General features: G+C 38.9%; 2 protein-coding genes and 1 long non-coding RNA gene across 4 annotated transcripts; all 3 read left to right on the forward strand.

The window, feature by feature from the left end:
- Nucleotides 1-1987: 1987 nt before the first annotated feature.
- On the forward strand, nucleotides 1988-19361 carry Bloc1s6 (biogenesis of lysosomal organelles complex 1 subunit 6). Of its 2 annotated transcripts, none has more exons than XM_027926197.2 (5): nucleotides 1988-2161; nucleotides 5245-5386; nucleotides 10443-10530; nucleotides 16117-16203; nucleotides 16576-19361. In XM_027926197.2, exons 1-5 carry the CDS (start codon nucleotides 2080-2082, stop codon nucleotides 16693-16695), a joined length of 519 nt encoding a protein of 172 aa, XP_027781998.1. In that variant the 5' UTR covers nucleotides 1988-2079; the 3' UTR covers nucleotides 16696-19361. The 2 variants fall into 2 exon arrangements, with proteins under 2 accessions (XP_027781998.1, XP_027781999.1); XM_027926198.2 differs by lacking the exon at nucleotides 1988-2161 and adding an exon at nucleotides 2220-2388 and having other exon boundaries at nucleotides 5232-5386.
- A 22415-nt stretch (nucleotides 19362-41776) lies between these two features.
- Sqor (sulfide quinone oxidoreductase) lies at nucleotides 41777-88147 on the forward strand. The gene is made up of 10 exons (XM_027925992.2): nucleotides 41777-41893; nucleotides 63546-63796; nucleotides 66207-66377; nucleotides 71670-71723; nucleotides 74928-75122; nucleotides 76742-76951; nucleotides 81282-81465; nucleotides 86038-86105; nucleotides 86431-86609; nucleotides 87850-88147. The coding sequence occupies exons 2-10, from the start codon at nucleotides 63560-63562 to the stop codon at nucleotides 87905-87907; spliced, it is 1356 nt and encodes a 451-aa protein (XP_027781793.2). The 5' UTR covers nucleotides 41777-41893; nucleotides 63546-63559; the 3' UTR covers nucleotides 87908-88147.
- Nucleotides 88148-117201: 29054 nt separating this feature from the next.
- Nucleotides 117202-122846, forward strand: LOC139704560 (uncharacterized). Its single transcript, XR_011706429.1, has 3 exons — nucleotides 117202-117300; nucleotides 118000-118113; nucleotides 122011-122846. It is a non-coding gene; the product is annotated as an uncharacterized lncRNA (long non-coding RNA).
- Nucleotides 122847-144179: the final 21333 nt, after the last annotated feature.

Genomic DNA, 144179 nt, shown 5'->3' on the forward strand with positions numbered 1-144179 from the left:
AGAAGTGTAGCAGAGTTGCAGTGGGTGGAAGTATTTTAGCACTTTGCTAATGTGAAAGAATATTTCTCATGTAGATATAAAAGTAGTTAAAATTACTTGAGAAAATATCATCTTTTCAGATCTGTTAACAAGAGACAAAATGGTAAACTCTTTTATTTGGTGCCCCATCCCTTTGATTTTCTACCTATCCCTTGTTTTCTTTTTATTATTTTGAAAGGTCATCACACTGTATGTATTTTCAACACTTTAATCCCTTGGAAGCACAAGGGCATGGGCTGTAACAACTTTTATCTGTGTAACTCCACCCCCCTTCCTATCTCTTCTCTGCAGTCCTAGTCCTTCTGTCTCACTCAAATCTTTTGCCTACACCCACATTCTTTCCTTCAGTTTGGGGGAAATGAAGAGGAGGGTGGAGAAGTAGGTCAAAATGGGAGATTTTATCAAATCCTAAAACATTATAAATATAGGGCATCTGATCCATAAAAGGAATAGAAAATATTAACAGATTAAGGTTTCTTTATTTGAATCTCTTACCTACCTTTTCTCCTGAGGTTATTAGACATAAAGAACACAGGAAAATTTAAAGAAAACAGCAAAAAGCTAAAAGGTGGATTAACAATTTTGATGTATTTATTGCATTACATTTGCTCTTAGTTGAATTTCAACGTCCTTAAAATAAAATGCCCTTATTTTGCTATGAGTATATAGTGTTTAACTGTCCCTGGATATTGTTTCTTTGAACTTATTCAGAGCTATATGATTATGTTTAGTGCTTTTTTGTCTTTTTAAATTCTTTTGGCTTAACAGACTATGCATTAGGATGTTCTAACCATTTTATCTGTGTTGATTTTACTTTCCCCCAAAGATAGTGTCCCAAGATCCTTGAATTTGAAGAAAAATTTAACTACACTTAGTGTCCCCAATTTCCAACACTTCATTAGTTTTTTTTTTTCTGCAGACTTTTTACCTGTTTTTCAAGGTGTGCCTTAAATCCCACTTCCCTTATTTACATTTTCTCTAGTTTTCCCCTCCTCAATTGTGTACTACACAACCATGTATCTTTGATAGGTTGAATAAATGCCCTCACCCCAAGATTTCCACTTTTGCTATAGTTTGGCTTTGAAATGTCCCCCAAAAGCTCTTATGTTAAAGGTTTTGGTCTTCAGGTTGGTGCCCTGGGAGGTGGCAAAAACTTTCATTAAAGTGGAGCCTTGTGGGTCTCATGGCAGTGTGGGGCCAGTTCTTATACACTGGGATTGGGCTGTTGCATAATTGTAAGATAGTAAATTTGTGTTGTTTTTAATTTAGTTTGTGGTCATTTATTACAACAGCCATAGAAAATGAACACACAATCGCTACTGCCTTCACAGTGCTCTAGCTCTGTTCCACATAATTCAGCACTTCAATGTTTTGTTCGCTTACTATGAATAAGTGGTAAAGTATAAATTCCTGGTGAACAGGAACAAGGACTTTTACTTTTTTTTTTTTTAAGCCCTCCATAGTGCCTAGTTCATTCTTAGGTATTCAGATATTTGGAGTGAATTACACAATAACTTGTTATTATAGCTGAAAACCAGGAACCGATTTTTTTTTTTTTTAACCTCTCAAATCGCAGGGAATGCACGCAGTCCCTATTCTTAAGGTTCTTCCTTAGTGCACACACCGCGCAGAGAGGGTCTGCCCTCAGGGAGAAGTACGTTCTTCTTTTTACCAAACCTCAGTGAACAAAACCCAACTATTCCTCCGCTTCTAACAAGGGTTACGCTCTTCCGGTCTTCGTAATCCACCTAGAAACAACCCAAACCGGCCACGGCCTCCCCTAAGTCCCCCACCTACGGCACGTCATAGCCCTAAGCCGCGCCTCCAGCCCTGCGTTATGGGCCAGAGTACTACGTCACCACCGACGTAGGGGCCGGGGCTTCTGACCCGCGGTCACGTGTCCGACGCCACTGTCTTCCGCCTCCGTCATTTCCGTGTGCGACTGCCGCTTCTGTCCGACAGGAAGCTAGAGGGGCTGGATTCGTACTTGTATCTGATCGTCCACCCCACTGCCCCTTCCCTTTGCCCAGCGGGAGGGACATGAGCGTCCCTGGGCCACCGCCCCCGGACGGGGTCCTGGCCAGGCCCCCTGACGTCTTGGAGGCCAGTGAGCCGACGCCGGGTACGTGGTGTCGGCTGGACCAGCTGCCCCTGCGAGTCCGAGGAGCCGGGACCCGAGTGGGTGGGACGCCGGAGCCGCTCGGAGGGAATCAACAGCTATCTGCAGTTGCGGCCGCGAGGACTCTGGTCCTGCTGCCTAGCGGAATGGGCGGGAACCAAAGGCCGGAGGGGAAGCTGTGTGTTGGGGTGCAGCTACTGGCGTTTGATGGCGAAATCATTTTAAGTTTGTGTTGACTCTGGCACGTTGTTGGTTATTTGTCAGAAGGCTAGGGGTTAGGAATGAACTTGTCACAAAAGGTGTTCGATCGATTTATAATTCAGAGAGTTATTAACTATTGGCCACTTACGAATATTCCACCTTGTTTGGTGCCGTTATTCATCTCCATTCCTCCAGCAGCCTTTTAAACCCGAATTCTAGGGGAGATTTAAGCATAAATACCCAAAAGTTGAATGAACTTGCTGTGCATCCAGACTGGTGCTGTTTATGTGTCATCATCCTTGGGGGAATTGAGAAATAGGCACTCAAAGCGTTTGTGTTCTTTAATTAATGTAAGGGACCCTAGAAGAGAAAGGTTGTAGGGATTTGGATCTACCTTTAAAAAATAACTCCTTTTCCAGAAATGAGGAGATTGCCCCAAAGTAGTGCTCTTGGCACTTTACTGCTCATACTTTTACTCAGTGATCTACTAGTCTTCACACCTTCATAAGTCACTTCTATAAATATGACTTTTTTTTTGTGGTGTATGTTTACAACTTGGGCCCATCTCCTAACTCACTTGCTTCTCTGATGGATACTTTGACATGGTTGTTTTGCACTAATCTCACATACAACATGCATAGATATTGTGCATGTTACATGTCTGATCCTGTTAATGGTGCCAGGTTACTATCACTTGAAATTGCTCTCAACTCTTTGCAGTCTTGTTTCCCCCCTCTTTGATGTTGGGGGTTCTACTATAAAATTTCCATCTCTTCTGTATTTTCATCCTTTACTCAGCAGTTGTAAGTTTACTCAGAGTTGTAAGCACTCTCAATACTATTTCAACCTGTCTTTCCCAGTACTGTTCCATCACTGTTCCAAGATAAAGCTCCAATCATGTCATTCCCTTGCCTAGAATCTTTAAATGGCTCTTCACTACTTATTAAACAGAATGACTTATTAATCATGTCATTCCCTTGCCTAGAATCTTTAAATGGCTATTCACTACTTATTAACTTGGCACTTAAGGACCCTCACAGGCTGGTCACATTGTATTACAGCTTACTATGCTGTGTATGCCTCATGCTCTTGACACCTCACCCCCTCTTCCCTTTCCAGAGCAATCCTATATTCCCACCTTTCCTTTACCCATATTGCATTCCTTCTACCTTTCATAGAATTCTACCCATTTGGAAATAGTTCACCAGAAGATTGATTGTTGGTGGGAGTGTAAATTGATGCCATCTCCTAGGAGGGGGTTTGCATTGTTTCAAAAGTGCATAAACCTTTTAATTGTCTGCTTCTAAGAATTTATCCTACAAAAACTATTACACAGATATGCAGAGATTTAGCTAGGACACTTACTATAGCATTGTTTTAAATGACAAAAGGTAAAACTAACCTAAATAATCCATCCATGAGGAACTGGTTAAACAAATTTTGGTAGAATTCTATTCTGTTAAAAAGAATGAGTAAAATGTATGAATTGCCAAGATCATTGTAATGTCATGTGTAGCTAATAAAAAAAGAATGAGTAGATTAGTATGTGTTGCTATAGAAAGACATATATAAGACATATATTTTAAGAGAAAAGTAGAACAGTTTGAGTTGTATTTTATTCATGATAGAAAGACTAATATGCATGCTCTGTAAGAAACTTTGGAGTGACATCCATTCCTTAAGCCTCAGATCAATTGCCCATATTTCCTTTTGTCATGGCACTTGTCATACTCTATGACTTCTCTGTATTATGCCCTTTCAGGAAAGTGGATTTATCTTATTTATTGTTGAAATTTCAGAAAGTAGTAGAAGGCATAGATATTCAGTAAATATTTCTTGCATAGATAGGTAAGGACACTTTCTTTAATTTCTCACAATAAAATATCTGGAACTTAGTGGCTCAATATGTATAAAAACATGAATAACAGATTTGTCCATAAATAACCAGAAGATTGGGGTAGAAGAAGTAGTCCTATGAGTTAACATGTATAAATTGTAAGGGAAGTGAATTAGTTCCTATGCCTTAAATTTGAAATATCCTTATTTGAATGTTTTTATGTGTTCATTTGTAATATTGATGTTTTCTGTATTAAAGTTACTGTTTGTTCTGTTATTATAATCAAACTTTAAGCAATGTAACTATTTGCCAGATACAATTGATTAATTTTTGCATCTAAAGGTACATAAGTGGCACTATATGCCTAGTGCTCCTGTTTTCTCACTAGATATATGGATATAGATAAATGTGTTGTGTTTCAGCTTCTATTTAGTTCTTTCTGTTGTTGTCTTGTATTGAGAATTCTAAAGTTTGTTCATGTGTTTCTCAGAATTAAAGTAAAAACCGTACAAATTTATTTTGATTTTCTTTTTTTCTATTTATTTATTTTTCATTACAATTCTTAATACACCATTATACAATAATTTATCATATCTCTGATTATATATAAGGTATGTTGACACCAAATTATTTTGATTTTCTAAAAGCTTATTTTGACTATGACAGCATATTGTTTTCCTTTATCTTGCCAAAATTCAAATCTGATAAAAACTGTACTTAGAGATATGTGATAAGTAATGTGTTACAATATATGTATTCTAGAGATATTATGATTGTAGACTATGATTGAAGAAAGATGTTTCAGTGTTTAATATTAATTTATCAATGCTTTTAGGGTATAATTTGAATAAAGTGATCCTTTCACTTTTTCTTCTCATTTTAAACCAATGATTCTAAAAGGAAAGAAGAACACCTGTGTTAAGGAGAGTGGGTATGTGCTCTCAGCTCCACAGCAGGCCTCCTTCCCTCCTTACCTGTGACTCCTCAACCTTTTTTAGTACTGTGACAATTTAAAAGTTTCCTAAATTTGAATTTTGTTTGGGCACAGGTTTAAGTGCCACTTCTCCAGATGAAGGGTTAATAGAGGACTTGACTGTAGAAGACAAAGCAGTGGAGCAACTGGCAGAAGGATTGCTTTCTCACTACTTGCCAGATCTGCAGAGATCAAAACAAGCCCTCCAGGAACTCACGTAAGCAAACAAGCAACCAGATATGCACCCATTTCCTTTCTGGTGTAGGCATAATTTATATTTGCATATAGTATTAAGGTATAATATTTTGTAATATTTAATAATAATTTAGTATTTCTATATCTTTCATGAGTACATAGTAATCTGAATATGAAAAGTAAAATGAATACTCTAAAATGTTTAATTTCCTCTAAGAAGTACCCCAAAATCTTATCTAATTTCTGTGATTAGTTTAGGTGTTTTATCATTATTTTATGAACGTATTGCCTACTGGAGAGTGTCACAGGGTGGGTATCCACCTATTACTGAGTAGAGGTGAAAATTTGCATCCACAAAAGTTATACTTTTTTTTTTTTTTTTGTCATTTTGATATTTTCATTGGCTGGTTTGAATATTTTCCAGAGATCCTTAAACATCTTTTTTTGAGATGACCTGTTTCGTTCCTAGTAAATTGTAAATAAAGGATTGTATTATGTGCTAAAAAAAGATCAGAATAATGTAGAATAGAACCCACAGAGTGCAATCAATATACAAAAATATACACTCTGTAGTTACTCTCACCCAGAAATGACAAACTTAATTAGCTTTTGCCTCATTCTGCGTCAGAATCTTTCTGGATTGCCCTGGTTGGCTTGTCTGTCATTTCTTTCTGTGGTGGTGAACTTTAATTTTGCTATGAACTGCTTATGCTGTAAGGCCTACCCTTTTAAAAATTATTTCAGAATACTTTATTATGGCAAACGAAGAGGAATAATCAACCTGCCTGTTTTCTCATTTTTAATAAATAATGTTGATTCTTGGCTTTATGATGCTAAATGGATATAAAAGCGGTGTTCTGTGACATGTAGCACACTGCTGTAGTTAGGAAGTTGGCAACATTCTCAGTTTTCTGCTAGTCTCAAGGGAGAATTTTTATCCCTTATGCATGGAATGCCTTGTATTTTGATGCCAATCAAGCCTCATTACAAAAAGTCATAAATTGGATAAATTATGATGGACTGAAGGGAAGGTTAAGACAAAATATATCTGCAAACAAAATATATCTAGGTAACATTTTACTTAAAGGAAGTTGGGAATCAAGGTTTAATTGCAGAGTTTAACATTGACTAAAGTGAAATGTTTTGAATAACCCCACTTATCTTCATAGACACCCAGAAGAAGATGATGATGATGATGATAAAATCAGCTACTCTGTTACTACTGTATATGTTCTATATGCCCAGCTCTTTATTTACCATGTCTTAATTAATTCTCACATTAACTTTATGAAATATTTAATATTATTCCCATTTAGGATTCAGGAATCCGAGGCTCAGAAAAGTTAAATAGCTTGGAAGAGTTTACACAAATAGTGGTAGAGTTAACTATTGAATATGATGAGTTAGTATTTGTTAAACTTGTTGAGTGTTACAGAATGGTAAGCAAATTTAAGAGAAATGTTTTCTAGTAGCTGCTGCTTTTTCCTACATCTTCATAAGTAGTGAAATTTGTTCTAGGTACAAATGTAGTACTAGTCCTGGCTCTGCCATCAAACCTTTGCTAAGCCTCGTCACCATAGAAACCAAGGCCTAGAAAGGTGAGGGAAAAAGTAGTGGTTGATAAAAATTAAGTTTATTTTGTAGCTAACAATGGGTAATTGCATCATAGTGCAATTTTGAATGGCCTTTGGGGAGCTTCATTTGAGATAATCCATGCTTGGACCTTCAATAGAAATAGCTTTTCTTTCAAAGAATCCTTCCTTAGACACTGCATCAGGCATCACAGTCATTTCCAACATATTTACCACGGATTGTACAAAGCTTCAAAGAAATTGAGGTTCAGTCATCTTTTCTGCTCTATTGTATTTTAGGTAAACTACTTCTTCCTCTTTTTTTTAAAATTCTATTACTGGTGCATTATAATTATATATAATAATTGGGTTAATTTTGACATAATTAAACATACATGGAGTTTAATTTATTCCATTTGAGTCTCTGGTGCCTTCCACCTTTCCCTTCTCGTCTCCTTCTCTCTCCTTTACAGTGGGGCCTCCTCCTTGAGTACCTAGATTATGGATCCAGAAGGCACTCTACTTAAGGTATTATCATAAAGAATGCAGATCAGGATTAACCAAAGGAAGATGCAATGGCCAGGTCTGGGTAGGATCCAAACACAGAGCTTCTTTCTGTGCTTTTTCCTAGTGAAATTAGGGCATGTCAGAACTTCCTCCCCACCACCACCCAAGGCACATCTGTGTTCACTAACCAGGAATCTCTACTGAGCCTTAAGTGTTACAAGGTTTTATTGTGGTTTTATTATGTAGGCATACTGGATTGAATCATTGACAACCTAATCAAATTCAATCTCTAGTTTCCTTCCTTCCTTCTCTGGGCTGATATCACATGGCTCAAAGCTCCAACCCTCTAAATCACATGGTTGGTATTTCTAGCACGTCCAGCCCCCCTCTTGAAGCTCTAAGAGGTCTGCTATAGAGCTACCTCATTGGCATAAGAGGTATGAGTCAAGAAGCTCATGGATAACAAAGACATTTTTATCACTTGGGAATTTCAAAGATTTTCAGAACTATGCTTGGAACTTGGTACAAAGGTCAGACAAATTCTTTTAATACAACAGGTGTCTATTCAGATCTTTGTTAGTGAAAATTTTTTCTTTCTTATTGTTGAGTTTTAGGAGTTTTTGTTTATTTTTGATACTAGTCCTTTATATTTCAGATGTTTTCTTCAAGTCCATGGTTTGTCTTTCGTTCTCTTAATAGTTTCTTTGGCAGAGTAGAGGTTTTTAATTTGAATAAAGTCTGATATCAGTTTTTCTTTCATGGATCATGCTTTGGTATCGTATTTAAAAACTTATCAACAAAACAAGGTCACCTAAACCTACATTTTCTTCTAGAAGTTTTAAGTTTGCATTTTATATTTAGATCTATGATCCATTTTGAGTTAATTTTTGTGAGTGGTTTTAAATCTGTGACCAGATTTATTTCTTTACATATGGACAGTCAATTGATTTAGCACCATTTGTTGAAAAGACTATTCTTTCCCCATTGTATTGAAACTGTTTCTTTGTCAAAGAGCAGTTGATTATATTTATTTGGGTCAATATAAGGGCTTCTTAGTTTGATCCATTGGTCAGTGTGTCTTTTAGTTTGCTAACACTATGCTGTTTTGATTTCTGTAGCTTTATAGTGAATCTTGAGATTGAATAGTGTAAGTCTCCTGACTTTTTTTTCCCCCCAGTATTGTGTTGACTATTTTAGGTCTTTGCCTTTCCATGTGAAATGTAGAATTAGTTTATTGACAGCTACTAAATAACTTTGATTGGGATTGTATTAACTTTCTAGATTAAGTTGGGAAGAATTGACATCTTAAAAATGAGATGGACATCATTACCCTAAGTACATGTATGAAGACATGAATGGTGTGAATATACTTTGTATTCAACCAGAGAATGAAACATTGTGCTCTCTGTATGTAATATGAATTATAATGCATTCTGCTGTCATATGTAATAAATTAGAATAAAAAATATTGTCATTTAGTCCATGTACTTGGAATATTTCTCCATTATTTGAATCTTTGATTTTTTTCAAAAGAGTTTTATACTTTTTTCATTCTGTGTGTGTATATATATATATGTATGTGTGTGTGTGTGTGTATGTGTGTGTGTGTATATATATATATATATTTTAAGATTCATACCTAAGTATTTCATTGGAGAGAGGGAATATTTTACAAGTGGTATTGTTTTTTAAATTTCAGTTTCATTGCTGGTAAGCAGCTGAGTGTATAGTAGCCTCATGTCCTGAAATCTTACTTTAATTGTTTGGTAGAAATCACCAATGAATTTAACTGGCCCTGGTACTTTTATTTCATTTTATCTTATTGGAATCAATATTAATTCACCTTTTCTAACAAATATAGGCCTACTTAGATTTTCTGTTTCTTTTGATGTGAGTTTTGGTAGTTTGTGTCAAGGACTTAGTCTACTCCATCCAAGTTATTAAATTTGTGGGTATAGAATTCTTGGAAGTATTCCTTCATTATCCTTTTAATGTCATGGGAGTATTAGTGACCCTTCTGTGAATGATACCATTAATTTATGTCTTTTTTTCCTGTTTGATCTGGCTAGAGGTTCATCAATTTATCATACGGAAGTTTTGGGTTATATTGATATTTCTTTAATGTTTTCAGTTGTAATGTCCTGTTTTTGCTGTTCTACTTATCTAATATGGTTGACTTACTGAGTTTTCCTGTTCCGTGTTCTGTATTTCACCATCTGTGACCTCTGGCCTATTCTCTTTTTCATCATTACTCTATTTAGCCCAGTTTTTCAGACAAATCATATTATATTTCTTTTTAAAATATCACTTAATGTCACTTATTCCTGTGACTCTTCCATTGATCCACTTGGAGAGAAATATTAGAGAAGTTTGCTTCTCTTCCTCAATAGGATTTGAATCAAAATTTTAATGAGGAACCTTAGAAGTCATCTGTTCTGACCTCTCTTTAGAAATGAGATGATATATATCCAGAAAAATAAGCTGAATCCCCAAAGCCACACAAGTAGCTATTGGTAGGGATAAGGTTGCAATCCTAGTTCTGTGCTTTTTTTTTTCAACTTGCTACTTATTTATCTTTTTGAACTTATTCCTTGATACTGCATCCTTCCCACCTCTAATCAGAAAAGTTAGTGCTCCTCATTTCCTTTATGGGAATGTTGCTGTTTTAAAGTATGTAAGATATTGAGTTTCTTGGGGAAAATATTATAAAAAGCTTATTTTTTTTCAGGACAATAAAAAGAATTGAAAATACTTTTAAATGATTTGATTATTTTAGTTATTAGAGTCTGCAATTGAAGCAAGAATATAGACACATTAGTTATCAGTGTGCCTTTATAATATTATGTTGAAACAGATGATGCTAAACCAAATAAGCCTTGGGGGGAATGCATTTCTACTTAATTCTAAACTTTAGCATTAACCAAAATGAATATTATTTCCTCTGAAGAACTACCACTTAAAATATGTAAAGTTTATTTTGGCTATGTGCTTTTGTTTCAGACAGAACCAAGTTGTGTTATTAGATACATTGGAACAAGAGATTTCAAAATTTAAAGAATGTCATTCTATGCTGGATATTAATGCTTTGGTGAGTGTGATTTTTGTTGATATAACTCAACTATACATTGTTTTAGAAATAGCTAGGTCTGTGTGGTGGTGCACATCTGTGCACAACTGAAATTCCAGTGGCTTGGGAGGCTGAGGCAGAGGATTACAAGTTCAAAGGCAGCCTCATCAACTTAGTGAGGCTTTAAACCACTTAGTGAGACCCTGTCTCCAAAAACAAGCTTAAGTTTATTCATTCAGGTATGTACTTAGAATGTACTTATATATGTTTAGGATTTTAACTTATGCATTTTTAAAGTTTATAATTTGGGCTTCGTGGCTTTTGGTTAAAGCACCTGTCTAGAGTTTAGCACTTGTCTTTTTTTTAAAAAAAATTTATTTATTCTTTTTAGTTTACATGATAGTAGAATGTATTTTGATATACCATATTATACATGGAATATAACTTCCCATTTTTATGATTGTACATGATGTGGAGTTATATTGGTCATATATTCATATATGAACATAGGAAAGTTATGTCTGATTCACTCTACTGTCTTTCCCATTCCCATCCCCTTTCCTTGCCCCCGTTCTGCCCTGTCCAATCTGGTGAACACCATCCTCCCCCCAGCTTATTATGAGTCAGCATCCACACACCAGAGAGAACCTTCAGCCTTTGTTTTTTTGGGATTGGCTTCTTTTACTCAGCATTATAATCTCCAGTTCCATCCATTTGCCTACAAATGCCATAATTTCATTTTTCTTTATGGCTGAGTAATATTCCATTGTGTATATATACCACATTTTCTTTATCATTCATCTGTTGAAGGGCACCTAGTTTGGTTCCATAGCTTAGCTATTGTGAATTGAGTTGCTATAAACATTGATGTGGCTGGGTCACTGTAGTATGCTGATTTTAAGTCCTTTGGTTATATACCAAGGAGTGGGATAACTGGGTCAAATGGTGGTTTCATTCCAAGTTTTTTGAGGAATTTCCATACTGCTTTCCAGAGTGAGTGTATCAATTTGCACTTCCACCAAATTAGTGTACTTTCCCCCCCACATCCTTGCCAACATTTATTGTTGCTTGAATTCTTGATAATTGCCATTCTAACTGGAGTGAGATGAAATATCAGTGTAGTTTTAATTTGCATTTCTGTAATTGCTAGTGATGTTGAACATTTTTTCATATATTTGTTGACTGATTGTATTTCTTCTTCTGTGAAGTATCTGTTCAGTTCCTTAGCCCATTTTTTGATTGGGTTATTTAGTTTTTTGGGGTTAAGTTTTTTTTTTTAATATATATATTTTTTAGTTGTAGATGGACACAATATCTTTATTTATTTATTTTATGTGGTGCTGAGGATCAAACCCAGTGCCTAACGCATGTGAGGCAAGTGCTGTATCACTGAGCTACAACCCCAGCCCTTAGTGATAAATTTTTTAGTTCATTATATATCCTGGAGGTTAATGCTCTGAGGTGCACGTGACAAAGATTTTCTCCCATTCTGTAGGCTCTCTGTTCATGTTCTTGATTGTTTCCTTTGCTATGAAGAAACTTTTTAATTTGATACCATCCCATTTATTGATTCTTAATTTTACTTCTTGGACTTTAGGAGTTTTAATGAGGAATTTGGTTCCTAAGCCAGCATGTTGGAGATTTGGACCTACTTTTTCTTCTATCAGGCACAGGGTCTCTAGCCTAATGCCTGGGTCTTGGATCCACTTTGAGTTGAATTTTGTATAGGTTGAGGGATAGGGTTCTAAATTCATTTTGTTACATATGGATTTCAGTTTTCCCAGCACCATTTGTTGAAGAGGTTATCTTCTCCAATGTATGTTTTTGGTGCCTTTGTCTAGTATGAGATAACCATATTTATGTGGGTTTGTTTTTGTGTCTTCTATTCTGTACCATTGGTCTATGTATCTGTTTTGGTGCCAATACCATGCCATTTTTGTTACTATGGTTCTGTAGTATAACTTAAGTTCTGGTAATTGTGATGCTTTCTGCTTCACTTTTCTTTCTGAGGATTGTTTTGGCTATTCTGGGTCTTATTTTTCCAAATTAATTTCAAGATCGCATTTTCTATTTCTATGAAGAATGTCATCAGAACCTTAATAGGAATTGCATTAAATCTGTATAGCCATTTGGTAGTATGGCCATTTTGACAATATTAATTATGCCTATCCAAGAACATGAGAGATCTTTTCATCTTTTAATGTCTTCTTCAATTTCTTTCTTTAGATTCTGTAGTTTTCATTATAGAAGCCTTTCACCTCTTTTGTTAGATTGATTTCCAAATAATGTTTTTGAGGCTATTGTGATCGGGTTATTTTTCCTAATTTCATTTTCAGTTGATTCATCAGTGATGTGTAAGAATGAATTTGTTTATGGGTGTTAATTTTATATCCTGATAGTTTGCTGAATTCATTTATGGGTTCTAGAAGTTTTCTAGTGGAGTTCTTTTGGGTCTTTTAGATATAGAATCACATTGGCAAATAGGAATAGTTTGAGATTTTCCTTTCCTGTTTGTATCCCTTTAATTTCTTTCTTCTGTCTGATTGCTCTGGCTAGTGTTTCCAGGACTGTGTTGAATAGGAATGGTAAAAGAGGGCATTCCTCTTGTTCCAGTTTTTAAAGGGAATGCTTTAGATTTTTTCTCCATTTATAATGATGTTGGCCTTGTGTTTAGCATGTATATAGCTTTTACAATGTTGAGGTATGTTCCTACTCTCTCTAGTTTTTCTAGTGTTTTGAATGTGAATGAATGCTGTATTTTGTCAAATGCTTTTTCTGCATCTGTTAAGATAATCATGTGATTCTTGTATTTATTGATGTGATGAATTACGCTTATTGATTTCCATATGTTGAACCAATCTTGCATTCCCTGGGATGAACCCCATTTGATCATGGTGCACCATCTTTTTAATATGTTTTTGTATGCAATTTGCCAGGATTTTATTAAGAATTTTTGCATATGTGTTCATCAGGAATATTGATGTGAAGTTTCTTTTTCTTGATGTAGTTTTAGAATTTGTCCTTTTTAAAAATATTTTTAGGTCGTAATGTGCACAGTATCTTTATGTATTTTTTATATGGTGCTGAGGATCGAACTCTGCCTCATATGTGCGAGGCAAGGTCTTTCCCACTGAGCTACAACCGCAACCCAAGAATTTGTCTTTTTAACAGGAAACTTTGCTTTGCTGGAATTTCCATTTCTTAATATCTTTTGTAATATTGAACTTGTGAAATTGAACTTATTTCTAAGTCTTAATTATATTTTCTCATTGTCTCAATCTGCATGACAGTTTATTCAAGGCTAACTGAGCAGTTGATGAGGGGATGAAGAAAAGACAGTCAAATACACAAACAGAAAAAAAACCAGGGCCTGGTGGTTCAGCCAACCTCGGATGGAGGAAGACTGACCTTGCTTGGCATGTTTATTATGTAGGTTTAAACATTAAAAGGATTTATTGTGAGAAAGTTTCTTCAAGATAAACAGAACTGAAGTTGAAGGTATAAACAGCCCAATTAAAACTTGCCAGCCTGCACCCATAATTCTCTACCCCCTGGGAAGCTGGCATTTGAACCCAGGGTTAAGAACAATAAATTCTGTGACTGGTACAAAATCTTCCTTTGAATAGGGCATCACTATAGCAACTGGGCAATCTCAAATCAATACCCTGGAGCCGAGAGTTCTCCAGGGAGGGATCGCCTCTGTCACAGGATAGTTCAAAACCTATGACTTAGTGACAGACCATAATTGAAGACTTAGAAACTAAAGAGTAAGGAACTTTTTAAAAAATGAAATGCAATTACTTAAAATTTTTTTTGTTGTTGTTGTAGATGGACAGTATGCCTTTATTTTATTTTATTTTTATTTTTATATGGTGCTGAGGATCAAACCCAGTGCCTCCCACATGTGAGACAAGTGATCTGCCATTGAGCTATAGCCCCAGTCCAAAGTAAAGAACTTTTAGGGTTTTTCCCATTAAGGAAAATACAGTCTCTATCAATTACCTGGTTTCTTAAATTAGCATTTTGTTTAATTATATGGCATATGTGTAATACTATAATAAATTAATACCGTGGCTAAAATGAATACTTCAAGAATGATTTATTAGATCTTTCAAATAATTGAATAATTGAATTTCATCAGCAACTCTGTAGTTTTTTTCTGTTGGGAGGAGGGTACCAGGAATTGAACTCAGGGGCACTCAACCACTGAGCTACATCCCCAGCCCTATTTTGTATTTTATTTAGAGACAGGGTCTCACTGAGTTGCTTAGTGTCTTGCTTTTGCTGAGGCTGGCTTTGAACTTGTGATACTCCTGCTTCAGCCTCCCCAGCCACTGAGATAACAGGTGTGTGCCACCAAGCCCATTAACTCTGTTGTTTTTTGAAGAGAACTGATATTCTTTATTTTAAGTAAAGGTAAGTAGCAAAACCAAGAAACTTGTTTTTCCCCTTGAACATCAGAAATAGCTTGGTTTGCATGTTTTATATATCTGGTAGAGATCCATACGTACCTCAAAAAGCAGACTTTTTATTGGGAAGATGGAGTTCACTGATGTTTTCCTTACAGAACAATCCAAACCAAAGTCCATATTCTCTACGATGGGACCGAGAGAGGCTTGTTGTATTAAATAGTCTTCTGTTCAGTAGTTTGTGACATCTTGTGAAGGGGGTAAGCCAGGTTACACTGACCAACTTTTGTGTTCCTGGCTGAGTTCAAGTTGCATTTGAATGGGTATTTATTGCACCAGTGAACTAAGAGGATGCAGTACCATTGCCTCAGTCTGAAGGAATAGAAACTGAGTTTTCTTCTTTTTTCCTCTCTCATCCAAGATTAGTTTTAATTGTCATCTAGGAATTGAAAAGTGGAAGGAATTGAGAGAGGGGGTGGTCTGGAAGCTCTAGATCTTGTCAGATTGTGATTTTTATTTGCAGCTACAGTAAAGTTGCAGATGTATCTATGGATACTTCTCTCCTTTTTTCTGATTCTGTTGCATTATCTGAGAATAAAGTGTTCTTCTCTCCCACCTTTGTAGTCCTGCATCATCCTCCCACATTCTCCTGTCATAAGACTTGGTTTAGGCTTTGCAGACTGGCTGAGATGGAAAGCATGTGCTTATAATTCCTGGGGAAGCACAGTATCCTTGCAGAGGCTCTTTTGCTTGGTCTGACCTCAAAAGCCCAAGGAACATGATCAAACTTGTCCATAGTTCTCCCAGTGATCTCTGGTAATAGCTTGGGTTTTCCTGATGAGCAGTGCATCAATTAAGCTGTCCTATGTACCATAGCTTGCTCTCTCTTTTATAGTGTTTTACATTTCTAAAAGAATCATTTCATGTTTTTAAAGCAAAATGCAAGCTCTACCCACTTAAATATAAAGGTCTGTTTTATGATTTGTTTTTGTCAATCTGAACTTAATCAATTATTTTTCAAATCCTGCTAATGTTTTAAATAAAAATTATTTTTTGGAACTTGAAATATGGACATAATTAAGGCTCTAAAAAAATCGACCTCTTTAAGAAGAATGAACTATAGTTTAGGTATTGATCTATTGATCCATTTTGATATTTCACTCATATTTTAACTTTTCATTTACTTTTCCATGTTAAGTTCACTGAAGCTAAACACTATCATGCCAAGTTGGTGAACATAAGGAAGGAGATGCTGATGCTCCATGAAAAGACATCAAAATTAAAGGTAAGTTGAAAAATACAAGTTTAAAGTTTATTTTTCTTCAGTATTCGTGTGTTGACTTTTTATTCTTGCATGTATAGTAATATAGATAAGTCATAGTACATTGTTTTCTTTTAAAACTTGTCATTTTAAAAATCTCTCTCTGAGCTTCTTTTCTAATAACTTGGCAGACAGGCTCATATTCTCTGGATATGCAGCTGCAATTATCATTTAATAAGAATTTGTAGTAAAATTTTTTTTTTAATTAAGGAGACCTTGAGTTACCTAGAATAAATCTTAAAATTAAATTTGAAATGTATTAGTATGTATTGATTACCTCAAAGTATCATTACTTTTGAATTAGATCATAATCTATAACCCTTTTCTTTGACACAGAAAAGGGCACTTAAACTGCAGCAGAAGAGGCAGAAAGAAGAGTTGGAAAGGGAGCAGCAACGAGAAAAAGAATTTGAAAGAGAAAAGCAGTTAACAGCCAAACCAGCTAAAAGGGCATGAAAAATTGTGTTTTTGTGTGTTTTTTTCATGTATTCTATACTCTTTGGATTTAAGATGACCTAAGTATGGAGTGAGGTTCATATAGTGCCTTATACCTTTGTGTTATGTTTTGAAATCTTCATCCCAGGTTCGCTGTGTCTCCATATCTTGTTTAAGCCATTTAAGAAGCCTTTCTTTCTTAGTAGTAGACATAATGTCACTTGGTTTTGATATTTATATGTAACTTTCAACTTTTGTTTTGCTAATTTTATAATTCATCAGTTTGGCCTTCTGTCATTTGTAAACTGAAAAATGCTTTGATTATTATGGGAGTCTAGACTCTTAAGTAGTTCAAAATTATATGAATTTTTAAGCTTCTTGGTTGTAGATTTACAAGTTTAGTTTCTTATTTTATGAGATGATATGCCTTTCTGGCAATGAAACACTGATTTTGATTATTGCCTTTTCATTGTTTAGTTAAGAAAAATTACCAGTTCTTTAATCACACATGCCCCTGGAAAAGATAATATAAGCCTTTGTGAAGAACATAGTGGAAAAGTATATGCACAGGGAATAATAGCACCTTAGGCATAGGCTAGGTGAGAAAGATGCCAGATAGATTCTTCTATAACCATATAGTCTCGCTTATTTTTGTTGTTGCTTTATGTATCTTTGGGGTTCACAATAGATTACATCATTCCTAAAGTTTGGCAGGGATGATAGAGATATCATACACTCAAATGTCCCTATGGATTTATACTTAGTCATTAGATAGTGAGATATAGTTTCTGTGCTTTTAAATCTCAAATAGAATGAAAAGTACAACTACCTACTTTATAGATAATGTTAGGATTGGTGGAAAATTAGTAAATACCTTCACAAAAGAGGCAACATGAAACATTTAGTGTTTTCTAGAATTGTTTTCTGATGTTATATGTGGGAACTTATTATGTGAGGGAAATATTATGAAGTTTCATTGCTTGAAATTGATAGTGTATTATACTTTTGTTTTAGTATTATTTAACATGTAACTGGTCTCCAATCAGAGAATGCGTATCTTTTATAATCCACATTACATTTTTGGTAAGCTGGAACCACTACCTCTGATCACATATCAGGCTAATGATATAGAAAGCAGTAGATTTAAGTTGGGTGTTAAGAACTGGTCTGTTTGGAGGTTTAAGTAATTTGTTTGAAAGAGCCTTCTTTGATGAATGAATTATAGTCTCACAATTCACTTGACTTTAACCTAAGAATATAAATATCCTCATTTCTGAAATTTTGTGGCTCCTAAGTCTAGCTGGTCAGAAAAAATAGCCACCTACCTTCAAAATCTGTATGGTCACAAATAGCCAGAGATGACTGAAAAGATTTTTTCAAAACTTTTCTATATTTGAAAAACTAAACAAAATTGGGCTCAAGCCTTATTGCCATCGCTATCAAATACATGGAAAAGAAAAAATGTCGTACAAGAAATAAATGAAAAGAAATACAGTTTTATAAGAAAAAAAAATATATTTGAAAAGGCTAATTGTTGCCATCTATCACTTGCTATAACTGCCTAGGGCATCACTAGGGCTTGCAGGACAATGTCACCTAAATTGCTGAATGTACTCTTTATTGATTTCTGACAAAGGCTATGCATTGTTTGTCAGAGTGGTTTTGACCTGTTGTAATAATGGTTGTTTAAAATGCTAGTTCCTGGTCACTACTCTCAATCTACTGATGCAAATCTATTTGTTTGGTTTGTTTTGCTTTGTTTTTAGTTTTTAGTTTCCCCCAGTGATTCTAATGGACCTTGAAAGATGAGAACCATGGGTGTAGTGGCCAAGGTCATTGTTTCCTGTACTAAGGTGCATATCATTTTTGCCTGGGAACTTTAAAAAAAAAAATACATTCTGAGTTCTTACTGATTAGTATCAATAGGAGCCAGTGTATTTTTAGGGCACTCCCCAGATAGTTCTGATGCAAGGAACCACTGGTATAGATTATCTAGTAATTTATTTATAAGCAGTGAAATAGTTTAAAAACTCTCTAGTAACTTTTGGGTTAATCTTATGAAATAAATTCTGAATTGTTGGTTTTAATATACAATCAGATTTAAAACTGAACCCTAGCAGACAGGAAATAAATATAGAATTCTAGTTAATTAATTGAATTTCTGTTTTAAATCATGTTTATTGAATGAATGTCAAGGCCCATAACCTTCTTTCAGAATTGTATTATTTAAGTTTTGAACATTTTTAAACAGAGCAAAACAAATATAAATTAGCATCCACTATTTAAAGGTGAATGGTAAATCAAAAGTACTGTTATCTTGGTAATTAAAATCTAAAATATCTGTATTTCAATAACAAATATATCTTGCTAACAAAACATGGAACTCTTGTAATTATTCTTGCTGTATTTTTCACAAATACAGGATTGGTTGAAAAAGGTTGCCTTTGTTTTGAAACTATCAAAAATGTATTGAGCTGAAAGATGCAAGTTCACTTTGTGTTTACTCTGCAGTAAGTATCATGTAAATATGCAGAATGCTAAATGTAATATAGATGTGTCTACAGTGAGTGTTTAGGTGGATACAGTTTATAAGTATATGCCCACATACATTTGTCTGATTTTGAACTTGTAAACTTGTAAACTGAGGACTACTTTTTATGCATTTAATAAAAAAAATCTCTAAATTATCCAGTGTTCATCTGTAATACTTATGTTTTCTGTATTTACTTAAAGATAGTTCTGTTTATGCTGTTATTGTCATCAATTATTCTTAATGACTAAATCACCTAATTTCACTGTGCTCATACTTAAAAAGTTAGTTTCTAGATGTTTCTTTTGGATAAAGATAGTTCCTGTATAACTATATATTTAAGATTTCTGTTGCTCATTTATTCATGTTGTTTTAGATGAGTATTCATATGTGGGACCAGATGCCATCAAGTTTTCAGGTAGGATTAGGATGAGACTAGGTTTATTTTCAAATTTATTAAGAGAGTGAAGCGAGTAGTCAGGATAGACATTTCCAATGCCTGTAATTTAAAAAGCACTCAATAAGCAAAAATTCCTTAAACACAGTGTAAAGGAAGAGTAATAAAGAAAGATGGGTGTAATTTGGAGCATAGTGGGGATGGTAATCTGGAGAAAGGGAAAGATTAAGGCCAAAGTGAAAGGTTAAAGTATTCTATCTCTATGTTTCCTGAATAAGGGAGGCTTACAGGCATGTAGAGAAGAATTAATAAAATTCACCTATTTTAGGAGAAAAGCAGTAAAAGCTTGCCCCCTACTGTCACTTCATTGCAAAATGAGGAAGAGGTTGTAGCTGTTCATTCTGGTTTTGACCATAAACATATTTCTAATATATTCCAGGAAATCTGTGATACTTAAATCTGAATAAGGATGGGACTAAAAAAATCACTCTGAGGATGTATGGATGCTGGACAGTCTTATTTTTAGTCTTGGCTTTTATTATTGCATTAGAAAAGACAGTTAAGTGCAGGGAATACTAAGCAAAATGTGTACAAATCTAAAGATTCCTGGCCTCTGCTTTGAATATAATATTTAGAATATTAAAGCATATAGGAACTTAGTAGTTTAGTGGTTAAAGCTGTGGACTCTAGAGTCAGTCTTGGCTCATATTCCTACTTGACTTTGGGTGTTGGACAGATTGCTTTAACTGTACCTCAGGGTCTCGTAACTGTCAAGGTGGGATAATCAGAGTTTCAAGCTTCATAAGAGTCCAGAGTTTTATGACAGTTATATAAAATCCCTTAACAAAATAATAAGAATCCAAATGTTGGATGTCATATGTACACTTGGAGGAAACTTATTTTGCTCCTTTTGCATCTAGTTTTTTGGGGGGTATAGAGCATTGAACTCAGGGGTATTGTTACCACTGAGCTACATCCCTAGACCTTTTTTATTTTATGACAGGTTCTCGCTAAATTGCTTAGGGCCTTGCTAAGTTGGGGAGGCTGACTTCAAACTTGTAATCCTCCTGCCTCAGCTTTCACATGAGTGTGCTCAGTTTACACATGAGTCCCCACTGCCTAGAGTCCTTCACTGTAATGTCTGCCTGTTGGATCCCTATTCATTCTTTGTAATTCAAATGTTACCTCTTACTGGTTTTTCTCCCCACCTCCCAAAGAATTAATACTTTCATAATACATTTGTCTCAGCACTTACAGTATTAGTTATCTGTTCAAGATCAAAGATATTTATTAATCATCTTTATTCTATCCTATAGTTGATATGTTTGTTTTGTCCAGAAAAACACAATCAAGATATGTTTACATATTTATACATGTAGAGATACACATGCATAATACATACACATATGAGGGAGAGAGAGAAAATTCCAGGAATTAGATTATTTGATTGTGGGGTGTTGACAGGGCTGGCTGGCAGGCTAGAGACCATGGAGGAGTTGGTGTTGCAATCTGAGTCCAAAGGTCACCAGAATTCCCTCTTCCTTGAGGTTCTCAGCCTTCTTCAAGAGAATAAGACTTTCAGCTGAGTGGATAAGCCCTCTACCACCCATGCCTGATGAACTGATTTGCTGATTCAGGGGATCTGGTGGCATCTAAACTGGGGCAGGAAAGTCTCTAATGATCCCTGAGAAATTCCAGCACATTTTGTGCATACTCAGCATTGAGGGGTGGCAAAAAAATAGCCTTTCCCATTTACCACCATTAAGGATGTGGGTAGAAGATATGTTCATGTGATGTTGAGGAAAGCAGACAGTGACCTCAGCATGAGGGCTGGAAAACTTAGTGATGAAGTGGAATGTGTGATCACCATTATGCAGAATCCCTACCAGTACAAGATTTCAGAGGTTTTTTTTTTTTTTCCCTTTCGTTCTGGTGATCAAACCCAGGGTCTCACTTGTATTAAGCATGAGCTCTACCACTGTTATAGCCCCAACCCATCAGGTTGGTTCTTGAACAGACAGAGGGATTTAAAAGATGGAACATACATCCAGGTTCTGGCCAGTGGTCTGGATAACAAGCTCCATGAAGACTTGGAGCAGCTGAAGAAGATTAAGTGTCCAAGAAGGCTGTGCCACTTCTGGGGCCTTTGTGTCTGAGGCCAGCACACCAGAACCACTAGCCACTGAGTCTGCACTATGGATGTATCCAGGAAGAAATATATCTGTAGGCTTTTTAAAAATTAACATTCATACTTTAAAAAAGTGTACTGCTTTAAATTTAATCTCATTTTAAAAATATCTTCATAGCCCCATCTAGACTGCTGTTTGACCAAATATCTAGGTACCACAGCTAGTTGTTGCCATGTAAAATTAGCTACCACAGTTGGTTCAGTGTATATTTTGGGGCTGAATTGAATCTAGTAGGAGAGAGAGATATATACACATTAAAAATGGCTATAATAAAAACTGGATTATGTAAATGCAAATGAAGAACAATATAACAAAATAGTCAATCCCCGCAATTCAGATATGGCCAGGGAGCTTATAATGCTTGGGTAATTCAAGCCACTGCTTCCATGCCTAATTACATATTATATTAAAAATAATAAGTTTCCCAAATCTTGGGAATGATTTGAACTCAGAGATAATAAGTAGACTGGAGGGAAGAAAAATAGATGTGACATTAACTGTTTAAATTTATAACTTCCCCCATGGAGTAGGGGCTGCTCAGTTCTCTTAAAAATAACCACAGGGATGAGTGGGCAGTCTGTGCAAGCTCTGCAGATGAGCCAGACTTTCAACCAGTTAAAGCTCAGATGGGATAATGCTGCCATCTTGTGGTACTCTTTGCTTCCCAACTTGTATAAATTCTAGTGCTGTATTGTCTGAATTGGTTTGATGAATTTTGGCCTAAGCCCTTTAAACTTTAATGACATTTTTTTAAAAAAATATATATTTTTTAGTTGTTGTTGGTTGGGCACAATACCTTTATTTTATTTATTTTTATGTGGTGCTGAGGATCGAACCCAGGGCCTTGCATGGGCTAGGTGAGTGTTCTACCGCTGAGCCACAACCCCAGCCCCAAAATGACCTTTATTTAAGCAGTGAGATATTTGAAAGCCATCTATGTGAAACACTTAAAAGATTTAAAACTACATTTTTCTAACTTTTTGAGTCTTCTAGTTTGATATTGGTCTTGAGGGGTTTTGTCCCCCTCTTTTCTTCCAATCATGGTCAAGTAATTTATTATCAACCATGCTCAGAATCCTCTCCTAAGCAAAATGTCCAAAACTCTTGCTGTGGGTAAAGGTGCCGTCTACAACCCACACAGACAGCTAAACTAAGTGTTGCTCGAGTGAAATTCCTAAGGCATCAGAATAAAACACAGACACACAATTTACCTTTAAATGAAGCCTGGACGGCTCCTCTACCCTTGGCCTCAAGCTCCCCAATGGGAGAGCAAGGAATCTCACAAGAGGCTGGCGAGAATAAGCAAGCACGTTTCAGAGTGGGCTTTTATTGGGGGGACTCTAGATTCTTTAGAAATTTCCATTCAATGAAGGTCAAGGGGGGCAGGGTTACAAGGACAGGTGAGGCAACTTGATCCCTGGGGATGTGGGAAGGCACACCCATGCAGGAGGACACATTTGCTTTTCTCAACCCTACAGATCAGGGCTACTGTCTTTGGTTACCTAGGCAACCAGATCACAGGGTGACCAACAAAGCCACTCCAATCACAAGGGGAGGCAAATGCTGGTCACATGCTATGTTGGCCTCCCACATAAAGGTTCTGGGATTTCCCTGTTTTTTCAACTGATTGATACTGGTGTGGGCACCTGGCTAGTCAGTAATGAATTGGCTTAAGGAGAAACTGCCTAACTGGGGATTCTAACAAATATCACTCATTTAGTCAATCACCATCTTGGGAATATGAATTAAAACTCACCCAAAGAATCAGTCTTTAGTAATGGAAGGAAAAATGAGTGGACACAAAGAAACAGAGAACAGCTGAGTGTTACATGGCAAGGAATCAGGATCTATGAACTTGTACTTTTGAAAGCAGACAAAGTAATTAGACCGCTCAAAGTGACTTGGATCCTGATAAATTTTTCAGGGTGAGGCTTTGTGAAACCTGGGTGCGAGACCATTCTTAGAATTCTGTGGGATTTGATTACTGGGCTGTTTCCTCTTTGAAACATTTCCACAAATAGTTTTACAATATCATCATTGTCCCCTGCTTCTCCTATTTAAGAGATGATCTTAACAGATCCCTATTTGTTATACTATGATAATCTAACATTTTCATTGTAATTTTAGCTTGAGCCAGCGTATTATATTTTTCAAAGTGTCTTACTATGCATTATTTAACTAATAATAAGGGTAATACTGAGGGGTTTATGTATTTCCTACTTCTCAGAGAAGAAGAGATCAACAACCTGTATCCAGGTTCCATCCTGCTGTTAGTCACACAATGGGCTTCATTGTTTTTGACGGGTGTTTCTCTTATTTTTGTCCAATTCTTATTTTCATCTCTGGTTGGATTTCTAATCCAAGCACTACTTCCAGTTCATTTCCAAACTGAGGCCTGGCTCTGTTGAGCATCTGTTATATGCCAGGTGCTTGTAACAGTGACATTAGGTAACAGTTAACATTTTACAGATGAGGAAGCTGAGATACACGAGTTTGAGTAACTGTTCTGGATCACACAGATGTAAATGGTAGGGCTGGGATTTGATTCTCAAAAAACCCTCAAGCTACCACACAGCAGGGGAATATTCTTAAGCTGGAGACCCTGGAAGCTGACACTAGGAGCAGAGACCTAAGTCAACCTCAGGAGTTTTACTTTAAATCTCTTGATGTACTATACCCATGATGGGGAATTAGAGGGATATACCATTTCATCTGATAATTCTCTGAATCTAATGTGATAATATTTAAGATAAGAAGAGGAAGACACATGAGCTTCCCTTTGAGGAAGAGCCTATTAGAAAGAGGCACAGCCTTCCCTCTGATTTTCCTGCAAGGTGGCTTTAATTCTCCACAGAATCCAAAGCTTCATGCTTCCTAGGGTAGAAGCAAACAACAGTGAGACTGGCCCTGTGGGTGAGTTGTGGCTCAAGAGCCTTCCCTGAGATGATAAAGTGACTGGACCAGGCCTGTTTTGCCCTCCATTGTGCCCATGGTGTGTTAAGTCAATTACAATAAGTTTTGAAAGAGATGGGGGTGGATAATGGGGAAGGAGGGAGAGAGAGAGAGAGAGTTGATTCACAAGGGGGCCCTGTGTGAAGATGGAAGAGCAGTCTTAAATACTTCTCCCTGAGGATACAGTTCAAGGATATTTATGGGCCGAGATGAGGGGAAAGGTGATTAGAGGTAAACTAAGAGCAGATGAAGTGGGTTAAGTTCTAGAAGATTTATTTAGGAACTAAGAGAAGACAATATGATTAATCCACACAATCAGAGGTGTTAATCTATAGTAAAACTAAAGCAAGATACTAAGAATGGGTGAAGTCTGGAGAGGTTACTCAGGAGCTAAGAGCAGGTGGTTTATTTAGATTTTCTCTTGGTTTCAACACTGGTGGTGGAACAGATAGAAAGAAGATGATATTGCTAGGGAAATAAGCAATTCCAGAATGGTCAGGACATTTTCATCAAGGCGAGGACATTGGGAGACATTTCATAACCTGAAGAGAGACATCTTTGATGTTGCCTTCCTGGGCTTGCATTTCTAGATCTGCTTCCCATCACCCAACTCCATCTCTTTTTGCACTATTGTATGCATTGGGGCAGAGCATAGCTTGGACTAGATGCCAGGTTTTATAATTGGAACAAGTTAGTTTCTCTCAAGGATAAATGTGCAGAGAGGAATTGATCTCTAAGATTCTTCCAGGAATTCATGTTCTCAGATCCCTTAGATGCCGTGCTCTCAAGGAGATCTAGCTGGTAAGCTATCTTCACTCAATAGGAGCATTGACCCATCCTCTGGGTGCTGTGGCAGTATCCATGCAAACGTACTCATATCGGATGGAGTTCTGGCTCTTAAACCACCGTGTAGCTTGGGGCCTGCAGTGATGAATCCCAAGATCTACAATTTCATCTTCTAAAAAAGGAGAAGCAGCAAAGAGATTGTTTTGGAGTGAAGGCAAGCATTTCTTTCCTGTTTGGATTCAAAGTATAATAGCAAGGATGTGAGAGGTGAGGCACACGTGAGTCACTTTGCCTCGGTAGTCCTCCCTAGGAGCTCTTGTCCTACTGATGTGCCCTTCCTTCTGCAAAAAGAGGTGTCATCCTGAGCAACAGCTTGTAGCTATTATTAATAGACATAGACATTTAAGGCAGGCTTGTTACACCCATCCTAATCTTAGTTCCCTGCAGCCAGAGGGAACATAACTTCCCAAGGCAGTGCTGTGTGCTGAGAACTATTCGCAAGCAACATTTTCTGCAGCTGCTCCCAGCAAAAGGTTGAGTGTGGCATGGGTGCTAAGGCAGATCTGCTGCTGGGAGACATGGAGAGTCTGTGATGGTCGACTTTGGATTCCCGACTGACTTTGCTGAAACTCAGGTTGGCATTTCAGGATGACTGTCTTCAACCTTCCGTCTCCTCTTTTTCACTCAAGAAGACAGTAGAGGAAAGAATAAAGATATTGAAGGAAGTGAGCATGTTGGAAGGGCTAAATTATATACAGACAAAAGACTCACCAAAAGATATGTCCCATGAGAGGGCACACATGTCACCATTCACCAAGCCATTGAAATGTGCATGTAAGGGGGGTACCAATATCACTAATAAGTTCTGTGGGCTAGGGATGATGATAGGGATAGAGCTTGTCAGCATCCATGGGCCTGATAGAGACCAGCAGCCTTTAGTTACCTTCCCCACCAAAAGGTAGGGTTTGAAGGGCAGTCAGTGGGCTTTACTTGAAGGGGTCTAGGGAAGTGGTTAGTGGAGCCTGGTGTCTATTTTGTATCTTGTGGTGTACTAGGCAGTTAGCAAGAGTGCTGTTTAGCAATAAAAGGGGTTAGCAAATTTTTAGGTAACGGCTCTAGCCTACATAGTTTAGGCTTTGCAAGTCATATAATCACGTTTAAATGCTTCTCAACTGTTTTAGCATAAAGTAGCCATAGATAATATGAAAACAAATGAGTAGAGATGTTTCAGTAAAACTTTATTTTTTTAATAGAGAAAATGTGACAGTCTCTGCTCTTTTTTATAGTAAAATTTATTTATAACAATGGTGGTTATTACAAATATAATGGGTGGTTGACTGGATTTGACTCAATTCCCAGTTTTGAATCAATTTTCAGATCTAGAACTCGCTAACTGAAGAGGTGGCTGTAAGAAGAACTCTCAAATATATGGCAAGCACACACTGTGATGATTCATGTAGTCTTTCCTCAAAAAGACATGTGGCCATTTCTTTGGGTGTCTGTACCCAGGGAAAGGGGGAATAATCAATTTCTAGGCCCACTGGACAAAGTATCTGAGTTAGCTTTAATACTGAGAGATTCAAAGTAGCATCCTGGTCCTTCTCTTAGAGGGGAGGCACATGTAGACCAAGTAAAAAATTGGTTCCTAGATAAAGTCTCAGTTCACAATAGGCCACTGGGCCTGCAGATCCACATCTTTTTCTACTACTGACATCTCCAACACTAGGTGGGCTGACTGCACCTTGACTTGGACCTGATACAATACCCTTTCCTATTCTTGCCCCACTCTTAACTCCTGTATCACCCAGTAAATGGGCTAAAAAAAATATCTCAGGGGTGGAAGGTGTCACCTCCAGAATACAAAGAGGCCTACAAAGGATCACCTTCCTGTGACATGGTTAAAAGATGTGACAATTTCTCTTTTACTTTAAGGAGATATCCCAGAATACCTCAACCATTGGACCTCTATAAATGTCACTGAAATAGCCTGTTCCAGGCTTTCCACAGGGTTCATCTCCCAGCCTCTGAAGTGCATCCTATCTGGCAGACTAGCCCTCTGGCTTGTTCTGTCCAATCAGCTTGATGTTATCTCAGTGTAAAGGATCAGTGTATTTTGGATGTTTAAGAAGTCCTGATCTCTCAAACTGTATTATGATAGAAGGTAGTAGAGTTAACACAACATTCAGTTAAACAATAAATAAATATTGTCTTTTTTTCCTGCCCATAGATTCTTTTTTTGAGTTATAAGTTTTTAAAAATTTGTTCTAATTAGTTATACCTGACACAAGAATATGCATCTTGACACATCATGAATAAATGCAGTATACCTTCTCATTCTTCTGGTTTACATGATGTAGAGTTATACAGATCATGTAATCATATATGCACACAGGGTACTAATGTCTGATTCATTCTGTTATCATTCCTTCCCCTCTCCCTCTTCACTCCCTTCACTTCCCTCTGCCTAATCTAAAGTAACTTTTTTTTTTTATTCTTCCGTAGGCTTCCCGTATTGTGAATTAGCATCTGCATATCTTTGGTTCTTTGGGATTGGCTTATTTCACTTATCATGATATTCTCTAGTTCCATCCACCTATCACCAAATGCCATAGTTTCATTCTTCTTTAAGGCTGAGTAATATTCCATGTGTATATACCACAATTTCTTTATCCATGCATCTGCCAAAAGACACCTAAGTTGGTTCCATAGTTTAGATATTGTGAGTTCAGCTGCTATAAACATTGATGTGGCTGGGTCATTATAGTATGCTGATTTTAAGTCCTTTGGGTATAAATAGAGGAATGGGATAACTGGGTCAAATGGTGGTTTCAGCTAGACGCAGTGGTGCATGCCTATAATCTGAGTGGTTTGGGAGGCTGAGGCAGGAGAATCACAAGTTCAAAGCCAGCCTCAGCAAAGGCTAGGTGCTAAGCAACTCATTGAGACCCTGTCTCTAAATAAAATACAAAATAGGGCTGGGGATGTGGTTCAGTGGCCGAGTGCCCCTGTGTTCAATCTGTAGTCCTCCTTTATCCCCCAAATGGTGGTTCCATTCCAAGTTTTCTGAGGAAACTCCATACTGTTTCCAGAGTGGTTGCACCAATTTGCAGTCCCACTAGCAATGTATGAGTGAACCTTTTTCCCCACATCGTCACCAATATTTATTGATACTTGTATTCTTGATAATTGCCATTCTGCCTGGAGATGGAATCTCAGTGTACTTTTGATTTGCATTTCTCTAATTGCTTGAGATGTTGAACATTTTTTCATATATCTGTTGATCGATTGTATTTTTTCTTCTGTGAAGTATCTTTTCAGTTCCTTAACCCATTTATTGACTGGGTAATTTGGGTTTTTGGTGTTAAGTTTTTTGAGTTCTTTGTATATCCTGGACATTAATGCTCTATCTGAGGTGTGTGTGGTAAAGACTTTCTCCCATTCTTTAGGCTCTCTCTTCCTGTTTTCAATTGTTTCTTTTGCTTTGAAGAAGTTTTTTAATTGATACCATCCCACTTATTGATTCTTGATTTTACTTCTTGCACTTCAGGAGTCTTGTTAAGGAAGTCAGTTCCTAAGCTGACATGTTGGAGATTTGGGCCTACTTTTTCTTCTATTAGGCACAGGGTCTCTAGTCTAATGCCTGAGTCCTTGATCCATTTTGAGTTGAATCTTGTGCAGGGTGAGGATAGGGGTTTGATTTCATTTTGCTACATATGGATTTCCAGTTTCCAGCACAATTTGTTAAAGAGGTTATCTTTTTCTCCAATGTATGATTTTGGTGCCTTTATATGAGATAACCGTATTTATGTGGGTTTGTCTTTGTGTCTTCTATTCTGTACCATTGGTCTATGTATCTGTTTTGGTGCTAATACCATGCCAAAAATTTTTTGTTATTATGGCTCTGGAGTGTAATCTAAGGTCTGGTATTTTGACGCCTCCTGCTTTACTTTTCTCGCTAGGAATTTCTTTGGCTATTCTGGGTCTCTTATTTTTCCAAATGAATTTCATGATCACTTTTTCTATTTCTGTGAAGATTGTCATTGGGATATAGGAACTGCATTAAATCTGTACAGTGATTTTGGTAGTGTGGCCATTTTGACAATGTTAATTCTGCCTATCCACGAGTGTGATGCCCACAGATTCTTAACTGGTGTTTTTAATCTGGGGGCTTAGTGAATGTCTGATTCACAGGAATGTGGAACATACAACCAGGGGATCTACGTCAAGTGAAGGAGGTATGGTAATGGGTTATGATCATGGGAACCCTGGTTTTCATGAACTATACAATTACCCAGAGGTGACTGGCCATATATATTGTTGGAATGGACTTCTAAAATCATAACTCAAGCACTAGTCTGAGAAAGGATCTGAAAGAGTGGAGTGCTGTCTTTCAGTAGATGCTGTATTCATTGTCAAACCAATGAACTCTATATGGTTCTGTGTCTCCATAAGGAAAAATACAAGTGTTTGGAAACCAAGTGTGTAGAAGCAGGAGTTGCTCTACATTTACCATCGTTTCCAAGGACTACTGGTGAATTTTGTGTTTCCTTTCCCAGCAACTCTGAGTTCTGCATGGTTGGAAGTGCTGTTCCCCAAAGGGAATGCACTCTTTCCAGGGACACAAATAAAGGACTATAAGATATGGTGCTGACAATATGGGACACTTGTATTTTTTTTTTGTCCAGGGCCAGTAGGCAAGGCAGGATTGCTATACTAGCAGGAGTAACTGATTATCAGGAGGAAGAAAGCTGTATAGAATTCAGGAGATTCACTTGGGCACCTCCTGTATCCCTTGTCCCATATAACTGTGCATATACACATATAGTAAACCCAATCTGAGAAGAGTATGATTAAAGTTTGAGTCACACCACTGGGTAGGTGACCTGCCAAGGGTATAGCTGAGGTTGAAGGAGATTTTAAGTGGGAGAATACTAACTGCATCTCTGGGATAAACTGTCTGTAATCTATTCAACAAACTTCCTCTTTTGAGTGGTTCCTCAGGAAGGAAGCGCCACAAGGACTATGGAGGTTCTGTTCTGCTCCTTGAGTGTGTGTGGAGATTAGATTTTTGTGCCTCAAGAGGTGGACTGTGGTAGCCATGATACCACATCTCACAGACCAGCCACTGCAGGGAAACTAACTGACCAAAGCCCCCAGCTGCTTTACTGAAACCCATCAGCACATTTGTGCTGAGGCATGCTTACCCCTGGCTATCCCAGCCAAGGATTGAGCTCAGCAGGGGTTCTAAGGCAGGTCCATTCCTGATGGCAGGGCTGGCTGCATAGTTTGTCATATCCATTGCAAGGTGAAAATGCAGGGCCTCTTGTTCACATATTATGAAGCGTATCAAGGTGGAGTTGCAGAATGTTAAGCCAAGTATGGCCCAAGTGACTGTACAGGTCATATTCTCATTAAGCTGGTTCTGCCTGGGAAATATAGGGCTTGTCTAGTGGCTGGCTACAGCTCAAGGACTCCTTGATGGTTTTGCTGAAACTTCCTTGGACTACACAGCCATCTAGGAAACTTCCACTCAACCTTCCTTTCTTCCCTCCTTTGGAGTCAAGCTTATATTGTAGTCTGATGACTATCCCAACCTTCTTGATCTCTTTCATTTTTTATCCTAAGAGTTTAACCACAAAATCCTTGCATGTTTAGTTCTGTCTTGCTGTCTGGTTCTCAGAGAAGCAGATCAACACGGCCCCTTAATTCTGTTATTCTATCACATGCATTATGTAACAAATGCAACAACATGCCTTTGAGTTTCTTCTTCCCAGTGAGAAAAAACAATTCCAGATGCCTGTCTCCTGGGTCTTGTCTAGATCCTGCTTATTCATAAAATGATTTAATCAGTATGGCGGGTCCTCAAAAGACTAGGCATGGAACTACCATATGACCCAGCTATACCACTCCTCAGTATTTATCCTGAAGAATTAAAGTCAGCACCCTATAATGATACATGCACACCCATGTTTATAGCAGCACAATTCACAATAGCAAATTATAGAATCATCCTAGGTATCCATCAACAGATGAATAGGTAAAAAATGTTTTACTTAGCTATAAAGAAAAGTGAAATTATGTTATTTGCAGGAGCGTGGATGGATCAAAAGACCATCATGTTAAGTGAAATAAGTCAAATTCAGAAAGTCAACGGTTGTATGTTTTCTCTCATATGTGGAAACTAGAGGTGAAAAAGGAAAAGAAAGGTGGGTTGTGGAAGTGATGAAAACCAAAGGGAGAGGAAAGGGACCAAGAGGAGTGAGAGGGATAGAGGGGCAAAGTGCCCAGGAGTGATATTGGCCCAATTATATTGCTGATTGTGAATTGTGTGATCTAACAAATATGTAACAAATGAATGTAACAAATATGTAACAATGAATTCCATCAGTATGTACAACTATAATATACCATTAAAAATGTTTGTGTATGTGTGTGTAGTCTCAAATGGGAAAAAAGATGACCTGATTTAAAATGTAATGTGCAGATCACAAGGAGATTAAACTTCTTTTAAAATTACATTTTTATCATAGCTTCTCCCCTGGCAAGGCTGATTGTATATGGGGCATGCAATCATAGTAGAGTTTCCTGGGAGAAGAAGAAATATCTGGGAAAACAAAGTGAGAAATTACTGAGAGGAAAGGTAACAGAATTAAGGAAAAAGAGAAAAGTAAAGGGTATTTGAGAGGAAACAAAGAAGTGTAAATTGGCCTTTGTTAGAGAAAGAATCTGGGTAGGAGGCCTTTCTGGACCTTCATGTGGGCAGCCCCAGGGTAAATTCTATTGATTGGCAAATTCTGACTAATTGTGTCCATTCATTTGTTGCTTTTTTTTTGGTTTCCAGTACTTCTTTTAGTGTTATGCCCATTGCCCAAATAATAGAGATATCTAGACCCCATCCTAGTTCCTTCAATTCTTAATGTTCCACTTGGAGCCAACAGAGTCCTTGGGCCCTCCAGAGCAATGATTACTGCCCAGAACCTTGACCATGGGCTCACAGTCATCCCGGGTTCCCTTCCAGACTGACTTTCCCTGTGTTCAAAACATGCGTAGAAAAGAGATAGATGAACTAGCAGAAGAATTGCTGCTACCTCCTCCAGGGTACAGGAAAGCCTTACATCCCCTTACTTGCCCCCACTGCAGAATTTTTCATTGAATACTCACCCTCAAGGCACCTGTCCAATGTGAGTTATAAATTTACTGGATTTTAAACAGTCTGGTGAGGCACCCTGTTTTAACTCCTTTTTAGCCCTTTACTCCTATCTCAGGACTGTTCTGTGAACTCAACACACTTTTATCAGGTAAAGATACAGTGTCAAGCCCTTGGGGTCAAGGATGAAGAAGACACAGTGGTGGGAGGCCAACTAGGAAGTAACCGTGTTTGTCTCCTAATTGGTGTGGCATCCTTGTCACTTTGTGATCTGGTTGCCTAAGTAACCCAGACGGGGCGATCTTTAGGGTCCAGTGACTGGGTCTTCGTGAATGGGCATGCCTTCCTACAGCCCCAAGGGTGGAGCTATGTTCACCTGTTCCATTGTAATATTAGCCCTTGCCCTATTTGGGATAGAATGTTCCATGGAAACGCCCTTTGTGTGTCCCCTTCTCTTGCTCTGCCTTTGGGTGTGGCCTTCCTAGATGCCAGTCAATCTGCTGACAGCAGACATCATGAAGCTAGACTCAGCCCCTTGAAACCTGACCCCTTCTCATTTTAATGGCTTCTCCCCAATAAAGGGGGTGAGCATGTGCGCACACTCTCTCTCTTTCTTAAGGTTATAGGAGCCATCACAGCACCCCCAAAGAAAAAGATATTTCTGTCTCTTGTGTGGTTATTTCACGCAGCCCAGTTCCCCTGGAGTGACCCCTGAGTGTTTTAGTCGCTTGCAACCCGGCAAATGGCATCCCTGGCTATGCAAAATGTCTGAGTGTTTATGTCACCAGGTTGTGACACACAGTTCCTGCTATTGATTGATGGCTTTAGATTTTCCTTGGAGAGTCAGGATTTGTCACATTATACATAACTATAAGTAACCATGATATAAAGAACTAAGAGAACTGAGACTGTGAATTCTGAAGCAGGTTGGGGAAGAAAGAAGTACCTTGAAGGGACCCACACAGATAAGGACCAAACATCAGCTACAAAGGAACCCCTCCCAGTCACTAGCTCTTGCTCTTGAAGCAAAGGAAATGCCTACTTGTGTTTATTTGCCTGAAGAAAGATGAAGGGTAGATTGGGGCTTCCTCTACTTTTTGCTTCATCTCTTATGAATATTGCTCCTGTTGGGTGCAGAGCAGGCTGAACTGTGTTGTCTGCAGGGCAGGCTGAACAGATGTTGGCTGCAAGATAGCCCACGCACTCAAACCCCCCTCTATCTGGTCCTTTATCACCTGTTTGCCTCAAGTCTGAACATTCAACCCTGCTTAAGGCTGAACACTTAACCCCCCCTTGGGCCAACAAGGCAGCTTGCAGACCCAGAGGCCCCATTAGATTTGGGCTATAAAAACTCCCTCCTGCCAGGCCCCCCTCTCTCTTGCTCTTTCTCTCTCTCTCTTGCTCTTTCTCTCTTGCTCTCTCTCTCTCTCTTGCTCTTTATCTTTCTTACGCGCGCTCTCTGTCTCTCTCTTGCTCTTGCTCTCTCCCTGTTCATCTCTTCTCTTTTCTCTCTCTCTCTTTCCTTCCTCTTTGTTGCACTGCTGCAATAAAGATCTTTTGGTTGCTCCGAGTGTTGTGGTCACTTTCCTTTCAGCTCCCACTCTTAGATTTACCTTTTTGTTCCCACTGTGATACTTGGGATTGAATCCAGGGATGTTCTACCACTCAGCTACATCCCCAATCCTTTTTATTTTTTTTCTTCTGTTCCTCAGATTTGGTAATTTCCATTGTCCTATTTTTCAAGTTCACTGATTCTTTTGTCTGCTCAAATATGTCTTTGAATTTTTCTTTTCAGTTTAGTATACTTTTGAGCTCAGAATTTCTTTTTGGATTATTTTCTATCTTGTCCATATATTGATGATTTTCTCCGCATCTTCCTTTAGTTTTGCTGAATATTTTTAAGAGAATTGTTTTACCATCTTTGCCCAGTAGGTCTTCTATCAGATTGTTTTCAGGGATGGTTTCTGTTGATTTTTTCCCCCCTTTGAATGGTCTACTTTACCATTTCTTTGTATGCCTTGTTATTTTTTGTTGAAAACTGGATTTTGTATCTAATAATGTGGTAACTCTAGAAATCAGATCATCTCCCTTCTCCAGACATTTTTTGTTTATTATTGTTTTCGTTCATTATATGTTTTCTTGACTGTTGTGACTTGAGCTTGAGGTGACACCTAAAGTCTTCTCAGTTTTTTTCTGGGATTTCCCTTTCCCTGATCATGTTCAGATACTTTCTAATTTTTCTCATACATATAGTTGCTTTTGAATGTTTTAATCTTTAATATTTGAATCCCAAAAGGTAAAAAGAGAAAAATGAGTAGTGTGGAGGAAGTACTGCTTTTTAAATAACGTGGCAGTCACTTCAGCTGGAGGGGAAGGTGCTTGCAATAATGGAAGGAAGTACAATCATGGCCACTTGCCACTTCATCCACACCTTTTTGATCAGAAACACCAATTGGTGACCAGAACACATATCCCTATGTTTGGACAGTGTCCTTTCTGCCCACCCTATTTCTGTTCCTACAAACTGTATGCAAAGTTGCTCTTGGCCCATATGCATAGCTGCTTATGGTGGGGTTGATAGGCAAGGGATGGATAGTTGCTACTGTTCTAAGAGTTGGAATTGACCAAAATTAACCCCAATTTATGGTCCAAGCCTTTCTTTGAGTTGCAGACCTTCAGTAGATTTCAGAATTCCAAAATGGTCATATGAGATAGATTCTGCCAATGGGAGTGTGCACTTGAAGAGACAGATTCCTACTCTCTGCCTTCTCATAATTCTACTCTCAGATCTACTTTTATTAAAATTATTGTTTGCAGCAGAGTTCATCTGTCTATACAATATAAAGTTATCTTTCCCACATCTCAATCGCCTTGTTTGAGAATCTAGACCCAATGCTCACAAGCAGCCCTGAGGTTCATACTATTCCATTCATCTTAAGGCAGGGAGGTTAAACTTCTTTCTTTTTTCTCTAGTGGAACACTTACTGGGACATTTAATAACAGCAACTTTAACTGCTTTTTTTTCTATTCTAACAACATCTGAGTCTGGGTAATTTATAATGAACAGAAATTTTTTAAAGTGCAATTCTTAAGGCTGGGAAGTCCATTATCAAGGCACCTGGCGAGGGACTTCTTGCTGTGTCATCACATGGTAGAAGGCAAGAGGACAAGAGAAGACAAGAGGGGCTAAACTTGTCCTTTTATAATGGCATCAGTCTCACCCATGAGGCTGGAATGCTCGTGGCCTAATCACCTCTCAAAGGTCCTACTTCCTAATACTGTTACCATGGCAATGGTGTTTCAACATGAGTTTTGAAGAGAACAAATATTCAAACCAGAGCAGTAACCATAAATATAGTACTATCACCTACCACTCATAGAATACTTATTCTATGCCAGGTACAGTACCAATCACCTTTATGTATTAAATAATTTCATTTTTACAAGAATCCTATGAAGTAGGTATTTTTAAAATCACCAATGTATTGATACATTTAATTGAGGTAAATTAGTACATCATCATTGAAAGTGGTGGTGTGCAAACACAAAAATAAACTTTGAACTTCATGGTCTCATAAACTTTGTGGTATTTATGGCACAAGAGATAGTGTTTATTCTTCTAGCATATCCTTGAGGTAGGAAGACAGATTTTATCTCTATTTTATAAATGAGAAAATTCAGATGAAAAGAATTGCCCCAAACTGAGTTTGCAACTAAATTTCTGATAAAGACTTGGTTCTGGGTCTGTATTCTCTTACACTGCATGAGATCCGTCTGGAAGGAGAGTCTAAATCATCCTGAGCCACACTTCTACTCTATAGCACTCTAAAATATCTGTATTTAATGGAACACTTTGGGACTCTAGGACTGAAGATTTTTCACTCTGATACCGCCTTCTTTGTATATACAGAAAATTATATATGGTAATATGATATTGCATGTATGGAGCCCATAGTAGATATCTTGCACCCTCACGGCCTATATTCAAATCCCTTCCCCATCTGGATGGAGCCCCCCTCATAATAGTCCTGGTGGAAGTCAGGGGGATCAGGTAAACTCTCTCCCTGCTCCAACATCTAGGATGCTGGCCTATGACAGCAACTGAACACATTCCCATTGAGGACTTGAATTCTCACTCCCTTGGTATATCTGTCACTCACTCTAGAGTCATTTATGATGGCAGTGGGAGTATCCTGGGAGCAGTCAGTCTGTTCCTGCTAAAAGATGGTGTTGTGATTTCTGCTTTTTGATTCTCCAGGGCTCTCCCAATTCCGGTCCACTTTTCCTGCCACCATTACCTGATGGTTCTGGAAACCCAAGAGTCATTTAATATTCCTTTTCTACTTAAGGTAGAAAAGCTGGTTTCTTGTTTGCAACCAAGAATGTTAACTGATACAGAGTGCTTTGTATCTGTGAAACAGCTCCATGTATGTTAGTACTTCTGGTCTAAAACACAACTTGATCTTCTATTACACAGGATATACAAAGAAACTCTGGCTTGTAGGATCACAGCGATTTTAGTTATTATTTGATAAACAGATTGGCTCTGAGGAAAACAGCAATTTGGGAGGCACTGGAGCTGCCTTTTAAAAGGCAGGCATAAAATACAATCATTATCTTCTGTATGACTGCCCATTTTCTCCTGGTTCTGATACTACTTGATCCTGGTACAGAACAGAAGCTCATCCCCATCTTCCAAACAGCTGTCATCAGAAGCTGTCATAGTGCGTCACTGTGACAAAATAACTGAGACAATCAGGTTATAAGAAGGAAACATTTATTTTGGTTCATGGTTTCAGAGGTTTTAGTCCATGCCTTCTTGGTGCTGTTGCTTTGGGCCTGTGATGGCATAGTACATCATGGCAGGAGCACATAGAGGAAGAGTCCTGTTTACCACATAGCAGCCAGGAAGCAAAGGAAGTGTGTGTGGGAGGGGCCAGGGCTTCATATCCCTTTCGAGGGCACAGATCCAATGACCTAAGTTCTTTCCTCTAGGCCCTACCTTCTAATAATGCCACTGACTGTTGATCAAGCCTTTAGCATGTAGACCTTTGGGGGACATTTAAGATCCACACTACAGAGCCAGGCATGGTGGCACATTCCAGTCATCCTAATGACTTGGAAGGCTGAGGCAGGAGGATTGCAAGTTCGAGGCTAGCCTCAGCAACTCAGCGAGGTCTAAAGTAACTTAGTGAGACCCTGTCTCAAAATAAAACATAAAAAGGGCTGGGGATGTGGCTCAGTGGTTAAGTGCTCCCTAGGTTTAATACAGACCCAGAACCAAGTCTTTACAAAAAAAAAAAAAAAAAATCAAACTATGACACTGTGTTTTCTTGGCTGGGTTTCTGTCCCAGCTAGGGAGAGTTTGCTGAGGCCAGGGTATAAGCCACTTCTCTAGCTACTCACTTACCCAAGGAAGCTTTGACTGCAGTGAAGTGAGGCTTGCTGAATGTACAGCAAACAGGTACTGTTTAAAGCTACATGCTGGTAGAGTCAGCCTCTTTGTAGGATCAGCCTCTCTGCCATGCTCTTTCTCCCATACCTCTCCTTTCTTGTTACATAGAGGCTTCTTTCTTTGTTCCATTCTTTATTCCTGACCCTTCCTGTTGCCAGGCCTTCCTACCCTGAATCTGCATGTCTTCCAAGAGCCTGTTGGTTTGCTTTTACATCTCCTGAATGTTCTTGAATTAGAATGTGTTCCTCTTGCTAGGAAAATTGGAAATCCTTATGTAGTAGAATGAAATTGAAATTCTATCTCTCATCCTGCACAAAACTTAACTCAAAGTGGATCAAGGACCTAGGCATTAGACCAGAGACCCTTCACATAACAGAAGAAAAAGTAGGCCCAACTCTCCATCACGTCAGCTTAGGAACTGAATTCCTCAACAAGACTCCTAAAGTACAAGAAGTAAAATCAAGAATCAATAAGTGGGATGGTATCAAACTAAAAAACTTCTTCACAGAAAAGGAAACAATCAAGAACATGAAGATAGAGCCTATATAATGGGAGAAAATCTTTACCACATGCACCTCAAATAGAGCATTAATCTCCAGGATATTCAAAAAACTCAGCACCAAATACCCAAATAACCCAATCAATAAATGGGCTGAGGAACTAAACAGATACTTCATAGAAGAAGAAATACAATTAGTCAATGAATATATGAAAAAATGTTCAACATCACTAGTAATTAGAGAAATACAAATTAAAACCACACTGAAATTCCATCTCACTCCAGTCAGAATGGCAATCATCAAGAATACAAATAACAATAACTGTTGGCAAGGATGTGGGGAAAAATGTTCATTTATACATTGCTGGTGGGAATGTAAATTGGTGCAATCACTCTGGAAAGCAGTATGGAGTTTCCTCAGAAAACTTGGAATGGAATCACCATTTGACCCAGTTATCCCGATCCTTGGTTTATACCCAAAGGACTTAAAATCAGCATACTACAGTGATAGAGTGACATCAATGTTTATAGCAGCTCAATTCACAATAGCCAAGCTATGGAACCAACCTAGGCTCCCTTCTTCAACTGAATTCCTCAAAAAGACTCCTAAAGTGCAAGAGTAAAATATGTAGTAGAAATTTCATTCTACTACATATGGATTTCCAATTTTCCTAGCAAGAGGAACTCATTCTAATTCAAGAACAGATGAATGATAAAGAAATTGTGGTACATATACACAAAGAAATATTTCTCAACCATAAAGAAGAATGTAACTAAAGCATTTGCTGGTAAATTGATAGAACTGGAGAATACCATGCTAAGTGAAGTAAGACAGTTCCCCCAAACCAAAGGCCAAATATTCTCTCTGACATGTGGATGCTAACCTCCAACAAGGGAGGGTGGGAAGGGGAATAACAGAAGTCCATTGGATTAGACAAAGGGGAATAGAGGGAAGAAAGGGGGAAAAGGAAAGATAGTAGAATGAATTGGACATAACTTTCCTATTCTTGTATATGAATACATGACCAGGGTAACTTCACATCATGTACATCCACAAGAATGGGATCCTAATTAGAATAAGTTTTACTCCATGTATGTATAATATGGCAAAGTACACTCTACTGTAATGTATATCTAAAAAGAACAAATAAAAAAAAAGAATGGGTTCCTCTTGTGTTCTACCTCCTATCATGTCCTCTTACCACCCTTTAATGTTGCTTCTCTTAGTTTCCTACCTCCCTAAATGCACTTTCACTACTTTACAAACTTCATATAGGTAGAAATCAAGTCTGATTTTTTTCCAAGTGTATGCACAGATAGCAGACACAGTGCTTGTTTGATCCAGAGCCAGAAAGGACTCAGAGAATATCCATCAAATAAAAGAATGACTACTGAATGAGTAAATTCTCAATGGTCTTCCTCACTATCTGATGGGCAAATTACAACCTCTGTTCTCTTTTGAAGTATTGTCTTTTGTAGAAGAAGGAGGTGTCTTGGGTAAAACCATAGAATGAATACATGTGAAATCCCTAACTAGTGGGATCAGCTCAGGACACATTTCTTAATTCTGAATCTGATTTGTAGTCACTATCTCAAAGTACCCAGTAAGCACACATTTCCTGAAATTCCTTTTATCTGCATCCTGCCCATCCCAATCAGAGCTTCCTAACTTAGATGGGGAGGATGGTGGAACTGGGAGGTGGGATAAAGCATTTTAGAAATGTAGGAAAGGGCATTTTCATTTGTCAGCAAATGGGGACACAATTTATTGACATTTAGAGGTTGGGAAGCCTGGAGACCAAGTGTCTGGGACAGTGCCATAAAAAGCCCTGAAGAAATTTTGGTCCCCATCCTTTGCCCCAACATTCAAGTATGCAAAAAATGCTTTTGTTTGTAAAAAGAAATTCAGTTTTAGTTCAAATAATTACAAACATTAAGCATTTGTGTGGGGTTTTAATATACTGGAATTTCCAGGAGTGGATTTCTTGGAAAAACCCAGAGCTCCTTTACTAGAGTTGCTTAGCACTGCATAAAGTCATGCCACCCAAGCAATGCTTCCTGCAGGTGGAATTGAGTTGCTAATAAGAGTCTACAGTCTGTTTTTGTAGCTGTGGTGTTCATGTTGATTTTACCATGGATGTAATTAATTCTTCTGACTGAAGACAGAAAATTGTAGATTGAAATGAAATGTTTAAAAATTATTAAAATTCACAAAAAAGTGCAAAAGAAACATAATTAAACTTTCAAGGGGTCTTCAGAAGTGCTAAATGCTAAAAAGGAGTTGAGCATTTGGCACTTCTGAAGTTATTAAAATTTAAAACTGCAGTAAGACTTTTGGGACACTGTATGATAAAAAGTGTTCATTGGATTTGATATAGTGGAGAACCGCTCACCTACACTTTGCTCTCATCTAAAAAGAACAGTTCATTGGAAACGTTCAGTCAAGCTGGCGCCATAGTACATACTTGCAATCCCAGTGACTCCAGAGACCGAGGCAGGAGGATTGCAAGTTGGAGAGGGTCATTGACCAAAAATTAAAAAATAAAAAGCGCTGGGTATATGGCTCAGTGGTAGGGCGCCCCTGGGTTCAAATCCCAGTACTACAAAACCAAAATAAACAAAAAAAGTAGAACAAAGCGAAAAGAAAATGTCTAGTCAAGAAAATGGAACTGAACAGGATGTAGTGGCCAGTGGCTGGAAGCCATCTGACCCCAGACTTCACACTCTGACCGAAAGTCTAAAGTCGTTGAGCTGAGCAGGAAAAGCCGTTTCTCGCTCTCGTGGTGAAAACCAGGTGAGAAATGCAGCGCACACGGGATGATCCCACAGCACACTGCCAAGGCTCTATCCACAGTGCCATGCCTCTGCCTTTGCCAGTCCGGATCGCGCAACTCTGTTGGCACCCAGGGGCAGGAGTGTCAGGTGGCCTTAGTGTTCTCTGCTGACAAACGCAGACAGGGCCTCACTCCTGGGCACTCTGGGGGATAGGTGTCTCGAGGCCACCCTGCTGGCAGAATCTGGGTGGACTAGACCCCCCTGGTGGTTCTGTCCTCAGTTCTTCCTCAAAGTCTGGGTGTGGTCTTCCGGGGTGCCCAGCTGCGGTTCCAGGCGTGGCTGCCGAGAGCCCTTTCTTTTCCTGGGGGGAGCCTCCCTCTCCCCGCCTCCAGGCGGCCAGGCGGGGCTCCAGCCGAGGTGCTCAGTCCCAGCAGGGAGCGGCAGTTTTTGCAGCGCCAACGCTGTGGCCCAAGGCTTCGTTCACTTTTGGTAAGAGGCTTCCCACAACCTTCTGATCTCCAGATCTCAGGTTCTCCGTGGGGGGAAGGACAGAGGGCACTCCTGGAGCTGGTTGTTGGCCTTACTTCCCACTATCAGCTGGGAGTTCGCAGACCCGGCTGCCCCACCCTCCACACAGCTTCTCTCTTCCTTTCCCCATCCCCGGGACAGCAGCTCGCGCTGCGTTTGTCTGGAACTTAGCTCCTGGGACTCTGGCTTCTTTCTTGCAGTGTTGGAATCTCCGGGACACCGGAGAGGCTGAGGGACAGTTAAAACAGAGGTGTCACTCTTAGCCGAACCCTCTCCCTCCCCCGAGGTATCCGTGATCTCTGTGTATGGGAATTTCTGGTGCCTTCCACTGTTGACTCACTTCCGAGTTGGAAGTTGGTGCACAGCCTCAGGTGGTCCTGGATTGATGGATGTCCACAGTTCTGAGACATTTATCCACACTGGCAGTGAGACCAAGGGGCGCTCAAGGGGCAGCGGCCTGGGACCAGTGGGAAGAGGGAATTTAGATCATGCGCTGAACAGGAAATTAGTGCAAAGGGGGATAAAGGGTCTTTGGTGGAACTGGGGCTCATTCTTTTCCTCTTTATTTTCTTTTAATTAGCAAAATTCTAACCTAGCTTCTTTCTCAAAGACACAATGAGCAGAAAGCCTCTAGCAATGGGATATGCCCATTGCTATAATGCAGGGTTTTGACCCATTTTGTGTCACTATTCCTTGGGTAGTTCTGAGAAGAATAAGGACCTTTTCTTAGAACAATACTTTTAAAAATGTAAAATAAAAGGCAGAGGATTATAAAAGAAGCCAGTTGCAATATACTTGTCAAAATATTAAAAAGAATTTATGATATAATATGTGCTTTAAAATTAATGAATTATTAAATTATAAGGTCTATAAAGTTTTGAATCTAATAGCTATCATAATTTAGAAATAGTAGAGAATGTAAACAATATTTCAAAATATAGGTGACACCTGTAATAAAAGAAAATATCAAATTTCTATTGCTGACAAGGTTATAGATAACTGCTAATACTGCTGTGGCTTCTGCATGCATACATAATTGAAGAAATATTAAATTTCAATTAGGTATTAGTGAAAATTAAGTTTTTTTTTTTTTTAAATCCAGTCCATGGGTCCCAGGTTGAGATCCTGGGATAGTACAAAGCATTATTCAGAAAGTTAGGTAACTTAGCTTCTAGCCTTGATACTCCATTAACTAGCATCTTGATGTTAGTTTTGAACTTTTTTGAGCCTTAGCTTCTTCACTGTACAATACAAACGGGGTACCACCTGGCACAGAGGTGTGAAATAAGTACCATTTATTAGAATCTGTCTGTCTCCTTCCCAAGCTTTGACTATCACCATTAAATCCAAACCTGATATTTGGAAGATATCTATCTATCTATCTATCTATTTTTTTTAAAATTTTTTATTGTTGGTTGTTCAAAACATTACAAATTTCTTGATATATCATATTTCACACTTTGATTCAAGTGGGTTATGAACTCCCATTTTTGCCCCATATACAGATTCTATCTATTTTTTTTTTGAGAGAGAGAGAGAGAGAGAGATTTTTTTTTTTAGTATTTATTTTTCTGTTTTCGGTGGACCCAACATCTTTATTTTTATGTGGTGCTGAGGATCAAACCCAGCACCCTGCACATGCCAGGCGAGCGGGTTACTGCTTGAGCCACATCCCCAGCCCATCAATAAATATTTATTAAATGAATAGGTGGGTTAGAGAAGGTTGCTTGTGACTACAGCTAAAAAGAAAATTCATCAAAGAGACAGCTGGTGGTTTGGGAATTGACCCTGTTTAAACTGTAAGATGCTGCTTTTTTAATTCACTGAACAAATATTTACATAAACACACCTGGAACTAGAGTGCTTGAAATGTCAGCCAGAGCCCATGGGTCTCTGTGTGGATTTGTGTGGCTGGTGTTCTGCCAGAGAAAATGAAATTGAGTGTTGATTGAAACCAGGATTCTTTTGCAGAAGTTTCTTCTCCATCTTGACTGCATCTAGGCTTGTTAATATGATGTGTTCAAATACAGGAAATGTCTTACAAGAAATGGAAACAGACTCATGAAGAGATGTTTCTGGACCTAGATATTATACATTCTTCTATCCTCTGTTCCTTTTCACCTTTCCTTGTTCACTACCAACTACAAATTTCCTCTCTGATTCTGAAGAGTTGGTAAATAAGAGCAGGATTGGTACCTTGCTAAAAGCTGCCTAGACTACACCTGAAACCAATTAGTCACTTTTTTTTTTTTGGTTGTTGGTACCGACACTTGAACCCAGGGTCTCTCTACCACAGAGCTACATCCCCACTTTTTGTACTTCTAATTTTGAGACAGCTAAGTTGCTGAAGCTGGACTTCAACTTGGGATCCTCTTGCCTCAGCCTTCAAAGGTAGTGGGATTATAGGTATGTGCCACCACACCTGGCCCAACTAGTTGCTTCCTAATTCCTAGGCTTAAAAGTGTATATAATCCAATAAGTATAGATGGTAATAATACTCCAGAAAAGTGGGTCCAGCCACCATCTCTGTGAAAGTACTAAATTAGAGTAGAGGGTGGGGAGACAACTTTGTGAAGAATAGGAACTTTAGAACACACTGGGGCTAGGTGCCTATAACTTTGTGAAGGGCAAATACTGATGTTATGTGCTGAATTGTGTCCCTCTCCCAAATGTATATGTTGATAATCCTAACCCCTAGTATTTTAGAATGTGACTGTATTTGTAGATAGGGCCTGCAGAGAGGTAATTTGGCTAAATGAAGTTATTAGGGTGGGGTCCTAATCCAATATAAATGGTGTTCATATAAGAATAAGAAGAGACATCAGGGGCATATATGTACTGATAAAAGGCCACATGGTAACACAAAAAAGGTAGCAAGTCAAGGAGAGGGGCCTTGGGAGAATCTTGTCTTTTTGGTACCTTGATCTTGGACTTTCAGCCTCTAGAACTGTGAGAGTTTAAACCACCCAGTCTGGGGTATTTTGTTACGAATTCCTAGCAAATTGTCACCCTCTCTTTTAAGTTATGACTCTGACACCTCTGTCACTTGCTCTAGGCTGCCTCGCCTACTTACTCACAAGAGTCTAGTACAATTGACTTTCTGTAGTTGTGTGTAGGTTATATGAAAGTTGTGTGTAGGTTATATGCAAATTTTATGCCATTTTATATAAGGGACTTGAGCATTAACCAGTTTTTGTATCAGTGGGGGTTCCTGGAACCAGTCCTGCATGGACACAAGAGATGACTTTACTCCACACAGACACTCTGAATGGTCCTTTGGATCCTGTCTGGTGTCATTAAAGCCTTACTCACCTTCATGATTCTGTTAGGAAAAGAAGAACTTGGCATCTTCAGTGAATGATTCAGGCTAGCTATCATGCTCTGTACATAATAGGTGCTTTATAAATACATGGTGGGTTCTGAGGTGATGGTGTTAATGACCATTTTTAATTACCGGAAGGAAACTCCCTCCTACTCAAAATGAATTTCCAAGCCTAGCTCAGCACTCAGGGAGCTTTTATTTGGTCTATTTGGGAGCCAGCAGCCCCAGCTTTATCTACATCAATGGAGAGGAAATACCTGTAATTATCTTGAGAGCAAATCCTACCCTCTGGAAGGGATATGGTGATTGTATTCTATGGTACTTTCTTGTTCTTGGCTATTTGTTCCAAAGTGGCCCATGGTGTCTCCATAGGAAAACAATGTGTCTTAACAACTACGATGTGTAGAGTTGAGATTGTAAGTGTTCCCCAAGAAAGTACTGGGTCTTGGATATGTAAGTTTGTGCTTCTGTGAGCACCTTCATGATGCTTAAGGTGCACAAGGGGCCATCTCATTTTCTGGCCATCTGTTTTATATGATAATGATGGGATTTTCAAGGTCTAGGTGATCAAATCTAAGCTTGTTTTGAATCACAAAGCAAGAAGGGCCTTTAAAGTCAAGTAGACACATCCACTTATTTTAAACTCAGAGAAATGAGTCTCACAACCTCTATTTCCTCATTTATAAAATGTTGATGATAGCTGGGCATGGTGGCACACACCTGTAATTCCAGCATCTTGGGAGGCTGAGGCAGGAGGATTGCAAGTTCAAGGCCAGCCTGGGCAACTTAGGGAGACGTTGTCTAAAAATAAAAGCATATAAGGGATGTAGCTTAGTGATAGAATATCTCTGGGTTCATGCCCACTACCACACCAAAAAAAAAAAAGTTGTTGTGAGAAATTAAATTGTGCACTATAAAATGCCAGCCATGTATCAAACCTTCTGTAAATGATTTTTTCCTATGTTTTTATTATGCCTGGGATCAAACACCTATCCATAGCAGTTGCCCACTGAATCATAGTGGATCATGATGCAGGTGTGGAATTTGGGCAAAGAGACTAGGAAGTATATTTTCTGTTCTGATTATGTTGCAGGTTTCGTAACCCCTGACATTCTTTGCCATAAAAATTCACAGCTCATTGGAACAATTATATTTGTTACTAGAACAAGTATTTGAATGCCTGCCTATGAACCTCCATTTCCCTTTCTCTCCTTGAGAGGCACATCAAGTTTTAGAGAAGGAAGGGAATTTCAAAGCTATCAAACTCAGCTCTTTCTCCCATTGATAAAGATAGCATGGCCCAGAATGATGAAGGCCAAGCCCTTTCTGGAACTACCTGGAATGGGAACCTGGGACTCCTGACTCCTGACACACCCTCAGACAAAGCTGCACCACGAACAGGAAACTGTGTCATCTAGTTGGACATAGGAAAGGTGTGAGCTATTAGGAAACCTGACACACCTGTTACATCTGTACATCTGTCCTAACCAGTGAAGGAGTGAACTTAGCGTCTCTCCAACCAGGTTCAAATAGCAGATGTATAATTTGTAATTAAAGAGTCTTTCCTTATTGTGGTAAGACCTCACACACTGCATTCTAGGGAATGATATGCTTGAGTAGTTATCCTATTTCTGTTTACAATGACTCCACCCTTCAAAGCGTCCTTATGTGTGAGACTCTGAAAGGGAATCCTAATGTTCCTCAGGCTGATGAATAATTTTCTTGTGATAATTTAACAGATTCAGAAAACCAAGGTGCAAGCTGATTCTTGCTGTGTGACTGGGAGCAAATTAATTTCATAATAAGCCTCTCTGGTGAGACTGCACATGGGCACACATAGGCTTATGCAGACCTTGCAAAGAAATTGGAAATATACTTGGTTAAAAGCCAGCTGTGGGCTGGGGCTGCAGCTCAGTGGCAGAGCACTTTTTGCCTTGCAAGTGTGAGGCACTGGGTTGGATCCTTAGCACCACATAAAAATAAACAAATAAAATAAAGGCATTCTAAACAAACAAACAAATAAACAAATAATTATATATATATATTTATATTTATATATATATTTATATTATTCAATAATAAATAGAAAATAAAAGCCAGCTGTGCATGATGGAAAGAGACCCAAGGTGTGCTTACTCCTACACTAGAACATGAGAAGTCAAGTTCCCACCGCAAGCAGAAAACAGGCTTTTAACAAAAATTTAATTCAGTCAAAACCCTTAACTTTCAAATAAAATAATCTAATTCACTAACTTATTTATGTATTTATTTTTGGAGTCTTAAATGTGAGTTTTCCTTATGAAAATATAATTTTTGTTATCTGCTTAGCAGTTGTATATTTGTTTGGTGAAATTGTCAATCCTTCCATTATAATGCTTTCTCTGATTATAAAATAGTGTAGTATAGGCTAAGGAAACTCAGCAGCAAAGGGAGTCACTGCATCATTGCAAAGTCCTCATTAGTAATTCTCAATCAGTAATTCTTTGAAGAAAACTCATAGTTTGTCCCTAAAGAGTTGGGGAACTAAAGAAGCCCAATGTAGCTCTAAGCCTTTAATCATCAGAGAGTTGTGTATGATTGTTTCTCTTTCCTGGATGATCTAGCACTGGTAAAGCTGGATGATCTAGCACTGGAGAAGCTTAATGTTTAAACAAATGTTTGGAGTGGTAATAGCTCCAGAGGAAGAGCTCCATGGTAGCATTGCAGGGCTAAGTGAAGATTGCTTAATTTTCTTTATTTGCTAGTAATATAGTAATCCAGTTCCTGAACGCACAGGCAAGAACAGCATTGTTGTACGCAAGGGGAGGTGAGCCAAGAGGAAGGGTGCAGCTTGCATAATGCTTTCAAGATTTTCAGGGCAGGTCCTTTCCTTCTCTCTCACCATACCTTGGACCTTTACTTTGAGTAATCCAATATTGCTGCACCCTAAGCTCATTGTATCTACTTGTACAGGAAGGTAATGTGTCATAGTTCACATTCTTTCTTCTTTTTTATTTTTTTGCAGTACTGTCTTCAGCTGTTATTATTATTATTATTTCATTTCATTATTTCATTTTTAGACAGGGTCTTGCTGAGTTACCTAGGCTACCCTCAAACTTGAGATCCTCTTGCCTCAGCCCCTCAAATAGCTGGGATTATAGGTGTGTACCACCATACTGGGCTTTCTTCCTTCTTCTTTATTCCCAATAACTAATTGTTGCAAATTTCCTTCAACATGTGTGTCATATTTATTTTCATTTCTGTTCCCATTGTCTAGATCCACTACCTGCATTTCTGAAGCAGAAACTTAACAAATCTTCATATTCCTGATCATCTCTTTTAGACAGACTCTTCTTTATTCTTTTTTATTTTTGGGATACCGGGGTTTAAACCCAGGGGCACTTCACCACTATATCTAGTCTTTTAAAAAATTTACTATTTTGAGGCAGAGTGTCACTAATTGCTCAGGGCCTTGCTAAGTTGCTGAGACTGGCCTTGAACTTGCAATTCTCCTATCTCATCCTCCCAAGTTACTGAAATTTCAGGCATGTGCCATCACATCTGGTAGATAGATTCTTCTCACCATGGACTCTGCAGTGCCTAGCATAATGCCTGGTATATAAACACTCAAAATGCTGAACTCAACCAAATTTTTCCAGTTCATTCCCTCAGCTTTCCTCGGGGTATCTTTCTAAATTAGTTTCATTAAGAACTTCCAGGAATTCTCATTGTCACCAGAGGGATTACAGGTTCAAATCCACACCAGGCCTGGGCAGAAAACTTCCATGAGTCATTTAGGCAGGGTGTGAACAGGAACTTTGTGCAGGGCAAAGATGGCTAGTAACTACTCAGCTCCAGCCAAATATTTCCATGTGAGAATGTGGGCCTGCTATTGTCAAAGAGGCCAAAATATGGAAATTTTGGGGTGATAACTCCCAAATATTTAATGCTAGCAACTAATCCAAGCTTTAAGAAAACACTGTGAGTCAAACAAAACACAACTTGGTCTGCAGGTTTGGTGGGCAGGTTGCTGCTCTGTGAGCCCTAGGTGGCAGTATGGTTGTCTAGGATTAAGCTCAAGCCTAATAACTGTTAATAACCTATGTCTATCCAAACTTCCTCTTCTCAGAATGCGCCTGCCCTAGGATGTCCTCTTACTCTTTGTTCACAGGCAATTTCCATACCAAATGATTCTACTTCCTAAATCTCTAACCCAAGTAGCAAAATTAGCCTAATGAGGGCCCTTATCTAATGCCCCTATTTCTGCTCACATAATTCTTCTTTTTTTTATTATTATCTACATTTCTAATGCTGGCACACACTTATCACTCATGTTCACCACTGCAATAGACTCTTAACTGATTAAAAGAACTAGTTAACTGATTTTGTTTCTCGTCCTGAATAATTTTGCTTTGAGATTGGATTTGTCTTCTCCAAGCTACCTTCTGTTCTCTCCCTTTCAAGAACTTTGTCTTTTCCATGAAAAGTCTCAGTTCCCTAGCATGTCTCTTTATAATCTGGTTAAGATATTTCTTTCTTGTCTAGTCATCTCAGTTTCACTCAAATATGGTTGGCTTGCCATTGCTCAAACACATTCTGGCCCTTCTCACTGTATCAGTTGAGGTCTCTGGGAAACAGTTGGCACACTCAGTGTTTAATGAAATAACTATTTACAAAGATGCTAGCAGGTTCAAGGGAAACCACCAAAGGCGGTGAAGCAGTTATATTGGTTTGGGGAGATGTTAAGTTAAGGGAGCAGTTAGTTGTTAGGACGGCAGCTGAGGAAAGGGCTACCCTACAGGAACCCAGGATTTCAGCTGAAGAATATATTCATTGGTCAGGCTTGGGTGGGGCTTGGCAGGCTGGGAAAGGGCTGGGAAATAAGTATCCTGACCTCTCTCTTTTTCTGTCCTCTAATCTTCTACTGGTGCTTTCTCTTGGATGAACTCAGTGGGAAGCCAGAAGATGAGGGAGATCAGTCGAGGCATACCTTAGAGATCTGCTCTCAGGGCTCAGAGCACCCACAGAAGAGGGTGGAAAAGTTCTGACAGGCAGGTACTCCCTCTCTGATTCTTTTACTTATGCTACTCCCTTCTCTTGGGCAACTCTCCCACAGCATTTCCACTTATTGAATGCTTCCAGTCTTTTCTTTTCTGCTCAGATTTTACCTGTTTTGCCAAGTTTTCATTGATTACTCTTTTTCAAATCCTGAGCATTTGGCTCATATTGGTTGCATGGCACTTTGCTTCTTCCACTGGAGCTAAGGGTAGTTAGAGGTAGTTAGATGTGTGCACATCTTTCTCTAACTTGAGTGGGGAATGTGTCCTAGTGCTTTGTATTTTTCTCTGCACTTAGTATTTATTTGGAATGAAGTTCTACCTTCATTCAGTGTGTAGGATACATCTGATATATAAAGGTATTGAATAAACCAACCCATCATTATTATATATAATAATTATTATTATATAATAATAATTATTTTATTATACAATAAATAATATATTATATAATATATTATTATATAATATATAATAATAATTATTATTATTTTAGCAAATATCACTGAGCTCCTTCATTGTGCCAGGAGCTGTGCTAGGTACAGCATCAGGTCTCCTATCACCAAAGCTTGAATCCCAGTTGAAAGGAGTACATGTTGGTTCCCCTCCCCTTACAATTATACCTTCCTGAAATGTCTTTTGCTATTCCTCATCTTAGCCATGGTCCAGAGTCCAGCCGGGTCACAACTTTTCTAATCCCCCCAGCTAACATTGATTCTGTAAGTCTTATTACCTATTTGTCTCTCTTGGAAATTCCTTGTGATCACTCAGTTATTTGTTGACATTTTGATGCATCTAGTTTCCCTGAGAGATTGAAACTTCATCATGGTTGCAGACTCTGGTTCCAGAAACTCTGATTTCTTCTATCACTATGGTCACTTGTGGAGTATCTGGTCATTTGTGCAGTATCTGGTATTTTGGTCATTCCTGGGGTGGTTTGGACAGTTGGTGATACAGGCAGAAAACTTCTGTAGTCTACCAAGAGTGTAATAAGAGCTTTTTTGGTCACCTCTTCAGGAGTAGGTGCCCAAAATTTATGAACTTTGTTAAAACTTTAATAAATATTAATATTATAATTAAATTGATTATTTAATTATTTATTTTTCAACTCCTCCATCACCTTTAGACTAGTAGAAAAAGTATTGGGCTTGGTTTCCATAAATATAGATTTTCATTCCAGCTCTTAGATTTAGCTAGCATGCCATTTAACTTCTCTGAACCTCATTGTCAATATCTGTTTTGGGGGTGTATGTGTGTACCAGGGATTGAATTCAGGTGCACTTGGCCACTGAACCACATCTCCTACCTGATTTTATATTTTATTTAGTGTCTCGTTGAGTTGCTTCACGCTTTGCTTTTGCTGAGGCTGGCTTTGAACTCGCATCCTCCTGCCTCAGCCTCCCTAGCTGCTGGGATTACAGTGCCACCCCACCTGGTTTATTGTCAATATCTTTTTTAAAACTTTTTTTTTAGTTGTAGATGGACATAATACCTTTATTGTTGTAGATGGACACAATACCTTTATTTTGTTTATTTATTTTTATGTGGTGCTGAGGATCAAACCCAGTGCCTCATACATGCGAGGCAAGTGCTCTATTGCTGAGCCCTAGCCCTAGTCCCAGGCCTTGTCAATGTCTTTTAATAACAGTACTTAACTCATAAGACCATTATGAAAATTAAGATGATGTATATTTCCTATTGCTGTTGTAACAAATTACCACAATTCTTATGGCTTAAATAATATAATAATGTTTTTTTTTTTTTTTTTTGTAGTGCTGGTGATTGAACCCAGGGCCTTTTGCATGCTAAGCAAGCACTCTACCACTGAAATATAGTCCCAGATCCAACAATACAAATTTATTATCTTACAGTAGTATATCAGAAGTGTAGCACAGGTTTCACTAGGCTAAAATCAAGGTGCTGGTAGAGCCATATAACTTCTGGAAGTTCTGTAGAGTTCTAAAGTTCTAAAGAATCTGTTTCATTGCTTCTAGAAGACTTTCCAGCTTCTAGAAGCTACCCACATCTTTGGTTTACTATCCTTTTCCTTCATCTTCAAAGCCAGCAACATTTCACTTTTCTGACCATCACCTCATGGTCACGTCTTCCTTTGTCTCCAGCTGGAAAAAGTTCTCCATTTTTAAGGATCCAGGTGATTAGATTGGGCTCACTTGGATAATTCAGGATATTCTTTCTGCATCTTAAGGTCCTTAACCACATCTATAAACTTGCTTTTGTCACATGAAGTAACATATTTATAGGTTTGGGAGATTAGGATATATTTGGAGGAGGTAATTATTTGGTTTATCATAGTCTATATACTGGTTCCCAAAGATTCATACCCATTCCACATGCAAAATTTGTTCACTCCAGTCCAAGTTCTTCCAAAGACTCCATTCATTACTGCATCCAAATTATAATCTAAGTCTCATTAGCTCAAAAGTCTCAATTTTGTCATCTAAATAATCTAAACCATGTGTGGGTGAGGTTCTGGACATGGTCTCTTCTGGGACACAATTCCTGTCCATCTGTGGATCTGTGAAACTAAGGATACAAGTTATCTGCTTTTAGAGTACAATGGTAGGTTAGTGTAGGATAAAAGTTATAGAGTTAAGAGTTATAGAGTTAAAAGTTATAGAGTTCTAGAGTTAAAAGTTCTGGTTAAAAAGGGGAGAAAATGGGAGTAAAATAGAAGTCACATGTCCCAAGAAGTTTCAAAATCTGGGTGGACAAGTTATATCAGGTTTTAAGGCCTATGAATAATTCTCTGTGGTTTTAAGCTCTGCCCCCTGGGACGCCAGTCCTTTTTCATGAAATGTAGTGTGTGTTTGCAACAGAGCAGTTAATTTTTATTTAGCATTTATTCCCTCTGTTTATCTTTTTTCTCACATTTTCTAAAACCAGCTCGAAGAAATCAAGCTGTGTCTTTAATACGGAGCTTATAAATCTTCTCAGCTAGATGTTCAATGCCATATTTTATAAGTTCTATTTTTTATATCACTGTGATTCTGTTAATCTTTCTGTCACTATATAACAAGGGTCCCTTTGTTCCACTGACCAATAGTATTTTTCTTAATTTATTCTGAGCCCTCGTTGAAAAGTAATATCCATATTTCAACTAATAGTGTGTTCATGTTGATTTAAGTATTCTCCAAGATTAATTTTGTTTTGTCTACCTCTTTATCAATTTTCACTAACAGTCATATTTTTACAGTATATTCAAGACAATCAACACCTTTTAAAAATTGTGCTTCTCAACATTCCCTTGGCCTCTGACTACTGTCTAATTCCAAATGTGGCCCAAAGTAGCAATGAAATAGGAGGAAATACCCGCAATGCACTTTTTACCCCCTCTGAGTTCCTGCTAACACCTCCCACTAGTTGGACCCAGGCAGAGGTCAGAGGACAAGGGAGACCAAGTGATGTAGTTATCAGGGACACAGCCTGATATCTGTGCAAACTAATTACACCCCTAAAAGAGAGTATATAAATATATATAAGTGTATATTTGGACCTATAAAAGTCTAAACCAATACACCCCTACGTGGGCTGGATGTAGGATGAGTGGGAAACAGAGAATAGCAAAAAAGTTCAAAATATGTTAAATATTCAAGTCATAGATCTTTTCCTTTCTGATTTATACCTTTAATGTTGTGCTAAGAAAATTTTTATCTTACTCAGGGATGACATAAATGTCTACTTAAATTTTCTTCTAGCATTTTTATGGCTTATTTTTAACACTCAAAAATTTAAATTAGACCTACTAACATTAAAAAAAGAAAAACTTTCCTTGTAATTTGGCCTTTGTTAGCAGCAGCTGGCAAGCTCAGATATTCTTTCCTCAGCTTCTAAAGCTAGAGATTAGGAGTGGGACCAGGACAAGGGTGAGGGAATTTCTATCAGCGTAGGTCCTTATTAGATGCACAATGAGTTTTTTGTAATACTTTGGAAACATAATTGTGACCATAAATATTTCATGGAATTTATTCCTTTTTTTATATTGGGGATTAAACCCAGTATAAAAAAGTAACCACTGAGATACCGCCCCCCCTGCCCTTTTTATTTTTTATTTTGAGACAGGCTCTCATTAAGTTGCTTAAGTCCTTGCAAAATTGCTGAGGCTGGCTCTGAACTTTCAATTCTCCTGCCTCAGCCTCCTGATTAAGGCATGCTCCATTGTGCCTGGCTTATTCTTTCATAAAGATACTCTTATGCATTTGGCATAGCTAAATGTTATTTAATTTGTATACTTTTGTTTATATTTATATTTCTTGATTTCAGTTCTGAAATTTTAGCCACTGTTTGATTAAGTTCAGTATGCATAGAAAGCTGAATTTGCACATATACCTATGTTTGCAGAAAATTTATTCCTTAAATACCTTTCTGAACACTTCTGGTGAATGGCACTTTTTAAAAAGTTATTATTAGTTTTTTAGTGATGAAAACAACAACTTTATTTATTTATTTTTATGTGGTGCTGAGGATTGAACCCAGTGCCTCACATGTGTAAGGTAAGCGCTCTACCACTGAGCCATAATCCCAGTCCTGGATGCCACTTTTTAAAATCAAGGTTAAATGAATAAAAGAGATGTGAAGATTTTCATTGTTGGGAAAGATAGTTCAAGTTTCAATAGGGCAGATCTTAGGGTGTGACAAAGGCAAGGAAGGCCAGGTGCCACATTCTTTCAGAGTGATTATTGTATTAAAAAAAATCAAAGTGTAACTATGTTATTTATTTGCAAAACTTGGCCCAATCACCCACAAAATTACAACACTCTTCAGTAGCATGTAATTAAATTGCTTTCTAAATGCCACCTGACAGTTCAGCAGATACGTAAGGAGAATGAGCAGAGCAGAAATTTGTTAAACATGTAAAATCTTCCATCTGACTGAACAGTTGTCACATGCATTTTAACGTAAGTGTATTAAAAATGCATCCAGAATTTGTTTTACTTGGTTATGGCAAGGCCAACAGATCAGGAGATGACTGCCATAAAGGAATGGATTTTTACTCAGAGTTCTTAAGAGACAGAAGGCCCAACATGCCATGTAAGGGCCATATGGGGAAGCACCTGGGTAGGTCAGGAGGCAGGAAAAGTGAAGGGGAAGCATGGGCAAATGCCTATATGATGGCTTTTATGAGGCAGGGGGAAAAGGCCGACTAGCTTTGGAATTGGCTGGTTGGAATAATTTAGTGGACTCTAGGGGTTAAAGGGGCTGCCCCTAGTTGTTGGATACCTGGCCCTGGGGAGATTAGAGTTGAAGAATATTCCTCCTGGGATATAAGGGCCAGATAAAGGAGGTAGATCCCAGTATGGGCTCTGGATTGACTGGTTTACATATCAAAGGTATGCTGCAGGCTAGTCTTCACTGTCTCCAGGAGTTAGCTAGGTCTGGGAGGGGCGATCTCTCTAGAATTATTAGCAAGGCCCCAAAATGTTAAACCAGCATAAATGCAGGAAAAGTCCAAACCAATACTCCTAATTGTTAAATACCAGGACTCAAAATATCTCCAGGAAGAGGAAGCACCAGCTTCTTCCTGGTTTCATGAGGTGTCAATGCAGTGCCCTTGACAAGTGCCATGAATAGTTCTGCACAAGCTACCTGCAGGCACATCAGATTAAAATGAAATCATGTGAAGAAAACATAGCCTTCGTGAGGTAATGTCTGACATTTTCTTGGCGCTCAATGCAGTGATAAATCAGTGACAGAAACAATTTCCTTCCTGAGATTTTTCTGGATTTAGATCTGCCCTTCTGTAAGTCAGGGGATGTGATTATATTTGTGTGTCAACCTGAGTGGGCCATCTAGTGCTCAGGCATTTTGTCAAACAGTATCTGGGTTTGTCTATGAGGGTGTTTCTAGATGACATGAATATTTTAATTGGTAGATGGGGTAAAGAAGATTGCCCTTCCCAGTGGGGAATCATTCAATCAGTTGAACAAAGTAGAACAAAAAGGTTGACCCTCCCATGAATCAGAGAGAATCGTTCTTGCCAGAGTGTCTTGAGCTAGAACATTGTTCTCCTGCCTTGGGACTCAGTTGGAATACTGACTTCTCCTGTGCCCGAGCTGGCCTTTAGACTGCAGCTATATATACCACAGGCTCTCCTAGGACTCTGGCTTGTAGACCACAGATACTATTGGCCTCCATAACCATGTGAGGCAATTCCCAAAAGTGTCCTCCATGTATTAGGGAAGGTGATAATGTTTATTTTTGGTGTCCTCCCTCATTCTTTTCTACCTTCTCCAATTGAACCTTGGTTTTAGTCTCTTTTGACTATGTGGCCTGGAGGATATACCTGGTTTCCTTCAGCCTCACTTTTTCCCCCAGTATAAAATGGGAATAATATCCACTGTGAGTTGTTTGCTGGCTGCTGCTGATGCCTGCACTGCTGCTGCAAAGGGCATTCAGAAAAATATGCTTTGTATAAAAAGAGCTCATTCTAGCTCTGGCCCTGCTGCTGATATTATGTGGCTTTTGGAAGATCATCTTGTGCTCTGAGCTTCAGTTTTTAAGTGTTATCGAAAACTTCAGTGTGGGTCTGAGGTGGGCCCCGAGCAATTGGAATTCTCTTTTAAGATTCTCTGCACATGGGAGGGGTGATTTTTAAGTCTTGTTGCTATTCTTTGTGTTGCTTTTATCTTGTAATCACTTGAAATATATCCAGAACATTTCAATGACAGGAAAGCAAAGCTAATGTCCATTCTGATACTAGGGTTTTTTTTGGTTGTTGTTTGTTTTTTCATCATTCATTTTAGTTTTTTTTTTTCTCTGTGTGTGAAAACTATGAAATATATACAAAAATAGACTACCACAAGGAACACCCATATATCCTTATCAGTTGGCTTCAAATTATTAACTCATGACCTATTTTTATCTCCACCAATTTCCAAATACTGTAATATTTTTGAGCAAACATCAAGGCATTTTAATCATAAGAATCTCAGTATATATTTCTAAAAGGTAAGGACTCTTAAAAATTGTATCAATAGCTGGGCATGGGAGCTCTAATACCAGCGGCTTGGGAGGCTGAGGCAGAAGGATCATGAGTTCAAAGCCAGCCTTAGCAAATTAATGAAGCCATAAGTAACTCAATGAGACCCTGTCTCAAAATAAAATATGAAAAAGGGCTGAGGATGTAGCCTCAATGGTTGAATGCCAGTGGGTTCAAAAACAAAACAAAAGCAAAAAACAAACAAAAAACCAAAAAACCCAATACTATTATTACATTTCACCCCATCCTTTTAAAAACTTCTTTTTGATTTATTTAGTAGGCTAAAATTTCATACTATTTACTCCCTTTTACCTCATTACTTGGGATACAATTAAGCCAGTGGGCATTTTTCTGAATTGTTGAAGAATTAGTTTGAATTAAACTCTATCTCTTAACTAGTGATGTAGTTGTCCTAGTTTGTTTTGCACTGCTATAACAGAATTCCTGAGACTGGGAAACTTATAAAGAGCAGAGATAAGCCTTAGGGCTGACTGAATTAAATGAGCTGGCAGCCCCGTGTGGGAAGAACTAGTTCTGGAAGAGCAGTTTTCCAGAGTCTCATCACCTGGGCAACTAGGCAAGAGCCTGACTCATGCTGTGTAGACAAAGCTCACTTGTGTCTAGACTCTGGAGCCCACAGGGATCTAGGCCACTGGAACTCAACTAGTAGTTCAGTGCCCAGATCTGGTGAGATGACAAGGTAGATGATGAGAGCTGGAGGTTATTTGTCATCTGTTTTCCTCTTTGGTTTTGGAAGTGATCTACAAAGGTAATCTGTTAAAGGTTGACCCTGAGGAGGTATGTGCCTAAAGTTTCAGCTACTCAGGAGACTGAGGTAGGAGGGTCACTTGAGCCCATGAGTTTGAGACTAGCCCATGCAACACAGTGAGGCCTTGTCCCCCGACCCCTAATAAACAAACAAACAAACAAACACTCAACCCAAACCAAAACAAACACACTACCACCACTACCACCACCAAAGAGTTGGCTCTGTGGTTATTGAAACCTAAAGCAGAGCGGGGTCAGCCTGAGTAGGCCTGAGATAAAACACTCTCTAATGAATCACACACTCTCCTCAAAAGTAAAATAGCAAAAGAATTTTGACTACAGGCTTTCTGGTTGGTGAATCTGTATTTAATAGCATAATACAGAATTTACGGAAAAAAAAAAAAAAGAATGCTCTTAATAACCCTTGCTTAGATGCCAGCTATGTTGGAATTCAGCTGGGTGTTCTGGCTGCTTACAACCCAGCGGGTGGCCTGTCACATGACACAAAATTAGGGCGCTTTGGACACAGGCTGTCTGTATTGTTTATTCAGGAAGGGCCTGCTGTGGACTGCAGAGACCAGACCCTGGAGCCAGCAAGTGATGTAAGTGGGAGGGACCCAGGCAGCTGCCTAATCTTTCTATCAGCAAGAGTTGTACTTCACTTATGCTGTAGATATTTCAAAGCATTTACTTTGATCCTTTAAGAGAGGCACTAAATTGATTTAGGATTAATCGAGGGATTTTTGTCTAACTTAAAAGCATTACATTATTTAATTTTAAAATATATTGCATGTGCCACTTGTTAAATGAAAGTTAATTTTGGCGTATTTAGTAATTATTTAATGTGTGTTTCACATTTTAAGAATGTAGGGATAAAGTGGCTGGATCTTTCTGTGTCATTGGTAGTTAATTTTTTCTTTCTTTCTTTTTTTTTTTTTTTTGAGACAGAATTTCACTATGTTATCGAGGATAATTTGAACTATTGGGCCGAAGTGATCTTCTTGCCTCAGCCCTGGAGTAGTTGTGACTACAGGCATGTATCACAATGCCTGACTTTATTTCTTAAATAAACAAGAATGTAGGTTTCTGGGATGACGGAGAAGTCAAATTAGTTTCTTGCTTCTGCCTTGTTTTTGTTGACAGGGGTTTCTATTTCTTCTTGGCTGATTTCAGGGTTAGGTTTGGCCTTCCTTTCATTTATTGCCTTCTGGTTAAGATTATGTGGCTGTCACTTCCATAAATTGTCTGTTTTTTGGGTTGTTGCTGTAGACTTGCTTTAGGTTAATGTCAGAAATTCTTGTTGGTTGCTGAGTGATGTTGTCTGATACCACTTCTAACAGCAGATGCCTGTTTTGTTTCCCTAACATCAACCATTTCTCCAGTACCAACAGTTCAGTTCAATTTTGACATTAACTCCAGGAGTTAGTATAGACCCCGTGTGTTCAAGGCTTAGTCCCACAAGACTGCCCCTGCTTCAGACACTTGCCACAAATGAGGCCCCAGGACCACACTTGTGTCTGGTCAACACAAATTCAGGGTTTCCCATGATCCCCCTTGGGTTTGATAATTAGCTAAATTATTCCCAGAACACAAGGACACACATGTTTCCTGATTTATTATAAAGGACATAACTCAAGAATGGCCAAATAGTAGGAATATGAGGGGCACAGAGTTTCCATGTCCTCCCAGAGCACCCCGCTCTCCTGGTACCTTCGAGTGTTCTGGAAGTTCATGGAATCTTATTTATTGTTCAAGAGTTTTAGTAGAACTGAGAATGCAGTACCTCTTCCCTCTTGAAGGTCAAGGGCGGGGCTCAAACTTTCAACCCTCTAATGACAACCTATGTTTGGTTTTTCTGACAACCATCTCCATTCTGAAGTTATCTAGAGGTCCTACCCTGAGCTACCTCAATAGCATAAAGTTAGGAAATTTCAAGGGTTTTAGGAACTTCATACTATAAATGGTGAATGAAGACCAAGTATATATTTTATTATACCACAGTTCCAAAATGGGATATTAAAATTGTGATTAGGCGTTATTTCCCTGGATTATTCTTTTGTCTTTGATGTTATATCATACTCTTGTCTTCTCCACAAACATTATATGGACCTGGGGTTTCTGATCTGGATTTTTAGATAATGTTACATTGTTAGAATGAGAGAGTAATTGAGATTTAGGGATATTTTGAAACTTGAGACATTTATTCTAAAGCATTTGTGATTTTGAGATTGTTTATAGTTGAAAAGTGAAATACGACTGCAAAGGCTAGGACATTCTGCTTGATGGCTGATATTAATGAAGGCGATAAAACTGGTACAGAGTACTTTGTGTTTATACTGAAGGAATAAGCTGAAAGAAATAGCCTTCTTGACTTAGGGAAATATTTGAGTAAATTTTGAGAGAAGACGGAGGTCAAATAACCTCAGCTGGAGTGGCTGGAAACCAGAAACTCAGCCTGGCCTCCTCCTACATTGTCTTTTTTTTTTCCTTGAACAAAACAAAATTCTTTCCATAGAGCTAAGTAGTGTTAGAGCCATGGAAAAATGTTTTCCTTTTTCTGAGAAGTGAGGAGTTTTGCTGTGATTCTGTCATTCTGTGAGTGTGCAGAAAGAAAGGCCGCATGTGTATTCACCATGTACTCACCATTTTCTTCATTCCCTCACAAACAGCAATATCCTATTTGGTGATTCTCTCCATTCTTCAATCTAAAAGAAAAAATAATCTATTTGAATAATTTTGAAAATTTAAAATGTAGGGTTCATTAAAGAAAACTTGAAAAGTACACACCAAGAAAAGGAAAAGTTTATTTGTAGTTATACCAAAACCATTGCTAACATTTAGGTGTCAGTATCATGAAAAATGTTTTCTTTTTTTTGGGAAGTTGTGTATAATATCACCCCCCTCCACCATTTAATAGCATCACACAAGCATTGTTTTGTTGTTGCTTGTGTTAATACATTTTTTGTTGTTGTGACAAAATACCTGAGATAATCAATTTGAAGGAAGCAAGATTTATTTTGGCTTATGGTTTCAGGCCATGGTTGCTTGGCCTTTTTGCTTTGGGCCTGTGGTGAGCAGCACATCATGGTGGGAGCGGGTGGAGAAGGAAGTCTATTTACCTCTTGGCAGCCAGGAAGCAAAGGGAGTGTGAAAGGGTGTGGGGTTCCGACATCCCCATCAATATCCCCAATAACCTAATCCTTCCCTTTAAGCCTCCTTTCCTACAGGTTCCACCACCTCTCAACAATGCCAAGGCTGGAGACCAAGCTTTTAATACATGGGCCTTTAGGAGACATTTAAGATCCAAACTGTAACATTGTTGATGTATAATTGTCCTAAGATCATAGAAGCAGTATAATGTAGTGGTTTAAAGTTGAAGCTCTGATACTGAAGTACCCGGGCATAACTTGAGAAGGTTACTTAAGTGCTACCTGCCTTAGTTTTACATTTGTCAAATGGGATGATAATGGCAACACACTCCTAAGTAAAAAACTATGTAAATGTTACACTTCAATGATAGTTATTATCACTGAAATAAAGATTTTATTATCATAAATATACTTACAAAGTTGAAATTTTTATAACATACAGAAAAGCAGGAAAAATAAAAATCACCCATTATTGTAAAATTCAGAGAGAAACAGTGTTAAGATTTTGGAGTTTCTTTCTTTTTTCAGTGCATTTTCTTTTACACAGTTGAGATAATATTGCATTTCCATTTGTATCCTTATCATAAGCATTTTATATACTCTGTAAATATAATTTTAAAATATTACATGAATCATCTCATCATCATTACTTGACCTTTCCCCCAATATTTTGACATTTAGGTCACTCTTTGCCCCCCTGTTAAACTGAGATAATTATAGATTAACCTCAGTTAAAACAGCCAGGGACCAGAATTGTCCCTGACCAGAGTGGAGCCTGCAGTGGTTCTTTTAGTCCCAAGATATAACGAGGTCTAATCCACAAATCAGTTAACAGAAGGTTGACCATATTATAAATAAGTGAGAAATATTTTTATAACAGTTTTTTATTCATTAGAATTAGAGGTTATTTTCTTAGACTAGATCCCCAGGATCAGAAATGCAGGGTCAAGGGATAATAAATGTTATTTTTTTGAAGATCATACTGATTTTAGATGTACAGCAACAGTGTATGAACCTGGCCCAATTTCTGGGGACCTCCAAATACTCCTCCCTCCATGCCTTCCTGCCCCAACTCTGGGTCACTTCTTGGATCTGAAATATTGAGGAATAGTTGGCATCAGGGGTGCCCAAACTCTGAACTAGAGTTAATTCTAATTTAAATTAGCACCTTTGCCTCCTCCTCCTTACCCCTCCTCTTTCTTCCTCCCTAGCCCTTTCTTTGCTTCCTCTAATCCTCTTATACAGCTTTCCTCTTCTCCCATCAGAGAGGATATGATGGAATTAAGTCATGGCCATTAAGAAGTTAGTGACCTTAGCAGCTAGAATCATTGTTCCTCAGTGGGGTATTTGCATTTTAATAAAGGGTTCATGAAGTAGTGTTGAACTCAAATGACTGAACATAATGTTGACATTTGGGCACCCAGAGAGGGTGATGTCTTGGGTTATACAAATTATGCCAGTCTGTGGTATCCTAGATGTAGGCCAGTGCTGTGGATAGGGTGAAGTGAAGGCCAATCTCTGAGAAGCCTCAATTTCCTCTTCGCCAAAGCATTTACTTCAGAATAGAAATATGTTTTCCTAAAGGTAAAATGGGTCTCTCAGAGGAACTATTAAGGAAAAATTGTTTACTGAATTGGATATAATAAAAGACTGGTCAGCAGCATGTGCAGACTCTTTACATAAAATATAACTTTATGATACCAGGCAGGGCTCCTTTTATGGCTTTTTTTTTTTATCATCTGGTTGAAATTGCTAAAGGCGTGGAGGACTTTTGCTTGTGCATCTGTAGCCAGTGATTTGATTAAATTGCATGTCCCTGGGCAAGCAGAGCTAGGAGGTCTCTGCATGGGGTCGAGGCTCTGATTAGCATGCTCAGACCTCTGAGTGGCAGAAGGTGGGTTAATTGATGGACTATTTCTACTTCAGCAAGGTCACAGGTATCTTTTAAGGCAAGGAGTACTACAGTTCTCTATTTGTGGACTTTCACATTTGTTTTAATGGATTGAAAAGTCAAAGAAAGAGTGTGTGAGAAGAAAATGGACAGATGGACAAGGATGAGTAGAGACAAGTTCTTAGGAAGCTCTTAGAGGGCAGATTATAGCCCGTGCAACTACAGCCCTAGTTGGTCTGAAAGTAGGAGGAAGGGGAGACAGGAAAGCTTAGTCAATTGTCTGTTTTCAGCCATGTGAGCTTGGAGGCTTCAGAATCCCAGTCAGCAGAGAAAGTGGTCTTGAGAGGAGATGGCGGGTATCACTGGGGGCTGGCCAGACACCAGCCTCCCCTTGCTCTATTCCAGACTGGTCCTTCTTTGGCCCTCACCACCTCATCTCTTTCCTTCTAGCCTGATCCAGCCTGATGATGGCCCCACTGGTCACTGTGGTGTCCAGCCCCCGTGCCCGGCTCTTTGCCTGCTTCCTCAGGCTAGGCACTCAGCAGACTGGCTCCCTCCAGCTGCATACAGGGGCCAGCTGTGCATCCAAGAACCACTATGAGGTGCTGGTACTAGGTGGGGGCAGTGGTGGTATCACCATGGCCGCCCGCATGAAGAGGAAAGTGGGTGCAGAGAATGTAGCCATCGTGGAGCCCAGCGAGGTAAGTCTCCCCTTTTGAGTACACCAGTGTGTGTGTGTGTGTGTGTGTGTGTGTGTGTTAGGGATGCGGGTGCGACTGTCAGGCACAGGTTTGCATGTCTTCACGTTAGGCTGCTTTTTTATAACCAGGAGGAGAAATACTATCTGAAAGGATTGGGAGAAAGTGGAGGGAGGGAGAGAATGAGGACAGATCTCTTGTCTTTTTGTGTTCCTTAGGGTTGTCAAACAAATGAGTACAAACCAGTTGGCTCACACAGCAGATATGTATTATGTATTATCTCACAGCTCTCAGAAGTCTCAGACCAAATTATTGACAGGGTCACACTCCCTCTGAAGGCTGGGTGAGGGACCCAGGCAGGGGAATTCATCCCAGGCTTCCCTCCCAGCTTCTGGTGGTTGGTGATAGTTCTTACCACTCTGTGGCTTGTAGATGCACCACTCCATTCTCTTCCTTACCTTCACATGATGTTCTCTGTGTCCCTGTGTCTTCACAGCTTGTATTTTTGTTGTTCTTTCTTTTGTCTATTCAAGTATGACCTCACCTTAATGTGATTACATCTGTGAAAATTCTATTTCCAAATAAGGTCATGTTCACTGGAACTGGGGTTAGGACTTGAATGTATCTTTTTGGGAGACACAATTCAACCATGATACCCTCCTACTCCAACTCACTGTTAAGAGGAAAATCAATTGCCATTGTACTTTTCTATCTCTGTTGCAGTCTGGAGAAGGGATAATGATTTGAGGGGCAGATAGGCCTCTGGAAAGCTGTCAATGGGTTTGAGAAATTTAAGTGTAAGTGGATTATAAACAGATTATAAGTGAGAGAAGGAAGTCGATATTAGGAAGCAATGAAGTGAGGCAATGTTCCATGAAAAACATTTTAAGATTGTACAAAAGCTTGGGAAAACTATTCAAAAATTTTGGCTATTTGCACAACATTTCCCAAGGAACTGAGTGTGCACCAGCTGGAATCTCTGTTCTTGGGAGAAAAAAACAACATGAGTCCATGACCTGGTTTGACAGGGAGGGTAGGATGGAAAGACATACTTCTTAAGATGTCTCCCCAACCAGAAATAAGGCTATCCAGACCTATAATGGGAGAGAAGACTTTGGAGTACTCTCTGCAACTTTCACTTTTAAAGTGACTTCAGTTAGGGACACCATTCCAAGTGACAGTAGTCTGGAAACTGTATCAGGTGGCTGTTCTCTGGTGCATGCTCTATTGTGGCTAATCCATGGATGGTCTCCCACTGGCTTCTCTTTGTAATTAGACTGGTTCTTCTGGGGACTGGACACACTCAGAAGCCAGAATCGTGTCTGTCCTGCCTCTCAAGGAAGTACAGTGCAGGAGCCTCTTGACGAAGCTGCTAGTGGTTAGGCTTTTAGCACCTTCCCTTCTGTGTCTGATTGAGTGATTGCTAGAGCTGATGTTTGTGGTCTAAAAAAATCTGAGCTTGCATTTTTGTTGTTCTTTCTGTTCATGATGGACTTGAAATTGATGCATTCTCACAGTTGGAGACCGCTGTCCTCCTTCTCCTTCATCACACTCATTGCTGGCTATAGGGAGATTGCAAATCATTCTGTGTCCTCTTCACCTCCTTGTGGGTTTTGGCTGCTCTGGCCAGCCAGTCTGAAGTATTTTAGCAATACTAAGAACTCTTTGTCCCCTGGTCCACCCTATGAATGCATCCTCAGAAGCCATTAAATCAATCTGCCCTTTGCCCCTGAATCTAGAACTTTCACAACTAACTTATAGCAAGACTGGACCATCTGAAACAAAAGGACTCCAGAAAATGGTGAAAATTTGGGCAGGCAGTGCACTGTGGGATAGGATTTGGCACCTATTGACTTTGAGTGGCTAATGTGAAGTGTCTTCAGTGCTCCATGGGCTTGGGGAACACAGTTTGAAGTTAGTGAAGTTTCAAGGCTCCCCAGAAGTGGCCCAGACTTAGCATTGTCTCCATATACTTCTGAGGAAGGATGTATAGGCTTCTGGGTTTAATTTTTCTTTAAATTTGTGCACATAAATATATTCATAATGTGTGTTCATATATATGTGTATATATACATATACATACATATATATGTACATGTATAATATATATATAAAAAACACCAAGTCAAACTTTAGCAATGAATAATACAGTGGTCATTAAAGATAGCTTATGCCTTTTTAATGATCTTGGATGAATTTTTGGGTTGGGTGGCTATCCTTCAGAGTTTAACATAATAGAATATAGAAACAGGGCAGAACTAACTTTCTGGACTAAGAAATTTACTTTTTAAAAAATATAGTGCTCTAACAATCAGGAGGGAGTAATTGAGAAAGTCTGGTTCAAACACTTTTAACTAAGACCCTTTAGGTCAGGCTCAAATTGAAATAACTCTCCGAATGCTTTGTTTCACAGAGACATTTCTACCAGCCAATTTGGACCCTGGTGGGTGCTGGTGCCAAACAGTTGTCCTTCTCTGGTCGTCCTACAGCAAGTGTGATTCCATCTGGTGTAGAGTGGATCAAAGCTAGAGTTGTTGAGCTGAACCCAGACAAGAATTGTGTCCACACCGACAATGGCAAGGAGGTAACCTTCTGGGACCTTTGGATTATTTTGTTAATCTGGTGTCTTGTATTGATGCACAACCATTCTCAAACTGGACAGTTTTCTGGTGAAAGAATGGCATATGTGTGCGTGTATGTAGGTATGTATGGGTGTTAAACACTGCACAAGATGTTAAGGTGAATGGCAAATGGAAAACAGATGGAGGGACTTACTGATGTTAAATTAATAAATAAACTACCAAGACAAGTATTTGTTGAACATCTGCTGTGTACCCTATTGATTAATATAGCATCTTGCATCTGAGTGCTTATTGGACAAATGCTATTGCTACATGTTAAAAGGACAGGCATCTCTTTCCTTTGGAAGCAGTTGTCTTTTCTACTTGACACCTGGCCTCCCAGAGGAAAGGGATGTAGGGAAATAGTCATTCCATGAACTTGTTGCCAGGGGAGTCCTGCCTGCTGCCAGAGCTGGAGACTCACAATCACTCAGCCCCATTTAGAAATCTCTTCCTTTGCCCACCACTCAGGAGTCAAAACTTTTCAGCAACTTTTGCTGAAGAGGGTAGTGAGATTATAGGCGTCGAATCCATCTACAACTTCGTGTCTGTCATTTGCTGCTGAGCCCAGGATGCTCTCTTCCAGTCTCCTGGGGTCCTTGGGCTCCTAGGATGTTGTCGACCTTCATATCTGTACCTTCTCCCTTCAAATTGGGGTCTGGCACTTTTGGAGTTTAGAATCTAAGAGCTGGTGAGAATCTGAAAGGTTTTGAGTCCAACTCCCCCTTCTTAGCAAGGATTCATTTGCTATACACGTTCTTAAGCTTTTCTTGGGCCATGCATGAATCTTTCTGAGTGCCTTATGAAAGCCCTTGCTAGAAAAACACATGTGTACCATAGTTTGCATTTAATTTCAACAAGTTCAGAGATTCTCTGGAGCCTTTCCTTGAACCTTGATTAGGAGTAGCTACCTTATGGCATTTATGATCCAAGGCTCTCTGGTTTCCATTCATCACTCTACAAATATTTATTAAACACACCTACAAGAAGCTAGGCACAGTTTTGGGCATTAGGAATACATGAGTGGCCAAAAAGACAAAAAATCCTGACTATCCTGGATTTTTTATCCTAGTGTAGGGAGGACATAATAAATAAATATAATGAATAATAGACAAAATAAGCAAATTATATACTATGTTAGAATGTGTTAAGCATTATTGAAAAAAAAATGGAGCTGAGTTATTAGATTGGAGCCCATGGGAGTGGGGGTTGAATTTAAAACAAAAGAACCTCTTGGTGCCCTTAGGCAGGCAGATTTTAGGAAGTTCTGCTCTTGCCAGATCAGAATCTACCTTCCTTTAATCTTTTCCTTATTTTTTCTTGGGCCTCCATGGTATTATTGTTCTTAATATTTTACTACCTTTATAATCCCTTTCTTACTCCTTGGTCTGCCCACTAGTGTGTAAGAAAAAGCTTCTTTCTTTTCTGTGCAGAAACCCTTCAACTCTGTTAAGATGGCTCTTATATTCTGTGTGAGTTTTTTTTTCTGCAGGTAGACTTCTCTCCTGTCCTCATGTCCCTTGACTCTTCCTTACCTTTCATGGTTTCTGGTCCCCTCAGTCCCCTCTTTGTCCTCCTTGGGACATCATCTGGCTTGTTAATGGCCCTGTGAACCAGGAGTCTAGATGAGAAGGAAACTCCACAGAACAGCCCAGAATGGAGTGGGATTGTTCTCACCCACAATCAGATGCTTCCTAAGCTGCCTTTGCCCTTTCAGTGACAGTCACCACAGTGCTGATTCATGCTGAGCTTGAGGCTGGTTCACATCTCTGGGTCCTTTCCATGTGACCCACTGTCAAGTCAGGCCTCTCATGCCCTAGAAGAGTGCACTTGTCATTAATTTTACTTAAAAACAGGCAGGTATATATACACATATAAGTAAATATATATGTGCATGTATTTTTTAGTTAAAAATATAAATGTATACAAAATTTAAATGTATAAAAATATTTTGGTTCAGAAATTCTTTATTTTTCTGTCACCAGGAGGCCAGACTGAATTACATAGATTCTTTTTAGTTCATGAGATTGAGCTCAGTTACTGGTTTACCTTTCCAGTCTTCTGTTCATAGAGAGGTCCTCTTGTGTAACATATGTCGCCCTTGGTCCAGCAGAGCCTGCCTCATTGAATAGACCCCTCAACATCCTCTGTGGTTGGGCTCACATTCCTCTTAGGACCATGAGCTTGTCTTATCTCTTGAGATTGAGAGCACTTGTCAGCATTCTCATAGCTGTGCCCTACTCATTACTCCTAAGGTTCAGACACTTAGGAAAGTTGTAGGGTCTTGGTTTAAGGTTGGGGAAGAAGGTGGTGGTGCAATGTGGTGAAACTTTTCTTTCAGGATTTTATTAAGCAAAAGTATTCATAGATAGACGGTCTCAGAAGTCATCACATAGCATCTCGTGTGAGATATCATCTTCTTGTTTGAGTTCATCCTCCCAACCGGTTGGGATCTTTTGGATTTATGAGTCTGTCACCCAATTAGCAAATTTTCCTAGCTGTTATCCACAGATGGCTTCATTTGAAGTTTTAATTTTATAATATATCCCTAGAGAACTTATTTTAGATTGCATAAATTAATCAACATTCTTTAGCAAGTATTATTCAATTTACCAGTCATTCCATTCTTAGTTTGTACTTTTCTTATCTTATCCACTAGGTGAAAGACTGAATTGAAGGAACCATGGAAACCAGACTCTGTGTCTCTGACTCTTCCCCCACACAGTAATTTATTTGGAACAGTTCCTATAACGCAGTAGTAGGCTTGTTCCTTCTCTGGACTTTACCTGGTTTTATTCTCTACATTGTTCCTGCTGCACTGGCCTCTCATTTCCTCAAATGTCTTTGCCTCCTTCTTACCCCAGGGGATTGGGTTTTCTCCTCTACCCCTAGCTGACACCTACTCAGCTTTATCTTAGAAATGACCCCTTTGGGCAAGCCTTCCTTGACATATCATACTGGGTCAAGGTTCCTCTTATTGTGCTATCACAGCATTCTGTGATTTAGTAATTATCTGATAACTTTCTCTTTCCCACTAGACTTCTCTTTCCCTGGAGGGCAGATACTGTGTCTGTCTATTAGTCATTGTACACTCAGGACCTAGCATGCTATTTGGCACATGGAAGGTGCTCAGTAAATATTTGTGAGTAAATAGTGTTTCTGTTTCTTTATTTGTAAAATGGAAATAGTAATATCTACCTTACTGGCTTATTATCAGCTTTGAAAATATGAGTATTCTATGAATGGAAATATGGAAAGCACTTAGAACAGTATCATGCACAGGGGGAATGCTCAAGGACTTTTATTATTTTTATTTTTTTATTGGTTGTTCAAAACATTACAAAGCTCTTGACATATCATATTTCATACATTAGATTCAAGTGGGTTATGACTTTTATTTTTAAAAAGAATACAAGAAAAGAAGGAAAAGGAAATATTTCCTGCTGACTGAAAGCAGGTGGATCATCTCTGAGCACTTGTCGGTGCTCTTCTTTTTCTAAATTACCATGTGGCATCTATTTAGTAGATGAACTTGGAATTCTGCAAGGGATTAGCAGTCTAATTTACTAAATTCTCAGTGTCAGGATTGTCCTTCCCTAGTCCTGAATGAGGTGAGTATAGTTGTCCATATTCAGCCTTCTAGTGAGGTCCAAACTGATCTCTGTAATTGCTCCAAAGTCTTGACTGCCAGATTTTGCAATGCTTAGGGTTTAGGTCATCTGGCCCAGAAACTTAAACTCATTCAAAAGACTTAAAGCTTTTATTTTATTTTTTTTGTTCTCTTACTGTCCAGGGCTTATTCTCCCTAATGATTCCACATCTGCCCACTCCCCCATAATCTTAAGGTTGTCTGTTCATAGTCCTTGGAAATAATCACTCTACACTCTAATAAATTTATGAAAGTATGCACAATTGACAGTGTTCCTGTATTTTATCTTTAGATCATCAACCCCAGATCCCAGGCCACCTCTCACCTCACATGCCCTGATGACGTCACACAGTTCAGTCAGCCATTCGATGGGCCTCTTTAGAATTAAGGAGTTCAAGGCACCAGTTGTCTATGGATAGGAAGAGCATATGAATGAAGATAGTTATATCACCTGTCTACTTTGATAAATTGTAATTTGTATAAGCAACTTAAATCATCCATTCATCTATCTAATAAACATTACTGAGTTCCTCACTTTAATTTATTGACCCTGCTAGATTCTAGCAATACATGGAATAGGAAGTAAACTTTCATCTTCTACAAGTGTTCCATGTAGTGGGAAGGGGAGAACTCCTGTGTTTTAAAGTGAGTACTATAACATCTGGCATACCGCACTAAGGGAACCCCAGGAGGGTCTGGGGTCTGGTGGCAAGGGTGACTAAGTCATAGGAAAGCTTGGTGACCTCAGAGCTGAGTCTCCTGGATTCCAGGGCAGGACATTTTCAGCCACTTTTCCCCTCTGGCTTTCCAGATGAACCTGAGCATTCTTGAACCTTGGTGTCCTCTTTCTTTATCCAGGCATTCGCTCAGCCTGCCAACTTTGCTTCTCCACTTGGTATGAGATCATGGCCATCATAACCTATTGCTCCTTGCTGGGCTCCCGAGTCCCAGTTTAATCATTTTCCAACTCTGGTGTTTTAGTGTTCTTATACTTTTCATCCTTTTTGTCCAACCTTTTTTTTTTTTTTCCTGATCCTAAAAACCTGCATTTTCATCATAATATTTATGTATACTATTATCTTCCTAATGAATAATCACAACATCTCCATCTGAAGAGGGGACTTTTTCACATATAGATCATTAAGTAAGAACAAATACACTGTATCACATCCTTTTCAATGATTCTCAAATAGCAGTTTACCAATTATGATATTGGTCCAATTCATGTCTTTAGATTTAAATAAAGTTGATTAGGAAGTCATTCTCTCACCCCTAAATATAAAAAAAAGCATCAATACAAGCATTGCACAAATAAGTGTAGCATTTATTATTTTTCAATCGTGTAAAACCTAGGTGGGCTTTCAGGGGTCAGGCAGGTTACGTAGTATTTGTGAAGCAGTCAGGTGAGAGGCCATAGATAAGGGGCAGGATGGCCAGTCAGAGTGAGCATCCCTCCCTGCCATTCCTACCCACTACCCTCTGCCCCAAGACATTCATAGTGACAAATGGAAACACAGTTCTGACCACACACATCTGGGGCCAGAGTCATTTGTTGGGCTGCTGCTTTTTGAGGCCTGGTCTAAAATAACATCTTTTTGTGTTGCAGATCTTCTACAGATATCTTATTATTGCTCTCGGAATCCAGCTGGACTATGAGAAGGTACTGTTTGAAATTGTTCCCGTGTTACAGTGGCCTACTTATGCCAAGATCAAACACTGCATTGGGTTGCTTTGTATTTATTTTTAACAAGAAAGAAGATCTAATGAAGCCTCTCCTAGTTTTATTTCCCAGTGGTCCTTTTATGGTGTAAAAGAGTCTTTTCTAAGATTCTGTCAATGATAACAACGTGCTTTAGCTTTAAGCTTTAATCAGAGTTCAGCATGTGAGTGCCCTGATAGTAATTCTTGCCAAATAGCAGCCATGTCCACACTTGTGGGACTGAGTTTGCTGTATTAAAGATTACATTTTACTTTGGAAGTAAGATTTAGATTATGAATTCTTAAGCAGACTTTAAGGGCAGAATATCAGCTGCTGGAAGGACATCTGGGTTTTGTTGTGCAGAGGCTGGATTTTTAAATATGAAACCATAACACAGTAAAAACACTACCCTAGAAGGTCCTTAGCTCTTTTTTCAGTGAGCTTGGGAACTAGATTCTAACAACCAGATTCAAGTTTATTTTTCTAAAACATTATGTTATAAATCAGTAATTGCTATGATTTCCTGAAATTGTTGGGGACTGTGGGTAAATAGTTGAAACACATAAAGCATGGGTCACAAGCTGTGGGAATGTGATATTGCAAGAGTCTCATCTGAGGTGGCCTAAGAAAGGTCTCTGAAGTAAAAAACCCAAATCATTCCATGTGGGGGGATGAGGGTGGCAAAAATGTCCTCAGGTGTTTCATGCAAAGATAAGTGTAGCATTGGCTACACTTATAAGTGTTTCATTGGCTTCTCATTGGAGAAGCCAATGGTGAGAATGTTGCAGGACGATTTTGAGTCATGGTGTCATGGGTCATGTCTAATATAATAACAGAAAAGTTGTGGAATAGACTGTATGGAGAAAGATGTCAATTGCAACTACTTTTGGGAGGTCTATGCCTCCCCCACAGCCCCACAGTGTTGACTTAGCAAAGGCTGCACATCTCTATAGTACTGGTTCCCCAGCGGCCCCCAGTGCCTTATGAGGAGGACTGAGAAACTGGTGCTGAGAATTCTTAGCATTTTGAAGCAGCTATTATTGTGGAATCTCTACAGTGTGCCAGGAACCATGCTGGAAGTGTGACACTGACTCTTTACAACTTCTCATGAGGGAGATGTTCTTATCATTATGTAAAAGATGAGGAAACTGGGGGTAAGAGAATGTGAGTAACTTAGCCATGGCTAGCTTGCTGCTTGGCACTCTTGGATGGTACTAGATAACTACTCGGGTTAGCGTAAACCAGAAAAGAAGGGGGAGTTATTTGATAAAAATATTGAGATGTCTATGGAACTCTAGGGCAGAAATGTGGTGGGTCCCTGGGCAGGTGGAATCTTTGGTATGGGTTCTCTTGGACCTCGGCAGACTCTCTCTGCCCATCTGTCTCTGCGTCTTTCTCATGCCAGCTTCATAGGGTATCTGCACTGATCTTCGCTGTGTGACAGGACAGTCCTCAGCTTCCCAGAGCACAGCCTGTTACTGTTCAGCCAAAGGGCAGTTCTGACTCATCTCTTTGCTGACTCTCACTCCTTCCTTCTCCTCCCTGCTTGGCATCTCTCTGCTTCAAAGTCTCCAGGAAGCAACTCTGATGGATGAGGGGTCATAAACCTTCCTGAAAGGAACTTGGTTACCACTTTATGACATCTTTCCCCTTAATAACAGCTTCTTCAGACTAGAGAAAAATAATGAAGGTGATAAGAGGTTAGCTGTCTAATTATCTCTTGGAGAGTAGTTTTGCTTGGATTTGGGAGGTGTGGAAGTCCTGGGGGAAGACCCCTGGGAGGGTGGTCAGAGGGCTAGGTGTCTAGTTAGGTAAGATTCTGGGTTTGTCTCTTAGCCTTACTCTGCTTCAGTTTTCTTATATATTCTAAGGACTATTCCCTATCTCCCTCAGAGGTATAGTGTGTGGTGAATATCTGTGCCAGCATAGACGAGAAACTCTGTAAACGTTAAAACATGAGATGATTTCATAATCATGATAATGGTTATTATTATTGATACTGCTAATATTATTATCATATGAACTGTAACAGGAATGATCAGTAACAAAGGAATAGTTGTTCTTAACATTGAATGAAGATAAGTAAAGAATTCAGGACACTGCTGAATGACACGGTTTCCTTGAGATCCGAGGGTGTGTGGAGCGACCAGCCCATTTTGATGACTGTTTCTTGATGGTTGAGGTTGAACCTGCCCTTGCTGAGAACAGGTGCTTAAGTCTCCCTAACTCAATCTTCACTACAGTCTATGAACCCTCTAACATTTAGAGTACGCATCCAGTCAATCCTATTGGCAGTAATAAACCATTTATGGGGCACTGACTGTGTGCATGTTATTTTCCTAAGCCCTTTGCAAATGCATAGTCTCATTTACTTCTGCCAACAACCCTATGCAGCAGGGTTTTTTTTTAATCCCCATTTTATAGATGTTAAATATAAGCTTTTCAAACCTCAGTGTGCCTCAGAATCACCTAGAGGTTGATTTGGGGGCCTGCTATCAGAGTTTCTGATTTTAGTAGGTTTAGGGTAGGGCCTGATAATCTGCATATCTAGTAAGTTCCCAGGTGGTGCTGGTGCTGCTGATCTTTGAGGCCCATTGGCTTAGAAATATTAGATAATTTATTCAGGAGAATAATACTATTAATTGGAAACCTAGGACTCAGATCAGGTCTGTAGGATTCTAAAGTCCATGCTTTAAAAGTCAGTTACCTGACTTTATTGCCTTTACCTTTACCAAGAATTTGATCTGGTACAACTTAAGGGAGGGTAATTTAAGTTTGGTATTATCGGCAATATAAATAAATGGCTCTTGGTCCTGCCTATCCTCCTTCTTCCCAGTTAGGAAACTGCTTCTCTTTAAAGGAAGTATGGCTGCCATCCTGCCCTCACTCTGAAGGTGGGAAGAGCTACATTCAAATCATAGTCCCAGGCTAGGGAGATAGAGGGCTCCTGCAGGCTGGACCCAATCTGCAGTTGGACAGGTGGCTTCAGGTACCAAGATTCTGATCTGAGAACCCTCACTCACCTGGCTGCTCTGTGTGTGTGAATACTGGGGGTTAATAATAGTACTAGAATATTTGAAAATTTGTAAAAATAGCAGAGAATAAGGGCTCTAAAGGTATTTGTACTTTTGTTTAAAAACAATTTTTCTATGTGCTTGGTTGCAGATTAAAGGCCTACCTGAAGGTTTTGCTCATCCAAAAATAGGGTCCAATTATTCAGTTAAGACCGTAGAGAAGACATGGAAAGCTCTGCAGGACTTCAAGGAGGGCAATGCCATCTTTACCTTCCCAAATACTCCAGTGAAGTGTGCTGGAGCCCCCCAGAAGATCATGTATTTATCAGAAGCCTACTTCAGAAAGGTATGCTTCCTCTCCAGCATAGAGGGGAGGGGTAGACAGTGACAATACAGTGATCACCAGAAATCCATATTTGTTCCTATCATAGAATCTTTTTTATTTCTAAATTTTTATTATATATGTACAGAATTATATAATTGGAAGTTTACAAGAAAAAAGGGAACAGTCACTCATATTCCATTTGCTCTAATAAAGCTCCTGTCATCAATTTGACATGTCCTTTCAAAGATTTTACAATAGGCTTTTAAAGAATATGATTACCATTATACTGTACCCACCAGTTCAGTTGTATTACATATTATTAGTCTTTATGACATACTTTTTAGTATGTGTATAAAAATCCACTGAGGAACTATATTAGAGATTGTTTAAATACTTCCATATCTGTAATTAGACAATTAATTGCAAATCATTCACTTTTCTATATAATGCCATCCTCAACTGCTTCCAATCAGATTTAAGATTTTGAATATTTTCTTGCTCTTGATATGCATTTTTGCAAATATAAAGGCAAAATGCCAATTTTAAAGGAAAAAAATGTTCATATGAAACTTTGAACTTTTGTGGAAAGAGATTTTGGGTGGGGGCGGCTTTCTCAGCTTTTTCCCAACACCCTTTGTGTAAGGGTGGATGTTTGCAGCTCAAGTTATGCCTGGCATGAGATTGTGAGGACAGCTCTTCTCACCCACTGTGCCCATGTCTGAGATGGACACTTGGGTCATCAAAGTGTGGTTTGACTAAAGACACTGATAGGACTCAAAGAAGGCTGTGGTTCTATAAAGAGACCCACGGGGAGAAGGGGTATGGAAGCTGGGACTGAAGATTTGTTGCATGTGCATTCGGAACTTGGCACTGCTCAGAACTCACCTGAGTTCTGTAAACTGCAACAACCCTGTAGGGTAGGGAATGAAGAGATAGCTCCAATTATAATTTCTGACTCTAAGAAAGTTTATTCTGGGTCATAAGGGGTTGACACAACCTTTTGAGGTTCTTACCCACCTATCTTCTTCATATGGTGAGATCCAGGTAAGCGAATCCTAAAAAGAGTGGAATAATGAAAGGGCAGGAGACCAGCTGTTTCTTCCATCCTGGGAGTTCCATTTTCAAAACTCTTTTCTCCTATGTCTTGGAAGTCCTGGGAGGAAGGTTCTCTCTCAGGTGCCATAAGATCTTAGAATTTGAGAGAATACTGTCCTCCTCAGAACACCAAGGCTGTAGGAACTCTTTTATTCAGTGTTATTCCTACAGCACCCAGAACAATACCTGGCCAGTTCAAGGACTTCAGTAAATATTTATTGAGTGATGGAATCGTGAGTATATGAATAAGCAGTTCAGCTCTAATCTTTCTTTACCTGGACTTGACCTTCACCTCTATCCTTTGGTGGAACAAACCTCCAACTCAAGGATGTACTTAGTTGTTGTGTCTTGGGCAGAAAATAAAAAGGAGGCATTGGATCAACCCACACCTTACCCTACTAGGTTACAGAGATGTAAAGATGCAAAAAAAGCTGACAAATTTTCTTCTGAGGGTTTTAATTCTTATCTGGGTTTTAAAAAAAACAACAGATGGCTAAAGTATGCTCTGGTATTGGTTGTTTGTCTTCTTTCATTTTTTTTTTTAGACTGGAAAGCGATCCAAGGCCAATATAATTTTTAACACTGCTCTTGGAACAATTTTTGGGGTTAAGAAGTATGCAGATGCCCTGCAGGAGATCATCCAGGAGAGGAACCTCACTGTGAACTATAAGCAAAACCTCATTGAAGTCCGAGCTGATAAACAAGAGGCTGTTTTTGAGAACCTGGATAAACCTGGAGAGACCCAAGTGTTTTCAGTGAGTGTCAAGGTCAAGGTGACTGCCTGAGGTCTTATCTGCTGACCTGAGGGTGGATGTAGACTCTGGGTCCCTTTCTACCATCATCACATGCCAAGGAAGAGTGGTTAAAATGAGCATCTGAGGGCATTGATAGGCTGAGGAGGTGGACCAAAATGGGTTGGGAAGAACAAATTGGAAGAGGCTGTGTCAGTGGGAGGCAGAGGGTTTATCTACTGGTGGCAAGTGAACTTTTATCCCATTCCTTTGACTCTACTTTTCCTGGCACCACATCACTGAAAGCAGCCAAAAATATTTCACCACTTGATTGATTGACTGATTGGTACTAGGGAGTAAACTCAGGCACTCGACCACTGAGCCACATCTTCAGTCCTATTTTGTATTTTATTTGGAGGCAGGGTCTTACTGAGTTGCTTAGCGCCTCACTTTTGCTGAGGCTGGCTTTGAACTCATGATCCTCTTGCCTCAGTCTCCAGAGTCTCTGGGTTTATAGGAGTCCACACCACTTTAGTTATCACCTAAAGAGTTGAGGGAGGGTTTCCTGAAATGCAGGATACGATGGTAGTCTCAACTTGTGGCCCGTGAGAAAGAGCCCTTCTTGTGAGCAGGAAGCAATGCTGGAGTACTTCAAGAGTAACAGAGGTGTCTTTCACCTGTGGAAGAGACTGTTAATGTCTTTCACTTGTGCATAAAAGTCAGCATTTCAAAGTCCTTCTTGAAGAATCTGGCAGAACTCCCACCTTTTCTGGAAAGATCTAGCTTTTCTTTATGTGTCTCAGTTTCTTCTGTGAAGTGTTGATAGTACTTTATAGAGGCATTACAAGGATTAAGAACAAGATGTAAGGGAACCTGGAGGAGAATATTAGTTTACACCATTCTGGCAAGAACTGTTAGCAGTGAGGAAGCATTACACAGTCACAGATTATTCATTCAGCATTTAAAGAATGAAGGGTTCCATAAAAAGGAATTTTGAGGTGAATCAAAGATCAGTCTTTGGAACATGAAAATTTCAAATTTTAAGCATTTTAGTTCAAAGTCTTTTAAAAATTGATTGCCCATATCTTCCCTTTCTTAAATGAAGTGCACCGAATATCATTAAAAATGCTACTGATGACTCAGGGTCATAACCTCAAAAAACTTTTATTTGGAAATAATTTCAAATTTAGAGAAGCTGCAAAAATAAAAAGAACATAAAGAAAATTGTATAAGTTTTACCTGGATTCATTTATGGTATTTTATGCCATTTGCTTTAGTTACATCATTTGAGCTCTCTTTATCTATCTATCTATACACCTTTATCAATTTTCCCAAAGATAAGTTAGAGACAGATATCAAATATTATTATGTCCCCCTTACCCCTAAATACTTTAGAATACATTTCCTAAGTTACGGGAATTTTATTGCATAAACCATAGAAGTTCTCAACTTGGTATATTTGGCACAGATACTTTTTTTTTTTTTTTTTTTTGATACTAGGGATCAAACCTATGGGCATCTGTTTTTTTTTTTTCTTTCTAATTTCAAGACAGGGTTTAACTAAGTTGCCAAAGCTGGCTTATAATTTATAATTTATAATCCTCCTGCCTCAGTCTTTCAAGTCACTGGGATCACAGGTGTGCACCACCACACCTTGCACAGATACATCATTTTAATCTACTATTTATATGCATTTTTTTTGTCAACCAACCCAATAGCATTGACTGTACTTTTCCTCTCCAGTACAGGACCTCAGGGACCTAATATATAGTTAAGCATTGCATTTAATTGTGATGTCTGTTTAGCCTCTTTTATCCTGGATTTCTTTGTCTTCTATAACATTGACATTTTGGAATAATACAGTCCCCCTCCACCACTTGTTTAAAAAATACAATCTTCCACATTTTGGGTTTGACTACAGTTTCTTGTGATTAGTTTTGGGTGATTCTTCCTATACTGGACAATTGCATAACCAAGGTTGTGTCCTTCTAGGGAACCTCATTTATATTCACACAATGTTCATTGTCCTTTTATGGATGATGTGTATTTTGTCTTTCCACATGTTCATCTGCCTGTACACTCAAACATTTTTCTAATACCTACTCATTGCCATCAAGTTATAATCCAGTTTTTCCATTGAATAGTTACTATTCATTTTCTACCCTGCTAATATGAAAGTCTGTGGGGGGATACTGTAAGACCATATAAACACTGTACTCATTAAAGTCTCCCTGTAAACAAATAGCAACCATTGATGACACTTGCCTAGTCTAGTCTTTACTATGGTGGTTAGAAAATTATTGCTTTCTAACTTCAGAATTCCATCTCTTCTACCAGTAGGTTCTTGGCATTCTGTCATTAAGAGCCTTTCTTCTCTTAATTACTGGTATGGACTCATGAATTTTTATTACTCCCCAATAGTTTATAATTCATTTATGTCCTTAATTATTTTGGTGCCCAGATTTGGTCAGTGGGAGCCTTCCTGCCAGTTCCTGAATCACTTGTTTTTCAGCTCTTTTGTCACAGGATGTCCCTGGTCATCTGGTTCTATCAGTTCAGAGTCATCATTTTGAAGGGCTCTCACATAGTGATGTTCAGAGGGCCAACTGGAATGAGAAGGGCTAGTTATCATTTTACAAAAGGGTCTGTGTTTTTGTTTCCATCTCTATCGTTTTTTTAAGATCATTGTGTTTTTTTTTTTTATACCTTTATTTTTTAATTTATTTTTATGTGGTACTGAGGATTGAACCCAGTGCCTCGCACATGCTAGGAGAGCGTTCTACCACTGAGCCCCAGCCCCAGTCCCTGTGTCATTTTTTTAAAAAGTATTTATTTTTTAGTTATAGGTGGATATAATATCTTTTTATTTTATTTTTATGTGGTGCTGAGGATCAAACCCAGTGCCTCACGCATGCTAGGCAAGTGTTCTACCTCTGAGCCTCAACCCCAGCCCCCATCTGTATCATTTTTGTAGTTTTTGTGGCTCTCAGAAAATTGCAACTTTTAAAGATTGATTCCTCTCTCATCAGCTCTTAAATGTTATGGACTGGAATATGAAAGAACCAAACTTGTTAAAAATTTTATATAAAGTAAAAGTGAATAAAATATGGGAAAAAGGATTATATCTGTAATACTGGAATAAGTTACCTGATATATAGTAGCTGATTGACAAATGTTGAATAAATACAACTCCCATTCATCCATCAAGGCTCAGCTCAAAGATCCCCAAACTGGGATCAGTATCTCTTTGTCCGAGTTCCCATAATACTCCCCTTACCTATTCCCTTGCAATGCAATTGCATTTATTGAGTTTCTGGTCCGTTTCTCCAGCTAGGTTCTGTACTCAAGAAGGCAGGAGTGATGGGTCTTTTAATTATATATCCTCATTACCCACACTAGCATCTGGCAATGAGTAGGTATTAGAAAAATGTTTGAGTGTACAGGCAGATGAACATGTGGATTGACAAATAAAAGGAGTAAAGAATGGAAATAAAAAGTGAATGGGGGCTGGGGATGTGGCTCAAGCGGTAGCACGCTTGCCTGGCATGCGTGCGGCCAGGTTCGATCCTCAGCACCACATACAAACAAAGATGTTGTATCTGCCGAAAACTGAAAGATAAATATTGAAATTCTCTCTCTCTCTCTCTCTCAAAAAAAAAAAAAAAAAAAAAAAAAAAGTGAATGGACTGTGAGTGAGGTAGGTGCCCAAAGCATATATACACTTGGGTGAAGGAACTTAACTTTGTAATTTGGTCTCTTTTACTTTGGTTCAACTATGCTCTGGATAGTTGAGTTTGCAGGTGGGGACTTGGATAAATGAATTGTTATTGTTCTTCTAGGAAATTTGTAAAGAAGGAAGATATTTGTGTCTCCTTTGATTGTAGGATTTTAGGTCAGCTATTCTTTCATTTCTACTCTTAATCTGAATTTTTAAAAATCCTCCAAAAGTCTTGTAATCAGTGGTTTTCAATGCTGGCTGCAAGGGAATCACCTGGGAAGCTTTTGAAATGTGCTGACACCTGGGTTTCCAGCAGAGATTTTGATTAATTGGTCTGGAGTGCAGACCGAGGCCGGGGAGTTCAAAAATTCCCTAATGATTATAATGTTCAACCAGGATGGAGAACAAACACATAAAAAATTAAATGTACTCAATAGCCTAATAATCTTGTATCCTCAACAGAGAGCTTATGAACTGATCTAGGTTTTCTATGGTTTTAAACATATAAACCTCTGTTTTATATCATAAAGTCTTAGAACTGGAAGGTAAGGAGTAAAGAGGGTGTGTGTGGGGAGAGCTTGTGGGGCTCTAGAGTGATTGAAAAGATGCAAATTTGGATGTTCTCCTTTTGCATAGTATGAAATGCTGCACGTGACACCGCCGATGAGCTCACCAGATGTCCTCAAGACAAGTCCCGTGGCTGATGCTGCTGGCTGGGTGGATGTAGATAAAGAAACTCTGCAGCACAAGAAATACATGAATGTGTTTGGGATCGGGGACTGCACCAACCTTCCTACGTCAAAGACGGCTGCAGCAGTAGGTAGGATACCCAGCTCTGTATCTCCTCTCAAATTGACGTCTCTCCAGGTCTCCATTGTAACAGAAACAAAAGTTTGGCACAAACAGTGTTATATTAATAATGGAAGGCCATTTTGTGGCCTAAAAATGACCTTGACCTCTCTGAGGCTGAAACAAGTTGTCAATGAACCTAGTGTGGTATGAAGAAGTAAACTTTTGAATGCTTTGTCCCCCAAAAGTGTGATCTTGTCTGCTTTTTCTTTTTCTTCCTTTTTTCTCTTTTGAAAAATTTTCTTTTTGTCCTCAAAAAAAGAAAGGATTAAGGATTAAACCCAGGGACACTCTACCACTGAGCTTCATCCCCAGCCGTTTTTATTTTATGTTGAGACAGGATCTCACTAAGTTGTTGAGGCTAGTTTTGAACTAGCTTCAGCCTCCAGAGTTGCTGGGGTTAGAGTGTGCACCACAGTACCTTGCTTTATTTGCCTTTTCCAGGTCAGAGGAGTTGTTTTTAGGGAAAGAACCCTAAACTTTCTAGCTCTCTAGAATTCTGGTACTTCTTATATTGCCATACTCAAATCCCTGGCCTTCTGAGCCCCTGACACCAGACAGGCTGGCTATTATTCTCTTGCCTGAAACACCATAAAACTGGAGAAGCCTTTGTTTCCCTAGAAAACACATGCAAGTCAATGAAAGCTTGCAGACCAGAAAATTGTTCTGTTAAGACAAACACAGTGGAGCATGCCCTGATTGGTACACGATTAAGGCCTCAGCCTGGAAAACTAAATTCTTCACCTCCATGTTCTGCTCTAGCAGTGATGGGGAGAATTGCCTTTTAGATTGTGTCCTTTACAGACAGGAACTGTCTTCTCTGGATGTTATAAAACATGGACCTCCCTGCTGATATGTATGGTTGTATTTGTGTGAATTCCACACTTGTGGAACATACTGTGCTACTTTCCCTTCTTCAACATTAACCCATTTTGTCCCACGTATAAAAAACTTAATTATATAATATGTATGTATAATCACACAATAATAATATAATTCTAATATTATAATATTAATTAATATAATTATAGATAAGCTCTAGGTTATGATTTCCAATCTATTTTAATACACCTGTGTCATTTGCATTGAAATATCCACAGAATTGAAAACTTGGGATGTAATGGGTTAAGATAGACTTTCTAAGAAAACCTCTGAATGTCTTTTTCATCATTAGAGGTAATTTGATGGTTTGAGATTTTTAATTTCAGAAATCTGAAATTTTTAATTTCAGAAATCTCAAACCAATGAAGAATTTGAAGGCAAGTACAGTGAATACTCACATGCCATTTAGGTATTAACCAGTTATTAATGCTTTTGACATTTGCTTTGTCACGCTTGGAACTTTTTTGCTGAGTCATTTGAAAGCGCAGTTTAGACATGGTAATATTTTACTTTAAGTACTTCATTCTGAATCTCCTAGGAGAAAGGACATTTTCCTCCATATCTATACAAGACTATTATCATGTCCAAGAAATTTAACATTACATAATGAAATCATGTCATATGTATAATCCAGTTTGAATTTTTCCAATTTTCCTAAAAATGTCCTTTGTAACTCTCCCATCCCCTTTAAGTCCTGTCAAGGACTACATGCTGCACTGGTTGTCACAACTCTCCTGTCTCCTTTCATCTGGAACAGGCCTTCTGAAATTTGTATTTTTGCTTTAATGACATGAGCAGTTTTGAGGGGTCTACACATCTAGACTGGTTATCTTGTAGAATATCCCACAATTTAGAAATTGTCTAGTTGGTCTAGTTTTTTTTTTTTTTGATTGAACATGGGGGCCTTGGCCCTGCTTGGCAAGTTCTCTTACTGCTGACTTACATCTCCAGCATTGTCTAGTTGTTTTCTTATGGCTAGATTCAGGTTAAGTGTTTTGGTGGGAATCTTTGTATCTCCTCTGGCCCTGCAGGAGCCATTATGCTAATTTTGTCTAGTTTTTGGTGAAGCTTGATCTTATCATTGGGTTAATTAAAGGATATGCATACCTCCCACTTCCTGTGGCCAAACCACCTTTTTTCTTTGTAATTTATATGTAGTTTGAGGGGCAGTACTTTTAATTACATTCACTTAATGCAAGCCTACACATTTGGTAGAAATACTGTGACTAGAGGCCCAGATTATGCAAAATTTGGCTTATTTCAAACCAACCAACCAACCAACCAACCAACTAACCTACCAACCAACAAACATGCATTTAATTCAATATTTCAGGTAGATGGTATTAAATATGGTTGAACAAAAATTACAGTTTGTTTTGTAATGGGCAAAGCCTTGCTCTCAGGCCTGTCTTCCATTGGCTCAGCTTCTATATTCCTCCAGCCATGAAGAGATCATCCCTGTTGTTTTTATATCTGCTTTCTTAGAATCTATATTCTATTATATGGTTTTTCCAGATCTATTGTACAAATCCACTCTTGGTTTGTATTTGGGTTCTTTTCAACCCATTTCATATCTAACAGTATTGCAGTGAATGCTGCTCTTTGTCATTTCACATCTGTGAATATCTATTCCAGCTTTCTCCAAGGAGGTTGGCATTTCTCATTAGGTTCCCCTCTGCCAGTCCTCTGAGTGTCCCGAGGCAATGTTCACACTTCTTCTGCAGTCATTCCTTCCCAGACTCTCCAGACCATTATGCTATTGTGAGTAAGACCTTGTCTTGCTGTGTTGAATGTGGCTTTCTTGGGGCTTCCCGCCTTTCTCTGCTTCTCTCTGCCCTAGGAGTCTCCTTTAATTACCTATAGCACAGCACAGCCAAGACTAGGATGTGGCATTTAACAAAGATTAACTGAGGGCTTTGGCATAACAGAAGGAGGTTGTAATACAGGGAAGAGCACAGCTCATGTTTGCCTGTGCACTTGCACATTGAGCCTGGGTGTGGAGTATGGCTGCTTACTGGGGCCATGGGCCTAACCTCTCTGCTGTGACACCAACTGGCCATGTTGCCCTGCAGCAGGGGCCTCCTCAGATCTTCTCAGTATAGATTCCAGACTCCTTATGGCCTGAAAGACAAAGTTTTCCAAAAGGGAAACATTATATTTAGAAATATTGCTAATATTGAATATTGAATAGTGGGCAATGAATAGTGGGCAATTTAATAGTTTTAAGTGGAGTTGTTTCCTTCTCTTTCTCTCTCTCTCTCTCTCTCTCTCTCTCTCTCTCTCTCTCTCTCTCTCTCTCTCTTTTGAACCTCTTTATACTAGAGAAAAAAGAAAATCTTCATTGCTTTTTAAATTTGAGCATCAGCAAACTAAACTTTTCAGGTCAAATAGAGCCTGCTGCCTATTTTTGTACAGTTGGCTAAGAACAGTTTCTATGACAGAACAATTAATAATCAGTTCAATGATAGATAGCAATAATGTTTTACTTATTCTAAAAAAATCATTATTCTATTAGTGAGAATTAGTAGACATGTATTATAAAAATTTATTATATTTTGAATTTCATCAAGATTTTTGTGGAAAGTTGTTTTTCTTTTTTGTTATCTAAAATCTCTGCTTTTTGTGTCTTGACCCACAAGATGTAAATATTTTCTTTACAGAAAAAAATTTCTGATCCCTTGTTTCCTGATTAATGTTACTTTAATGAGAGCTTTGTGATATAAAAGTAATGTATGTTTCCTTGAAAGGTAAACCTAATGTTTTATCTCTGGGTACTGCTTATTTCTTTTGGTAGTCTTAATTATTCAGAATTGAACACACAGGGGGATTAGATGATATTAAGTAATTATCACTAATATTTTTGGGTATAAAAATGCTATTGTTCTTGAGTTAAAACCTCATACCTATCAGAGATACACAGAAATATTTATGGTGAGTTGGTATGCTGCCTGCTATATAAATATTACATGTGTGCGTGCACATGTCTGTGTGTGCGCACACACACACACAGCATTTACAATGGGTTAGATGAAATAAAAATGGCAGTGTTTAAACATTCTCATAATAAAAAAGGCAGCTGTTCTGCTCTTGTCATTGCAAAACAAAAACACACATCTGTAGGTATGCTAAGAGAGAGAGGTCAATGTGTAGATGGATGCATATAGATCTACATCTATATCCATCTGGTCCAGCCTCACCCTGCAGAGTGGAAGGCCCAGTGTTTTACTGATTCAGATATGTCTGGGGCTGCCAATCTAGGATGTCTGTGAGCAGGGACACAGGGGTATCCTGGATGCCTATGGGACACAGGGCACGCAGACCAAACTGACAGCCATCAGCCCCCAGGAAGAGAGGGAACAGGGTTGGAGTAAGACCATCTTTATAATCCTGTTGAAGAGAGTTAGTGTTTTAATTTCTAAACAATAGAGACTTCCCTGTGGACCTCTGATGAACTGAAGGACCCCCCCCCCCCCCAATCCCCACATACACACCTCTGCCTCTAGTAATAGAACTTCAAGATCTAAGGAGGGTCTTGTTCCACTCTAGGGTGATGGGAAATAGAATCTTCTTAACTTGTTTACATTAAAGTCATTTGCAAATTAGTTTTCATGGAAAATCTAGATGCTTGTATTTTTTTCTGACTTTTCCTTTTCTCTTATAGCTGCTCAATCAGGAATACTTGATAGAACAATTTCTCTGATTATGAAGAATCAAATACCAAAGAAGAAGGTTCGTATACCTTGCAATAATCAGTCTCAATTATCACCTTCTGTTCTGTGTGAAAGTGGTGTTTTCCCACAATTTTGCCACTTTCTTAATTAGTTTCTTCAGTACAGGTACTTTAGTTTTTGCCTTCAGTACTGTTTTGTGGTGACACAATGTATTTTTCATTATACAAAAAATTAGGATACACACACACCAAAAAAAAAAAAAAAAAAAAAAAGAAAAGAAAAACATTGTAACTACTACTCAGAGCAAATAATAAATTCTATAGTTCGTATATAATCCCATAAAAATGCTACTTCTCAGTCCTACAATCTCATTTCAATTTTAGTATGATGGCTATACATCCTGTCCACTGGTGACCGGCTACAACCGTGTGATTCTTGCGGAGTTTGACTACAAAGCTCAGCCACTGGAAACCTTCCCCTTTGATCAGAGCAAGGAGCGACTTTCCATGTATCTCATGAAAGCCGACCTGATGCCTTTCCTGTATTGGAATGTCATGCTAAGGTAGGTGCATCACCTGGTCCTGGTGTGGAGGGCACCCCTTTTAGCAACTGCACCACCTTATGTAGGGTCATGATTTCAAAGAGGCCTTGCAGCTTCCACCTAAAATGGGATTTGTTAATGGACCCCCCCCACCACACACACACACACACCTGCCTCCATGCTGTGCCATTTCTCATCAGTGATGGCAGCCCTGAAGGATTCAGAGCCTTAGCCACATTAGAAAAAGAGGGATGTCCTGGGTGAGGAAAGGGGTTGGCTCTATCACACATAGGGAATGCTGCCTCTTTTCTTCATTATTGGCAGTGAACATGACTTCTGATTTTCATGTTTTGGTCTTTTTTTTGTTGCTGGGTGAATAAATAATAACAGTAAATCATTTTCACATGCCACGTTACTATCTCATCTGCTACTTTACTTTTGTTTTTATTATGTTTGGGGAAAAATAAAGATGATTAGGAGCACAGACTTTGGAGTCCTGCCTCTATTTGAATGATGCATCTGCCACTTACTAGTTTTATGTCCTGGGTAAGTTGCTTAAACTCTGTGTTTAAGTTCCTTATCTGCCAAAAACTGCCCATTTCCTAAGATGGAGATTAATGTGATAACATATGAAAGAGCCAGGTAACAGTAGGCATGTAATAATAGTAGAGTAATACAAATTAATAATTCATATTCCAAAAATTGATGATCTTTTTTGACTTTTCCAAACTCAGATAAGATTGGTAAGTCAGGATATCTATATCAGTGGTCATCAACCAAGAATAATTTTGCCTTCCAAGGGACATGTGGCAGTATCTGGAGACATTGTTGGTTGCCAACAACTGGAGGGATGTTACTAGCATGTAGTGGGCAAAGGCCAGGATACTGCTAAGCATCCTACAATGCATAGGATAGCCCCCTGTAATAAGTAATTATCTGGTTCAAAATTTCAATATGGCTAAGGTTAAAAAACCCTGATCATTTAATTCATGAGTAAGTGAAAGCAGTTTGCATGTAACGGAGGCTTCATACAGGTTTGCTGAATTGAGTCAGCATGTCCAGGCTCATGCTATAAGTCAATGTCAAAGCTAGGACTGGAAGTATGTTGTCTTCTCCTAGTTGTGGGATCTTAGTGGACAAATCTTACTTTGTGTGGTGATAAGAATGCCCTGTGAGCATCGCCTCTCTTTTTAACATCCTACAGGCTGAGGTCATCCCATCTCTTTTACCTCAAGTAAATTCTGTATTATTTCTTTTTTAGGGGTTACTGGGGAGGACCAGCCTTTCTTCGGAAATTGTTTCATCTGGGTATGAGTTAAGGATGGCTCAACCTTGCTCTCCTTGGATGGCTTCTATATCAGAATTTCAGATGCTGATTGACCCAGAATGGAATGAAAGACTAACCCTATAAAGAGTTTCTTGCTGGATGATGGTAACTTTTTCAGTACCTCAGAACAGCCACTGTGTGGGCTGCCCAGGGTGGGCTTGGTTGTTTGGAAATATTCAAATGAAAGAATAATAGACTTCTATTTTCTAAATAAAATTTTGTTATTGATTGATTTTTCTGAGATATTTCTATCTTGACCAGTAGGAATGAAAACTTATAGCGTTTGGAAGAGAAAAATGGTGTTGGTAGAATAGTTTACTGCTAATCTACCATGCATATTCAATTTATGGCTTCACAGAGCCTATTTAGGGTCACAGAAGAGTCATTTTTAGGGGACAACATTGTTTCAAACACAGTGCATGGCAGCCTTGACTCTTCCTGTTTCAAGTCAATGTCAAAGCTAGGACTTGAAGTGGATTGTCTTCTCCTAGTCATGGGATCTTTCTATCTTAGCAGATAATCTTACTTGTGTGCTGATAAGCATGCTCTCTGAGCATCCTGGCCTCTCTAGAGTCCTAGCTTTGACATTGACTTGTAGACTCAGCAGGTGGACTGGTAGCTCAGCTGCTGCCCTTCTCAGTCCTCTGTGCTGTTTGTGCTTTCTCCACCTAATGAGCGAACACTATGGGGCATGAGGACCAGCACATTACTTGGGATATGGGACTCCTATACTGGGAGATTTATGCTCTGAGAGTCCCCATCAGCCTGGCTGAAGCTTTCTTAGAACTAAACTGTGTTGAATCTGAGATTTCCTGCTCAGTTCTCCTTCCTTCCTGCTCTCCTTTATCAGGATTTCAACATGCATCATGGTCTGAAAGCACACCCCACCTATTCCCATTCTTTCTCCTTTCTCCTTCACCAATGTTTCTCCCACTAAATCTTTTGCAAATCTGATTCTCTCATGGCACCTGTTTCTTAGAGAATGTCCACACAGTGAGTTGGGTTAGAGGAATCCTGATGCATGTGGCAAGCATTTGCTCATTTCAGCTCCAAATTTGGTGAAAAAGGTTACAAATGAGTTTGCACTGGAGATATTACAGGAAATATTCCAGTTTACTTAAAGTGCAGTGGTAGCTTCAAAATAATTTGCTCCCAATCCATTTATTGTGGAAGTTTAGTTTTAGTTTAGTATGGCTTCTTGAAGCCATGTACATTTCATATTTATAAATGCTCCCGAGGGGAAAGACCTAACAGTCTCTATAATGCCTTATTTTTATAACACTGATTTCTGCATTTTCAGAGAATGGGGCTGCAATTCCTGGGCATGGCTGAAGCTCTGGGTGGAGTAACTTTGAAATCCTTACAGAGTTAACTCAAGCCTCCTGGGTCTGTTTATGACAAAGCATACTACCTTCAAGCATCAGGGAATCACTTCAGGGAGCACATTATTCCAGACAGAATTAATTGCGAAGGCTGGAGGGAGCAGTGATCACTGTTGGTCAGCACAATGGGTCTCTGCTCTCATTTCTCTGAGCTAGGAAAGATAGAAATTGTGCTGAAGTCCAGAAAGACTTAGTCTCTGAAATCTCATCACCTTATCACAGATGTGGGGTTTTTCCAGGGAGAGGTCTTCCCTTGGGACTGCCTTTAAAATTAGGAGCAGATTTTAGGAAAAGGGGTGGGAGCAGGGTTGGGGTAAGGGTGGTGGTTTCTCTGAGGGTGGTGCCTCAACATAGGGGTGAGGTTGAAGCTCTCACTGACAGATGTCTTCAGAGTCCCGAAGTGACAAAGTGCTGGGCCTACCGACTCAAGGAATTCCCTTTAAATTCTTCACCACTGTCTTCCTTGTCACTCATTCTTTTAAAAAAATTTTATTAATGCATTAAAGTTATACATAATAACAGGTTCATTGTGACATAATCATACATGTATGGAAAATAATTTGCTCCATTTCAGTCCCCAGTTCTTCCTCTTTCCCTCCCCTCATCCCTCCACCTGTTCTCCTTCCTCTACTCTGCTAGTCTTCCTTCTATTGATTGACTTATTTTTAATTGGAGCTTTATAGATAGGTATAATAAAAGTGGAATTCAGTGTGGTACATTCATATGCATACATAGTATAATCTTCTCAGTTTCATTCTGCAATTTCTTCCTTTTTCTTTCCTCCTCTCTCCCCCTCATTTCCCTTCCTCTACTCCACTGATCTTCCCTCTGTTTTTATGGGATCCACCTCACTTTTTTCCCCTTTGCATTTTTCTTAATTCTCACTTTGATGTCTGCCCTGGTGAGCTGTGGTGTAATAATAGACCTGAGGTTGAAATTCAGGAATTGCCAGGGTATGGGGAAGGAAGCTAGACTTCAGTCCACTGGGAGAACACAGGGTTTAAGATGTAGAACATTTTTTGGAATTAACATTTGAAATGTTTTTTTTTTCCCTCATGTCTAAATTTTTTTTTTAGGAAATTTAAAGAACAGAGATCAACAAAAGGAATAAAAATGCCTCCCAAATCTACCATCTTGTTGTTATAACTAATAATGTGTGGGCATATTTTTCTTTTTCAATCTAATATTGTTGCATATAAAGTTATTTGAAAAAAATTGAATCATATTGTAAGTGTTGCTTTATGATCTATGTTCTAAACTAATATGCACTGAGTGCTAGTGTTGGTTGTAGAGAGGAAGCGATTAGTGTGCAGTTACTTGAGGAGCACAGGGCATGTGTGCCAGCTGAGACAACTGCTAATTAATGAGCCCAAGAAAGGTATGTACCTAGTAGGGTATTGATACAGAGCTGGAACTAGGTAATTTTCACATATAATTCTTGCAACAACCCTGTGAATGAAATTATTAAAGACAGAGAATATTATTTTTTTTTGAGGAAGGTGACTTTTGTAATGTAATGCTTAAAAGTGGCTCAGTTGATTAAAAAATTGCATTGGATAACTCTGGTCTGATTCTAAAAGAAATTCTCCCTTTCATGCCATAAGACCATAGATATTCATTCAGAACAGAAGTATTTTGATCATCTTAGGGAGGGAAGAAACAACAATAACAACAACAACAACAAAAACAGAAAAAAAATTCTTTGGGTAAGATGAGGGCTTCTGAATAAATTAATAAAAACTAGGTCGGTCAGGTTTGTTAACTGCCAAGGAGCTAAGGAAATTGCTTATCTATATGCTGGAAGACGTCAAGGTTAATACTTGGCAATAGATAGGCAGAAAGGTACCAAGATGCAGTTGAGAAAAAGATGGATGGTGAGACAATTTTCTACCCCAATATTGAGTTTTAAAAAGTAACTTCCCCAGTGTATAATATGCCACAGACAACCCTAAATTAGTATAACTTTCCATATTTGCATGTAGTGGGACTCATATGATTACATCCCTCAGGTATAATCTGAAAGCACTCCCAGGCCTGCAGGGAACAGAGGCTGAAGAAGGGCAAGGGCTGAGGTGCTGTGCTAGGCATGAGCTGGGTTTGGGTCTTTTCAAGGGATGACCCAATGGAACAGGCTTTAGGGTTACTAGAGCCAGATGGTGTCCAACTCAAGTGCATTAATCCACCATTTCCTCACTGGAAGAGAGGCTCATGATATCTTCTTCACAGAATCGTAAGAGGATTGAATAAATGGAGGTAAGGCTCTCAGCAGTTTGGCACAGTTAGTAGCAACTTTGTGGTTGACTTTAGGAGTAATGAAGTTTCTTCCCAGACTAAAAATTCCTGCCAGTGTGGCAGATATGGAACCATGACAAGGCTTTCTAGCATTTTTGTGCTAACTGAAGGGTGGGTGGATTTTCTTAATTTTGCCACTACCCCACCTTTCAATGTTATTTCAACAGACTTTCAGACTTGAAAAATCACCAGTGTCACAGATTAATTAGCCAGTGTTGGGAGTGGCCAAGTGCAGATCTGGATCCAGCCTTTCTGGGTCTGAATCTCAGTTTTGCCTCTCACTAATTGTATGACCTAGAGGAAGTTATTTAAACTCTCTGGGTCCCTGTTTTACTGGGTTATTGTGAAGCTCAAATACGACAAATACTTCTTACATATAAGAAATGCCAAGGATTGTTCAAGGTATAAGCTATTATTAATTGCCATAAGTTAATCAAAAGTTGACTGGTATAAACTACTATTAATTGCCTTAAGTCAATCAAAAATTGACTGGTTGGTCCCTTGGGACTTACAATGATCTATCACCATAAATATGGATGGGTTCTTTCATGGAGGAGTTCTGGGAAGCTGATCTGATTCATGGTGCATGGACTTCTTGTAGATTAGCTTATAGAAGGTCCTTTGTATTCCGTCTTTCTTTATATCAAATCATTCCATCTGTCTATGGTATATAACTACATACCATAGGAATATATTGGATATACTGTTGGGTATAGAAGATCAATGAGCAGAAAAATTCCTTATTAATTGTTCCCATAAACATTTCATTTATTGAGTATCTAATAGATATAAGGCCCTTGGGATTCATAGATGAGAGTGAGTTCTGCTTGATTATTTATGTGTCTATCATGAGGATTGCCATGATGGATGTTACAGTATGTTCCCATTGTATTCAGAATATGCTTCTGACATATACCAGGCATTCAGGAAAATATCCAGAAGCATTACTTAGGTGCTGAATTAGTCAGGATTCATTTGGTTGCAAGAGACAGAAATCCATCCCAAATAATCCTAAACGAAAAAGGGAAATTACTGGCCCATGTAATCCAAGGGTAGACTTAAGGCTTGGCTTGATCCAGGAGTCAAATATAATCCAATGTGCTCTCTTTTTATTTCTCAGTTCCTTTTCCCTCTGAGCCACTCTTCTACTATAGATAGGTATTCCCTTTGTGGTCAGGGAAGAATGCTATGTACATGTCCTTTCACCTTGACCTCCTCCAAGGAAAAAAACAACAACTGTGCTTTCTAAATGTCCCTAGACTAATTCCAGGGAAGAATTATAGTTACCACTGGATAAACAAATAAAGGTGTTTTCCTTATCTGAATGAGTGCAGGGATTTGTCTTCTTATGTCAAGTTCTTTATCAGTAGGACCTGGAATTTAGTACATAAGGCACATTGTAAGTACTCAGTCAAAATTTAGCTAAATTTTGGTCATTGCTCACTCCATATATAGGGGAATAGGGCTGGCAATACAAAGAAGAAAATTGATAAAAAATGTTCTAAGCATTTGCAAACCATTATTATCTCTCTGGTCCTGAGCAAGACTTAGACAGGCAGAAGAGTAAAAGGTCCCCAGGCATGGGATAGAGGTGAAAAGATCTGGGTGCTATGGTTAATTTGGTATAGATAAAATATTGGACCCCAAGGAGGTGGGGTGGGAAGTAGGTTGCTGGAGGCCTTTGGGATGGATCTTTTCTGTCACTTTTATTCCTTTAGCTCTATCCTCCACCTGTTGCCCTCTGCCCTCTACCCTCTGATGAGTATGGATGCTCTGTATCAATGGTCTTTCCTGCTGCCTGGTTTCTGGTTGGGTCTAACCAACAGGGGAGTGATAAGAGATGGGAAAGAGGGAGTAGACTAAGGTTGACCTTTTTATTCTTCTGGTTCCCTCTCTGCAGGGTTATCTTGACTTCACGATGAGGTAAGAATAGTAATTATGACTACAAATTTATTGACTTCTATAGAAATTTGATAGGTTAAACATGAAAATGTTATAATACTTTAAAATATTGGGCTTATATTTCAAAATATATTTTTGTGGCGCTGAGGATCAAACCCAGGACTTTAAGGGCTTTATTTTATGAATGTTTTTGCATCTCTCTCTCTCTCTTAGTAATTTTTTAAAATTGTATTTGCTGAAAGTGTCAGTCTGAGAAGAATTAGATTAAAAAATACAAGCAAAATGAAAATCAAAGCCCCAAACTAGTTTCTTCAGCAGAGATTACTGGATTGCATAGTAGGAGCCCTGAGTGACTGCATGTTCCTGTGGTTCCTCTGAACTTGGGCCCCATATTGGTAAATAGGCCCATCTTGAGGTATCGTAATTTGACTGAGTCATCTACTTCTTGTTGGGAAGTCTACACCTTCTGTCCCATCTCTTATCACACCCCTGTGGTCAGACCCAATCAGAAACCAAGGCAGCAGGAGAGAATGCCACTTATTTGTGATTCTAAAGCCAGTTGTATTTTTTTCAGCTATTTCTGTTGGTACAGAGGTGAATGCAGAAAGAACAGAGATAGGGAAGCCTAGAACTTTGGGGTGATTACTAAGGGTAGTGATTTAGAGGCTGAGATGACTCCCAGGAATGGATGACTGTGATGAATTATTGCGCTGCTCACGGAGAAGAAGAGTAGAAAAGAAGGCTCTGGAAAAGAGCAGAGACTCTGTCAGCAGGTTAGATTCCCAAAACCCTGCCAATTATGGAGTGGAGTCATGGCCCTCTTCCCCAATGGGATTTTACTCAGATTTATTCACAGAGTAAAACTATAAAGTAGTTTTGACATACAAAGAAATTGGTGTTCCACGCCTGGGATTAACGGATCTTGCTATGGCCGATGAATATCCAACTTGTAGGCTAAAGCAGCTGTAAATCTTCCTTTGGGCAGGTTTAAAGGAGACCTGCCAGAAATTGGAAAACATTGGCAAACTCTTTGGCACAGGAGCCCTGTTTATAGGCACAGGCTCATGCAATGAACTGAGAATAGTGGACTGGAGGGGTGGTGGCAAGAGGCAGAGGGTGGAGAGGAGAGAGAGTGAGGCCCCTGTGGATGGGCCTCATTAAAATGGGAAGAAATTACTTAATCCCTGTATGAGAACAATGTGAAGATATGGGGAAAGGGCATTGGGACTGCACATGCTGACTGCCTTGGGCCTCTCTCCCCACGTTGCTTACTGTCAGTCAGGGCTCTCCCTCCTTAGCCTTCCTACTGTTGACTGGGTACCATCTCTGAATTTTCACAATATTGCGGCAGAAAACTCTCAGTATTACCCCATAGCCCTATTTGAGCAGAGATGCAAGGACTTCAATTGTAATCATTTTTACTCTAGCAAAGATGATTTTATTGGCTTTACTCCCCCCATTTGGTAATACCTTACTCACAAATCCACATTTACATCCTACTATGACACCTTATATCCAACTAATTAGTCATTATCTTTAAATGAGAAATCCTTTCTAATGTTTTTTTATGTGTAAATACAATATCACAAGTGCCTAAACATCAATGACTATAAAAACAACATAGCTAGACACTATGGACTAAATGTTTGTGTCCCCCCAATGTGGGCATATTTAAAGAGAGGGCCATTACAAGAAATTTTGGTTAAATGAGGCATAAGGGTAGGGCCTTGGTCCAATCATTAGTGCCCTTATTTCAAAAGACATCAGAAAGCACTCTCTACACCATGTGAGGACACAAAAGGCAGTAGTCTGAAAACCAGAAAGAGAGTCCTTATTAGAATCTGACAAAGCTAGAACCCTAATCTTGGACTTTTAACTACCAGAACAATGAGAAAATCAGTTTCTGTTGTTTAAGTATATTAGTTTTCCATGACTGTGACAAAATATTGGAGATAATCAAATTATATGGAGGAAAGATTTATTTGCACATGGTTTCACAGGTTTCCAAGCATGACTGATTGGCTGGATTACTTTGGGCCTTTGGTGAGCCAGAACATCATGGCATAAGCTGCTCAGGTCATGGTGGGCCAGGAAGTGAAGAGAGAAAGAAAGGTATGCCCTTAAAGGATCTGGTCCCAGTGACTTAACTTCCTTCTACTAGGCCCTACCCCTAAAGGTTCCACCAACTTGCAATACACCAGGAGCTGGGTATCAAGCCTTCAAATACATGGGTTTTGGGGGGACATTCCCACACCACAGCCTTAAATCACTCAGACTATGGCATTTGGTTATAGTAGTTAGAATTGAGTAAAAGAGAAATTGAATGGTGTAGTTAAGATGAAATTTTGTTTTTGAAGAAATTTATAAATTTAGAAAAGGGCAGTAGTCATTTATGACTAGGAACAATATATTCATTGTTAAAAGGCCTGAAGCATTTTCATGGTAGATGAATATGGGAGATGAGGAATGGAACTGGGGTTTGAACTTTGGTCTGTCCTCACAGTGTCTTGGGAAAATTGCCCATGTCAGGATTGCTTTGGAAGCTTTCTTCCAGTTCAGCACTGTCCTGTTTCAGCTGAAGGTATAAAAGAAAAGGGAAGACTGTATTTTTCTAAATCTCCTGTATTAGGTAGCTGTCTGTGACTGTAAAAAGTACCTGAGGAAAGGTTTATTTTGGCTCATAGTTTTAGAGGTTTCAGTCCATGACTGATTGGCCCCATTGGTTTGAGCCAGTGGTACACAGGGCATCATGGTGTAGTGTATGGTGACAGAAGCCTGCTTATCTCATGGCTGGGAATTGAAAGAGGGAGAAAGGATTAGGGTTCCATACCATTTTCAGGGCATGCCCCCAGTGACCCAAGAACTCTCACTAGGCCTCACCTTTTAAAGGTTCCATCACTTCCCAATAGTGCTATGGGCTGGATACTAACCTTTTAACATATGGCCTTTAGAGGACACTCCAGATCCAAACTATAGCATCTTTTCATTTGCCAAGTAGCAAAAAAAAAAAAAAAAAAAAAAAAAAAAAAAAGAATTTACTGATTTAAGTATTTAGGAAGTCTTGAGAGATCAGGCATGGTTGTATTAAGAAGCTTATTTTATTATTATTTTTTTTACTTTCCTTTTTTTGGAGGGGGAAGGGGTACTGAGGATTAAACTCAGGGGCATTAGACCACTGAGCCACCTTCCCAGCAGTGTTTTTGTTTTTTTGGTTTTTGTATTTTATTTAGAGACAGAGTCTCACTGAGTTTCTTAGTGCCTTGCTGTTGCTAAGGCTGGCTTTGAACTCAAGATCCTCCTACCTCAGCCTCCTGAGCCACTGGGATTACAGGTGTGTGCCACCATGCCTGGCCAATTTCTTACTTTCTTGATCTCTCAGTTTTCTTTGGGATGGTTCCTTTCTCAGATAGATTCACTTCACATGTTAACAAAAATGGGCCCTGGCAGGGTTAGACTTACCTGGTCTTTAGTGCCCATGGTCCCAGAGGCTGTGTCTTCTGTTACAGAATACCTGATAAGAGCTTTGATGACCCAAGCTCTTGGTGGCCTTTCCTGGATCAATCACAGATCCGTCCTTAGGAGAGAAGATTGGTGTCTCAGTCCTGTGTGAGCTACAAGCTCTGAGACTTGGGGTCATAGGTCATCTCCCAGGAGACACTGGGGTTAAAAACCCATGTTTACAAGGATAAAAAGGTGGACATATCCTATCTGATCCATGATCAGTGTCATTTGCTCATTCTGCAGTTACAGATTGTGTGGGGCCTGGCTGGCTGGCAGCTAAATAAGAAGAGCTTGTAGACTAAAGGAAGTCAATTTCTGAAAGAGGGATCTTTTAGTCCTCAACACAGCATCGTTCTGAGCAGGCAGAGGAACTACAGCTCCTCCAGGGAGAGTGGACTCTGGCCTGCTGACACCATGGCTCCCGCCAGCACTGGCTTATCATAGCCTTTCAGGGCCTCTCTAAGGGCTTTGTGACAGAACCAAAGAAGTAATGATATGCAAAGAAGGAGCAGCAAGGGTCCAGCCCTCCTGGCTTACTGCTGGAGCCTGGGCTGTGAGTGCTCAGTTCCAGAAAACTGGAGCACCTGCCTGCCATGGAAACGGGGGTCCCTGTCCTTCCTCCTGACCTTATTTTGTAAACTATGCCTAAAGATGCTTGGTTCGACCAGTTAGAAGTCACGCCATGATGTGGGTGTTTACCTCTTCTGCCTGGTTAGCTGGCTGCTCAGTAAGCTCCGAGTAAGGAACCAAACTCACAGTCACAGAGAGCCCCTGGCTGTGTCTCCAGCCACCTTCTTAACAGCTTACAAGGAACAAGGATATGGAGGCTCCATATGTGACACAGGCTGTCTTTTGTTCCCATTTGCACACACTGTTGGAATGCCCCTGATTTTCTGTCCAGAGAGCTTATTCATTCTTCAAGACTCCTTCCAAGCACTAACTACATGCAAGAAAGATTTCTTCTGCATCCTCAGGGAATTGTCCTTAAAATCCAGCTCACACTGCTGTGTTGCTGGATCTCACTGGTCCCAGCCCCAGAAAGCAGAGGCCTTGCTTCCCCCTCACCCCTGAAGGTGCTCAATAAAGCAATGTATCAATGAGACAATGCTTACTGCTTTACAAATGTATACCAATGTGGGATTTTATTGTTTTACTTCAACCTCATGTTAAATTATAAGGCATTTATGGACAAAGTAGTCACAAGCTGACCCATTAAGTTCCAGATTTTCAATTCTGTGAATATTTCAGTGAAAAATTAAAAAAGGTGAGAGTTCAAAATCTGGAGCTTAGGGGCTGGGGTTGTGGCTCAGCAGTAGAGCACTTGCCTAGCATGTGTGAGGCCCTGGGTTCGATCCTCAGCATCACATAAAAATAAATAAATACAACAAAGGTATTGTGTTGAACTACAACTAAAATTTTTTTTTTTAAAAATCTGGAGCTTATATATATATATATATATATATATATATATATATATATATATATTAATGTTATACTATAATTATGATATTATTATGATGTTCTTATTAGTTTATTATATATTATATGCTATCTTTATGTTTTTATGTGTTCCATGTCTGGAACAATGGGACAAAATGGGTTAACATGGATTTCTAATTTCTCTTCTAAAGTGAGACATGATACTTGGGAGATAAGCCAGTATTTTAAATATGACATGGGGCTTATGTTTTCAGTAGGTGACATTTAATGTACTTTAAGGGCAACAGTAGAGAACAAAACTAACTTGAGGTAAAATGTGGCCATTTTGGTAAAATTCTGTGGGTGCTGGGAGGAGGGCAATGCTATTTCCCTCTGAGCCAAGTTTGCTCAGTCACAATCAGTATCACAATCATAATCAAAATGATGCTAGTTGCTAAAACTAATTGAACACTTTAAGGCAGATACCAGGTCAGGAGCTTTGCATGCAGTTTCCTATTTAATCCTCAGGACCTCATTGAGGGAGGGCATTATCTCTTGTTGTAGAGAGGACTGAGGCTTAAAGAGAAGTAACTCGCTGGGGTTGTGCTAGGAAGCCACAGGTCAGATCAGAGCCACAGAAGGGCAGCCTCCCTTTTCAATATTGTCCTGTGGTCCTTGCTTTTCCTCTGGGTCAACTTGGATAAATAAAGTGTAAAACTTGTGTAAACACCAGATTTTCTCTTGTTCTCATGCTCTATCCCCTGTCCCCATTCCCTTTTCTGATTTCCTGGCTTCTTTGTTTATTTCAGGAGATGGGCAGCATTGGAAATTCAGGTTGTAAATAGGATAAGGACATTTCTAAAACTGGAATTTAGGCTACATTGGTCTACTGTGAAGCAAAAGTTTTGAATTTTGGAGTCTTGTAAAATCTGCAGTGCTGGTTATCAATATTACACAGGGATGAAACCTGTAAAGCTATGAGAGGCCTTTACGAGCTACAGTTGGAGGATCACACTGTGTGGGCACACACAAGCTTGCACACTTACCCAGTGCTTCCTTGGGTTGCTCCTGGGTTCTCCCTTTCCCTGTTTACATTTGGGCTTGAGGCCTCAGTCACCTCTGAGTGTTTTCTCCTGCTGTCCCTGGTGTTAACATCCCCAGAACTCTGTATATTTAAATTATTTTTATTCTTTGCAGAGGAGTCTTGGCCTTTTCTGATGATCTCATGTGTGAGTAATCACTCTAGTTTCTGTTTATCAATTGATTAAAAGTGATAGCTTTCAAACCTTTTCTGAGGCATTTTTGTATCCATCGATTTACCAGATTTTAGGTTTTTGGAGGATGAAGACCTGTTTCCTGTATGCATTGAAGCCTTACTTTGTATCTATCCTGGGCCTTAGTACTGGGTAACTGCATGTCTGTGGTTCCCAAACCTGGTGGTACCAATCAGCTTGTTTCAAATACATTTTGCCAGACCTTTATTTGAGATTCTGTCTAGCTTGGTTTGGGTAGAAGCCTGTGTGTTATGAGCAGGTGGCTCCCATCACTATGTCATCTACCTCTGCTGCAGTGATCTTTCCTCCAGCTCATATCATGGCTTCATGGGGGCAGAAGAGGGGGCTCCATAAGCCACTAAGAGAAAAGCTTGGTTCTGTTGGTAGGGGCTTAAAATGGATTTTAGCCCTACCACACAACTCAGTGGCCTGAGGTAGTTTAGCTGGATTGCCAGGTAGTAGTGAATGATTTGGTTAGGAGTTTGGAAAGAGCTGGAGTAGAAAATCTTGAGATCAGGAGTTTGGGAACATGGTTGAAACTTCAGGAGTGGGCATAAAGCATATAGATCCTATGTTAACCACCTACACTCAGCAGAGGGTAAGCACATTGAAGGTGTCACCAGGTGGACAAAATGCCCTGTCTGGTAGATGGCTGTCAGCCTGTGTCATTGATCACCCAGCCCTCATTCAAGGTGCCCATGGATGGAGGAGACGAGTAAGGATATGGAGGATCTTTATGAACAGCAAGGGTTCCCTTGACAAAAGCTGGTCCAGTTAGTGGGCTGGTGGCAGAAACTAAAGACAAGCTCCCAGTATGGTACCACTTCTTGAGGAGTTCAGTGAGACATTTGCTGGCTGATTGATTCCATTAGGCCTTTTTCATCCTACAGCCAACAGTGATTTGTCCTCTTTGGAACTGACCCCATCAGATATCAGTTTGCCTTTTTTGTGTCTCTGCTGTATCATTTAAGGGTTCACAGAGTGTCTGATTACTGATATGGGATCCTACATTAGAGCTTTTCAGACCAGAGGCCTAATTTTACAGTGAAGGAGGTGCAAAAATGGTTGAGCACAGGATCCTTGGACCTGCTAAATGCCATGTCACCTGGGAGCTGGCAGAAGTTGGAGTAGCCTATGGTGCTTTTCACCCCTCATCTGGAATCAGCTTGTTATAAATGCCCTTTAGACAAGGCCCCCCAGAGACACTCAGGCCTGCTGAATGCAGGTGTTTGCACAAGGAGGATGGGGGCCAGGTGAAGCAGGAGCTTGGGCTAGGAAGGATGTGCATGGGCCACTAAGACATCTAGGGTGGAGGTAATGTGGGAGTACAAAGGGGCAGAAGGAGGTGGCAAACAACTCCCCCAAACCCAGAAACTCAAGAGCCACTCTCTCTTCTTTCTGGTGGTTCTCACCAATGAGGAAAGACTTGGAAACCTGCATTTCTAAAAGCCCTTGAGGTAAATCAAATGTTGTCCCAGTCTTAGGAATTAACTGGGGGGTGGAAAGAGAGTGTATCATGAACTGGGACGAGACAGGTGTGAGTTCTTGTACCACTACCTCTCCAAGGTGACTTCCCTTGGGCTGGGGTGAGGCTCAGTTACTGACTTATTTATATCTACAATTTTCTCATTTATAAAACTGGGTTCAAGGTATCACATGGAATGATAGTGTGTGAATCATTATTAAATAAATTAATACATGCAAGGCATATAAATTAGTACCTGAATTGCTCAAGAGCATCATGAAAGTCTCAGCTATTTTTAAGCAAAATTTTTTTTTATTATTATTAGCAAAGGTTGGGGCATTACAAAAGAAACTGATGAAGTCCAAAGATACACCTGAACTCCTCTTGTCCATTGGCCTTTCAAGAACCCAGCAGTGGAACCAGGACTGGAATGTCATTTCTTTCTTTCTACTTTATATTTGGAAATAGCTTTAAACTTACAAAAGTTTGCAAACACCAAGTAATGCAAGGAGTAAGTAAATGACCATTACTCAGGTTTACCTATTGGAAAATTTTATGCCCATCTACTTTATTGTATATGTTCATCTTTCTTCCTATCTTTCTAAATTTATAAAATATATGTAATATACTTATATACACATACATACATTTATATATATGCACACATTTTTATATATACTATTTGTATGTATGTATACACATTTTTTCCAAATAACTTAAGAGTAAGTTATGTACATCATGGCCTCTAACCCTCAATACTGCCTTATGCTAAATTCTAAGCTACAATACTAGGAGTACTAAATACTAAAGTAGAGCTAGTACAGTACAATTGTCAACCTCACAAACCACAGTACAGTTGCCAACCTCACAAATTTATATATGATATGATATGATACTCACTGGTTATAAAATAGATGGGGCTGGCTTTTGTATATTTTAGCCTGAAGTTGATATCATTATATCCATTTTATGAGTGAGGGAACTGAGACTTTGAGAGGCAACTGATGATATATTTCATCTGATCTATTGTCCATGTTCCATTTTTATCAGTTAATTTAAAGACAACTTTTTATAGCAATCTCTCCCTTCTGTACAGAATATAGTCTATGGTCAGGTTGCATTTAATTGTCCTGTCTCTTTAGCTTCCTCTCATCTGGAACGTTTCCATGGCCTTTCTTTGTTTTTTTATAACACTGATGCTTTTGAAGGATACATGCCCCGCCCCCCCCCCCCCCCCCCCCCGCCTATTTTTTTTTAAAAGCATGTGCCTCCTATTGCAGTATTTCCTTGTGATGGCTGTGGCTGTGTATTTGGCCATTTCTATTAAGAAAAACTGATGGCAGATGAGCCAGGGTTACTCTTGCTCACTTCCTGGCCAGCCACCAGTGGGGGAATCAGTGAAGCCAGAAGTGCAAACAATGCCATAGGCATCAAGGAATCTTGGGTGTTGCTCCATGTAAACCACACAACTGGACAAATGGCAAACTGGGCAGGTGGAAATGCAATTAGAAATTTGAGCCAATAAAATCAAGCAGAGCAATGTCATTCCAAGTTTAAGCCAGCTGCACATTTCAATGATGAGATGTCTGATTTGTGAACAATGATACTCACTGGTTATAAAATAGATGGGTCTGGCTTGTGTATATTTTAGCCTGAAGTTGCTATCATTATATCCATTTTATGAGTGATGGAACCAAGACTTTGAGAGGCAACTGACTTGTGTAAGGTTCCAGCATCAGAACTGGAGTTAGGATCCATGCCTGTCTAAATGCCTTAGAGCCTTGGGGTTCTCTACATGAGCAGTGCTTTGCACAAAAAGTTCTCCTCAAGTGTTAAAATTAAGGATAATGGCTGTAAGTAAATCAGCAAATCCATGGATAAATACTGGTTGTCCATAGAGCTGCTAGCTCCCTTGGCTTCTTCTTTAATCCTCAATTCCTGACAAACCTAGTAAAATGTCTTGAGTTTAGAGACCTTTGTTATTTCAAGAATTGCTCAAACCAACTTTATTTTCTTCATTCCTCTATTTGTAAACTTTCTGGTTGCCCTAGACATATTCTTCTAAACTCACTTCAAGAACTAACACCCTGAAGCAAGTGTGATATTTTGTAGGAGGGTCCCAGGAGAGAGATGACACAGGCAAACATGCAGAGGTAGAAACCAGAGAGATGGGAGCTCTACACTGAAGGCCACAGAGCCCATTCCCAGAATGTGAAGGTCAGGTAGGGCCAGACCCATGCTAAGGCTGTGTGTCAATCCTAGCATTTTTCTTCATACCTGGGAGATGCCTTTGGAGTCCAGAAAATATTAGGGTGTGTGGTTCAATATGTTTGCACACATGTTATGAGTACAATTTTCCTTCTCTCCCTGAAAAGGTAGACCATCATTTTAATTATTATTTAGCCCTACTCTGAAGTCTCTCTATGGTCATTTCATCACCATAATAATAACTGTAACAATAATATAAAAATACTAGCAACAAGAATCATAATTGCCTATCTCACTGGGTACTATGGAGATAAAATGTGATAATGAGCTCAAAAGTGCTTTGCAATCCAGAAAGTACTATCATTGTACTGGCATATTGCTAAATATCTATCATGATCCCTGCTGTCCAGGTATTGTGGGTGGTCGGCTGACTTGGTCATCATGTGGACTTCACTCTCTTACGTTGAGGAGAGTTTACATGAGGTTGATCTTTGTTTTGGATGGAGTGGTAGATACAGCCTTAACACTTCTTCCCTCTCTTTTGGGGAAGACAACTAACTTGTAATAAGGATGGACCATGTGCCAGGTGCTTTGTATCTACCATCTTATGTAAATAAAAATAAAGACCTTGTTATTATATATAGTCATTATTCTTTTATTTATTTTTCTTTTTTTTATTAGTTGTTCAAAACATTACAAAGCTCTTGACATATCATATTTCATACATTTGATTCAAGCAGATTATGAACTCCCATTATTACCCCGTATACATATTGCAGATTCACATCGGTTACACATCCACTTTTTTATATACTGCCATACTAGTATCTGTTGTATTCTGCTGCCTTCCTATCCTCTACTATCCCCTCCCCTCCCCTCCCCTCTCCTCCCATCTTCTCTCTCTACCCCATCTACTGTAATTCATTTCTCTCTCTTGTTTTTTTTTCCCTTTCCCCTCACTTCCTCTTATATGTAATTTTGTATAACAATGAGGGTCTCCCTCCTTTACCATGCAATTTCCCTTCTCTCTCCCTTTCCCTCCCCCCTCTCGTCCCTGTTTAATGGTGATCTTCTTCTCACGCTCTTCCTCCCTATTCTGTTCTTAGTTGCTCTCCTTATATCAAAGATGACATTTGGCATTTGTTTTTTAGGGATTGGCTAGCTTCACTTAGCATAATCTGCTCTAGTGCCATCCATTTCCCTGCAAATTCCATGATTTTGTCATTTTTTAGGGCAGAGTAATACTCCATTGTGTATAAATGCCACATTTTTTTTATCCATTCATCTATTGAAGGGCATCTAGGTTGGTTCCACAGTCTAGCTATTGTGAATTGTGCTGCTATGAACATCGATGTGGCAGTATCCCTGTAGTACGCTCTTTTAAGGTCTTCAGGGAATAGTCCGAGAAGGGCAATAGCTGGGTCAAATGGTGGTTCCATTCCCAGCTTTCCCAGGAATCTCCAAACTGCTTTCCAAATTGGCCACACCAATTTGCAGTTCCACCAGCAATGTACAAGTGTACCCTTTTCCCCACATCTTCGCCAGCACTTGTTGTTGTTTGACTTCATAATGGCTGCCAATCTTACTGGAGTGAGATGGTATCTTAGGGTGGTTTTGATTTGCATTTCTCTGACTGCTAGAGATGGTGAGCATTTTTTCATGTACTTGTTGATTGATTGTATGTCCTCCTCTGAGAAGTGTCTGTTCAGGTCCTTGGCCCATTTGTTGATTGGGTTATTTGTTATCTTATCGTTTAATTTTTTTGAGTTCTTTGTATACTCTGGATATTAGGGCTCTATCTGAAGTGTGAGGAGTAAAAATTTGTTTCCAGGATGTAGGCTCCCTATTTACCTCTCTTATTGTTTCTTTTTCTGAGAAAAAACTTTTTAGTTTAAGTAAGTCCCATTTGTTGATTCTTGTTATTAACTCTTGTGCTATGGGTGTCCTATTAAGGAATTTGGAGCCCGACCCCACAATATGTAGATTGGAGCCAACTTTTTCTTCTATCAGACGCAGAGTCTCTGATTTGATATCAAGCTCCTTGATCCATTTTGAGTTAACTTTTGTGCATGGCGAGAGAAGGGGATTCAGTTTCATTTTGTTGCATATGGATTTCCAGTTTTCCCAGCACCATTTGTTGAAGATGCTATCCTTCCTCCATTGCATGCTTTTAGCCCCTTTATCAAATAGAAGATAGTTGTAACTTTGTGGATTGGTCTCTGTGTCCTCTATTCTGTACCATTGGTCCACCCGCCTGTTTTGGTACCAGTACCATGCTGTTTTTGTTACTATTGCTCTGTAGTATAGTTTGAAATCTGGTATCACTATGTCGCCTGATTCACACTTCCTGCTTAGAGTTGCTTTTGCTATTCTGGGTCTTTTATTTTTCCATATGAATTTCATCATTGCTTTATCTATTTCTACAAGAAATGCCATTGGGATTTTGATTGGCATTGCATTAAACCTATAGAGAACTTTTGGTAATATCGCCATTTTGATGATGTTGGTTCTGCCTATCCATGAACAGGGTATATTTTTCCATCTTCTAAGATCTTCTTCTATTTCTCTCTTTAGGATTCTGTAGTTTTCATTGTAAAAATCTTTCACCTCTTTTGTTAGGTTGATTCCCAAGTATTTTATTTTTTTTTTGAGGATATTGTGAATGGGGTGTTTTTCCTCATTTCCATTTCAGAAGTTTTGTCGCTGATATACAGAAATGCCTTTGATTTATGCGTGTTGATTTTATATCCTGCCACTTTGCTGAATTCATTTATTAGTTCTAGTAGTTTCTTTGTAGACCCTTTTGGGTCTTCTAGGTATAGAATCATGTCTACCGCAAATAGTGATAATTTAAGTTCTTCTTTTCCTATTTTTATGCCTTTAATTTCTTTCATCTGTCTAATTGCTCTGGCCAGTGTTTCGAGAACTATATTGAATAGAAGTGGTGATAGAGGGCATCCCTGTCTTGTTCCAGATTTTAGAGGGAATGCCTTCAATTTTTCTCCATTGAGAATGATGCTAGCCTGAGGCTTAGCATATATAGCTTTTACAATGTTGAGGTAAGTTCCTGTTATCCCTAGTTTTTCTAATGTTTTGAACATAAAGGGATGCTGTACTTTGTCGAATGCTTTTTCTGCGTCTATTGAGATGATCATATGGTTCTTATCTGTAAGTCTATTTTTGTGGTGAATAACATTTATTGATTTCTGTATATTGAACCATCCTTGCATCCCAGGGATGAATCCTACTTGATAATGGTGCACAATTTTTTTTGATGTGTTTTTGTATCCGATTCGCCAGAATTTTATTGAGGATTTTTGCATCTAGGTTCATTAGAGATATTGGTCTGTAGTTTTCTGTCTTTGAAGTGTCTTTGTCTGGTTTCGGAATCAGGGTGATGTTGGCCTCATAGAATGAATTTGGAAGAGCTCCCTCTTTTTCTATTTCCTGAAATAACTTGAAAAGTATTGGTATTAATTCTTCTTTAAACGTTTTGTAAAACTCCGCTGTATACCATCCGGTCCTGGGCTTTTCTTGGTTGGTAGTATTTTGATTGCTTCTATTTCATCCATTGATATTGGTCTGTTCAAATTGTGTGTATCCTCCTGACTCAGTCTGGGCAAATCATATGACTTAAGAAATTTATCAATGTCTTCACTATCTTCTATTTTATTGGAATATACTGTTTCAAAATAATTTCTAATTGTCTTCTGTATTTCTGTAGCATCTGTTGTGATATTGCCTTTTTCATCCCGTATGTTAGTAATTTGAGTTCTCTCTCTTCTTTTCTTCGTAGTCATTATTCTTTTAAAATGAACTATTTAAGGGCAAGCAGCAAGCACAATATTTTTAAATACACCCGTGGGTTTTTCCTTAAAAAGGAATTTTCCCAAATAACTATATAACAATCCTCCAAATAAAACAAACAAATAAACAAACAAACAAACATTAATACATTTCCCTCTACAGACCCATAGACCCAACTGTTCTAACAATGTCATTTTTTTTACCTTTCTGGTGTAGGATCCAGCCCAGCATTTCACCTTGTATTTATTATCATGTCTTTTTAATTATTTTAAATCTGGAATAGATCCTCAGCATTTCTCTATCTGGCATGACCTGGAAAGGCCTAAAAGGTACTGACTTGGCTGACCTGGAACTGCCTGATGCATCCTCATGGCCAGACTTGAGCTGTGCATTCTTGGCAGGATTCTGCAGCAATGATGCTGTGTGCTCTTCTTATGAAGTCTACCTAGCACAAGATGCTAACTCCTCCCTCAATATTAGCCTCGGCACTTTGTCAAGTTGGTTTCTGTTATATTTCTCCACCACAAGGTCACTGTTTTTTCCCCCACTGTTATAAGAAAGTATTTTGTGGGAAGATATTCTAGCATTATACCACACCAACATCCTGTCCTCATTGAACCCCTACTCACCAGCGTTAGCCATCATGATGCTTCCTTTATGATGGCTGCCAAATGGTTATTTCCTATTTCCATCATTCCATCTGCATTTATTGGTTGGTATTCACTGGAAAGAAAAGCTTACCTTCTCTCCCATTTATTTGTTTATATTTATATTATTAAGGTCTCATGGATTTTCATTTTATCCAAAGTTGTAAACCATTATTGTTGTCATTATTTATTTTAAAGTTCAAGTTTTCCAACTTTGGCTAGTGGTAACCCCTTCAAACTGGCTCTTGGCTCCTTTTGTAATGTCTTCATTAGTCTCGGGCTCTTCTTTACTTTCTGACACAAGACATTCGAGACTGGTTGTACTTGTACTCATTTATTTATTTTTATCTTTAAGGTTTGATAGATTCACATTATATTCAGTGGCTGTAACCCATCATTATCTTTATTTATCTTAAAGTAATTGCTGCTTTTGCCTCCAGTCTCCCTTTTGCTCCAATTCATCCTATACTTTCTCCAGATTAATCTTCTAAAATCATGGCATAATTATGGTCATTATCTTTTTACTAAACTGGCAGCTTTGAAGGAATAGAAAAAAATCCCAAGCTTTTCATCTGGCACTCAAGATGCCCGGCACTCTGTCCCCATTCTCATTGGCCATCTAATTTCACAAGACTCATATGTTTCTCAATGAGTGCTCTGAGAACCTCCCTTCACACCATGCTTCCTTTCACCCTCCCTTCCTTCCATACTTATCTAGAAACTACAATATGCCAGATGCTGAGAACATAGCAGTGAATGAAATGAAGTTCCTGCTGTCATGGAGCTTGTTATAGAGGGAGGAAATAGTCCATTTATTAACCCCTGACTTATAAGTCAGGGTCTAATAAATGTTGTGAGAATGAATAAAGCAGGGTAAGGGGATAAAGCAGAATGGTGTGTGATTGAGGATGTATCTCTCTCTCTGCTGGTGTGTGTGTGTGTGTGTGTGTGTGTGTGTGTAAGTGAGTGCTATTTTACACAAGGCATATCCTAGTACTTTTCTACATCCATGCTTTTGTGCAAATCATTCTTCTAGCCATGATGTTCCCTGTTGACATTTGAACTTAATGAACAGAGATTTCTCTCTTCTTATGAAGTCTACCTTGATTGCCCCAGTGATCCTTTCATTCTCTGAACCAATCATGTTTGTAGAAAACATGGCTTTACATGTCAGAGCACATTATGTTGAAGTGATAAAATATAGTGCTTGACAGCATCAATGGCACAACTTATTTCTGTTCTTTCCCCTGTTTCTATCTTCTGTTTCTCTGTACTTGCAGATGCTGAATCAGTTTGGCTGAAAACATAAACAAAAGGCTGTGAAGATGGGCTTGAAAGGGCGGGGGAAGAAGAGGGTGGTCTTAGAGCCAGAGAGACGACTTTATTGCCCTTTCCAGAGTGCTCATCTGTGATCGCACCCTACTCCAGATTCTTTAAGTTTCAAGACTGACTCTAGAGCTTAGGATTTTTATTTTCTAATTTCAGAGATGGCAGGTTATTGATGGTTCCACATCATATTTCAACATCAACAGCTTCTGATAGTTATTTCTGATTGATTTTACTCCCTGGTGACTTCCTGAAACAGGTCTTGGGGTAAATAAAGAAAATCACCAAGTTAGAATTCAATGCTGTTAGATTAAACAAGCAAGAAAAACAAAGCAGACAGGCATATAACCAATTAGAGAAGCCTCTTTTCTGTCATCACACTTTTGTTTTTTCTTTCTATCCTCAAATAAACAATACCTGACAAGTTTAAATACAAGGTCAGAAAATTAAAAAAAAAAAAAAAAAGAAAAGAAAGAAAAAACCGATTTCAGGTGCATTCTGCCCCGTGCAGGTAGCAGAAGACCAATTTCTGCATAGGCTTTGAGGGCTGGGATAAATTGCACCCACAGTGCTGCAGGTGGCGCTGTGTACTCGAGGCACCGGGCAAGATTTCCGTTCGGGAAAGGGATGGAATCTGGCATCTTTTTAGTTAAACTTGCTCTATCTGCTCAGCTTCTGTGGAGCAAGTCTGAGAAACAGATTAGCCGATTTCTGACCCTAAACGGAGGGTCAGCCATTCTGTGCTCAAATGTAGCATTCACTGTAGGCTGGATCATGTCCGGGGCTGGGCTTTAGAATTATGCCCATAGGCTGTGAAAATGACCCCACGTTGTTTCTTCCGATCGTTTACCTGGGAGTCTTTCCTGGGTTTTGTACCTGAAAGCAGAAACTACAGTAGTGTCACATTCCAGGCCTGCGGAGGGTCTGGGAGGAGGGTTACACATAACTCACCCTCTTCCTGGTAAACGGCAAGGCTGCTTAGCGTTTTAGCTGACAAAGCTCCATTTTCAAATCTAATAATGTCCTTTAAAGTGGGCACCTACTTGAATGAGGTCTTTATTGCCCCCAGCCGGTCCCTGGGTCGTTGGAACTCTTCCTTTGTTAGAAACCATTATTGACCATTGGAAAAAATGGGTCTTGCCACCTTATGGAGGCTCTGTGATTGTGTACCACAGATCACCTGGGAGCAGAAAATGGGGTCCTGAGTGTATCGTTTGCAGCCAAGCTGCAGGATCTCAAATTCCTCAATTAAACTTGCAGGTTTCAGGTTTCATAAAATTAATTCGTGTTTTATTTTCACAGAATTCAAACATGCAGGATCGAGAGAATTGAAAAGCCCTTAGAATGGCGGACTAGATGACCTCCCAGTATATTACAATTCTAATTCCCTAAACACATTTACTAAAGGCATGTCTCAATTCAAGTGTCCCTTATATTTTCTTGCATTGAAGGGAATGAGATGACACTTCCCATAGCATTTTTATAATGAAGTTATTAAAGTTGAATTTGATTGTTCTATTTTTTCCTCTTTATTGTTTTCAGATTTTTTTTTCATACTTATGACCAGTAGATGGCTCTGTGGCTTTCCTTGAGTTGACACAAGTTTGGTGCCTCTTAAAGTATGAGGTTAATTCAATTTTGCCTTGGCCTGTGGGGAAGTCGTGAGCTGTTCTATTCAGTCCCTCATATCATCACCATCCTTACCCTCTGCCTTAGGGTGTTGAGAACTTCAGGTTGTATGTGATTGTGTGTGTATGTTGTGGAGGGGTGGTTGCCCAACCAGTAGTCAGATAGTGACTAAGTCAAGGGGCCTCATGGGCATGAGTCCTTTGTAACCATCAGTGGGCAGTGTGTTGTCTACTTTGGTAATAGATCCTCCCCAAATGCAGAGGGAAGGGTGACTAGCATGGTTGCTTAGTGCTGACAGTGGTGAGTGCCTGCTCCAATGGACTGGAATCTGGACTATCTGTAGCACTGACTCAACTTCCTTAGTCTCCCTGGTGCTGGGGGTTGCTCCCTGAATGCCCACGGGGTATAGGGGTCTATTTCTGGATGCTGCCTGCCTGTGCTTCTGTGCTTCTATGCACTTGGTCCCTCTGGATGAAGGCCCTTTGTCAATTTCCCTCATCACTTCCTTTTCTTCCTTCCTCCCTATCAGTCACTCTTAAGGGTGGGGACAATTGCGTGTTTCCAACCACATATTTTTCTAAATATTCTTGTTTGACCCTTTGAAGTGGAGATTACTGGTGCTTACTCATACTTGGTTCTCCTCCTTCCCAGGATATGTAAAGATGAAGCTTTCTAGACCCTCTTTATAGCTGGGTGACTTGTTCTAACTAATAATATTTGAATGGGAATGGCACTTCTTGATTGGAGACTGTTAAGGACTACATTGTTTTCTTCCTCACCAATTTATATGCTAAATCTTTAACCTCAATGTGACTTTACTTAGAGATAGGGCTTTTAAAGAGGTAGTAATTAAGGTTAAATGAAGTTATAATGGTGGGACCCTAATCCAATATGCCTGATGTCCTTATGAGAAGAGGAAGAAACACTAGGAATGTGCATACACAGAGAAAAGGCCAATGAGGACTCAGCAAGAGGTTGGTCATCTTGCAAACAAAGGAGAGAAGCTTCAGGAGAAACAGATCTACTCATACCTTGAACTTCTAGCCTTCAGAACTGTAAGAAATCAATATCTATAGTCTGAGTCGTTCAGTCTACAGTATTTTGTTATGGCAACCCTACCTGATTCATATACAGATTGAGGAATTTAAAAGTGGTTGTGAGTATTTCATTATCTTTTTTCCTCTGCTTTATTGAACAAGAAGGGGTCTGTTCCAGATAATGTTACTAAAAGATGGAGTAGGGAGCCCCCACCCAGATTACTTTTCTTGTGTTAAGCCACTAATACTTCTGATTCATTTTTTGTTGAAGTATAGCCTGCCATTAATCAGGCAAACTAATTAAATCTGGACCTTTCCTTTTGAAAGCAAAAGTTAAGCATGTGATCATTTGGATCTGCATTTCCATGAGATGAATCCTCCTTTAGGCATGGATGTCTCATGCCTGGATACATGAATTGGGTCAGCTCACAGCATAACTGGGATCACTGGTGAAAAGAGTTGATCAACTGATCTCAATATTATATTACTGCAATTGCACAGGGCCCCAAGGAAACTAAGAAGTTTCCTCTTAATGTTCAAGCCAAGCCCTCCAGATCTCAGAGATCTGTTGAAACTTTGAGGTGGGAGTTGAAGGGAAGGTGGGCCTCTGGCATTTCTCTTTTTAATGAGAGTAGCTGTATTTTTATGTATCTAGGGTTTTGTGTGAGATTTAATTTAAATAAAGAGTTCTGTTACTAAAGAAAGTTTAAAAATCACACTGGTGGTTTCATAGTTAAAGAAATACAGATTTTATGAGTATATTATACCCTTGGAGCTTGAAGTTCAGTCTGATTCAGTTAGACTTTTATATTGATGGGTTCAAGGTCATGAGCCTCATGTTTCGTTCAGTTCTTCCATCTTGTAGGTGACTTGAAAAAACATTTCTGACTCATAGATTTTCACAAAGTGTAAGAGTAATTGTAGGAATTCATACATTAATTTGTTTTAAAGATCATGTATAGGAAATACCAGTGGCATACAATGATGTGGTAGTGATACTAAAATCAAAGTCGAAATAACACATATGTTTCAAGTGCTGCTACACTTCATCCTGTGCAGACATTGCTTATTGATTACAGAACTCAATCCTGCATAGTTCAGATATGGTCCTACAATTTTTCTCAATACAGTGTTTTAGGTAGTGTCTTCCCACCAATTAGTATTGACACATGAAATGAGACCATTTTTATCCTCTTTATGCAGGATCAACAATGACTTGGGGTTTACTTACCTATGTCTTTAATGCTGGGTTTTAGAGCTGTGGTCAAGTTGGTAACTGAGTGGTTAGTAATTTTTGAAATCCATAATAAATAAGTTGACCATATTTTCCAAACTTAAATTAGAAAAGGGCTCCACATAAAGGTCCTGTTAGGGTTGAATACTTAGACTAAGAATGTATCAGGACCCTGGTTGGTGACAGCACACTCAAACTGAAGAAGATGCAGTGAATTTACTGTAGGTGCTACTGACAGAGATAAGGTCAGAGTCAAGGGAGTCAAAGAAGAATGTTGAAGCATCCAGGTGCTAGCAAAGTGAGAAGCCATTCTTGCCCCTCAGCTGAATGGGCAAGCAGAGAAACAAAGGATTCTGAAAGAATTGGAGACTTAGGAGAAAAGCCCTTTCCTAGGAACTGTGGTCTTAGGCTGAGGAGCATAACTACTGTCAGAAGAGAGGCAGGCAGGGGGTTGGGGAAATAAACTTTCTGATCTCTCTCCTCTTCTGCCTTTTGGTCTTCTGGTACCTTGAGAAAAATGGGAGTTTCTGTCTCTACTAATCCTGTTATCTCTCACCCCATATTAAGGATGGAACCCAGGGCCTAGCACATGATAGGCAAGTGCTGTACCACTAATTAGGATTATAAGTGTGTGTGCCACTGCACCTGGCTGCTCTAGTTTTTTAAATCAAATCATTGAAAAAATGTGGGCAGAGAAAGGAAGAAGAGTAAAATTAAGTAAAATAACAAAAGCACAGAAGACTAAGAGAATATTAAAAATAAAATGTTGACAATTGGTAATAAAAGTTAAAAGAAAAAGAACCAAATAAATATTGCAATAAGAGAGTAAAAGTTCCATACAAAAAAAAGGTTAAGATGCAAAACAATAGTGAAAGTTAAAGTAAATAAGATTCAAGATGAAAGACAGAGAAGAGTGGAATGACCAAAAGAAAGTGGAAGAGGGTAGAACAAAAGTTTTAATCAGATTAAAGTTAAAAAAATAAAACCCAGGAAGCTATGAGTAAAGTTTAAAAGCAAAATAAAATTTGTAATGAAAAGGATTGACAAGATAATAAATAAATAAGATTTAAGATGAAAGTTAAAATAATATAAACTAACAAGGTAAAAGGTTAAATACAAAGTGAAAGAGATAAAAGATTAAGAGGATAACAGATTAAAACTCAGAAAAAAGTTAAAAACATAAAAGTAGATGGTTTTGAAGCTGAAGTACAAGATTAAGGAATTAAGAATGCTCTCTTGAGTGTTAATACTTTGACAAAGAGGATTAAGAGAAAAATACTTTTAAAAGAAATTAAAGGAGCTTGAATTTAGAGAAATAGATAATAAAAAAGGCAGAGTAAAGGAAATGAAAATTTAAGTTAGCACAAAGCAAGACAACTAAATTCTCAACAGTAATGGCTAAATAAAAATCTACATAGAAAACCCAGAATATTTCCATGGTAAACAAGTACTTAATAATCACAAAATAACATTTCTCTGTTACAAACTTCCTATGTAGGTCTGGGCCCCCAGTGGAGACTGCCCTGTCCTGGTAGCCATGGTACTTATGGTGGGATGAAGAACAGGAATTGTTGTGATCTTCCCTTTACCTTTGACCTGAAAGCTTGATTTCTCTGCTTCCTAAACTTTCTTTTGAAGTAATGAAGTGACAGTTGCTCTATAACTCAACCAGTTGAAGTTGGAGTTGGGTGCAAGTGGTAGTCAGCCCAAACTATGAAACATCTTAGGCAATTGCACACAGGGATGTCATTTATTCTCTAGAGGTGAAAGGGAAAGATGACCAGAAGAATAATTCAAGGGAGTGTGTAGAGAAACTGGGGTGGGGAGAAGGGAAGGAAAGCTCTTTTCAGCAATAATCTCTAGGATATATAAAGCACTCAAAAACTGTAACACCAAAAAAACAAATAACCTAATTAATAAATGGGCAAGGAACTGAACAGACACTTCTCAGGAGATGATATACAATCAAATAGCAAACATATAAAAAATTGTTCAACATATCTAGCAATTAGAGAAATGTAAATCAAAACTACTCTGGATTTCATCTCATTCCAGTCAGAATGGCAGCTATGAAGAATACAAACAACAATGTTGGCAAGGATGTGGGAAAAAGGCACACTCATACATTGCTGGTGGGACTGCAGATCAGATTGGTGCAGCCAATCTGGAAAGCAGTATGGAGATTCAGTGGAAAACTTGGAATGGAACAACCATTTGCCCCAACTATCCCACTCCTCAGTCTATACCCAAAGAACTTAAAAACAGGGACACAGCCATATCAATGTTTATAGCAGCACAATTCACAATAGCTAAATTATGGCACCAACCTAGATGCCCTTCAGTAGATGAGTGGTATATATATATATATATATATATATATATATATATATATATATATATACACACACACACATACATACATACACAATGGAATATTACTCAGCATTAAAAGGAATAAAATCATGGCATTTACAGGTAAGTGGATGAAGATGGAGAATATAATGCTAAGCGAAGAAGCCAATCCCAAAAAACCAAAGACCGAATGTTTTCTTTGATATGAGGATGCTGACTCATAATGACAATGGGGGGGGGGGCATGGGAGGAATGGAAGAACTTTAGATAGGGCAAAGGGGAGGGAGGGGAAAGGAGGGGGCAAAGGGGATAGGAATGATGGTGGAATGAGTTAGACAGCAATAACCTAAGTACATGCATGAAGACATGAATGGTGTGAAAATACTTTGTGTACAAATATTTTGTGTTCCATATATGTAATATGAAATGATTTGCCTTGTGCCATCATGTAAAACAAATTAGAATAAATAAATAATTTAATTAAAATAACTAGCTCTTTTCAGTGACATAGGAGTTAAGGTTATCTTCTGAGGAAAGGATGGACAGAATAAATGATCTGGTGCAGCTGAGGAATGAGGAAGAGCCCAAACTTAACACTTCATCCCAGTTGTGGTTAAGCAGGCTGACTTTGCCTAATGTTGCTGGGAAACATTGAATTTCAATGCGTATCCTCGAAAAAAGTAGGATCTCTGCAGGTGATGGTCAAGAGCCGTTTGAATCTGGGGGAGTTAGTAGAGGAAGAGTTACCTGGTGATGGATCTTAAGTGGTTGACCTTGGGGACTAGCCAGATCAGAAAAGACTGGTTGAGTGGAGAAAGGGACTGATTATATGCTCAAAGGCAGACAGAAGGTTTATGAGAGGAAGGGACCCTAGGGGAGAGGAAGTTTTAGAGCAACAGTCTTTACCTTGATATGTGGGACATAAAATAAGCCTATGCTCATTCAGGACATCAGTGTGTCTGAAAAAGAATGAAAAGGGCACTGGGGTGTTTAAGGACCATGGGTGATACATCTCTGAGGAAGATGGAGATGGGCACTGGTTAAAAAGAGGGGGACAAGGGTGGAAAGTCCCTGAAGAAGGTAGGGGAGAGTTCTGAATATCAGTATATAGTGGTAAAGGGAAGGGGAAGAGAAATAATTGGTTCAAGAGGTTATGAGTAAAGGTGGTGAACTGGGCTAAAGAAGTAGGATATGTGGATCCTTCCTCCTGGGTTCTGAAATTGGAGAGAATCGTGGCAGTGGTCTTTCCTGGAGAGAGTGGTAAAGTGGGAAGTAGATTTCCGTTAAAGAGAAGAAGTAGAAGTGGAGACGAGGGAGGGAAAGAGAGGCAGATGGACTGAAAGAATCTTTCTTCTGATACCAGCATGGTGGAAGAGAAGAGCAAGTTTGATTCAGCCAGGGGAGGGGAAGACTAGAGGGGAACAGGCAGAAAGGAGGTTGAAAAGGGAATGTGCAGTTTTTGAATCTAGGATAGTTAATTATGGGTCATTGGGATTAAGAAGCAGACTCTGATAATGTGGGGAGAGGGATAAAAATATGGGGAATGTTGAGAGGAGTCTCTTAATTTGTCATTTTCAGGGATCCAGCTTGCCCTGACTACTGCCATCTTGGTTATAACTGCCATTTTGCCTGCCAGCTGACCCTGGCACGAATTCCAAACCCTATAAGATAATAGAGTTAATAAGATAGTCAGATGAGTATTTCATGCCAGCCACTGCAGCCCAGATTGTTTGTTAACTGACATTTGATATATTAGTAGTTTTTTTTTTTATTTTTTATTTTTTAAAGCCCAGGTACATTACTGTCGGCCATGGGTAACATTTGTCTACTTTAGCATATAAGCCTCTTCCTCCTGCCTTGAGGTGTGGAGACTCTCCTGTCTTGCTGCCACTTGAGACTCATTTCTATTGGTAAGCCTCTAATAAATTGCACTTTGTACAAAGTTGGATTTTGGTCTCTTGATACCTTTGCCTTTGGCAGTCAGTTCTCGTGTATTGGGTTTTTCTGAAATACCTTTGTACAATTTAGTGTAACTTATCCCATCTCAAGGTTTTGATAATTTTGAAAAATTCTTCATATTCTGTATATACTTGTACTCTAAGGGCAGGACTTTTATGGTTGTGGGTATTTTTGGGATCGGGGAGGAGTGATGCCAGCAGAGGCTGGGAATTGGGCCATTTAATATCCAGTCCCAAGTTCTGATAGCTTACAAATACAGTTGCAACTAAAGATGAATGGTGAAAACTGAGGACCAAAGAGTAATTAGGAAGAGTACTGGTTTGGGTCTCAGGATATCAAATAGGTTATTACAGATAGTTGGATTGCTGACACTGCTGCCAAAATACCATTGATTCCTGGCATATTAGACAATAGATATAAAATACTCCTGTGTATCTGAAAAAAATGTTCTGGGGCAATAGCTGCTGGCAACTCTTCTGTAGGTAATTACAACACAAATTCTCACACATCTGCTTAGTGGATGGCCTATCAGTGATGCTTAACGATGATGATTTGTTTCTGGTTGGATGTGTTAAATTGTCAGCTATCAAACATTTTATGTGTGATACTGCTGGGAGTGATGAGATTGCAAGAGTTTTTTGTTTTCAAAGCGTGCCCTCCACAGGAATATCTCAGTGTCCTGTGCATCATCTAGCCTCTGTTTCTGTGAAGAAGAATCTGAATCATCAACTTGAATACCAATTAGACAGATCAAATATATACCAGTAAGTGCACTGATCCTGGATAATCTGACCCCAATAAAAAGCCTTTGGCTACTTTGGGAATTTAAATGCAATGATGGAGACCACAGGGTGCCAGGATGCTCAGGAGTTATGCAGAAAGTAAGCTCCTGTGACCTTGGGCCTCTAAAGAACCAGCTGTGAGAATCTCCTTCTCCTTGGGAAGGAGCTGGAGGAAGCCTTTGAGAGAGAGAGTTGGACTAGATTGCCCATTTTTACTTTGGTAGCTTAACTAATATGCCAAAGGTCATATAATTAGTTCCTGTTTTAGGCAACACTTGAACTCAAGTCTTTTATCTGATATTTAAACATGTTTTCTCCCTTCCTTTCTTTTCCCACTTTTGTGAGGTCCATTCTTCAGGGAAATTACATGCCCAGTTTGCATGCAGAGGGATAAAAAAACTTGTCATTTGCTTTTGTGTCTGCTCACCCCAAATATGTGTGTGTGTTTTCCTATAGTTTTTACTCTAGTAGGATGAAGCACAGATTACTCTGGGGATACTGTAAAACAGACTCAATCCCACAGAAGCAAAAGCCTATCTCCCCTGGAAAAGATCCTCTAAGTGTACCAATATATGATGGAGGCCTGAGCAGGGAGATACTTTTTTGGAGAGAGAGAGTGGGAAGGGGTTATCACTAAGCTGGCACTGCCAGCCTGAATGCTTCTGCGGTATGCGGTCCAGTGACACTGTAGGAGGCATCTTCTAAGGTGCTTTCCAATCAGCCCCAACTCCTGGCATGCATGCCCTTGTATAATTCTTTCCACTGGAGTGTGGGCTGGATCTAGTGACTTGCTTCTAATTAATTGAATATGAAAGAGCGATGAAGTGTCACTTCTGAGATCAGGTTACAGAAAGACTATGTCATCCTGTTCTGCTTGCCTTTTCTTGCCATCTTTCTCTTTTACTCTGAGGGAAGCCAGCTGCATGGAGAAGTGAGTATAGCAAATAACACAGGGAGGCCTTGGGCCAAGAGTCTGTGAATAACTGATGCCCTCAGTCCAACAACCCCCAAAGAACTGAATCGTGCCAACAACCATGTGAGTGAGCTTGGAAGTACATCCTCCTCCAGTTGAGTTTTGAGATGATGGCAGCCTTATGAGACCTGCAGCCAGAGCTTCCAGCTAATCCTCTCCTGTATTTCAGGCCCACAGAGGCTGTGTGATATAGGTGTGTGGTTTTCTTAAACTGCTAGGATTTGGATCAATTTGTTATGCAGCAATATATAAGCTAATACAGACCCTTGCTTCAGTGAAGAGCAGTTGTTGGAAGGCTTTAGTAGAGTGGAGTGTTCCACTTTCCTCCCCATTTTAGTGTTTTTATAATTATGAGCTACTGCCTTGTATAAGGGTATCCATCTTTGGGCAGCTTTATTGTTTTATATTTAGCACTCATGAGGTTCTGACAGCCAACAACCTTCACAGCATCCTCCATAGCTTTGTGTCATGCATCTGAAGCATATTGAGAATTTTATCCAAAGCTACCAACATTAATAGATTACCTTCACCACCAAGCATAGCCTATTTATTTTGCAACTCATGGTTAAGACTTGGAGTACATGGAAGTTCTGTGTGATAGCTCATGAATTTCTGCATGGTCCTGGGCATTTTAGAACACTTATTATCATCTTTGATTTGAGATCTATCCATTTACACATTCTGAAGCAATCTATCGCAGACTTTCCTCTGCTCAGTCATGTGAGGAGCAGGCTTAGACAGGAATGATGCATGGGGACACTCTGTCTTGGTGGTCAGGGTTATCGCAGTAATATTCACATCCAAATGTTGTTTCTGATGTTAGTTCTAAGGAAATATACAAACTGCAACCAGAACTTGTTTATTGCTCCTAAGAGTTGGAAGTTGTGTAATGAAGGAGAAGTCAAAAATTTTAACCTTCTTTGAGTCAATCTTCTAAACAGACAGGAGGCAAAACAGGAAGGGGTAGTAGAAAAGCAAAGCCTTGGAAGTTGGATTGACCTGAGTTCAAGTTTTGGCACCATCACTTAACCAGCATGGGACCAAAGTACCTCCCTTTATTCTGCTGAGCCTCTACTTCATCACGTATATGATAAGGAGCATGATATCTAACTCAAAGGATGGTTATAATTTATTTAATCAGGTAAAATGTATAAAATGCTCAGTCTATGTATGCTACTCAAAAAGGAGGAATTCAATGTTGAAGTCCTGCTATGAATTGCCTAAGGTCTAACATGGAATCTGACAATAGCACAAAGCTCTAGTTCTGGAGTTACTAATAGGCCCACAGGGGAATAGATTACCCTATCATGGCCCTTGGGTGCTTTCTCTGAAGGAGGATGGGATTTTATGTTGATTTCTTTGCATTTATGGGAACTGGGGTGTGTAGTTTAGAGGGACAGGTGGAAAAGGGGAAGAGGCAGGTGGATGAAGCTGGTTGTTACAGGAAGAGGAGAAAGAGACCCAATTTAAGAAAATGATCAGTGAGGAATTCTTGGTGGCAAGAATGGTGGTACAAACCTCAGCATTTAGGGAGCCCTGAAGGTTTTTAAGACAAGTGAAGGATGTAATCACGTTTGTATTTTACTGATACTCTGGTGATAGAATAAGGTATGAATAGGAGGTAGAAAAGACCAAAGACAGGAGACCAGTTAGGGTGATATTAAAAGCCTCCAAGTTGGAGGTACAATGCATAAATTGGGAGTTTTAGGATTAATAATATACAATTATTAAAATAATTTCAAATATACAGAAAGGTTGCAACAATTCCATAAAGAACAATTTTTTAATCTAAATTTACCAGTCTGTATTTTGCCACATGGACTTTAGTTCTCTTCCCATCTACATAAAACTATTATCTTTTTCTGAACTGCTTGAGAGTAAGCTGCAGACATGATGCCCCTTTACCATTAAATACTTCAGCATGGATTTCCTAAGCACAAGGATGCTCTTTTTCATAACTACAGTTATGATCAAATTCATAAAATTTAATATTGAAATAATAGTGCTATTTAATATACTTCCCATATTCAAACTTCACCCCATTGTCTCAGTAATGTCTCTTACAGCCACTATTTTCTCTGGCTAAGGACTGATCTGGGATCATGTGTTGCATTTGATTGTTATGTCTCGTTCTTTAATCTGAGACAGTCTCTCAACCTTTCCTAGTTTTTTATGACACTGACATTTTTGAAGAGTACAGGCCAGTTATTTTGTGGAAGATCCCTCAATTTGGATTTGTCTGATATTTCTTCACAGTTAGATTCAGTTAGGCATTTTTGGGTGGCATATAATAAAAGTGCATTATGGAAGAAGGCACTTGATGTCAGATTATCTCATTGGTTGTGATATTAATGTTGATTGTTTGGTTAGGGTGGCATATATCAGGCTTTCTGACTAAGTTACTATTTTGACATATCATATTTTGTTCTTTGTAAGTCATGAGTAATTTTAGGAAGATACTTACTTGCTATTCTCTGAGCATTTACTATGTCCTAGGCTACATTAGGGACTTCATATACTTTATTTCATTTAATCCTTATAATAAACCACGAAGAAGTTTTTATACCCCCCCTTTCCCCCTTCCTATTATATAGAGAAGAATTACGTCCAAGGTCACACAAGAGTTCTTTATTTTTTTACTCATACAGAATCTCCTAGGAATAGTCAAACATCCAATGTTCTCAATGCCCAGACAGAGAACCTATCACTTCAGGTAAACCTGTGTCCATGGAAGACATGGAGGAAACTTAAATGCATATTACTGGGTGGAAGAAGCCAATCTGAAAATGATCATACTGTATGATTCCAACTATATGACTCTGCTAGTTAGATTTCTGATGCTGTTACAAAATGCCTGAGAAAAACAACTTAGTGGAGTAAAAATGTATTTTGGCTTATTGTTTCAGAGGTTTCAGCCCTTGGTTGACTAGCTCCATTGTTTCTGGGTCTGTGGTGAGGCATAACATTATGATGGAAGGGCACTGTGGAGTAAAACAGCTCACCTCACAGCGGCTGGGAAGAAGAGAGAAGCAGCAAGAAAGGGGCTGAGGACAAGACCCAACATCCCTAATGATCTATTTCTTCCAGCTAGACTCTACTTCCCAGTGTTTCCATCACTTTCTAATAGCACCATCAGCTAGGGTCAAACCTTCAACATGTGAGTGAACCTCTGGGGGACGTTCCAGATCCAAACTATAACGATGACATTCTGGAAGAGGCAAGACTACAGAGACAGTAAAAAATTAGTGTGTAGGCCAGGAGGTGGAGGGAAGCAAGGGATGAATAGGTGGAGTGCATCTGTCATTTAAAACAGTGAGATTACTTTGATTCCGTAGTGTTGGATACTTGTCATACATTTGTTCAAACCTACAGAATGTTCAACACCAATGGTGAACCCTAATGGAAAATGGGCATTGTGTGATTATGACGTGTTAGTACAGGTTCATCAGCTGTAACAAATGTTCCACTCTGTGGGGAGGATGACGACGTGGGAGGCTATGCCTGTGTGGAACAGGGATATTCAGGAAATCTCTATATGTTCCACCCCATTTTGCTGTGAACTTTAAACTACTCTGAAAAATAAAGGCTTTTTATCAAAAGGAGTGGATATATGTGGAAACTATAGAGGAAAAAGGAAAAGAAAGGTGGAGGGATCTCATGAAAATTGAAGAAAGATTAGTAGAAGAGAGGAAAGGGACCAGGGGCAGGGAGGAGGGTAGGGAAATCAGAAATACTGAGGGATGATTTTGGCCAAATTATATTGTTACATTGTATGCATGTATAAATTTGTAACAAATCCCACCACTATATACAAATATAATGCACCAATAAAAAATGTAGAGAAAAAGAAATAAAACTTACATGGTTTAAAAAATCATAGTGGATTTTGATAGAGGTTAGTTGTTTTTATATGTATGCAATGAAGTTTTACTCAGCCATAAAAAAGAATGAAATTATGTCATTTACTGGTAAATGGATGGAACTGGAGAGCATCATGCTAAGTGAAATAAGTCAGACTCAGAAAATCAAGGGTCAAATGTTTTCTCCAAAATGGAAAGAAGCTGGAAAGAAATAAGGAATTTTTTAAAAGGACAGCTCATGAAAATAAGAGGGAACAGAGGAATGGGGATGGTTGGGAAGGGTGAGGGATGGAAAAGGAGAGGACGTGTGGAATGAAATTGACAAAATTATGCAACTGTGCGTGCATGAATATATCACAATGAATTCTACTTTATGTGTAACTGTAAGATAACAATTTAAAAAAACTACATATGGAGGACCAATAGAGTAGAGGAAGAAGATGCAGGAAGGAGGGAGGGAGGGAAAGGGGTAGTGCTGGAGATTGAATATATCAAAATGAATATGTCAAAATTAACCCCACATTGGGTATATCTATAGTGCACCAAAAAAAAAGAGTATATATACATCAGTTCCTTTAAAATCAGTGGTAATTCTAATGGAAGGAAGCAGATGGGGAGGAAAAGAAATAGAGGAAGTTGATGAGATAAAATTTTAAAGAGTGTCTGACCCTGGTGTGTGTGTGTGTGTGTGTGTGTGTGTATGCATTTGTGAGTTAGGGAAAAAGAAGAGGAAGGAAAACAAATACCCTTCTTGAGGGATTTGCTGCTAACAACACTTTGCATTTTCAACTGCAGACCAAAAGGAAATGAGTTGCTCTTTGATTCTTGCCCTGAGGGTAGTCTGGGCTGACTGGGGATGCACTGCCTCTGAGAGGAAAGGGCTCTTCCTGACCCCATAAACTGCCAGCTAAGGCCACAGCCTGCCCTAACACTCACTCCTTGCCCTTGTCTTCAATCTCCAGTCACATGCCACTGACTTCAGAGGTAGTTAGGGATCAGGCCAGCTCCAGACAGTGACTGCTGGATAAGGGCTAGGAGGGACAAGACCTCAGTGAGGTGGCTTTGCAGGATGGAACAACTAGCCATATGCAAATGGCAGGTGAAGGCCTTGAGGAAAACTGCCTGCTTTGAGAAAAATGCAGGTTTAGTCAGTAAGAAAGGAACAAGAGGAAACAGGAAAATCTCCTCTAGATATCAAATGGAATATTGTAAATATCAAATGGATATTGTAAGTAGGCTGGAAGTCAGTTATCCTCAAAAAAAGAAAAAGAAAAAAAATTAATAATAATAAAGAAGAAGGGCTGGGGTTGTGGCTCAGTGGTAGAGCACTTGCCTAGCATGGGTGAGGCACTGGGTTCGATTCTCAGCACTGCATATAAATAAATAAAATAAAGGTCTATTGACAACTAAAAAATAAATAAATAAATAACAATAATAATGAAAAAGAAAAAGAAGCTGAAATGATAGATGCTTCAGGAAGTTTTTGTGATGCATAGCTTGGGGTTTCTTTCTCAGGCTCATCCTGAGCACAAGTCTGAGCAACAGGATTTCCTCTCCACATGGCTCAATGCTTCAAGTCACTTGATAGGGAAATCAATCAGCTGAGATCAGACTGGCTACCTGTAGAAACATCCTTATAACTTGAACCACTCAGAGAAGATGAAAGCTGAAGTGAAAGAAGAGAAGGGAGGTAAGCAGAAGAAAAGGAAAACACGAAGAAAAATTGAGAATCCAGGGGCCAAATAGAAGACATATGCTTAGCAGGATGATTTAAATTAAAGAGCTGGATTGGCAATACACTCAGTGAAAAGAATCTCATGCTTTCATAGAAACACCTCTTTATAAACAAGGAAGTGAATATCTAAAATAAGAAACAGGAATAATTGAGAGTGTTGTTTTAATAACATATTCATTTATCTAAACATGAGTCGTGCTGGAGAATATCTCCGAGATGGAGCCAAGTCTACCATCCAGTGTCCTCCTGACACTAATCAAGGTCACCTGTGTTTGTTCACTCACTTCCCATCTCGCCACCTGATATCTCCTAAGAGATCCCTGGTCAGGGCCTATAATGTTAGAGAGTGGTAGAAACTAGTATTATGGTTTGGATATGAAGTCTCTCTCAAGCTCCTATGTTAATTCAGGAATATTAAGAGGTGAAGATGATTGGATTGTGAGAGCTGTAAGCTAATCAGTCTATCCTAGTTTGAATGGACTAAGTGAGTGATATCTGTAGGCAGGTGGGGGTGTGACTCGAGGAGGTGCAGTCACGGAGGGTGTCCTGGAAGGGCGCATCTTCCCTATGGACCTTCCCCTTTTCTCTTTGTGCTTTCTGGCCACCATGAGTGGAGAAGTGCTCTTCTTTCATACCTTTCTGCCATGATGTCCTGCCTTGCTTTGGAGCCAGAGCAAAGGAGTCAGGCCAACCATGGACAAAACTCTCTAACACCATAAGCCTTAAACTTTCTTGTCAGGTGCTTTGGTCACCGTGATGGAAAGCTGATCAACACAAATGTATTGCTCTAACCTAATATATAGCATAGATGGAAGAATGAAACACAATTACTCTGCTGTCTTCAGTCAGATATGAATTCCAGCACTCAAGAGATTCACCCAGTGCCAAATGTGAGGTGGAACCAAGTGATGATCTTGGGTAGCCATGATGGTCCCCTCTTCCATTCTTGGTTCTGCTTCTTAGTCTCAGATCAGTTCTTTATGTCATAGCCAGACCAACTGTCCAGGAGTCTGAGGTTGGGACCCCAGTATCAGTTTTTGTTTCAATGCTCCTCAGGTGGCTTTAGAGGACTGAGATGGAGAATCACTGACATAGTTGTCTTGAATGATTGGATTTTGGTTCCATCGAAGACAACCAGGATATGTTTGGGGTTTTTTCAGGCTATTTTCATGAGGCAGGGCTGATGTGGTAACTGGTCCCAGTCAGCACAGCCTCTGTGTTCTCCCACCCATCCAATCATCCTCAGAAATTTAATAGAAAGTCAGGCATTATCAAGTGACAGGAAACCTGAGGGGAGAACTGAACCAATAGAAGCTTTAAATGGCCAAGAACTGTCTCTGCTCTTGGTCTCTGGTGAAGAGAGGGCTGGTGGGGGAAGCAAAGCTGTGGAGTGAGGTTGGCAGGATATAGGATGTGGAAGAACAGGGTGCTAAGAGGGTGAGCCGAAATACCCTTGGGAGTAGAGATGGAGAAGGTGGTGTGGGCCTAAGGTTTCAATGACCTGAGGGTTAGGACTCAGTGATCAAAATTCAACCACAACATAGTCAGTTTTGGAGGGACACAAGGTCAGTCCGTCAGGTCAGGCTAGATAACCCGGGGCAGAAGAGCCACAGCACTGAGGTCCCAGAAGGGAGATGCAAACACAGGCTTGGGGAAACAGGGTACCTCTGGAATAGCCTCCTGCCACTCTGGGTTGCAAGAGGAGGCTATTCCATGTATTCCAACTGGCCTGTTCCCAACTATATAATTTGTGATGCCTAGTTCAAAATGAAAATGTGAAACCCCCTCATCCCAAAGGCAGGACAAAGGGATATTCACATTATTGAAATACAAAGTTTTTCTCTTTCTTTCATGGTTTCTCACACAAATTGTTATGATAATTTTTACTTGCTATTTGTTGTTGTTTCTAAGCCAAAAAAAAAAAAAATCAGGTTAGTTCAACTTTATGTTGTTGTGCAATGCTGGCTTTAAATGCAGATGTAAGAGTATTCAACTCATATGCAGAATGACTGAAATTTCACAATTCATATTTCATATACATTCATGCATATGTATTTTATTCTTACCAAATACTGTGGGAAATACTGCACAAATGAACTCATTACTTGATATGTGCAACATTCTGGGGACATTCTCTACATTTACCTTACTGAGGGTAAGGAAAGAGGGAAAGGGAAACAAGCATGGATGCTCTGTGTCTTTCTTTTCTTTCATGTCTTTGTGTTCAGTTGAAGTGACTGAAAGTAACTGGCAGTATGATAAAGTTCCTTGGTTGTTTGTATTTCTTGGAATACCAATGCCTTCATTCTGTGTTCAAAGAAAATTTTGGTTTGAAAGGAAAGTGTGCCTTCTCGGGGCTGTTAGTCCCCTGCATGCTCATCTGGTCCTCATTTGGAGTCCCACTGATGCTTCCAGGTCTACCAGAATTCTGTGTCATGGGGCATCAAAAATGCAGTGTATTAATGGGGCACCAAGGAACTGTGGGGGACATGCAAGTTGAGTGTATTGCCTCTGCCCATGTGCAAGCTACATTGTCCCATCTGACTTCTCTTACCAGACACAGTTCAAAGATACAATTAAAAATTTCTAGGCAGAAACAGCAGAGCATTAAACAAGCTCAGGGCCCTTCCAAGGGCAGGACCTTCTGTGACTGTGCTCGTTGTACATCTACGAAGCTGGTTCTGTTGAAATGACAAGAGTTGGGAACTAGGGTTGTGGTTTTTAAGCAAGGATAATTTCCTTCTGGTTTTATTTTAATTTAGATTTTTTTTAAATTGAGGAGCTTATTTTTATTTAGAAATGTTATCACTTCTGTAATTAACCTCACATTACAAGCTGAATCAGCTCCTGCCTGGATTAATTTGAGCAGGGGAATAGAGAGCTGGGAGAGGAGCAGGATTAGCGGCTGGGGAAGTCAGAAATCCCTGAAAAGCTGTCAATCAGGCTTGTTGAATGGAGCAGAGGGAAAAGCCAACTGCCTAGTTATCAGATCAGGGATGCCAGTCCTGGATGCTGGGAGACCCAAGCAGTAGGGCCAGTGAGGTGGCAAGGGAATGCAACAGGCAGGGTCAGGGCAGGTGACAACCCTGCGGGGTTCCAGCAGAGGCCACAGGCAGCTTCCCTGATTGGTGGGCTGAGACTGATGCCTGGGGAGCAAAGGACCACCAAGGCAAGCATCCACATTATAGACTCTGACCTCATTGTTGGCAGTGACTGTAAAGCATAGGACACTAGTTTCTGGGGAACAAGCAGCAGGTCAGGCAAAACTCAATCTAGCTCTTAGGAACTAGAGTATATGAAGGCAAGGAATTGGAGCTGAGGACAACACGGACCTGGTAGACAAAGCCAGTTTTTGACACAAGAAACAAAGCAAGAGGTTGTCCAGTACCATGTCTGGGATCCAAGGTTGAGGAAGGAGCAACCTAGGCTCTACAGATGTGAGTCCCTCAGCTCCAGTTTCCCTTCCATTTGTTTAGCCAGAGATCAGTCCCAGGGCCTGAGGGTGGGCACAGGGCCTCAGGTAAGGGTTTGGAAAGACCCAGGAGTGGGAGCCACTTTATGTGCATCATTTCTGCTGGAATGCATTGATTTTCTCCTGGATTTATATTTGGGATGTGAGAAACAAAAACAAAAACAAACAAACAAAAAAAATGTGGCTCTCCTTTTCTCAACAAGAATGTGGCTGTAAATGATCCTGAAATGTACATTTGTGTTAGCTTTCAAACAATGCTAGGATTCACCTAATTCTGCAGTATTTTTTCCCACTCAGGAGTTTTAGTACAAACAAAAATTCAAAACAAAATTTATTTAAAATCAACCAACTAAAAATAATGCAAGTCTGTGTATTGCTACCAGTTGGTATTATGGTTTAGATATGTGGTATACCCTAACAGCTCATGTATGAGATAATTCATCAGATCTGAAATGATTAGATTATGAGAGTTGTAACCCAATCAGTGGATTTAACTGGATGTTAACTGTAGGAAGATAGGGTATGGTTGGAGGAAGTAGGTCACTGAGGGGTATGACTTTGGGGCTTATGTTTTGTTCCTGGTGAGTGGAGAGCTATGTCCTGAGCTGCTTTCCTCCATCTTGCTCTTCTACCATGATGTTCTGCCTCACCTTGGACCCAGAGCTATGAAGTTGACCAACCATGGACTGAACCCCTGAAACTGTGACCCAAAATAAACTTCTATTTCTTTTAAGTTCTTCTTGTCAGGTCTTATGGTCACAGTGGTGCAAAGCTAACTAAAATAGATGGTAAACATTAAATACAGCAGTCATTTCCAAACCACAGTCTATGATGACCAATACTTGATGGACTGAATTCAATAGCAAGCCTCTTGGCAGGCTGAATACAGGTAAAGTGACCTTTCATACTTTAGAAGTCCTGGAAGAAACCAAGCTGATTGATTCCCACTGTCCAAGATTAAGGTTACTTCAGAATTCACAGAACCTCCAGAATGTTCCTATCTATTTAAAATTGTACTTCCTCTGAGCCAGGAACCCAAAGTTATCTCATCACAGGGCTCATGGCCAATGTGTTTGGGTTTGTGAGACTGTATGGTTAGGGAACCCACATGTCCAAAAAAGATTCCTTCACTTTTGGCTATAGTTAGTGACTACAGGACTTCTTAGTTATCAACATATTGCCCCTTGGTTTCTTTCTTTATTTTTAATTTTTTTTGACATATCATATTTCATACATTAGATTCAAGTGGGTTATGAACTCCCATTTTTACCCCAAATACAGATTGCAGAATCACATCGGTTACACATCCACATTTTTACATAATGCCATATTAGTAACTGTTGTATTCTGCTACCTTTCCTATCCTCTACTATCCCCTCTCCCCTCCCCTCCCATCTTCTCCTGCACCTGTTTCTTGTGTCTTCCTTTTCATAATCCATAAAATTTTGCAAATCTTTGGGAAATCCAAACAATAATGCTCTTTATTCTGGAAGATGGAAGGGGCAGGTGGTTTGAATTTGTGGGAATTTCCCTGAAGGAGTCCCTAGATCTGATCTAGTGACTTAGTTCCACATGGATAATGAATTTTTAGAGTGTTCACATCTCCTACTAAGATGCCTGATTAACATTGTGAAGCTAGCAGATATGGGCTGGTCTGTCAGCCAATCAGAATTCTTGAGGCCCGACAACACAAGGTCACAAACAAAGATTGTGTCTTGACAGGCCTTGAAGGGAAGTGAAAATAATCAGGCTTTGATTTGCACCTATGGTCACTGCAGGCTCAGAAAGATGTCATTTTTAGATACTTCCTGTGTTTTCCTTCAGAGTCACAATACGTCAGGCTCAGCTAAATGAAGAACTAAATTAAAACTGTCATTTCAGCTCATAAATAACAGATGTCTAATGCATTTAATTATTTATAGTCTTGAATCTTTCAAAAATGAAAATGACTATACACATTTTTAATGCAGTTCTTGGTAATTTGCCGCCTGACTGATAAGATTTGCCTATAATCCTGGCTTGCAAACATGAAAAATAAAACTGAGACTGACTCGTTTATTTCATGAGACTGCTTTTTTGCTCCCTTGTGGCTTTGACAAAATTTAAATTAAAGTGAAATCAAATCACAACAAAATGATGTTCATATACTCATATTAATAATTGAGTTTTCCAAGATCATGCGGTAGGTACTTGAATGCCAGAGATTTTTGCACTGCCTGCAAAAATCAATGCTTTATCTTTCTCCAAACTCTCTCCTTGTCAGGAGGTTGTGATTACACCCAAGAGGATTTTAGAGAAAATGCAAGCACATGGCCCCTGAGTGTGCCTCCAAAGAACATACTGGCAAGTCTGTTGGAGTGTTGGTTAACCATCACCGTTGTGATGCTCGCCACACCAGGAAGCATCTTTCTTCCCCAGAGTATTACCACCTTTCATTTGGGTACAGACTCCTTTGAGTCTCCATCAAGTCTTCAAAATGATTTAAGTTCATTCTAAAGTATAACTGGCCAATGTCAGATTCTGAGAATAATTTTTTCTTTTCTTTTTTTTTTGAACTTGAACTCAGGGGCTCTCAACTACTGAGCCACATTCTCAGCCCTATTTTGTATTTCATTTAGAGACAGGGTCTCACTGAGTTGCTTTAGTGCCTCACTGTTGCTGAGGCTGGCTTTGAACTTAAGATCCTCCTGCCGCAGCTTCTTGAGCTGTTAGGATTACAATCATGTGCCACCATGCCTGGCTATAATTTTTTCTTAAAGGGAAGAGAGAAATATACTTAAAATGCCTTGATTAGTTGTGTAGTCACTCTCTTGGTGGGAAAAATAATCCTTGCTGTTGGTCTAGTGGTATAACAATAAGTGCATTGCTTTGGGAGGGGTTGTATAATCCTAGGTTTGAATCTTGGTTATAACAGTTACAGAGCTGATCTGATCTAGTGTCCTTGAGTAAGTTACTTAAATCTTCAGGACTCAGTTTCTTTATTTCTACAATAGATGTTATTAAGTCTTCTTAGAGATGTTGTAAAGAGTAAATGAGGCAACCTATGTTTTATCTAAAACACCTATACTTAGGTAAAACATATACGTTAAGGAAGGCAGGGAGAAAAGCAACATATTGCTCATTGGAAATAATTATATTAGCTGTTCCCTAAGGTTCTTTTCAGCCAACAGCTCCTGTATCCTCTCTTCCTAACCCTACTATTTCACTTCTGAGAAAAATTTTCATTGGCCTCTCAGTTTTACTCAGTGCTTCCCTTTTTGATGGCTTTTGGACTATTTCACTAGTCATTACGGCTCAAATGTGTGTTTTGGAACACGGCTGTCAGTTCTCCTGCAGAAAAAGACCCTCTCCCCAGCTTTTTCACAGGTAGGTGTAATACCAATGGTCACTGGTCACTGGCACATCTTGGAATCCATGGAAAGTACCTTAGAGATCTTGACATAGCCAGTGCCAGGAGGGACCCTGTGAAGGTCCCAGGAGAATACAGGTACTGGCGGGACTTGGTGAATGAAGAGACCATAGCTTTTAAAATAGTACTGCTGTTTGTCCTCAGCTCTAGATGATTGTTGCCATGCATGGGCATGGGCATGGACCCAGTGTGGCCAGGCCTTTAGATTTTTCAAGAGAAGCCAGATAACAAAGTATTTATGTGGAAACTTTTAAGTTTTAGTGGTGGCAAGCTATTCACATTAAACAAAACAAAGCCTGTGAGTCCCAAAGCTGTGCCATTCAAGCAGGCAAGCCTTTGGGTTTTTCTTTCTAGGCTGAAGGTGTTTCATTGGCCAGAACTCCTGGGTGCCATTTATCTCTCAGGGGTCTTAGACCTCCCAGGAGCAGCTATAATTTCTTCTTTAGTAGCTATAAAGATTTCCTGCCTTCTCTCATGGGTCTCATGACATTTTGATGTAGCCATTTGGTTGCTGTAGTGATATTCATATCTATTTTTGTGACTATAAAATAACTATTGAACTTAAAAAAAAGTCAAGTGATGCCCTTAACCTTCACTCCATCCCAGACTTTCAATCCCCATTATCTTCCTCTCTCTGAACCTCACCTTCTCAAGGCTCTCTAGGAATAAGAAGAGTTTAGAAATGAGGCAAGAATGTGTATAGTGCATGAATCTAGGTGATTAAAAGGTGTGCATTTTTATGGCTTCAGTTCTAGGCTTTGTGAAACACCCCAATGTTAAAATATTCTGCTCAAGATCTTGAAGAGATGAATATTCTTAGTCTTATGTCCTCCTGGCAGAGGCTGTCCCTCAAAGACTAATGGATATTATAGGATTATAATGTCCTGTCCCAAACACGGGTAGGTAGGATTCAGTATTCAAGATTGTTTGAATTTTGGAAATGTAATATGTGTATTACAGGTCACCTCTACTAGAGCTCAGGGCTGTACTTTGTAACCAGATATCCTCAAATTTCTGTAGCAGAATATGAATATTCATTCTGATTGAGATAAAGATTGTAAATAGCTACATGTACTTTTGGATCAGGTTTTGAGGCTAAACAAATTACAGAAAAGATTCAGTTTTTAGAGGTTTTTTGGGTGTAGAAATTATGGATGAGGAATTTTAAACCTACACCCAGATCAAAGTTCCGCTGCTGTCCAGTGGCCATCTTCTCAGCATGGTTACACTGGAAAAAATCCCATTTTGATCTTCTTTATACTAATCCATCCATGCTTCTTTATTTGATTAAATTTATAGAGTTACAAAAGACTATTTTAATTTCCTCTATTCTAAATTCCTACAGTGAATGTATATTTTATGACTGGAAATTGTATTAATAGCTTTGCTTGAAATTTTATAAGATTAGGGCAGTAGGATGTCCATATCTAGTGTATGGATAGGTGACTTGGTGAAATCTTAACTTTGATTTGCTTTTCCCTGCTGTAGCAAGAAGATTTCTCTGTGAGTACCTCCATAGGTAGAGGTGGAAAGAATTCACTCCTTCACTCCTTGCCTACCATCTTCCTCTTTGTCTTTCCACTCCTAGAATTTCACAGAATAAAGAGACCCCTGTGTTTCTAGACTCTTTTTTTCTTTTTTAAAAAATTTTTAGTTGTTGATGGACCTTTATTTTATTTATTTATAGGTGATGCTGAGAATTGAACCCAGTGCCTCATACATGCAAGGCAAGCACTCTACCACTGAGCCACAACCCCAGCTCTTGTTTCTAGACTCTTAACAAATGGTTATGGTATAACACTTTGGTTTTGGGGGTAAAAAGACACCCCTGGGAGGGAGGGCATCGTTGTGAGTTCTGTAAGGATAGACGGATGGATGGATGGATGGGAGGGCATATGCTTCAACTCACATTGGCACAATGCCTCCTAGGCATCAGGATCTCAGAGAATGACCACATAGGGCTCTGAATCAGTTGAGGACTGATTGAAGTGCTGTTTAGAGGCCAGTGAGCTAATCCTGGAGGAAGTGGAGCTGGGATCTGCATAGGCAAAACTCCACAGACCGGGACCTATAGTGCCTAGAGAAGGCTCCTTGTCACTGCTGAAAAGCAAAGGAGAACCAGAGTAGAGAAGGCAGCTGAACAGACACCAGGGCTGCTTCCTGTTCAGGAAGGAAGCCTAAAAGACTTTCTGAATTCTGTAAGTTCCTGGAGATCTTGAACCATTCAAGGAGGATTGGGGGAGATCTTAGATAGTAATGTAGGACTTGGAGGAAAACAAATGTGACATTCTTTGCATCTTAAGACTAAGGCAGATCTAGAATTTTTACAACTGGAGAAAAGTGTAATGTAGGACACAATTAAATCCAGGTTTTAAGAATCTGAGTTCTCCAAATCAAAACTACTCTAAGATACCATCTCACTTCAGTCAGAAAGGCAGCTATTATGAAGACAAACAACAATAAGTGTTGGCAAGGATGTGGGGGAAAAGGTACACTCATACATTGCTGGTGGGACTGCAAATTAGCGCAGCCAATCTTGAAAGCGGTATGGAGATTCCTTGGAAATTTGGAAATGGAACCACCATTCCCTCTCCTCGGTCTATACTCAAAGGACTTAAAAACAGCATACTACAGGGACACAGCCACATCAATGTTTATAGTAGCACAATTCACAATAAGTAAACCGTGGAACTAACCTAGATGCCCTTCAGTAGATAAATGGATTTAAAAAATGTGGCATATATACACAATGGAATATTACTCAGCAATAAAAGAGAATAAAATCAGGGCATTTGCAGGAAAATGGATGCAGTTGGAAAAGATAATACTAAGTGAAGTTAGCCAATCTCAAAAAAACAAATGGCGAACATTTTCTCTGATATAAGGTGACTGACTCATAGTGGGGTAGGGAGAGGGAGCATAGGAGGAATAGATGAACTCTAGATAGGGCAGAGGGGTGGGAGGGGAAGGGAGGGTGCAGGGGATTAGCAACAATGGTGGAATGTGATGGACATCATTATCCAAAGTACATGTATGAAGACATGAATTGGTATGAAAATACTTTATATACAAACAGAAATATGAAAAATTGTGTTCTATATGTGTAATAAGAATTGTGATGCATTCCGCTGTCATATATTTAAAAAAAAAAGCAATTAAAAAAAAAGAATCTGAGCATCTCTTTTATTCTGCAGTATTATCTGACCTAAATAACAATGCTATCAAAAAGGGGGGAAAATAAATTGATCAAAGTTCTGACATAGTAGAGAGATACTAGATATCTAAAGAAGGGTTGGAGGGGAGATGACAGGAAGGCAAAAAAACATAGAGATTGGGGACTAGTGGTAAATCCACTATGTAGATTTACCAAGGTACCAACCAGCTTCCAGACAAAATCGTAGTTAATCAGTGGTTTCCAGACTTGGATTCTTTGACCCTAGAAATCAATGCAAATGACCCTAGGACTCCATGAACAATTTTCTGAATCTCTTAGCCTCTGATGGAAATTGTGCATTTTCCTCTGAAATGGCTGTTTGGGCCAGTGAGAACGCATTTTTTTTTTTTTTTTTTTTTTGGTTCTTGCTTTTGCCAGAGATTCTGTTGCTTGATTGTGAGAACAGTGATTATCAATGCAAATCAGATGCTATGTGCGGTTCCAGGGTATATCAATGATTAATAGAAAAGTGGGGAAAACAAGCAATCAATGGCCCGACAAATGTAGCTGGGTAGTCAAAAATGCTGCCAAAACAGTTTCGTTTGGGTAGAGGAAATTTAGAGAGAAAATCCTCAGGAAGAGGCTGGGAACCCCTGTGGATATGATTTTGCCTCCCACATTCTATGAAATCAGGGAGCCAGTCATTCCCTGTGCATTGCTCTACCAACTAAATGGCATCTGTCCCTATGGGCTGTGCAGATGGGTGGCAGCCAGCTGCCTTCCTATGGAGCTGTTCTTTAAGCCATTAAATCAAGAGGGATACATTTGTTTTCAGAACAGTGGAGGATTTTAATTTTCCTTGTTGATGAACATTTAACCACTCAAGTTCTCATTAAATGAACCTGGACCAGCCCTCCTGTAGCTTTGTTGACACAGGACTCTTTGGGTCTCTGACTTTTCTTTCTATCATCTTCATTTACCATCTGCTTCTATCTCCTGTTATCTCACTGTGGGTGCTCTGACTTCTTCTACACACACATTTCCATGGCTCCTACTCCTGACCCTCTGCCTCCCAACCTTCCCCTCCAGCTCTGGTCTCTTAGTGCTTTTCCTTTACAATGTTTCTATTGCTAAAAAGCTCCTACTCTGTGCTGGGCACTGTGCTGGCTCATGTGCAAAGTTTCCTGCAAAGACTAGTTGCTGAGTATATGCGTATCACTTTCTACTTTCCACACTCTCTGCTCATGCAGACTAAATCTCATTTTTACCTTTTCCATTTGAGATTGTGTCATTAGGGAATAGAAAGTATTGTAGCTGACCCAATCTTCCACTGTGAAGGGTGCTGTGTGTGGGAGAATATGCACATGTACTCTTGCAGAGGTGCCCTAAGCATCTCTGGAAGTGTCTGTGGAATGGCAAACTACACAGGGTAATTGAGATTCTGCTGGCAGTCTAGCTCTCATGTCAAAGCTGTGGAATTTCCTTCCAGGCACCTTGGTCCGATGCACTTAGGATTCCTACTCTAGGCTGGTGATCTAGAAATTAGCAAAGAGAAGGGAAATACCTTTCTCCAAACCTTGGTTCACACTGAAACTCTCAGCATCCTGTGAATACTGTCATGGATGTTTAATTGTGATCCTCCCTTGGCTGAAAGATCAAGTTTTCTTCAGCTGTGCCTGATGCTTTCTAGAGGGCTTGGGGTTTGTTATTGGTCATCCCCAACCTACGCTATGAGGTTGTGGACAGTCTGGCTCAAAATGCTCCAAGTTTCCCCAGTTGGCGGGAAAATAAAAACCTTAGTTTTTTAGATACAAATTGGTTGTACTGATTTCTTAGGACTGGTATACAAGTTACTACAAACTGTGGCTTTAAACACAGGGATATGTTTTGCAGCTGAGGAGACCTGAAATCAGAAACCAAATTGTTTTCTGGGTTATTTCTTCCTAGAGGCTCAGAGGAAGAAACTCTCTTCTAGCCTCCCATGGTTACTGGCAATCCTCTTTCTTTGTCTTGTAGATGTATCACTCCAATCTGTGTCTGAGTCTCCACATCACCTTCTTCTCTCTGTGTCCTTTCATTTCTTCTGCCCTTTCTCTCATTCCTTCTTTCCTCGGTACTAGGTATTTATTATGGTTCAGATGTGGTATCCCCCCCAAAGCTCATGCGTAAGACAGAGGTTTGGAGAAGAAATGATTGGGGTATCACATTAATCTAATAGGTGAATTAATCCCTGATGAGATCATCTGAGTGGTAACTAGAGGCAGGTGGGGTGTGACTGGGTGAAGTGGTTCATTGGGGGCATGGCTATGGGGTATATATTTTGTATCTGCAGAATGGAGTCTCTCTTTCTCTGTGTGTCTCTCTGCTGTCCGATCACCATGTAAGTTGCTTCCCTCCACCATACTCTTCCACCATGATGTTCAGCCTCACCTTGAGCCCTGAGAAATGCTAAGGACTGAGACCTCTGAAACTGTGAGCATCCAAATAAACTTTTCCTCCTCTACAATCACGCTGGTCAGGTCTTTTAATCACAACAGCAAAACTGACTAAAACAGTATTGAACCCAGGGGCAATTTGCTATTGAGCTATATTCTTAGCCCTTTTAAAATTTTGAGATGGGGTCTCACTAAGTTGCTCAGGCTGTCTTTGACTTTATGATCTTCCTGCCTCCGTCTTCCAAGTAACTGGGATTATAGGAGACACCACTGCTCCAGTCCTTTTTGTAAAAGCGTTTTATTTTGTAATTGTGTTTTTCTCAGTTATACAGAACAGTAGGATTCATTTCTGATGTAATTATTAAAGCATGAAATATAATTTCTTCTAATTTGGTCCTCAGTACTTCTCCTTTCTCTTTCCTTCTCCCTTCCCTTGTTCCCCGCCATCAACTCTACTAATCTTTCTGCTATTTACTTATAGTCTTTTTTAAAAAAAATTAGAGTCTTGTGGATGTATATGACGGTGAGAATCACTGTGGCACATTCATATATATACATAGGAAAGTTAGGTCAGATTCCTTCCATTGTTCTTTCCATATCCTATATTTCCTGCCTTCCCTTCATTCCCCTTTGTCTACTCCACTGATATTGCTTCTATTTTTTGTCTCCCCCTTATTTTGGATTAGCTTCCACATATCAGAGAAAACATTCGAACTTTGACTTTTGGGGTCTGGCTTATTTCACTTAGCATGATAGTATCCAGTTCCATCTATTTACTGGCAATGCCATAGAGTCATTCTTTTTTCTATGGCTGAGTAATACTCCGTTGTGTATGTATATCACATTTTCTTTATCCATTCATCTTTTGAAGGGGACTTAGGTTGGCTCCATAGCGTGGCTGTTTTGAATTGTGGTACTATAAACATTGATATGGCTGTATCACTGTAGTATGCTGATTTAAAATCTTTTAGATATACACTGAGGAGTGGGATAGCAGGGTCATAGGGTGGTTTCATTCCTAGATTTTTTGAGGAATCTCCATACTGCTTTCCAGAGTGGTTGTACTAATCTGCAGTCCCACTTCAATGTATGAGTGACCCTTTTCCTCCACCTCCTTGCTAACATTTATCGTTACTTGTATTCTTGATAATTGCCATTCTGACTAGAGTGAGATGAAATCTCAATGTATTTTTAACTAGCATGTCTCTAATTGATAGAGATATAGAACATTTTTTCATATATTTGTTGATCATTTGTATTTCTTCTTTTGAGAAGTGTGTTTAGTTCCTTTACCCATTTATTGATTGGGGTATTTGTTTTTTTGGTGTTAAGTTTTTTCAGTTTTTTGTATATCCTGGATATTAATGCCCTATCTGAGGAGCAGGCAGCAAAATTTTTTCTCCCATTCCTTTGGTCTCTCTTCATGCTCTTGATTGTTTCTTTTTCTCTGAAGAAGTTTTTAAATTTGTTGTCATCCAACTTTTGATGTTTGATTTTACTTGTTGTGCTTCAGGAGTCTTGTTGAGGAAGTCAGTTCCTCAGCTCACATGATGGATTGGTGGACCTACATTTTGTTCTAGTAGTTGCAAGGTTTCTGGGTCTAATCCCTAGGTCTTTGATCCACTTTGAGTTGAGTTCTGTGCAGGGTGAGGGATAGGGGTTAACCTTCATTCTACTACATTTGGATTTCCAGTTTTCCCAGCACCATTTGTTAAAGAGGCTATTTTTTTCTTCAATGTATGTTTTTGGTATCTTTGTCTAGTATGAGATAACTATATTTATGTGCATTTGTCTCTGTGTCTTCTATTCTTTCCATAGTTCTTCTTGTATGTTTTGGTGCCAGTACCATGCTGTTTTTATTACTATAGCTCTGTAGTAAAATTTGAGGCCTGGTATTGTGATACTTCCTGCTTCATTTTTCTTGCTAAGGATTGCTTTGCTATTCTGGGTCTTTTATTTTTCCAAATGAATTTTATAACTGTTTTCTCTAGATCTGTGAAGAACATCATTGGAATTTTGATTGAAATTACATTGAATCTGTAGAGCAATTTTGGTAGTACTTCCATTTTGATAATATTAAAGAACATGGTATATCATTTAATTTTCTAAGGTCTTCCTCAATTTCTTTCTTTAGTTGTAATTTTCATTGTAGAGGTCCTTCACCTCTTTTGTTAGGTTGATACACAAGTATTTCATTTTTTTGAGGCTATTGTGAATGGGATAGTTTTTCTGATTTCTTTATCAGCAGATTCATCATTGGAGTAGAATCACAATTGATTTATGAATGTTGATCTTGTATCTTGCTAGTTTGCTGAATTCATTTATGAGCTCTAGAAGTGTTTTGATGGAGTTTTTTGGGGTCTTCAAAATATAGGATTATGTCATCAACAAACAGATAATTTGTGCTGTTCTTTTCCTATTTTCATCTCTTTAATTTTCTTCTCTTGCCTGATTACTCTGGCTAGAGTTTCATGGACTATATTGAATAGGAGTGGTAAAAGTGGGCATTCTTGTCTTGTTCCTCTTTTTAGAGGAAATGCTTTCAGATTTTTCCCATTCAGAATAATGTTGGCCTTGGGTTTGTCATATATAGCTTTTAAAATGTTGAGGTAAGTTTCTTCTATCCCTAGTTTTTAAACATGAATGGGTGATTTACTTTGTCAAATTCTTTTTCTGCATCTATTGAGATCATCGTGTGATTCTTGTCCTTAAGTCTGTTTATGTGGTGAATTACATCTAATGATTTCCATATATTGAATCAACTTTACATAACTGGTATGAAATCCACTTGATCATGGTACACTATCTTTTTGATGTGTTTTTGTATGTGATTTGGCAGTATTTTATTAAGAATTTTTAAATCTATGTTCATCAAGAATATTGGTCTGAAATTTTCCTTCCTTAATGTGTCTTTGTCTGGTTTTGGTATCAGGGTGATACTGGCTTTGTACAAAGAGTTTGGCAGGGTTTTCTCCTTTTCTACTACTTGGAATAATTTGACAAGGATTGGTATTAGTTCTTCTTTAAGATCTTATAAAACTTAGCTGAGAATGAACCCATTCCTAGGCTTTTCTTTGTTAGAAGGCTTTTGAAGTCTACTTCAATTTCATTACTTGAAATTGATTGGTTTAAATTTTCTATATTCTCCTGGTTCAATTTGATTAGGTCATATGTCTAGGAAATTGTCAATATCTTTAAGATTTATTGGAGTAGAAATTTCAAAACAATTTCTGATAATTCCTCTGGATTTCAGGAGTGTTTGTGGTGACATTTCCTTCTTCATCTCAGATTTTGATAATTTGAGTTTTCCCCCCTCTTTTTTGGGGTTAGTTTGGTTAAGAGTTTATCAATTTTGTTCATTATTTCAAAAAATCAACTCAGTTTTCTTGTATTATTTTTAAAATTGTAATTTCATTGATTTTTGGCTCTGATTTTAATTATTTTATTTTTGGTATTGATTTGTACTTCTTTTTCAAGGTCCTTGAGATGTAATGTTAAATTACCTATTTGGTATCTTTCTATTCTTTTAATGTATGAGCTCAATGCTATAAAATTTCTTCTTAGAACTGTCTTAATACTGTCTCAGAATTTTTGATATGTTGTATCACTATTCTCATTTGCTTCTAGGAATCTTTTCTTTTTTAAATTTTTTTAATTTGTTCTTTTTAGATATACATGACAGTAGCATATATTTTGACATATTACACATACATGGAGTATAACTTCCCATTCTTGTGGTTGTACATGATGTGGAGTTACTCTTATTGTTACTCATATATGAATGTAGGAAAGTTATATCTGATTCATCCTACTGTCTTTTCTATTCCCATGCCCCTCCCTTCCCTTCATTCCCCTTCATCTAATCCAGTGAACTTCTATTCCCTCTACCCTTATTATGTGTTAGCACCCACATATCAGAGAGAACATTCAGCCTTGGAGTTTTTGGAATTGGCTTATTTCACTTAGCATTATAGTCTCCAGTTCCATCCATTTACTGGCAAAGGCCATAATTTTATTCTTCTTTATGGATGAGTAATATTCTACTGTGTATATATACCACATTTTCTTTATCCATTCATCTGTTGAAGGGTACCTATGTTGGTTCCATAGCTTAGCAACTGTAAATTGAGCTGTATAAACAGCATCACTATTGTATGCTGATTTTAAGAGTGGAATAACTGGGTCAAATGGTGGTTACTTGTAGGAATTTTTTATTTCTCTCCTAATTTCTTCTGCTATTTATCCATCATTTTATGTGTATTATATATTATATAATCTTATATAATTATATATATTATATAATCTCCAGGTTTTGATTGGTTTCTGTTGTTTAATCTCAGTGTTGATTTCTGATTTTATTCCATTATGATCTGATAAAATACAAGATATTATCTCTATTTTTTTTGTATTTTCTAAGATTTGCTTTGTGACCTAAAATATGGTCTATTTTAGAAAATGTTCCATGTGCTTTCTGGGAAGAAGGTGAATTTAGTCATTGATGGATGAAATATTCTAGAGATGTCTGGTCCATATTATTAATTGTATTTTTTAGTTCCGTAGAATCTTTTCAGTTTTTGTTTGGATAATCTATCCAGTGGTATGTTAAAGTCATCCAGTACTATTGTATCAAGGTCTATTTTGTTCTTAATATTGAGAAGGGTCTGTTTGATGCATGTATATACTCCATTGTTTGTGGCAAAATATACATACAATCATTAAATCTTGTTGAGGTATGAGACCAGTAAGCAGTATGAAGTGACCTTCTTTGTCTCTTCTGATTAATCTTGGTTTGGAGTCTACTTTATCTGATGTGAGAATAACTACCCCTGCTTGTTTACAAATCCAATGTAATTGGTATATTTTTTCCCCATTTCACTTTCAGTCGGTTGATATCTTTACCCAGTGAGATAAGTCTTTTGCAGAGAGCATATTGTTGTATCTTGTTCTTTAATCAAATCTTCCAACCTATGTCTTTTGATTGAAGAGATTAGACCATTTACATTCAATGTTTAAATTGGATTCTCCTTTAATTGTTTATTCTTCTAGTGTTATTCTTACCTAAGCTGGTTTTCATTTTATTTTTCATTTATTCTTCATGAACTATTTTATTGAGTATGTTTTATAGTGAAGCCTTTCTAGTTGTAAATTGTTTTAGCTTCTGCTTATCATGGAAAATTTTTATTTCATTTCAATTCTGAAACTTAATTTTGCTGGGTATAGTATTCTTGGTTAGAATCCATTTTCTTTCAGAGCTTGGTATATATTATCCTAAGCCCTCCTGGTTTTTAGGGTCTGGGTTGAGAAATCAGTTGAAATTCAGATTGATTTATCTCTAAATATGACAAGTCTTTTTTTCTCTTGTAGCTTTAAAATTCTATCCTTATTTTATACGTTAAGCATTTTTATTACGACATGGCTTGGAGTGGATCTATTGTGATTATGTATATTTGTTGTCCTATATGCCTCTTGTATTTGAATTTCCATCTCATTCTTAAGGTTTAGAAAATTTTCTGATGTTGTTTCATTGAAAAGATTGTACATCCCCTTAGCTTGTTTTCAGAGCCTTATTCTATCCCAATAAATCTTAAATTTGGCCTTTTAATGTTAGCCCATATTTCTTGAAATTTCTGTTTTATGGTCTGTTAACATCTTTACTTTATGGTTGACTTTATTTTCAAGATTATATACTTTGTCTTTGAGGCCTGAAGATCTCTCTTCAAAGTGGTTTAGTCTATTGATGATGCTTTCCACTGAATTTTTCATTTGGCTTATTGATTCTTTTATTTTTGAGGATTTCCATTTGGCTCTTTTTCAAAATCTCTATTTCTTTATTGAAGTGATCTTTTAGTTCCTTTATTTTCTCTCTGATTTCACTCCTTACATCTTATTTTAGCTCATAGAACATTTTAAGTATGAACTTTCTGAATTCCTTCTCTGGCTATTTCCTCCACTGTGGTGTCAAGGAATTCTGTTGTTGAAGCATTATGGGCTATATGACATGATTTCTTTCCTTGGTTTTTCATATTGTCTATATGTCTACCTACTGTTAGTATAGTTCTCACTTCTTCTTTTAAGGAAAGGAATATTATGTGAGCTCCTTTCTCTTAAGACCCCTGAGTTGAGTGAATATCCAGATAATAATATTTTAAGTCAATGTGTGACCTCTGGTAATCCAAATATCAGCACCACTTAAAGAGATGCCACTGAGCCCTATTTACTATAATCACTTCAGAGTCAAACCTCATTCTATTTAACCTTATAAGGAACAAAAACTTGTTGCAATTGTTTTCTATGGTTCCTCAAATTCAGGTATAAACCTATAACAAAATTCTAAAATAGGTCAAAATTAGTTGTTAAATTTAGTATACTTACTAAAACCTCAAGTGAGGACTAAGGGTGGGAAGGAGAAAGATTAGGCAAAAAGGAGTGGGAAAAAGAGAGACAGTATGAAAGAAAGAGAGAAATATATAAAACACCAAGGGAGAAAAGAGAAATAGATGAATGGTTGATATTTGAGGGATTAGCTGATAAAGCAAGAGGATAAGTAGGGGATAAGAAGAACAAGTATAAACTACAGCTAAGAAAACAAAGATAGGAAGATTGATTGATTCCTATTAATGCTTTGAACCTTTTGATGAAATACATTCAAATGGGCTGAAAGTACAATGTTGGCTATTGGGGTAACAATTATTGTTTAAGTTAAAGAATTATTTTTATGAAAGATAATGTTATTTATTTATAGTAAACCACATCAAGGTGAAGAAAATTCTTGTTGAGTCTTAGTTTGGGTTTCACTGGGGTTTGGACATTTAGCAGATGTCCATCAGTCTTTGGCTGTGGATCTCTCCTGAGCTGCAGGAGCCAATTTTCTAGTTGCTATGAATCTCCTACCAGCAGCTTCTGAGTTGTCGGCTCAGAGGCCTGTGGCTAACTGCATGGAGGGTGTGGATTTGTGGGTTGGCTGTTTCTCTTGTGTACAGTTCAGGATGCAGGGTCTGGAGTGTCCTTGT

Source organism: Marmota flaviventris, chromosome 2 (genome assembly GCF_047511675.1).
Source record: "Marmota flaviventris isolate mMarFla1 chromosome 2, mMarFla1.hap1, whole genome shotgun sequence".
Classification (NCBI taxonomy): Eukaryota; Metazoa; Chordata; class Mammalia; order Rodentia; family Sciuridae; genus Marmota; species Marmota flaviventris.

Excerpts from the sequence above, each read along its gene's own strand:
- Bloc1s6 (XM_027926198.2), top strand. The coding sequence starts at position 2,305 with ATGGGCGGGAACCAAAGGCCGGAGGGGAAGCTGTGTGTTGGGGTGCAG. Across the intron at positions 2,389-5,231 it reads GCGAAATCATTTTAAGTTTG|TGTTTGGGCACAGGTTTAAG; the intron begins TGTTGACTCTGG and ends AAATTTGAATTT. Across the intron at positions 16,204-16,575 it reads AAAAGACATCAAAATTAAAG|AAAAGGGCACTTAAACTGCA; the intron begins GTAAGTTGAAAA and ends TCTTTGACACAG.
- Sqor (XM_027925992.2), top strand. The coding sequence starts at position 63,560 with ATGATGGCCCCACTGGTCACTGTGGTGTCCAGCCCCCGTGCCCGGCTC. Across the intron at positions 71,724-74,927 it reads TCCAGCTGGACTATGAGAAG|ATTAAAGGCCTACCTGAAGG; the intron begins GTACTGTTTGAA and ends GCTTGGTTGCAG. Across the intron at positions 81,466-86,037 it reads AAAGACGGCTGCAGCAGTAG|CTGCTCAATCAGGAATACTT; the intron begins GTAGGATACCCA and ends TTTCTCTTATAG.